The sequence below is a fragment of the Glycine soja genome, chromosome 17, assembly GCF_004193775.1.
Source record: "Glycine soja cultivar W05 chromosome 17, ASM419377v2, whole genome shotgun sequence".
NCBI lineage: Eukaryota > Viridiplantae > Streptophyta > Magnoliopsida > Fabales > Fabaceae > Glycine > Glycine soja.
In genome coordinates this window covers 3,876,367-4,006,661 of record NC_041018.1, presented here as the reverse complement: position 1 = coordinate 4,006,661, position 130,295 = coordinate 3,876,367, and the positions used below count along the sequence as shown (strand labels likewise).

General features: G+C 34.0%; 16 protein-coding genes and 1 pseudogene across 26 annotated transcripts; 9 read left to right on the top strand and 8 right to left on the bottom strand.

Annotated features, from left to right (window-relative positions):
• Positions 1-1,459: 1,459 nt before the first annotated feature.
• On the top strand, positions 1,460-3,022 carry LOC114394098 (protein ALP1-like). Its single transcript, XM_028355670.1, has one exon. It carries the CDS (start codon positions 1,502-1,504, stop codon positions 2,855-2,857), a length of 1,356 nt encoding a protein of 451 aa, XP_028211471.1. The 5' UTR covers positions 1,460-1,501; the 3' UTR covers positions 2,858-3,022.
• Positions 3,023-9,718: 6,696 nt separating this feature from the next.
• On the top strand, positions 9,719-22,247 carry LOC114392848. 3 transcript variants are annotated; one of them, XR_003662399.1, is made up of 17 exons: positions 9,719-9,874; positions 12,116-12,653; positions 12,733-13,009; positions 13,562-13,860; positions 14,561-14,743; positions 15,008-15,757; positions 15,848-15,939; positions 16,034-16,093; positions 16,182-16,270; positions 17,790-18,377; positions 18,529-18,603; positions 18,847-18,917; positions 19,012-19,069; positions 20,038-20,251; positions 20,473-21,695; positions 21,785-21,848; positions 21,963-22,247. XR_003662399.1 is itself a non-coding variant. In XM_028354084.1 (15 exons), exons 2-15 carry the CDS (start codon positions 12,241-12,243, stop codon positions 21,183-21,185), a joined length of 3,882 nt encoding a protein of 1,293 aa, XP_028209885.1. In that variant the 5' UTR covers positions 9,719-9,874; positions 12,116-12,240; the 3' UTR covers positions 21,186-22,247. The 3 variants fall into 3 exon arrangements, 1 of the variants encoding a protein (XP_028209885.1); XR_003662398.1 differs by having other exon boundaries at positions 21,785-22,247; XM_028354084.1 differs by having other exon boundaries at positions 20,473-22,247.
• A 3,259-nt stretch (positions 22,248-25,506) lies between these two features.
• On the top strand, positions 25,507-28,981 carry LOC114393790 (protein phosphatase 2C 56-like). 2 transcript variants are annotated; one of them, XM_028355240.1, is made up of 6 exons: positions 25,507-25,644; positions 26,103-26,175; positions 26,332-27,279; positions 27,366-27,722; positions 27,819-27,924; positions 28,383-28,981. In XM_028355240.1, the coding sequence occupies exons 3-6, from the start codon at positions 26,461-26,463 to the stop codon at positions 28,715-28,717; spliced, it is 1,617 nt and encodes a 538-aa protein (XP_028211041.1). In that variant the 5' UTR covers positions 25,507-25,644; positions 26,103-26,175; positions 26,332-26,460; the 3' UTR covers positions 28,718-28,981. The 2 variants fall into 2 exon arrangements, with proteins under 2 accessions (XP_028211041.1, XP_028211042.1); XM_028355241.1 differs by lacking the exon at positions 25,507-25,644 and adding an exon at positions 25,733-25,929 and having other exon boundaries at positions 28,383-28,971.
• Positions 28,982-29,126: 145 nt separating this feature from the next.
• Positions 29,127-34,219, bottom strand: LOC114393791 (mitogen-activated protein kinase kinase 2-like). The gene is made up of 9 exons (XM_028355243.1): positions 33,891-34,219; positions 33,718-33,802; positions 32,529-32,663; positions 31,281-31,505; positions 30,996-31,178; positions 30,670-30,899; positions 30,206-30,251; positions 30,015-30,110; positions 29,127-29,590 (listed from the first exon to the last, which is right to left on the bottom strand). Exons 1-8 carry the CDS (start codon positions 33,965-33,967, stop codon positions 30,021-30,023), a joined length of 1,071 nt encoding a protein of 356 aa, XP_028211044.1. The 5' UTR covers positions 33,968-34,219; the 3' UTR covers positions 29,127-29,590; positions 30,015-30,020.
• Positions 34,220-36,827: 2,608 nt separating this feature from the next.
• Positions 36,828-40,873, top strand: LOC114393410. The gene is made up of 6 exons (XM_028354752.1): positions 36,828-37,203; positions 37,754-37,823; positions 38,899-39,009; positions 39,725-39,851; positions 39,920-40,037; positions 40,507-40,873. Exons 2-6 carry the CDS (start codon positions 37,814-37,816, stop codon positions 40,573-40,575), a joined length of 435 nt encoding a protein of 144 aa, XP_028210553.1. The 5' UTR covers positions 36,828-37,203; positions 37,754-37,813; the 3' UTR covers positions 40,576-40,873.
• A 335-nt stretch (positions 40,874-41,208) lies between these two features.
• Positions 41,209-48,084, bottom strand: LOC114393409 (UBP1-associated proteins 1C-like). Its single transcript, XM_028354751.1, has 6 exons — positions 47,867-48,084; positions 47,691-47,765; positions 47,257-47,387; positions 42,046-42,487; positions 41,693-41,809; positions 41,209-41,602 (listed from the first exon to the last, which is right to left on the bottom strand). The coding sequence occupies exons 1-6, from the start codon at positions 47,951-47,953 to the stop codon at positions 41,540-41,542; spliced, it is 915 nt and encodes a 304-aa protein (XP_028210552.1). The 5' UTR covers positions 47,954-48,084; the 3' UTR covers positions 41,209-41,539.
• A 1,005-nt stretch (positions 48,085-49,089) lies between these two features.
• On the top strand, positions 49,090-51,877 carry LOC114393959 (WD repeat-containing protein VIP3-like). The gene is made up of 2 exons (XM_028355478.1): positions 49,090-49,483; positions 51,099-51,877. Exons 1-2 carry the CDS (start codon positions 49,145-49,147, stop codon positions 51,723-51,725), a joined length of 966 nt encoding a protein of 321 aa, XP_028211279.1. The 5' UTR covers positions 49,090-49,144; the 3' UTR covers positions 51,726-51,877.
• Positions 51,878-53,048: 1,171 nt separating this feature from the next.
• LOC114393075 (threonine synthase 1, chloroplastic-like) lies at positions 53,049-55,187 on the bottom strand. The gene is made up of 2 exons (XM_028354336.1): positions 53,538-55,187; positions 53,049-53,451 (listed from the first exon to the last, which is right to left on the bottom strand). The coding sequence occupies exon 1, from the start codon at positions 55,093-55,095 to the stop codon at positions 53,548-53,550; it is 1,548 nt and encodes a 515-aa protein (XP_028210137.1). The 5' UTR covers positions 55,096-55,187; the 3' UTR covers positions 53,049-53,451; positions 53,538-53,547.
• A 7,019-nt stretch (positions 55,188-62,206) lies between these two features.
• LOC114391829 (myosin-17-like) lies at positions 62,207-76,893 on the top strand. Its single transcript, XM_028352812.1, has 39 exons — positions 62,207-62,457; positions 64,720-64,848; positions 65,145-65,288; positions 65,399-65,544; positions 65,624-65,780; positions 65,959-66,017; positions 66,308-66,467; positions 66,583-66,732; positions 66,811-66,947; positions 67,043-67,189; positions 67,601-67,702; positions 67,776-67,833; positions 67,931-68,032; positions 68,127-68,164; positions 68,405-68,531; positions 68,644-68,814; positions 68,950-69,081; positions 69,203-69,312; positions 69,487-69,547; positions 70,110-70,287; positions 71,100-71,305; positions 71,410-71,529; positions 71,637-71,735; positions 71,845-72,066; positions 72,406-72,545; positions 73,122-73,239; positions 73,329-73,379; positions 73,480-73,560; positions 73,695-73,865; positions 73,993-74,148; positions 74,244-74,450; positions 74,967-75,104; positions 75,186-75,256; positions 75,339-75,438; positions 75,513-75,569; positions 75,645-75,701; positions 75,790-75,870; positions 76,007-76,089; positions 76,206-76,893. The coding sequence occupies exons 1-39, from the start codon at positions 62,455-62,457 to the stop codon at positions 76,327-76,329; spliced, it is 4,593 nt and encodes a 1,530-aa protein (XP_028208613.1). The 5' UTR covers positions 62,207-62,454; the 3' UTR covers positions 76,330-76,893.
• Positions 76,894-78,719: 1,826 nt separating this feature from the next.
• Positions 78,720-82,350, bottom strand: LOC114391405 (uncharacterized membrane protein C776.05-like). 2 transcript variants are annotated; one of them, XM_028352408.1, is made up of 8 exons: positions 81,998-82,350; positions 81,779-81,880; positions 81,576-81,633; positions 81,364-81,464; positions 80,880-80,975; positions 80,701-80,794; positions 79,411-79,648; positions 78,720-79,223 (listed from the first exon to the last, which is right to left on the bottom strand). In XM_028352408.1, the coding sequence occupies exons 1-8, from the start codon at positions 82,085-82,087 to the stop codon at positions 78,911-78,913; spliced, it is 1,092 nt and encodes a 363-aa protein (XP_028208209.1). In that variant the 5' UTR covers positions 82,088-82,350; the 3' UTR covers positions 78,720-78,910. The 2 variants fall into 2 exon arrangements, with proteins under 2 accessions (XP_028208209.1, XP_028208210.1); XM_028352409.1 differs by lacking the exon at positions 80,880-80,975 and having other exon boundaries at positions 81,998-82,349.
• A 152-nt stretch (positions 82,351-82,502) lies between these two features.
• On the top strand, positions 82,503-84,968 carry LOC114391407 (annotated as a pseudogene).
• A 937-nt stretch (positions 84,969-85,905) lies between these two features.
• Positions 85,906-89,853, bottom strand: LOC114391406 (PHD finger protein ALFIN-LIKE 4-like). 3 transcript variants are annotated; one of them, XM_028352410.1, is made up of 6 exons: positions 89,723-89,853; positions 89,151-89,282; positions 88,976-89,008; positions 88,393-88,621; positions 86,608-86,743; positions 85,906-86,351 (listed from the first exon to the last, which is right to left on the bottom strand). In XM_028352410.1, exons 2-6 carry the CDS (start codon positions 89,248-89,250, stop codon positions 86,091-86,093), a joined length of 759 nt encoding a protein of 252 aa, XP_028208211.1. In that variant the 5' UTR covers positions 89,251-89,282; positions 89,723-89,853; the 3' UTR covers positions 85,906-86,090. The 3 variants fall into 3 exon arrangements, with proteins under 3 accessions (XP_028208211.1, XP_028208212.1, XP_028208213.1); XM_028352411.1 differs by lacking the exon at positions 89,723-89,853 and adding an exon at positions 89,571-89,701; XM_028352412.1 differs by lacking the exon at positions 89,723-89,853 and adding an exon at positions 89,575-89,690.
• Positions 89,854-91,756: 1,903 nt separating this feature from the next.
• Positions 91,757-96,837, bottom strand: LOC114393257 (alpha/beta hydrolase domain-containing protein WAV2-like). Its single transcript, XM_028354531.1, has 8 exons — positions 96,339-96,837; positions 95,470-95,505; positions 95,283-95,361; positions 95,105-95,159; positions 94,899-95,015; positions 93,070-93,234; positions 92,578-92,821; positions 91,757-92,266 (listed from the first exon to the last, which is right to left on the bottom strand). The coding sequence occupies exons 1-8, from the start codon at positions 96,574-96,576 to the stop codon at positions 92,250-92,252; spliced, it is 951 nt and encodes a 316-aa protein (XP_028210332.1). The 5' UTR covers positions 96,577-96,837; the 3' UTR covers positions 91,757-92,249.
• Positions 96,838-97,918: 1,081 nt separating this feature from the next.
• LOC114393258 (nuclear transcription factor Y subunit A-7-like) lies at positions 97,919-102,802 on the bottom strand. 2 transcript variants are annotated; one of them, XM_028354533.1, is made up of 6 exons: positions 102,348-102,802; positions 100,862-100,923; positions 100,065-100,172; positions 99,918-99,989; positions 99,622-99,798; positions 97,919-98,438 (listed from the first exon to the last, which is right to left on the bottom strand). In XM_028354533.1, exons 3-6 carry the CDS (start codon positions 100,134-100,136, stop codon positions 98,118-98,120), a joined length of 642 nt encoding a protein of 213 aa, XP_028210334.1. In that variant the 5' UTR covers positions 100,137-100,172; positions 100,862-100,923; positions 102,348-102,802; the 3' UTR covers positions 97,919-98,117. The 2 variants fall into 2 exon arrangements, with proteins under 2 accessions (XP_028210334.1, XP_028210333.1); XM_028354532.1 differs by having other exon boundaries at positions 102,445-102,802.
• Positions 102,803-107,383: 4,581 nt separating this feature from the next.
• LOC114392747 (phospholipid:diacylglycerol acyltransferase 1-like) lies at positions 107,384-113,483 on the bottom strand. 2 transcript variants are annotated; one of them, XM_028353975.1, is made up of 7 exons: positions 112,677-113,483; positions 111,552-111,774; positions 111,177-111,460; positions 110,341-110,665; positions 109,642-109,901; positions 108,790-109,289; positions 107,384-107,951 (listed from the first exon to the last, which is right to left on the bottom strand). In XM_028353975.1, exons 1-6 carry the CDS (start codon positions 113,105-113,107, stop codon positions 108,806-108,808), a joined length of 2,007 nt encoding a protein of 668 aa, XP_028209776.1. In that variant the 5' UTR covers positions 113,108-113,483; the 3' UTR covers positions 107,384-107,951; positions 108,790-108,805. The 2 variants fall into 2 exon arrangements, with proteins under 2 accessions (XP_028209776.1, XP_028209777.1); XM_028353976.1 differs by having other exon boundaries at positions 107,384-107,924.
• Positions 113,484-117,115: 3,632 nt separating this feature from the next.
• LOC114392331 (protein Brevis radix-like 4) lies at positions 117,116-122,992 on the top strand. 3 transcript variants are annotated; one of them, XM_028353418.1, is made up of 6 exons: positions 117,122-117,594; positions 117,680-117,814; positions 117,892-118,274; positions 121,020-121,155; positions 121,712-122,112; positions 122,450-122,992. In XM_028353418.1, exons 2-6 carry the CDS (start codon positions 117,713-117,715, stop codon positions 122,526-122,528), a joined length of 1,101 nt encoding a protein of 366 aa, XP_028209219.1. In that variant the 5' UTR covers positions 117,122-117,594; positions 117,680-117,712; the 3' UTR covers positions 122,529-122,992. The 3 variants fall into 3 exon arrangements, with proteins under 3 accessions (XP_028209218.1, XP_028209220.1, XP_028209219.1); XM_028353417.1 differs by having other exon boundaries at positions 117,116-117,594; positions 121,712-122,962; XM_028353419.1 differs by having other exon boundaries at positions 117,117-117,594; positions 117,729-117,814; positions 121,712-122,962.
• Positions 122,993-126,675: 3,683 nt separating this feature from the next.
• On the top strand, positions 126,676-128,242 carry LOC114392936 (protein BIG GRAIN 1-like B). Its single transcript, XM_028354201.1, has one exon. The coding sequence runs from the start codon at positions 127,006-127,008 to the stop codon at positions 128,230-128,232; it is 1,227 nt and encodes a 408-aa protein (XP_028210002.1). The 5' UTR covers positions 126,676-127,005; the 3' UTR covers positions 128,233-128,242.
• The last annotated feature ends 2,053 nt before the right edge of the window (positions 128,243-130,295 follow it).

Genomic DNA, 130,295 nt, shown 5'->3' with positions numbered 1-130,295 from the left:
GATATTGGGTGAATAAAATGCTAGGGGCTAAGGAGTCAGGACAGTACACGCAAAATAAAAATTGAGTTCACGAATTATACGGATTACAAATTACTTGTAGCAATGCGTTCAATTTTATATATTTTTAATGACTTTTATGTCTCTTATATGATAAATATCTTGATTAAACACAGCAAAATAAAGTTTTCTTGATTATTTAATTTCCTTAATACTAAGCTGTTAAAAAAAATCCTTAATACTAATATCATCAGACCATTAATTACGACTTTTAATTAATCTAAGCTAATAATGGTATTCTAACACTTTAATTGAGACCCAAAAATCAAATATGGTAAAGTTAATAAGTAACACCACGTTTTTAATGAATTTTTACCGTATGTTTTATTGCAAAATTTATTACTCACTTTCCTTTATCATTTTTATAACAGTATTTGTTTATTTTTATATGTAAGAATCAGGATATTTTTAGAAAATTTTATTATAATTCATGCATTTTATTTAATCAATTAAGTTAAGTTGCTTAAAAGACTATTATTTTTTTATAAGACATTTATTAGTGTAAAATATTACTTATTTTTTCTTATAAAAAGGATAAGAGATAGTATTTTTCTTCTTAAAGTATCTTTAATTAATTAATAAATATTTTAGACTAAAAATAATAAATGTTGGAGTAAATTTTGTATCTCTTTTAAGAAGATTAGAGAAGTTGAGTAACGGCTAAATGAAAAGCAATAAAGGAAAAATAGAAAGATAATTAATTTTGAAAAATTAGAATAATTTTGATAAATTAACATAAATTATTAACAAATTTATTTTCTTTAACTAAATTAATCATTTTTTAAGAAATAAGAATTAATTGGAAGGCTTTATAAAAAGGACAGAGCGTGTACTTTTATTGAGATAGACAGAGGGTGTACTTTTCATTTCTTTATTACTCATTTTATTTTATAGTTTTTTCTTAATTGGTAAGATTCATAGGAAAAAAATAAAATAGTATTGTGAGGCCGAGTATAAAATGATTGAAGGTAATACTTATTCCGCTTTAATTTATTTTGATCGTTGTTTTATACAGATTAAAAAAAAAAAAAAAGTAATATCCCATCGTGATTATCCGAGTACACTCATGTTCCTTGGCCCCTAAGTAAGATGCAATCCCCCCCATTGAGCAGTTACAGCCCTATATATACTACTATTTATCATTAATATATAAATAAAAATAATTAATGGTATATTTAAAAATTAAAATAATGATAATTATAATAAAATCGAAAGAGCATAGACTGTGGTCCTGTTGGCATAGGAAACTTCTGGCAACATTCCTAAAAATTTGCAACGGGGAACGCGTTGAAGAAAAACCCCACGTTGACAAAAAAAGCATAGTCAGGGGTCAAAGGTACCGCGTTCCCATTTGTGCACACGCCTACGCTTCTTTTCCATATAAAATCCCCATAGCCCTTCCTTCTCTTTCCCAAATTCTTAAGCGTTCACACAAGCTTTTCACATGGAAATCGGCTCCCCCGCATTCCTTACCCTCGAAGACTATTCTTCCTTCTTCTTCCCTGACATGGATCCCATTCCCAATTCCAATGTCAACAAGCGTCGTGCAAACAACGACCAGTTCGACTTAAATGACTCCGCATTCAGCCACCTCCTCAATTCCATCATGGATCCTAACCATTTCCAACACCAATCCAAACCAATCCAATTCGACTCCTCCCCGACCAAGAGAGCTCGCCGTGACCTCCTCGTTCTCGAAGACAGCCACCTCAACCCCGCCTCGGCCCCGCAACAGCAGCGCCGTCTCTGGGTCAAGGACCGCTCCAAGGACTGGTGGCAGCGGTGCAACAGCCCGGACTTCCCCGAAGAGGAATTCCGGCGCCACTTCCGCATGAGCAAGGCCACCTTCGACATGATCTGCCAGCACCTGGACTCCGCCGTCACCAAGAAGAACACCATGCTCCGAGAAGCCATCCCGGTCCGGCAGCGCGTGGCGGTGTGCATTTGGCGCCTCGCCACCGGCGACCCCCTCCGCGAAGTTTCGAAGCGCTTCGGCTTGGGAATCTCCACGTGTCACAAGCTGGTTCTGGAGGTCTGCTCCGCCATCAAAAGCGTTCTGATGCCCAAGTTCCTCCACTGGCCAAACGAAGCCGAAATGAAACCCATCACCGAAAAATTCGAGTCTCTCTCCGGAATCCCCAACGTGGGAGGCTCAATGTACACCACTCACATTCCCATCATTGCACCAAAATCCAACGTCAACGCTTACTTCAACAAGCGCCACACAGAAAGAAACCAGAAGACATGTTACTCTATAACCGTCCAGGGCGTGGTTGATCCCAAAGGTATTTTTAGCGATGTTTGTATAGGTTGGCCTGGGTCTCTCTCAGATGATCAAGTGTTGGAGAAAAGCGCGTTGTATCAGAGAGCCACTATGGGAAATTTGAAGGACGTGTGGGTGGTGGGAAACTCGGGACACCCTCTGATGGAGGGTGTTTTGGTTCCTTACACTCATCAGAATCTTACTTGGACGCAGCACGCGTTTAATCAGAAGGTTGGGGAGATTCAGAGCATTGCTAAGGACGCTTTCGCCAGGCTCAAAGGGAGGTGGTCTTGCTTGCAGAAGAGGACTGAAGTCAAGCTTGAGGACTTGCCCGTGCTTCTTGGGGCCTGCTGTGTTTTGCATAATATTTGTGAGATGAGGGATGAGGAAATGAAGCCTCAGTGGAACTTTGACATCTTTGATGATCAGATGCTGCCCCAGAATAATAACCTTCGCTCTAATGCTGCCGAGCAAGCCAGAGATCAGATAGCGCACTACTTGTTGCACCATGGCCGTGCAGGGACTAATTTTTTCTAGACTTCTTGGGATATCACACTTTCTCATTAATTCTTTTGGCTATGCCCTTATTATTATAGTCACTTGCATTATAATAACATTCTCATCATCTACTTCTTATATGTATCAATTTGTATCGATATCTTTTGCCCCACCAAAAAAAATTTTGAATATTTCATTTTGAAAGCTTTTGGCATGTCCTTTAGAGTGCGTTTGGATAGAGAATTTTAACTGAGGAAAGTAATTTATCAGATAATTTGAATTTTTGTAATCTAGAATTAATTGTTTAGATGTTTTTTTTGTGAAAAATTTAAAATTTTAGAATTTTAAAACAGAATTTTGAACAATTATAAATTTGGAATTTCAATTTCCTTCTAAAAAGTGAGAAATTGAAATTCTCTTCTTACCGTCTTCTTCAAGAAACAAAACAGTGTATGAGCTCGTGCAACATCAATCGGACGTGAACATAGAAAAACACTAATAACTAGCACACCAATCCTATCTTCTCTTTTTTTTCATTCATTTTTTTTCACCCGCAACTTTAATTTTTTTTATCCAAACACAAAATTTTGAAAATAAAAGAATTTCAATTTAAATATTTAAAATTCTTAAAATTTAAAATTTATAAAAATTTTAAATTCCCCATCCAAACACACTCTTAAGGTTTTAGAGATTTTCGATTTACCTCCCGTTTTTCGTTGAAAATTAAAACAGCGGGCTGGGATCACAGTTGTGATGGTTGTTAAAAACTCGTCAATTAACGTAAGCTTGATACCGCGGCGTCTTTATTTTATTTTATTTTTGGTACTATAGTTAACGTGTTTTTTTGTTTATTTGATTCTAGTATTTTATTTTTCTCCGTGTGTAATGACGTACTAATGTACATTTTGTTCTGCTGTGCCCACAATTTAGACTTTGACCCTTAAAATTATAGCTCTCCACCCTAGAAACATATCATCGATGTGCTTTTGTGTGTTTCGTCAGTTTTGACTTCCATCTACGCAATCTTACTCGGAGAAGGAGCATTACTGTGACGTCACATTCTTTTTTTCCTCTTATAGGACAAAGGTCTACGTGTCTAGCTCCCAAGATTAATTATCATTTTTTGGTTGCGTTTTTTTTATTTGGAATGTTTCTACTTATCACATAATGAAAAAGTTTAACATCTAGAGAGAAGATAAGTCTTAATTTTTAGATTAAAATATGATATTAAATTTCTTTATGATTTTGGTGTAAATCTTTCACTCCCCTCAATTCCCCAACACCACTCTCAACTACCTTTCACCTTGCAACCCACCCTCCAACAAACTAATTTTCCCCTGCAACCCCACCCCAACTACCTTTCACCCTTTTCACAATGGAGAGTTAAGACTATTTTGATTTTTGAAGACACACAGGTCACGGTTTCTTATGTAAATATATGTTTCCTTCTTCTACCTCGACATGTCCCAGGACCCAGGTCCAAACTACACGCACTTTCATAAATGTTAACAACCACTGAGCACCTATGGGACGAAAAATGATGTTTGACAACAATATGATATAAATAATTATTTTCCTCATCATGTACCTTTCTACCTTCTCTTTTGTTTTTTTCGGGAGAAAAAGGGCTTTTGACATGGAGAATCACAGGGTGATTAAGGAGAAGGGAGTTGCAGGTTCTTTTCTTTCTATCCCGGGCAAGACATTGTAAATTTTCACTGAAATTTTGTTGGTCGCTTATTTTATGGCGTGAATGTTTCCAAAGTTCCTTTCTTTTTCTTTCAAATGTACTTATTCCGTATCCTATGGGAACATGGTTGTTGACTTGTTGCAAGATTTTAATACTATTCACACATTGTATGTTGATTTTAATTTTTTTTATTCTATTTGTCACATTATTATTGCTTTTTATTTCTCTCGTATTCTCTCTCTTTTATAACTCTTACTTTCCTGAATGTACCAAAAAAAAAAACTCTCACTTTCCTATATTTCTTATACCTATATATAAAAAGTAAAAAGTATCAAGTTGAGTCCTTTGTAGTCTGTACTCTGTAGCAGTCTTTCAATTTGTAATAGGATCTCAGCCGTTGGATTAATCTAACAATTATCCGAGTTATCCTCTCAGAACCATTAAAAATCAGATTTATAACAATGATTTTTCATCCTAAGATGCTACTATAGCACTATTCATGAAATCTTTCCTTTTAAAAATAAATAAATAAATTGTTTTCCTCTTTACCCGCAGCCCTGGTAACTGGTGAGTATCATATCCAAGATTTATGTCACGCAGGTTGTTCTTAACGCCAGAAGTAAGTTTATTATATTAAAGGCAATAACAGTTGTCATCACATGCATAATATTTAACCTATCATTCATATTGTTGCTATTTCTTCCCTTGATGATTCCTGAATAACTGTTTATTTTGGTCCAGACAAATCCAAACTCGTCTTAAGCTTCTGTCACTTGAAATGGAGAAAATAAAGACTAAAGTCAATTTTCTTTATGAGGGTTATAATATTTGTTTTTTTTATAACAATATTTATGTTTCTTAATTATTGCAGGGCAAGAAATACTAGGCATATCCTACCTTCAAGTTGCATTTTGAATGTACTAATCATATATATAATCCAATCACAAGATGGGTTACATCTTACATGAAGCTTTTGAATTAAAAGTCAAATTGCGCTTCCTAATTTATAAGCTTGGCATAATCTATTTGTTCGTTTTACAATATGTCTCTCTGCATTTTGTCTCCCCGAATAATCCAAGACTAGGCATAATTCGACCATTTATGTTAACAAAACTTAGTCAAGCGCCTAATGTCTCTATCTGTATTCCTAATATACTGCACTAATTACTAAATCTTCACATGCAGTCAATCGGTAAAACTCACACTTTGCAAGTGTTAAACTTAAAATCATTCATTAGCCTTTTCCTAATTATTAATTTAAGCGGCTTTTGGAAAGAGTTAGTTCTTGATATGGTGGCCGGTATCCATAGATTCAATTTATGATCAAGCAGTATAAAATTGAATCTTTGACAACTTTTTTTTAATAAAATTTAAATTTATGTATAATTTAAGGTGGGCCTGTACACTAAAACTGCTTTTGTGTGGTGTGTGCTAGACATAAAACTAGCCATGAACTTTCACTCAATAATAATTTAAGCTTTTGGGAAATTGGTTCTTGATGATAATAATTATATTGTACTACAATTGTTTGTGTTTATTTAATTAAGTTCAGTGTCTCCTTCAGTATTATCATTTTCCAATCAGGGATGACTCCCATGCCTGGGGCCCCATGCTGATTAACTGATAATGACAACCTCAACTGTCATTTAAGGTAATAATTAAAGATGCATAATAGTAATTTCACCATCATCAAATCAGATAGATCTTTAACTGGAAACTGGTTATTTAAGGAAATAAAGATCCATTCGCTTCTAAGGAAACAACAAATTAATAATACAAAGCAGGGTTTGCCCTTCTTTTGAGTTGACACCCACAAGTGTACAGAGATATCGTCATAGCTAAAGCACTGGGTTCAGTAGAGCTCAGCTAAAGCAGGAGTATATATTAATTTGGAAGTTTTGAAGATAACTAGATAAAGTGCAAGTCTGTATCACAGGGTCATGACTAAAGTCCAAAGATACATGCCATCACTCGTGGCAGATTTTGATTCATCTTTCTTCGATCATTTCGCCTTTTTGTAGTGTGGCAAGCTATTAATTTCCAAATTAAATTATTTATACAATATATTTTAGGATGCTTTTAAATATTTTTTAATTTCATTTTACTACATATTTTTTTATTTCTTTTCTCTTTTGTACAAAATGTTGTATAAAGATGACATAAAAAGAGCAAAATGTTGTATAAAAATGAAATACAGTCAACATTTATCTTCATTTCCTTTACAGTAGTTTGTCAACAATATAGAATGTTAATCAATACTATTTTAGTATTTTATAATTATTTGTTAACGAATAAAAGTGAAAATATATATATATATATATATAAGTTTAATACTATTCAATATATATTATCAGTGTATTTTTATTAAAATTAATTAATTAGTAATTCTTTAATTACATAATGTTTTTAGAACATTCATTGATAATACTGTTATAAGAAAAAGTCCATTGAATTTGAGGGCCCTTTGGTCAGTTTGGTGTACAGAATTGCAAGGAACCTTGGGCTTCCGAAGAATATCTATGATGTTACCATAGTTGTTGACTATTGGAATGCTAAGGAAATAAATTTTTTCAGTGATAACCGTTGAGTGATAAAATGTCAATTGCAACCTTGGAATTGTACGGATTGTGATTTGTTGTCGTCGAGTCCAGTTTATACACACGTGCTTCGGTTTGACTTGCTCGTAACTCATGGTGCTTTGGCTGCACTTTCCTAAATTCTAGGATTATGCCGTACATGAAATCTTTGCCTAAAATGCCAGTTCGCCGTTAGAATACCAAACAAAAAAGAGGCACCAAATGACACAATGAATCAGAATCAGAGAATGAGTGTCAATGCCTGCCATGAAAACGATTCCAGCGTGTATGCAAACTGCAGAGAACCTATATGGAATTGGAATCTTTAGATGAGAAGAAATTAAAGAAGACTTATTTCCAACATTAACTTTAAATGATGTATTTCTTTTCATTATTAACTAGTTTAAACTTTTTAATTTGGTGAATGCATAGAGGAGATTTTCTTATTTGACAATGCATACAGGAGATTCTTAGTTTGTAAAGAATAAAACATACTAATAAAAATATACTGCAAAAATAAAATTATATCTACCCTTGTACTACTAATAGTTATTATTTTATGATTTTAAAACGTTAAATAATAAATTAATAATTTACTAATATTTCGGACCGTAGTATATTTTGAAAATTTGAATACTTTAATCTTATTTAGATCAGACTACTGATTTAGTTTTTCAAAATTTACTTATCATTATTTTAGTCCTTTAAACGTTTGGGATGTTCGTTTTTTAAACATTAAAATACATATAAAAAATTAGTCTTGTGTTATTTATAATTACTTGAAAAAAGACTGATTATTTTTATGTCATTTGAGTGTCTTATTTGGTATCATTGAATTTTCAATAAGTTATATGATGTGAAATTCCAAATTATTAAATAAATAACTTAATATTAATTTTCTATGTAAGTTTTGATAGTAGTGTATTTAATAAATATTTTAAAAACCAGATCGGTCATAAAAGTTTTTTTTTATATATATATATATATAAAACAATGCAGTATTATTCAGAATCGAAATGGGAGCTAAGCAATAAGCATGAATTCAGAGGCCCAAGATGAAAAAAATGCAACGAGGAACTTCTTCTATCCAAATGAAGTCACCATTAACTTAAGGCAAATCTAACTAACAACTGGGCTAACTGGTTAGCTTTCCTTTTAATATGGGATCAGACAAAAATAACGAAGAGAAGAGATAATATTTCTACAGTCCAAAACCACCATTCCAAAATATATGGGTGTGAGCTGTAAGAGAATTCACCATTTTAATTTTTTACATGATAAAAATATATTCAAATTTCCCATCCACTTCTTCCATAAATCATAAACGTCTTTTATATTTTCACCAAATTCCACCAAATATGTTTTCACACACATATAAAGTAAAATGTAACCTGAATTTTTTTAATAATCATATGATGTTTATTTTATACTTTTTTAACATCGAAATAGTTTTTAGGATCTCTTCCCATTATGTTATAATAAGTTACTACTATTTGATGAGTTACTTTTTTACGGAGGGAGGGTAAGAATCACAAATTATTATCAACAATAAAAGTGTAAATTTTTTAATTTAAGTATTTAATACAACTACCTGTTAAAGATTTTAAAAAATAATTATTAAGTTTGAACAATTTTGAGTAAGTTGACTCATACACATAGTAAAAGATATTACGATGTTACTTTACTTTATAATTTATCCTATTCTAGTTGTTTAGTATAATTTTTATCCTGATCGAGGGGGACTAGATTAAAAAAATATCAGGATATAATAGTGTACGTATATATATAATTTATAATATATGAATATTTATTTATTTTCATCAATATATATAAATTTATTTTCTTATATCTATAACCGTTAATATATATAATTATCTTTTTTATGTATTCATTTTTTAAAATTATTCTTTAGTATATTCAAGTGTAATTGCCATCACATCTTCTAAAAAAATTGTGCCACTGTTTTATTCAATTATTTTTTCTTCCTTTTGAAAATAAAGTTAGTAATATATTTATAAATACTTTGAAATATAAATTTAAATATATTATTAATTATGTTTTTAAAAAATTAGAGTTTGTGAGACTAATATTAAAGAAAATGAAATTCATAAATATTATATTGTTATAGAAAATTATATTAATTATTTAAGAAATATTATAACATTTGTGTGTATATATATATATATATATATATTTAATCTTGTATTTTTATATTTTATTTTAAAATATTAAATGTGAATTGTAACTTTGATCTTTTACTTAATTTTTATAATTTAGAAAATAATATAATATACAAAATAAAAATAAAAGATTATTTAATACGCATGAAATAATATAAGAATTTATCGTACATTTATTTTTATCTTACTCTTATAGTATTTTATCTGGTCACGAAACAATACCTGAATTTGTTTTTGGCAATTAACAATACCTGAATCTTAACTAATTTTAATTTAGTTGATTACAATAATTTACATGATGCGATAATAATCATAGCACATGTATGTAACACATTGCCAGTTATACGGTGTTGGAACAGCGGTATTCCGAAAAAGCCCCTGATTGAATGGGGATCCTAAATTTGGAAAAAGGGAAAACATGGGCAAAAGGGTAATTTGAAGTCGGTCCAATTGTTGGCGATCATGATCAAAACACCGGACTCCATGGCTTCGCCTTGTACGAATTTGGAGCTCCAACTCAGCGTCGGGCAACTCAACTCCTCCCAATTCCAACCTGCCCTTCGATTCTCTCAATCTCCAATTGCACTCTCTCATCGTTGTGACATTCAAGGTCTTCAAATTTGAATTTCGCTCTATTTTTTCATTTTTTTTCTATTTCTCCTGATTCAGCTTCTAGGGTTTTGTTTTTCTGCAATTCGTAATGCTCTTGCTGCTTCGCGAAGGACGTTCGTTATTTTTCTTTTACCGTTTTTCGTTGATTTGACCCCTAGGGTTTCGTCTTCTTGCTTATCTGTGTTCCTGAAAAAAAAAAATCAAATTAAAATTGTGCTTTCGAGATGGAGGCAATTGGGGAGAACTGGAGAAGGGGTATCTGCTTGAATGGACTTGCTTCAACATAGGCAGCACGAGTTATCTTGTTCATTGATGCATATTTATTTTCTGGTTTTTTGTATTAGAAATAGTTTACCACTTTGGATATTAATTGACCAAAATTGCATTAATATTGCATTATGTTTTTATCTTATGTTTAAAAGTAAAGATTGCAAGGTAAATTTTAATGTGCCGTCACTGCTTAATATATTGGTAGATAGATAGTGCATTGAACTGGCGAAGTAAACTTTAGAAACAGAGAAGATGGGTGTGAGTATAGGAAGGACAAATTGTAAACAGGAGTGTGTGTCTGATGTTGCTGTTTGGCACATTCGGAGGGTGGGACTTAATCTGTTTTTCTGCATCACAAAAAATTGTGTTTGATTATTTATAAAGATTGACATTCTGTTTGTTTCTTATGAATAGGATAAATGGAGTCTAATTAATTAATGGCTTTGATTGGTGTTTGAAGTCTGGTCAGCATAAATAGTTATAGTAATTGGTTTGTGTGTACTGTGTAGCATATTGTTGACAAATCTTCATAGCATTTATTGTAACAATATAGATTTTACCATCATGCCAATCAAACATTTATTTACATAAAATTATATTTCTTTATATGATCTTAATGTTTGGTAAAGTATGAGCTGTCTGACTTGCATATGATGAGCTTGCTCGTCTGTTCTATGGTCAGAATCAATGTTGACTGTTGCGGAGTTGGAAAAATTCTTACACATGGTTATATGAATCATTTTTTTCCCTAATATTGTTTGGGAGTGTCTGTTAATAATTTAACTTTAAGATTTCTTTGTTCAATAATTTGCAACTTCAAAAGATACCTACCTTTATAACAAAAGCATGCCTAGTGGCAGATATAAGATTAGGGTCTTGTTAACCAGTGCCCTAAGGGCATTGGTTAAGGAATTTAAAGGGGAAGATTTTATTGGAAAATCATATGGGAGCGCATTTAAAAATCATACGGGAGCACATTTTAGGCATCCCGATAAAAAACTTTCCTCGTTTACTTCTTTAACCAGTGCCCTTAGGGCACTAGTTAGCATTTGCTTTAAGATTAAGATTAAAGGTGTGCATATTACATCATACAAACATTTTACATGATTTTTTAACCTTTAGTCTCACTTCAACTGTAACTTTGGTAGTTAAAGTTATTAAAATGAGGTTTTACACTGGAGATTTATGACATGTTTGTTTATGCTTAAAGTGAAGTGATTCTACACTATAGTTTTTTAGTGTTTTTTCCAGGAGTTATAATTTTCATAGCCTAAATAAAGCACTAGAATGGTTTTTTTAAAGTTTCTTTTAACAAAACATATAATTATATTTTTTAAACATTTTTATTTTATTTTTTTCTTTAAAAAATTCACCAACAAACAGGCCTTGTAATTTGATTTTCTTTTTGTTGAAATGGTATACTTTATGGAGAAATGGTAAATTAGTTATATACAAATGAGGATCTAACCCTACACAGAGCAGAATCTGTGAAATTTATGATGCAATTTAATCTAATTTTTATGAGATTTGTCTAGTAGATTGGAGTTAAGGATGTAATATTTTTTTTCGGAGTATCCATTTTGAGTATCTTTTTATTAGAATGCTGTCACTGCTAGTTTTATTTACATTTATAATTTTTGACATTTAGGTAGATTTGTTTCATCATATGTGGAAATTATTAGAATATATGTCATATGTTTTACTTTTTTTACTATAGAGTACTGAGATTTGGAATAACAAAATAATACAACTTTAACCAATCAGATAAGCTTTTTATGATGTGTTACAAGTTTTTTACCTTTTAATAAATTTAAAAGTTTTTTTTTTTGTTCATACGAGTTTGTGATAGCCTTTGAGTATGAGTCCTTATTTGCATTCCCAAGTCATACCTCTGATGAATTGTTGGGGTGCACATAACATCTCTTGGCCAAAATAATTTGATTTTTCTGTGATTATTTTGACCTTTCAGGTGCTTTGTCCAATTGTTCTCTTGTAATTTAGATTTGCCCTTTATGTGCCATAGTGGTGCATCCTTGTCATGCACCGGTCTCTGCTCTGTATTTTTGACTCAAAGGATGTGTGGGAACTAGGGCAATGGCAACATCTAGCAAGTTTGATCCATCTTCCAGTAGCCCAGATAGACCATTGTACCCTGGGCAACGTGGATCCCACATAGCTGCTTCATTAGATAGATCAGGTAGCTTTCAGGAAAGCATGGAAAATCCAATTCTGTCTTCTCTTCCTAACATGTTAAGAAGCAGTTCTCCAGCAACACATGGAGATGTGGAGAGCTTCTTCAATTATGTACGCTTTGATCCAAAGTTGTTAACGCTAGAGCATAAGTCTAATCGTCAAATGGATTTTAAGCGACATGTTAATGCTGCTCTTGGAATTTCACCTGATGAATCTCCATCTAGTTCTTCAAAAGGCAAGCTACTGCCATCACCTGTACCAGAAGACATGAAACGGGTGAAGGATGCTTTGGGTGCAAACATTGTGAAGGCAAGGTAGTTCTTTGTAGGTTTTGTTACTTGCATTGAAGTTAGATGTGTGTAATTAAGTTTATAACATTGCATTATTCAACAGGGAACGTGTGAAAATGTTTAGTGAGGCTTTATCTGTATTCCATGAAGTTTTCCCAGCTATAACTTCAAAGAAAAGATCTCGAGCTGAAGGTTTTTCTAATGATCGTTCTAATGCCATGTTAAGTGATCGACCAGTCTTGGGGCCAAGCATAGGTAAGGTTGGAGTTCAAGGTCATCCTGTCACAGGTGGTTTTGAACTTGAGCACCAAAAGTCTGAAGAACGTACCAAAAATGTTGTTCCAAACAAGCGCACTCGAACTTCTATGGTTGATGTAAGGGTATGTGTCTTTGATTTCCCCCCATGCTTGTTTGCAAGTGTTAACATGCTCAATTTCACTCTTTTTAATTCTTCCTGCAATTGCTTATTCATTTTCTTACTGTTTCAAAATTTAAAATAAATACTGTACCGTCATAAATAATAGTATATATGTCCTAGTAGTATATTTTGATTTTGTAATATCTCTGATTTACATGGAAACCGCCTTTGTTAAAAATTGCCTTTGCAAAAACTGCCCGCTGGCTGCTAGAACATTTCTCCAGTGGTATTCTTGAAAAAAATTATATGTAGATTTATTGTTTACATTATGTGTTCTGCGTGAAGCTTGTAAAGAGCTTTATGTTGGTTTATGCCTTTCTCATTTTTTCTCTGGAAGGGGTGGAATATAGGATATTCTACCTTTTCAGTTTTTAGGTTCTAATAAGGCATAATTGTGTTGTAGACTCAGCTTTAAAATTTTGTTCTTTCCTTTATATGGAGAGTTATCTTTCAGATTAATAAGGCTTGCAATAAAACCTTTTGAGAAAAACTGCTTTGTTTTTATAAATTTCAGATGGATGTGCGGACTAATTCTCTCGTCAGGCCATCAGGGACAGTTGACAGAGATAAGGAAAAGCTACGGATTGCCAACAATGGTGTGGTTCAGAGTGAAGAACGAACTTTACCTATTGGAGGCGATGGTTGGGAAAAGTCAAAAATGAAGAAGAAGCGTTCCTGTATCAAACTAGATGGTTCTCCAAGTACAACATTGACTAAACCTGTTAACACCTTCCAAGAAACTAAACAGGGAATGCAACAAAGACTTGCTACTGATTCGCGATCAAAATTGAGTAATGATTCTCATTCTTTCAGGTACGAACGTGTTATGTAATTAATATATATATATTTTTTTATCATATTCAATTGTCAATATAATATTTCTTATTTTAGGCTAAAACAACATTTTAATGGGAAGATTGGAGAGTAGGCACATTTTTTATGGGAGGATTGAGGATAAGAAAATCCTCCCTTAAAATGAGGAAAAAAGTGTCAAAATGTCCAAAAAAATTGTTAGGCTTTTCAATCTTTATGCACATCAACAAAAGAAATTCCTTTGAAATAACCATGAGCATATCCCTGGAGAGAATCCATACAAACAATCCTGTTGAATGTTGGGGCAAAGAGACATTCTTGAAAATGCAATCATTCCATTTCCTCTCCAATCAACTGCCTGATAACTGTATTAATTGCTTAGTTCCATAGAATTGTAGCCTCCTGTTTGCTGCCAAATGTTTTAATTGGAGAATGAAAATAAATTATAAGCTGTAACTGTTTTGGAGTTCTCTTCAGAGTCTTAATGGTGAAAGGATTTTCTTCAAAGAAAGAGAATACAGTTGTGAGGGATTTTGCTGATATTAAGGGTCATGAATTTAAAATCGTTGATGGATGATATCATGTAACTAAATATATATATATATATATATATATATATATATTTGCTCTATCCAATTCTTATTGATTTTCTTGCTTAAACCTAGCCGATAAATATAATCATTTCATGTATTTTTTTTAGGTTAGGAGTTTCTAATGGAACTGTTGGAGCTGGAAAATCAGATGGTATCTCTCAACAAACTGGGTTGGGCATACGAGCCTCTACCCCTAGAAACAACCAAGATAATAATTCCCTTGTCAATGATAGGAGGGGTCGTCCTGTTAGTTCAGACAAGGAAAGGGTGAACTTCAGAGCTGTAAACAAGTAAACACAAGCTGTGGAACCCCTTTTCTTTATATGATTTTGTGCTTTTAGGAAAAAGAATTGTCCTTCACTAAAACATTTTTGCATGTTGCTTTCTCATTTTATCCTTATTTTCATCTTGTTTTGGTAGAATTGTTCAATTGTTTGCTTTCTGTATGCTATGGAGCCTTGTGATTATAGTTCAGATGTCTCTTCATCTGTGTGATATTTTTTCTGCAAATGATGATTGATTCAGTCAGTATCTGTCTTATGTTCTATGGCCAGGGCAACTGCACGTGATGAATTTAATTCAGCTAGCCCAACCTCAGGTGCAAAAATGAACACTGCTATTCGGGCTCCTCGGTCAGGTTCTGGAGTTGCCCCCAAGTTGTCACCAGTTGTCCATAGAGCAGGTGTTTCTAATGATTGGGAACTGTCTCACTCTTCCCCAAAGCCCCCTGCTGCTGGTGGTACTAGCAATCGTAAACGTGTAGCATCAGCACGGTCATCTTCCCCACCTGTTGTCCCCTGGCAGAGGCCACAAAAGAGCTCTCGCACTGCTAGAAGAACAAATTTCATGCCTATTGTTTCAAATAGTGATGAAGCTCCAGCTTTGGATACTGCATCTGATGTGGCTGGTAATGATCTTGGGTTAGGATTTGCCAGACGCTTGGCTGGCAGTTCTCCTCAGCAAATTAAACTAAAAGGTGATCCTTCATCTTCAGCTGCCTTATCTGAAAGTGAAGAGTCAGGGGTGGCTGATGTTAAACCAAAAGAAAAGGGTAGGAAAGCAGAAGAGATAGACCAGAAATCTGGACAAAATGTTCAAAAGGTGTCTAATATGGTATTGCCAACAAGAAAGAATAAGCTTGTTTCTGGGGAAGAACATGGAGATGGTGTTCGGAGGCAAGGGAGGACAGGACGCAATCTTGCTGCCACAAGGTCAATGATTCCAATGACATCTGAGAAGCTTGGGAATATAGGAACTGCAAAACAACTTAGAAGTGCAAGACTAGGATCTGATAAGAATGAAAGGTTCACATCCTTCTATCTAAGCACTTTGTTTAAGTTGCAATTTTTTTGGACAGATGGACTAAAGTCTATGATTTGATGAAACCCTTGCAGCAAGGCAGGTCGTCCACCATCCAGGAAACTTTCTGATCGCAAGGCCTATGCACGTCAAAAGCCTGCTATTAATGCAGCGGCAGATTTTTTTGGTACTAGTTCATGCTTCTAGAAAATATTTAATGAACGCAACTCTTAACCACAGTACAAGTATATTGTTATTCACTTTTGGTTTATTTGGTTTAGTTGAGTCAGAAGATGGACATGAAGAGCTGCTGGCTGCTGTAAAGGGTGTTATCAACTCTGGTATGAATCTTACTGAATACTATCTATATTTGCAGCCTAAAATATTTCCCCCTGATGGAGTTGTTTTGTATTTTTCTTATTACTGCAGCTCATGCATTCTCCAGCCCCTTCTGGAGGCAGATGGAGCCTTTCTTCAGTTTGATAACTGAGGAGGATATTGCTTATTGGAAACAAAAGGTAATCTTTTCCTTTTCAAGGATTACAAAGGACATTATTTTTTTTTGGTTAAATTAACAATTTTGTTTTAACTCCGACATGAAAAACTCTACGCTTTGGTTCTTACATGAAAATAAATTTATGTGAATCAATCCTTATTGTTTGTTGATGTTACACCAGTGTTAGATTTGGTTTTCCATTGTAGTTCTTACACGAAAAAAATTTAAACTTGATTTTGGTCTTTACATGGAAAAAAAATATTTTTTGTCCTTACACTAGACACATTTAGTGAGATTTTTCAATATAGTGACCAGAATGTGAAGTTTATTCGTGTAGGGATGCAAACAAGAAATGATGCAAAGTGTGGGGACCCAATTTTTTTAATTTAACCGTTTTTCTTTTGCATTGGATTTGTAGTAATGCTCTTTTAGCTCAAAATTTCAGAAAAAAAAAGAGTACATTCCGGCAATATTACTTTCACTTTTTTTTATGGTGTCCATATTCCATAATATCTTAATTTCATGGGTAGTACCAGGTTAACTCAATCATGCATTAGTAATTATTAATGAGGATACCATACCTGGGTGCTATTGTTGACTACTGGCAGGTTTATTTTGTTTACTTAGATATTTTTTATGGTGTCCATATTCCATAATGATGTTTATGGTATACATCACTATTATTACTGAGAAATGGTTAAATGTCGACTAGATCAAGAATGCAATATTGCCTTTTGGTTTAGATATTTATTTGGTGTTATAGATATGATCTAGAAGATGAAATACATCACAGCCATTGACTGTTGTAGCTTAATATGACATTGACACAGATCAATTCTGTATGTATCCAATGTCATTTGAAAACTGTATTAGCTAGCTTCCATTACCTCTTGTTTAGGTTAAACTAAACCCAGAATCTAAATAAAAATGCTCACTGTAATTGGCTTGTATCTGGGAATATGGGTGGGGTGGGGAATAAACTTCTAGGGAAAAAATGAGAAGGTAAAATGCATTGAGATTCTCCATAAGCTAAAAAATTAGCTTATACACCTTAGCTTTTGGAGAAGATAAATGAAAAGAGCTTTTATAAAAATTAAATGCATAAGTTGATTTTAGCTTATGTGTGAAATTCAATTCATTATATCTTCTTATTTTCGTAGAGAAGTTTATCCAAACGAGGTCAATGGATACAACTTTTTTGGCTTTAGTAATTTCAAGAAACAGATAGCATTGATATGACCTTTGGTTGATTATTTCAGGGTTAGAACTTTTTTGAAAACTACAAATGTTTATTATGTTCTGATGCAGCATGGAACTATGGCTGTCAACTTTTTTTGGTTTTGTTATGCCTGTTTCATACATCTGTTCAGTTTTATTTTGATATATTTTTAAAAAAATTTCTTTATTGTTTTGTAAATTGTATTTATGTTTATTGATGATTAAAGCAAAATTAAATTCATTTGAAAATTTGGAATTTCTGAGACAAACCTAGAATAGGAATAGATTATTAAATTTTTTTTAATACTTCACTTGCCCTTCAGGTAAATCTTGAATCAAGCACTCTGACACCAACTCCCATTCCTTCAAATATTGATGGCGTTGAAACCATTGTTAATGGATATGGGTTAATGGGATGTGAAAGAGATGCTGGATTTGATGCTCAATGGAATGCTGGAATTGTTGCAGAACAGTTGCAACTATCTAAGGGAGATCATAATGTGATTCCTCTCTGTCAAAGGCTTATAGCTGCTTTAATCTCAGAGGAGGAGTGTGGTGGTGGAAGTGAACACTTCAAGTTTGATGCATATGATACTGAGTTTGAGCCTGATGGGGAACCAGAATTGAATGGTTTGGATCACCACTCAGGAACAAATTTTCAGTTTCCTTGTCATTCTGCCTATAATGGTTTTAGGATTATGGACAAACCAGAACATGATGAAACTGAAAGGGATATATTTGGTATTCCTCCAACTGGGTTGAATTCTAGCTTTGGTAAATCCATAAATGGTTTTCTTCGTGATAAAGCAATGTCTAGCTTCACCTGTTCAGAGTTGCAATATGATAGCTTGGATATAAATGATAAGCTTCTCTTGGAGCTTAAAAGTATTGGAATTTCCCCAGCACCAGTAGTAAGTGTAGTTCCCTAATTCAAAGGATTTAAACTATATTGTTCATTTTTGTGTTGATGCTACTAATAGATATACTTCAAGATGTTTTGACCTTTGCTGTTGAATCTTTAATATGTTACTCTGATACTGATTTTAATTTTATTTTTTCAAGCCTGATATGTTGCAAACAGATGATGAAGGAATATCAGAGGATATTACTAGGTTGGAGGAGCTTTACCTGGGACAGGTACTGATTGATGCTGTAGCTAGTTATACTTTATTAGTTGTCAAAATCTTTTTTCCCATAACTATTATTTGTCATGTGATATTTCACATATTAGATTTTATATAAGTTCTCCAATATATAAATATATAGACCAGTCATAGAGATGGAAACCTTCAATTTGTAGATTTCATTAAACATTTAATGCTTTTCATTCTTTATCTTATGTAATTCACTTTGATTTTTGTATTTTCTTGTATTTCACAGATTTCCAAGAAGAAAAGCTTACTAGATGGATTGTTCAAATCTGCCTCAGTGGATAAAGAACTTCAAGAAAAGTAATTGCACTGCCATTTATAGCTTAATTATTTGCTTATTTTAACCTTTTTGCTTTCATTCTTCTGAATGGAAATATAAACTTCCGTTTAACAGGGATTTTGAGCAACGTGCTCTAGATAAACTTGTTGTGATGGCTTATGAGAAATACATGGTAATTTTCTTAACATTCAATACTATTTGTGTATATAATAATATGCTTTCAGTTTTAGAATTTAATTTTTGCATGGTATTTTACTTTTGCACTTGTTGAAAAGGCTGGAGATCTTTATATTACAATAATGTGTGAGGGATTGTGAGAGCCTTGTCTAGACACTATGACTGTCTAGGGATGAGTAGTGTTTTCTCTCCTAGTTTTGTCATCATCAGCCCTTGGGGCTGATTTTAAGCAACTAAATGTGGAAGGTTTTTATTTGGAAGCGAAACATTTGTTATTTTTTGTATTTCTGATGTAATAAATCCTTTATCAGTTTGTTTATATTTTCCAATTTTAATTGTGTAACATTCAGCTCTTAGGGCCTATGTTAATAAAACCTTTTTTTTTTGTCTGTCTGTTTGTGTGTGATATATTGACCTATTGGTTTTTACAGAGTAAAACCAAAATTCATGCTTTGCATTATTGTCTTTGTTGAGAATCAGGAATTTAATGTATAATGATGTGATAGGATACGATATCTGATTTAGAGAAAACCAAATATCCTCTAATTATGTGTAACCAATACTACTTGTCTATATAAACAAGCATCTGCCATGTACTCTGATACACGGTTTCAGTCTATTACCCCTCTATATTTTCTCTCATTTTACAGTCTTGGTTAAAATAATCAAAATTGTGGTAGAAAAAAAAAACAAGCCTTCCATTTACTAGTATAGTCAAATGTCAATAAAAGGGTGGTCCATGCACTAGGCTCCCAAGTCAGTTGTGGGGTTTAAGGAGGATAAGATGTATGTGTTTTTACTTGTGAGAAAAGAGGCTCTGCAACTAAAATCCATAACTACCATGTCACTAGGTTGTTACCCTTACTGTTATGCAAGTTTCAATCTCAAAATGCCCTGTCTTTTTACTGTTGTATAATTAGGTCACATGGCTGAGTAATTGAAAAATGAATGATTGATTGACAGGCTTGTTGGGGTCCTAGTCCTTCTGGTGGGAAAAATACAAGCAACAAAATGGCCAAGCAAGCTGCACTGGGATTTGTCAAACGGACATTGGAGCGATGCCATCAATTTAAAGATACTGGCAAGAGCTGCTTCAGTGATCCCTTATTCAAGGATATGTTCCTTGCTGAATCCTCCAAACCTTATGCCTCTTCCCTTTCTGTGGAAGCAAGAACAGGTGCCTTCTTCATTACTTTCTTGGAATAAGTGCTTTGATCTACTCTGTTTCTTCTACCTCAATTGTGTTCAGCATCACCACTTTAGCTTGCATTCTAATAACTTTGATTGTGTATACCATGTTTGTCTAATATGCTATGTCAAGTCATCTTTTTTATCTTTTTGCTTATCTCAACAGATGCTGGATTTTGATATTTTAATTTATTTGTTTACTTGCTGCAGCTTCCATGGGTTCACTGCAGAGCCCATCACAGTTTAGTCAGAATATGGATAATCATGATCTCAATTCATCAGATGTGCTTCCTGCTTTAAATAACTCATCTGAGCAAACTAGTGGGAAGGAAGATCTCTGGTCAAACAGAGTGAAGAAGAGGGAATTGTCCCTTGATGATGTTGGTGGTACTCCAGGTATTTCTAGTGCTCCAGGCATCGAAAGTTCTGCAACAAGCAGTGCAAAAGGAAAGAGAAGTGAGAGAGACGGAAAGGGGCACAGCAGGGAGGTACAATCCCGAAATGGAACTACTAAAGTTGGTAGGCCAGCATCATCCAGTGCTAAGGGAGATAGAAAATCTAAAACAAAGCCTAAGCAGAAAGCAACTCAGAATTCTGTTTCTGTGAATGGCCTCCTCGGGAAGCTATCAGAGCAACCAAAACCAGCATTGCCTTCTGTTCCAAAGTCTAATGAAATGCCTACAAATAGCAATGCAAAGGAAAAGGATGAGTTTGGCTTGGGTGGATTGGATGACCACGAGCCTATTGACTTGTCCAACCTGCAGTTACCTGGAATGGATGTACTTGGTGTTGGTGATGACCAAGGTCAGGATCTTGGTTCGTGGTTAAATATTGATGACGATGGATTACAGGATCATGATGACTTTATGGGCGGCCTTGAAATCCCAATGGATGATCTATCAGACTTGAATATGATGGTTTGAAGCTGCTTTTTTTTGTATAGTCCTGTTCAGTATACCAATAACAAAGCAAACAAAGTACGTTGAAGAAATGACTAGTTACATAGGATGGTCTTATGGCTAATCCCGTCCACAATTAGGTTATATAGATTCTTTGGTAGACTATTCCCTCCAAGTTGTTTTTGAGTGACCTTTCCAGCTGTTTCGGATTTTGCTCGTGTTAAAGTTCATGACTTCCACTGTAAAGATCTTTTTGTTCAAGGTACAAGTTAGCATTCCTGGTAATTATATCTTAGCAAACACTTCCTGTTTGTTTCTCTTACAAATCAGAGAACAAGACCTCTTGTACATACATTTAATATTTCTAATAAAATCAGCTTTTCATTTGTCGAAATTACACCTAGCTGGCCACTCTGTTGGTCTCCCTTCTCTCCCCCTCCTGCTTGGGTTTTCTTTTCCTGGCATTTTGTGTTTTGCAGATATGTAACTCAATGGGATTTAGTGCAAGTGGTTTGCTGCAGTGGCTTCATCCAGGTATTATCCACATTATTGTATGAGGTTTCCAAGGAAAAACTGATACTGATGTGAATGTGGTCAACTGATTGTTGTCTGCCTTGCTCCAGATATAATCCAGCTGCTGTGCTACTTTGGGTATATCATCGCTCAGTCTCTCTCTCTCCAATTAAGGTTGGAAGTGAATCTGGATTACACATTTTGCCTGATATTGTAATAACCCATAAAAGGTCTTGCAAAGGAGCTGAGAGTTGTTAATATTCATTCTAGTTGATTTTGACTTCTCAGATGCCGTAGTTGGATGAATTACAACTTTTGATGATTGAAGGGAGATCTTGTTGCGTAATTTCAAATATTCTTGGCATGATTCACCTTTGTAAGATATGTGTCAGGGAATTTTCTTCCCTGACGAAATTGAGCTGCAGTTCCTTTTATGCAGGGAGGTAAGCTTTGAATCCTTGCTGGCCTTCCTAACTTCAAACTTTCTATTTAAATTTTCATGTGTATATTGTGGAAGATACTATTCGATGATATTGTAGTAAAATTACATTGGGACATCAAACGCGCATAAAATTTGGTTCTATTCATAGATTAGTAGCATGTAGCTCACATGGATTATCTTCCTCCTTAAGCAAGATTTTCCTCTATGTAATTACATATTATATGTTGCTGGGGCCAGGGTTTTCCTTTATATTGGGACTTGATGTGAACAAGTCAACAATTTAGTTTAGTTTTTAATTTTTACATGGCTGTCTGCTTCAAAATTAAGAATAATGCAACAAAAAATAATTGATAGATAATGGGATTCATTCAATATAGTAGTTGTGTGAGTTGAAGTTCGTTTCTCTCAGAAACCTTTGAAAAAACCTTTTGGTCAATCCTCTACGGATACCTGCTGAGTATAGGTTATGTTCTGTCTATTTATGTTGATATCTGTTTATTATTTTTTAAACCGATATGTTGAACGGTGCATTCTTATGAAATCGCATTGGTCTTTATGTATTTACTAAAGTGCCTTGTAATTATATTAACAACTTGACATATATTAAATCCTCGTGTAATTTATGACTATTAGAATAAAAGATTGATTATGGATTAGATAATTAAAAAATAACATTTTATTTAATATATATAGTAAAATATTTATATTTAGTTATGCTTTATAGTAATATAGTAATATTTTCTGTTATTGTACCATAAAACGATTATAATTATTTAACATTATTTTACATGAGAAGGAACATTTGATTTAAAAATTAAAATGAATAACGGTAGAAAAGTAATTTACATAAAAAAGTAGATATGGTTGAAGAAAGCAAATAATTCAGACATATTTTTTTACAAAATTATAGAAAATTGACACTGTATATTTATGTATCTATTTATCCATATCAATATGATAATAATATTAACACTATAATAATACTATAGTAAAAGAAATATGTTTAACGGACTTGAGAAAGTACAACAAAAAATAGTTTTCAAGATAAAAAATTTGAATGAGTTTTATGGTAAAAAAAATAACGTGTATGAAAATTGTTTGTTTTCTTATGATAAAATATTAATGAATAAAAGTAAAATATTTATTTTAACTACCAGTTTATTAAAACATTATGTTGTTCATTGAAAAAATAATAATGTTTTATTTTTTATATTTTTTCTATTATAATACAATATAAGAATAATAAATAATATAATTTATAAATTGTGATATGAAAACATGTAATATGGAAAAAATAAATTTGATAATATTTACAATATGTAAATATTGGAAAGAATTTAAATAATATGGACAGTCAGTATATATATTTTTTATTTGAAGTCACAAATTCGAAGTACAATTAAAAGACAATTCTAGGGAATTTTAAAAAATATACGGGTTTAGAGAGAGAGAGAGAGAGACGGAAATGATCAACTCTATTTAAATAAAAATGATTTGTATTTATTTAGATATGAACGCAACGGTGAAATGATAAAATGTTTAGTTATTTTGGTAATGGAAAGAGACATAGGCATACGGGTAGAGAGGGAAAGGAATATAATATGGTCGGTTGGTCAAGCAGCCAAGATGGAGAACACGTGGAGACAAAGGAAAGGGGTTGAGGTTGAAGGTGTTGTCTTTCGGCACAAAACTATATGCATTGCAAAAGAATCGCTTTTTTGGAGCCCTTTACTATTTCTTTCTTGTCTCTGTCTCTGTCACTTCAGTTCATGCATCTCCCTATCCCCCATTTCTAAATCTTTCTCTTCCATCCCCCCATTTGCATTCTTAATAAAATACTACTACTATCAAATTATTATTCTTTTTTTTTAATGTCATGATATATAATACTTTTATCTCTTATTCATTTTGAATCTTTTTAGATGCATACATATTAAATACCCTTGAATTAGTTAACATAATTTTTTTATTATCAAAATATCCTTTAATTAATAATGAAAGATTAATTTCTTTTGAAGCATAAAAATTATAAAAATAGATTGTCTTTGTAGACAAAGTATTTTTCATTTGTATGATAAAAAATATGTTTAAAGCTTAAGGAATCCTGACACAAAATTGTTTTATTTTTATTAAATGAGTCAAATTTAAATCTTGACTTTAAATTAAAGTAAAAAGGAGTTTTATGATCCTATAATAATTTTAATTAACTTAAAAATGATTTCTTTTTGTGGAGAAAATATGCGATCTCTAAACAAATAGTACAAACATCTAAAAAACATTTAATAAAATTAAGATGAATAACAAAAATTGTTCTACTTTTATTTATAAAAGAGACAATTTAGTATTATTATGTTGGCAGTAGTAGTTGTTTGGTACATCTCCATTCGAACTTGGGTGATTGGACCCCTCCTTTATCGATTCTCACGCCCACGTGGCTTCCTCGTACTGGCTCTCTGTATTTCTGTGCGTGGTTTTTCTGATTAAAAAACAAAACACAACATAGTATATATATATATATATATATAAAGAGCACATTTGGAAAAGATGCTAAAGTCTATAATGGATGAGAGAGACTGAGATTAGAATGACTTCCACGTCTTAATCTTGTATTGGTAGATTAAAGAAAGAGTTACTCTCCTTGGGAAGCGATGTAACAAAACTCCATCCAACGATTAAACAAGGCTAAAAGGCATTTTCTTTATCTATTTTTAAAATTTTATGATTTTAATTCTTTAATTTTTTAATTGACATATTTTATTTCTTATTTTTAAAAGTTTTCAATGTTAGTCTCATTGAGATATTTTGATTTTGATTTTTAAAAAATTTATAATTTTAATCTTCGTAGTTAATTTTAAATATTAATCTATATATTTTGTAAACATTGATTAACATTCTCTATTTATTATTTATATAACAAATGTTTTTTAATTATTTAATTGCTAACAAGCTTAGTTTATAAAAAAATTTAAAAAATATATTTTCAAGTCTCAAATTAAAAAAAAATTAAAATCACAAATTTTTTAAAAAGTGAGAAACAAAATATCTCATTTAAAAAATAGAAGAATTTAAATTATAAATTTTTAAAAAGTGAAGGATAAAATGTTTCAATTAAAAAATAAGGAAATTAAAATTGTGAGTTTGAAAAATAGGAAATAAAAAGTATATTTTAGCCAATATTTAATTATTACTATTATTATAATTTTTTTTTTAAAAAGGCTATGTGTCGATCATGCAGGGGAAGAAATGGAAAGCCTGCTAATAATACATTTACTTTTTGTTCTTTATGTTTGTAAAGAAAATGGAAATTAAATAAAGAGAAAGAAAACATAGTCATCTGTTGCGTAATAATTTACTATTTTCAAAAAAGCTGAAACTCCTCTCTTTATTCTTTTTTAATTGTCAAAACTCAAAAATAACAAATTCATGAACGAGAAGTACTGTGTTCGTACTGCATATAGTTTGTTGAGGTTTCTGTTCCTCCTTCATTCCCTTCCTTCACTCTTCATGCACTATTTTCATTTTGCTAAGGTAAATATAACTCATAACTCAGATTACTGAATTAAAGTTTTTTTTTTTTTCATTATTTGTAGAAATTATTAATTAAACTGAGTGCACTTTAGAGAAGGAATCTAGGCATAGTTTTCAGCATAGATGGTGAAGGCACGGAGTGGGTATGAGTTGACATGACCAAAATTATTTGCCTTTGGTTTGCTATGATGATGATTATTCATTTTGAGGGGTGGGTGGTGAAGGCTTCTTGTAGTTGACACATGAAAGGAAACACAAACCAGGGAAAGGAAATTTCAGTGGCCGGTGTGACTTGCCTCAGATCTAGGAAACCTCTTTTATTTTCTTTGCTATTTTTTTCATTTTCAATGACCCCATTTTTTCCTTATCTCCGTTTTCTAGAGAGAGACAAGGCATTTACCTTGTCAATTATTTGGTGCTGGTTAGTTTCTTGAATAATCTTTTGTCTGTTTTTCCAGGGATCGATCATAAGGAGGAAGAAATACAAGGTTTTGGGACCTCTTCTCTTGGCTTATAAAAAGTCCAAAACAGGTGAATTCAGAAAGGATCTTGTGGGTTGTTTTGTTTGTTTGTTTGTTCTAATCTTTGAGGATAATAAATAACCTCAGAATTGAACTTTGTTATTACACTGTATTTGACTGTTTCCTTTGGAGGTTGGTTCTAAACTCCTTAATTTTCTTGCCGTAGGAGCCTTCTTGGTGTTTTAGAAAGGAGGAGGCTTGGGGGAAAAGGGTGGAGAAAAAAGTGGTTAAAGGGACAGCAACTTATTGGATACTGGAGGATAAGAAGACTATTGCTACAAGGCAAAGTAAACCAATGGAGGAAATATCTTCTAGTGTTGCAGTACCTTTTACACTTGGTGTTGGAAATTTGATTCAAAAGGAGTCCGCGGTGACGACTCACATGGAGATAACTGGGCTGAAGCTCATGGCAAATACAGCAGCGGCTGCTTTAATGTTAAATCCTGCAGTGGAGTGTTTAAAGGAGAATCAAGTTGGAGCTGCTGCTCTTGTCTCAGAAATGGTTATTGAATGTGAGAGTAATTGGGTCTTGAATGAAAGCCATAACCAGGCAATAAAGGAAGATGAATTGATGTTAGCAGTGGATTTTCAGTCTCTGCATAGTTCAAGCTCTCAATCTGTGGCTAATGGCAAAAGTGATCCTTGTAGGGAGGAAGCTGCAGCATTGAAGAGTAGTTTTTCTGAAATAGATTCACCAATCATGATCAAGGTTGATGATGATGTTGATGGTAAGTCCGGAATAAGCGAGCTGTGTCCATCAATGAAGCCGCCAGTGGAGGAAACAGTTTCTGTTGCTATGGATATTACTAGTGAGGATCAAAGTGGATCAGATGAGTCTGATCCTAAACCATCTGCTGTGCTTCTTGATCAGTTGCCAGGGGAGAGTAAAACATGGAGAACAGGCAACCCAAATGCTTTGGAATTGAATAGTGGACCTCTCTGGGGTTGTTCATCAATTTGTGGAATGAGGCAGGAGATGGAAGATGCTATTTCTGTTAAGCCTCGACTTTTTCAAGTTTCTTCACAGATGCTAGTGAATGACCATGTGAATGAGAACGAAAAACAGTCACTAGCCCACTTTTTTGCTGTCTATGATGGACATGGGGGCCTTCAGGTATGGCTTAAAATTACTCTTACCAAATTATACAAATTGTATTGTTGAAATTAGTGTTTCACTGATGAGGTGTTTTGTTTTCACAGGTTGCCAATTACTGCCAGGAACGTCTTCATTCAAAATTGATTGAGGAGATAGAGACTGCACAATCAACTTCGGCTGAAACAAATGGGAGAGGTGATTGGCAGGACCAATGGAAGAAAGCATTTATCAATTGTTTTCAGAAAATGGATGATGATGTGGGAGGAATTGGTGCAAGTAACAGGGGAAACAACAGTGGTGGGTCTGAGTCTAATATTAAAACTGTTGCTCCTGAGACTGCTGGCTCCACTGCAGTGGTTGCCATTTTAAGCCAAACCCACATCATAGTCGCAAACTGTGGAGATTCAAGAACTGTCTTATACCGTGGAAAAGAAGCCATGCCATTGTCTTCTGACCACAAAGTAAGGCATTTCATTCCAATTTTTTAGTACTTTTGGTGAATTTATATTAGAAGCCAAAGATGTCTGATAGAGGAAACTTGACTTCCTGTTTTGCAGCCAAATAGAGAGGACGAGTGGGCTAGGATAGAAGCTGCGGGAGGAAGAGTCATACATTGGAAAGGATATCGAGTTCTTGGTGTCTTGGCAATGTCAAGGTCCATAGGTATGTGTGCTTGTTGCTTGATCTCTAGAATATGATTGGTTTTCTTGCAATATTATGCTGTTATATGAAACTGTTTCAAATGGTTTAGCCGTTATTTGTTCAGTCCTGAAGTTGAATGTGAGGACAAACATTGTTCTATGCAAGTGTTCTTTTACAAGTAAAACATTATGCACTGATAGTGTAAAGAACTTTTACATTGTCATCCAATCACAAAATGACATGTATGATAAGTTTATTAACCTTAACAATAACCATCTTAGTAAAATATTTTACACTGTTAGTGCATAGAGCATAAATTCTTCTTTTATTGGTACATTGTAGTAAGTGACTTTAGTATGCTTCCTTCAATGTGACTTTAGTACACTTCCTTCAATGTGATTTCAGTCTACAACTTTTTTCCTACATAAATTTCTTATTCAAATAATCTTTGTTGTCTAATTTTTCTTCTTGCCCAACAGGTGATAGATACCTGAAACCATGGGTAATTCCAGAACCCGAAGTCAATATTGTGCGTCGAGAGAAAAACGATGAGTGTCTCATTCTAGCAAGTGATGGTTTATGGGATGTAATGACAAATGAAGAAGCATGTGAGGTTGCAAATAAGCGAATCCTTCTTTGGCACAAGAAGTTTGGTGACAATGGCCCAACAGGACGCAGTGAAGGAGCTGATCCTGCAGCTCAGTCCGCCGCAGAGTATCTAACTAAGCTTGCCATCCACAGGGGAAGCCAAGATAACATCTCTGTAATTGTGATAGACTTAAAGGCTCAAAGAAAAATTAAGAGAAAGCCATAAAGTGAAGTGATTTACATCTGCCATATTTTCATTTTAAGCTATTGATTTTATTGTATTTTAGAGTCATTGGTACTTTTTAGCCCGTCAGTTTTTCACCAGGGCTAAGCTATAAGTTATATATGCTAATATGCTAATATTCGTACTGTACAAGGATACCTTCAGCTTGGATGTGTTATCACTCTGTCTCTGAGAGCTTTCCAAGCATAACAAACTTTTTTTTTTTTAATTAAGAGCCAATATTTTGTGTTAGCTAATCAATTGATCTGCACATTGTCTCTTTACATACGCACCTTGGAGCCACTCTTAAATTTCATTTTATTTTGGATACATAAAGAGAAAAAACAGAAAACAAAACAAAAGCAGCAACTGAAGACTACAAACGTGGATATGACATCCCTAGGGCATCACGTAACAAAATGGTTCCAACTCCAAGTCTTAAATTTGCAAGCAATGAAAACCCCATCATCAATCAGGAAATTTGACAAGTTTTAACCAAATAAGAAGTCTCAAATATAACTTGAGGAACTGTTCAGCTAGCGTGACTCATAAAACGTTCATTCGGGACAGCCTGACAAAACTTTTATCCCATGAAAATTTGTACATCAGATCATATTATCAGCGACTCAAGCAAATCCTAGTGATACATTTTGTTGCAATCATAAATTTTAAACATTTTGTTGCAAGTAGCCCCTGATACTCAACCTCAGCATTAAAATTCTTCAAATGTCAACTATTGCAATTTCTTGACCCTTGCATCTGAGTTTCTCAACAAATTGAACTCAATCACTCAACAACTAAATACAGAATCTTTGACGTGACCCTAGGAGCTGGTTCTTCAACACATCTGCAAACGCTCCTCATTTGCAAGCAGGACTGTACAACAGAAAAGGAAAACTACAGTTACAAATAACTCCAACTGTTTAGAAAATAGGTACTCAGATTATCCAGAAATATTAATATATGAAACTGGATGGTTGCATGAGAGCACATCCTATCATCATAATTTAGGAAACAATATCTGAACTTAAAGTGTCATAAGCAACCTAGGACAAGCTTTCATCACAAAGGATAAAGTCAATTTTTTTTAAAAAAAAATGAGCTTCAAAACATCATCATTAGTATTGTCTACAGAACAAAAAACAAATTCTCAATATAGAACAAAAAATACTTCTACTTATGATAAATCAATACATTATATATGGATCTACATTCAAGGACACTTGATAGATTCGTAAATAAAGAACAAAAGAATAACCTTTTACTTAAATTAATATTAGAGTCCAAGATTGAAACGTACAAATTTTTATAAGGTTGCAAGAGGAGATCCTGCATTCGAGAAGTAAGCTGAAAGATCCACTTCCAAGTCATCATACATGTTGACAAAAGGATGTGCCTGGAGTTTCAATCAAATATAATTCCTGAGCTGACAAGTCATCAGAAGGACAATATTCTACATTGTATGTGTACATAAGCAAGATTTACACATACCATTAATTCCTGAGCTGACAGCCGATCCTTTGGGTCTTTCTGAAGACTAAACAACAAGAAGATTGAAAAAGGAAGATCAGTAGACACATAAAAAGCATACAGTAAAATAGAATTTTTTGGTAAAACAGCCAGCAGAATAGTGATGGAAGGTGCTAATTTTTATTTATGTTCAAATGGTTTGTTCAATGAAATCCTTAAAAATAAGAATAAAAATGAAAAAAAAAATGGTTTGTGCATGTAGGAAGGACAAGTGCATTACATTTCTATTATTGTTTTGTCAACATAAACACTCAGCAAAATCAAAGCTCCTCAAGCATCCATGCACTAATTTCAGGATGGCCTTTAAGAAACTGCTATCATTACGTTAGTGTTCTCCGTGCGTGTGTGTGTGGTTGTGTTTTCATTTTCTTATGGTGGATTAAGACTCTTCACTGAACACAACTAGTATCACATATAACAATTACCATGCAGAGATAAATGAGCAAAATTCTGTAGAAAATTGTTCAGATGGAGGACTAGGAGGAGGTTTCTCAACAATGGCTTCAATAAGCTCATAAATGCTTTCCCATGTTTCGCTTTGATCAGGCGGTGCATATGGAAACCGACCCAAAGCACACTCAAGTAATATTAGTCCCAAACTCCATATATCACTTTTGAAGTTGTAGCCTTCCTGGCTTCCATTGATTCTCTCTGGCTGTAAAATTGGCAGAGTGAATGTTACTGTATATTCTAGGCAACACTGGTAAATTTTGGTGGTAAAATGATAAATATACTTGCAGATATTACTCACAGACATATAGTTGCAGGTTCCAATGAAAGTATTTGCTTGACCAGATGTACTTTCCATAATTGCACTCACACCAAAGTCAGTGATCTTTACTTCACCAATATGATTTATTAACAAATTAGAAGGTTTTAAGTCTCTGTGGATAATATGCCTTTCGTGGTGGAGATAAACTAGACCCTTCAGCACCTATATCGTTAAAAAAGAAAAAAGAAAGAGATCAGATCTTGTTAGCGATTCAGTGAAAATAATTATGGGTACTAGACTGAAGGGAAATTGCTTACTCCATACCTGCTTACAGATGGCAGCAAGATAAGACTCTGGAATTGTTTTAACTTTCTTCAGCAGATCAGCTAAGGAACCTCCATCCATGTACTCTAAGATGATTGATATGACACCGTTTTCATAGAATGATTGATAACAGACAACAACATAAGGGCATTGTGCTTGTTGATTAATTTTCAGCTCTTGTGTAATCTGCTTGCGCATAGACTCCTCAATATTCATCTGAATTACCTGAATTGTGAAGAATGCATACATAGTGACAAATGAAAAAAGAGAAATAGATTTAAATGATAACAATAAGGTTGTGAATATATCAGAACAAAAGGAAAGTAATTAGTTTATTAGTTCAACTACAAAGACTAGATTGTTAACCAAGCAGGAGGGAAACCAATATGGGACATGTTACCCAATCATTGCTGCTCTATTTTCAAAAACTAGTAGGAAAATTAATAAAAAAGGAATGACACTGAACATTTCAATAATGAAGGGGAGGGGGGATTGAAGACCTTAGATGTCAAACACAATGTCTTATTCAATGATTGATTAATATATACAAGTTCCTAGGGAAGAGTACCACTTTCAATCAGTATGTTAAACACAATTCAAATGTCCGAAGTTGGGTGAACAAAATGATGTTCTGTTAGGGTATAAGGAGATGGGGAGTTTAGAATATTAATTAGTTAGTTAGTTAGAGGGGGTAATTAGATATAAATAGGGGAGGTAGGATAGCAGGGTTCAGGGAATAAGTAGTCATTTGTAAATAGAGCATTAGCTCTTTTTGAAGGGAAAATCCTTGGAGGGGAGACCCTTGGAGGAGAGATTTCTTTCCTATTCCTGGTTCTTTTCATCCTATTCAATAGAATCTGTCTTTTCTTTCCCATTCCTAATTCTTGGTTCATATCATGTTCTGACATAACAAAGTAAGAAAGCACCAGCAGCAAAATAACAATGAACTAAATTACTATTTGAGTGAAAATGAACCACTCCTAATGAAATTCAATCATTAAATATTAATTCAAAGAAATAACATTTTTTGAGGCTTACTGATAATGTGACTTTGAGTGACACTGAAAGAGAAAACAAGTTTTCAATCATCCTTGCTCAATGAAATGGATGTAATGGAGAGGGGAGTGACATTATCGAAAGGTATGTAATATGGGTAGACAATGCCAATACAAAAGGATAAATTAACTAAAAATGAGAGAACAGACTATACAAATTCAAAGCATGGTATGAAACATGCAGCAAGTGTACCTTCAACGCAAAAAACTGACTAGTCCATTTGTGTTGTACCAATTGGACTACCCCTCCATTTCCCTTTCCAACAACTTTGATTACATCTATGTCTGCTAAAGCTAACTGGTTGTCTGTAGGCTTGATTGGAGGTGGCTGAAAACATAACATGAATGTTAGAACCATATACAGCATATTGTCAGAATTCAAACAGCATGTGTATTGTGTATTATGACAAGATAAAAAAAATGTGGGAATTCTAACGTTCAATCCTCCCTTGTCCTGCTCTTTTTATACCATGAACCACTGGTTGGAATGCACAACTATAGATGTGTGGAGTTTAACAGGAATAAATTTAAACTTAGTCACTTATAAATCTGGATCCTCATTTAACATGGCTATGTATCTACTATCAACTCATTTTGTCTTCTAAAATGTATTGACCGTGTAAGAGTATGCATAGGAAGTTTTCCAATATAATTAGTCAGATTGTTTTTTATTTCTTCATGATTGACAGTGTAATGCATCAGATATTTATGAAAGTGTTGAAAGCCACCCCGAGTTCCACCAAAAAATAAAAAATAAGATGTAGGGAGGAAAAAGAGAATCCAACATTAACCCAGAATGCAAACAATTTTATGCAACAAACTTTGTTTAAGAGTAGAAATGAAAGACTCGATTTGTTTAGTGGCTCATGAAGTGAATGACATATACTGAGCACAATTTCACTTCATAAACTTGCAACTTGTTCTCCATTGATTAAAGACAATGCAAATAAGATGAGAAATGTATAACCTCATTATCAATATCTGGTTCAATTAAAAAACCAGAGCAAATTACACTCATCTCCCCTGTGTTTATCACTTATTACACTTGGCAACCCTACTCTTTTTTGTGAGTGTAATAAGCAAAGGTTAGGAAAAGTGAAAAAAGTAGGCTCAACCCCCACCCCCAAAATTACACACACAAGAAAATAAGGGCCAAGGGGAAACGGCAAATAATCCATCTCATAATGTTTTTATTCAATTTAAAACATACTACATAAAAATCAGGAATCCCTTATTATCCATCTATCAGGCATTTCATCAGATCCAAAAGATCAAATGCAACAAAACAAACAATTGAGCAATCGGAGTGGATATATATTGAAATAAACACACAAACAATTAGAAAGGCAAGAAGGCATAGAAAAGTGAGAGAAATATGTTACAGCTTCGACATCATTCTGAGAGACAATTCGAACTCCATCCCTGTTGACAAGCAGATCCCCATCCTTAAAAGTCCCACTTTCAGTCCTAAATACCAACAATTCAATTTGGTCAAAAGCCAAACATAATTAATCAATCACATTCACACACATCACAAAGAAAGAGAGAGACTCACAGGAACTTGGCAAAATTAGATTGATCAGAGACAGGAACTGAGAGTTTGAGACCAAGACCCAAGTTTCCTTTCTTCATGATTATTATGGGACTCTGTTGATGGGGTTCACTTCACAAACTCTGACACAGAAGAAGTGTCACTAGGTTTTGAAAGAGAAAAACTTTCAAGTTAGACTCTTTGTCTCTCTCTATATATCACTATAAGAACCAGTATTTAAGTTAAAAATGATAGACTGAAAATTCTAAATTGTGATTGGTTGACAAAGAGAGCAGTCACTATTGACGAACTGAAGATTGAAGAAAGAAGCAGCTTTGAAGATGGAACTGTTGTTGACTTTTCAGACTTTGTGGCCAATTTATCCCGGCTCCACATTCTTCTTTTCTAAAACAAAAAAAATCCTTCTAAATCTGGATTATTTTATTGTCAAGAGTAAAATACTAATTTCTTTGTGTATAAAAATTTATTTAAGGAGATGATTTTTTCGATACTTACTCTTATATATACCTAAAAATTGAATCTTCAACCACGTATCAATAAAACATTTGGATTATCTTTTAGTCCTGAGTCAAATTCTAATTTCTCCACATATCAAAGTTATTCAAGGAGACGACTTTTCTCAACCGTTACTCTTTTGTTATTATTTTTATATACATATATAAAAAATTGAATGCTTAATCATATACTTAAAATAAAAAAATTATCAACGCACACTATTTTAATAAAAGCATTTCAATATTCTTTCTCACATATACCAACATTAATATATGACAAAATGCCAAATGATACATTGCATAAAAAACACAAACTCATTATTTATATAATGGCTAAATTAATTGATATTCGTGAAATTGTATGTGAGTGTGCAACTGTATGATGGTGTCTATAAAATTGTGGAGGATTGGACGGTTCATAAGATGATGGAGATTATGTGTTTTGCTGCCATTTTTTTTTTTAAGCAGAGACTAGCTCCTCAATCCCTTATCTAATGTGCACTGTCATTCTCTTCCTTTTTAAATTTTGCAAAAGTTTATTTGCCGTCTCTTAAGATTCTTTCAGCTAGTTTTTCTATTAACAAAGAAAAGGAAGCCTATTGACATTAACAAGAAGAGTAAGTTGGCAATATTGATTTTTCTCATTTCTCCATCGTTTTTTTGCGACTCTGCTAATACCCAGATATCATGTTTAACAGTGATTAATGTTGCGTTTGTTAAATTGTTTCAGGTAACATATGATTCAGCAATATACTCGATCTTATGAAAATTAAACTAATATGATATCAAAATTGAAAAAGAGAATAATTGCTATTGCTAAGCCCAAATACAATAATCAAAATCATTAGCCATATATTATTGTACCATAGATTTATAATTTTGATTATTGGTGTCATGCATAAAAACCATTTCTAATGTTGTGAAAATTAGAAACGGTTTTTAAAATGTTAGAGTAAAAATTTACAAAATTGTCGTATATAACAATTATGAAACTTTTAATTGGTTGATAATGAAAACATCTTTTACATTTGTTAGTGTAAAAGTCAACTCTTTACTCATATTTCAATATAAATATGTTTTATTTATTATTTTAATTACTTAAAACAAATGTTAATAATTATTTTTTATTTTTATATGATTATTTTTAATAAATACTTTTAACAACTGTTCTCCGATATTTTATAATTCATTTGGAATAGCAACAGTTTCTCACATGATTTTCTATCAGACTTATTGATTTTCTATAACCTCTAATAAGCATCGATCTGCATTACCTCTAACATGATTAATTGGTACATGTGTCTGAAAAATTAATGCAAGAGTAACTAGTAACCACCACCACTGGAATGTGTAAGCCATTAGTAACCAGTAACCACCACCACTGATAGATGATGAGCTTGTAATAGCTAGCCCTAGCCCAGGTCTCATTTCTGAAGTATTTTAACCGCAGGGGGAGGAAAAACTGAGAGATTTCCAAAGTAATACGTAATTGATATGGAATAGCCAAACCCTCCGTCATTGCATTTGTTTGTTTGTTAATTGTATGATATATCCATCATTAGTTCTACTTGCATATCATAGTGTCTAATTAAAATAGTTGTAAAAAAACAACTTATATACAGTTAATTACAATTTTTTTTTTTCAAAAGAAAACATACAGAATGACTATTGTTTTTGTCATACGAATCTTGTTTGGTAGCCCATTGATGTGGTGACTTTTACACAATTTATTATTTCAATAAATGAATGATACACTTGTGTAATAAGTAAAGCTGAGTGTAATATATTTTGTTTAAAGTTCATAACTGTTAGGTGACATATTCGCAGTTTACTTTAGGAAGAAACATTTCAGGCCATTCAATTTTGTTTTCCTCGAAAGAATATTTAATATCATTTTTTTATATATTTAGATTTGTAATACATGATGCGAGAGCAAACAAATATAATTTCATAAGTCATAACCACTAAGCCAGCCCCAGACACAGACCAACCAAAAGACACTATTTTTATGCAGAAAAACGAGTGAACGCAGGGCTTAATGGTCAACACTAATTTTGTTCAATAATTTGTCTTCTTTGCATGCGATTTTAAAAAAATTATGTAAATAATAATAATAATAATAATAATAATAATAATAAACCTCTTATTTTAAAAAGTATTTTTGAGACATATATAAAATATAAAGAAGGTAAAATGAAAAATAAAAATAATTATATATATTATTATTGATAGTAGTAATATTTAAATTTTTAAATAATAAAACCATACAAAATTAAAGAATGCGTACACAAGACAAAGGCCAGAGGAAAACACGCGAAAGCAGCCAAAGAATCTGCATAAATAACCGAAACCTCATCATCATCATTTTGTAGAAATTTAGGTACATAATAAGAGTAACTATTAATTAAAAAGATGTCTAAAATATTTTCCAATAATTGATATGTTTTTTTAAAGTTGCCTTAACCCGCAACTACAATTCCAATTATTACAATTTACAAAGCATCATTTATTTATTTATTTATTTATTTCTCTAATTTGTTATTATCCTGTTCATATTAAGTTATTAACTTAAGACCCATAGAGGAAAAGACACACAAGTACACAGCATAGTCAAGCTTCGAATTGTTGAATGTGGAAGGAGGAGAAGGAGAAGGAGGGTGTTGCGCCACGAACACATGAATTAGAAAAGAAGCAGCTGCAGCAACTTTTCTTGTTCAATACCCATCAAATGCAAATACAAAGACACTCTCTTTTTTAATTACTACTGTTTTATGTTCCTTTCTTCCTTCTGAATCTGACCAACCAGTAGGACTCCTTCAAAGGCCAGTTTCTCTTTAATTTTCTCAATTTCTCTGTCGATTCTTTAATTCTCCGTTTCTTTTTTCTAAATGGGTATTCCAGTTTTCCTTCGGATGCAGATAAAGTTTCTCTATTTTTTGGTTTTCATTTCCTTGATCCAAGTTTTTCTTTTTCTTGATGATGATTTGGGTAGATTCAGATATTTCCCTTTCTTTGATTGTTGCCCATCACCCTTTTTGGCATGTTCTATACATGAATTGTCTGCATGAATTAAAATTCCAATGTGTTGATTCGAATGCTTAGGTCTCATACATGCTTCTACTGGGAACCAAGAACAAAGTAGAATTTCCCAATTTCGCAGAATTACTGAAAACTGAAGAGATTATGTATCTTTTTTTTTTTGTGTGGAAAACATCAAATATTTCTCAGAATATGGGAGGCCTTGTTTCCCTGTTCTGATTTGTGAGTGGCAAGTTTGTTGAAATATTCTTTTGATTTATCTGTTTGTAAGTGGAAAGAGGCTAGTCTCACAAGTCATTTTTTTTATCTAACATGATGGATTTCTCCAAACAGGGATTTTGAGTATTGTTTGAATTGCTGGAGACCTGAGAGTGAAAACTAACTCCACAATCCATGGATAAAGGTACTATAACATTTTTCTTATTATTAACCAACAAAATCCCTTGGACATAAGTACAATTGCATATGCTTACTTGATTGTAAGTGTTACTTCATTATCTATCTCTTTTTTCCTATATGCACAACATCCTTCATGACTTGTCTATTACACAGATACTTATCCTTCTAAGTTATCACATAAGTCGGTACAAGAATTTATCCAAAGTCCAAACAGTTTTATTGAATAATATGTTAGTTGGCTCCAGTCTACTTGATTCCCAGCCTTATCACATAGTTTATAATTGTTTGGATAATTGAGCTATTATGTTTTTTGGTTCTAAATGTCACAGTTAGAATTACAATATCATTACGATTGACATTTAACAAGCTATGAATAAACTACCAAAAGAATGGAAGAGTTTCATAATATATTTTGTTTCTTATGACCAAATTGTGAGAATTAACCTCCATCTAATAATTTTTCATGGAGAGAGGACATGCATTCTGTCATCAGATTATAATATGCATGCACCAACATAAATTAGAGGTTTAAGGTTGATTGTAGTCCCCGAGCTTTCACCAATTTGAGTATCTCTTTTAGGTTTTAGTTCCTATGTGTTCACTCATGTGGGATTTTAGTCCATGTCGTTAACATATTGTTCCCTATATTTTCCACTCATTTGGATTTTAGACCTTGTAATTTTCTACTCATTAAGGTCCCGATCCCTATTTTCAGTGATAGATTGATCCTTTTCAGTTTTAACTTATTAACATACCAGCCCCTAAGGGACCAAAACGTTCACGGTTGGAAATAGGAACTATATCCCAATAAAGAATATATAGATGTATATATACAAGGACTAAGACCTAAATGAATGAAAACTGTGGGGATCAAAATCTTGTTTAAACCTAAATAAAATTATCAAGGAAAACATGGTTTTTCATAGGAACAAGCTTTGCCACCTCTGTTTAGCATGTTAATATGCTTGTAGAATATAACTGCATTCATGATATAAGTAGGTGAATTTGAAACTCAACAAGGAACAATGCAATTGAATGCACTTGCTTGCCATGAAATGAGATTTCCTCTGTTGTTGCAGATGCTAGGGTGGAAGAGACTGTTGATTTGCGAACCAATGTGGAGTTGGTGAGATCAGTCTCTGATAAGCATCATGATCTTTTAAGGCCATCTGCTCGGAACTATTCAAGAGGTAACAAATTTAATGATATGTCCATATACTGGAATTCAAAATATATAATTTGACTATTTGTTTCCAAGTATTATATTATAATTTAATTTTTCATGATTTTACTATTGTCAAAACTTATTGCCAAATTGGATCTGTTGGTACACAAGGATTAGTATGATGATGGCACCAATGGACTTGTATCACCCTCCATTTGTTTTTTATATAGGGAGGGAGGGGATGCTGCCAGGGATATATGTTGCTGAATAGTATATCTTACTTTAGTACATCTATTGTTCAAAATTTAACAAATTTGGAGGCTATTTTTTTGTTTGTGTTGCTTTCTCCCTTTCCCTTCACAACTGTTACATCATAAAGAACGAGCTCCTCTTTGCATAATTGATGGATGCAACTGTTTTTTTCTGCATCACGTTTTCAATGACACTTGATTTCTATTTCCATTATATTTATATAGAATCATAGATGATTTCTTTCAGAACCTTACCCTTTGTCCTTGAGTTTGATCTCAAGGTCTAGTTGTCCCTTTACAAGAGTTTAAAGAATGTACTATTCTATGTACCATGACAAATATGCATAAATTTTGTCCAAGCAGCTCCTCCTTGAAAAACAAGGTCAAGAACAGGGTTGGGGATAACAGGCACAAATCAAAGTTTCTTTTTTTCACAGTTGTCTCTTGATCTCAACGTCAAAATGTTAACAAATTGTATGGCTGTGGCAGGACAATCAACAGATACAACTGGCCGTGGAAAGGGAAAGTATGCCTTAATTAGAGACCCAGAGGACTTCCAAATGGGAGTTTATGATAAGCCCCTTCCATGTTTTGGATGTGGAATCGGATGGTTCTCGTAAGTAATTTTAATCAACTATCTTCCCCAATTTTTTCATCTTGTCTCAGCTGTTCATTAAATTGCAGATTTCTTTTTGGATTTCTATGCCCTCCTATGTGGTTCTATGCTACAATTCTCTATTTTGGAAATCACTATCGGAAGGATCCTAGGGAGCGAGCAGGGCTGGGAGCCTCTGCAATTGCTGTAATCTCCCTCCTCTTTCTCTTTGCTCGTTTGGTCTATCTGTGTGTGTCTGTTTGCTCATGCATACACTTTCATATGTAAACAAGGTTGTGCATGAAATAAAATCTGCTGTCAAATAGGATTCGTTTGAGCAGAGGCCAGTACTTAATACCTAGCTCAGCTTGGATCAAGTTAAAATGTATTGAGTTTCTTTTGTAAGTTAAAATCAATTTATCACCTCAACTTTTGAAAAAGTTAGATGGAATAGAACTTTTATAAAAATTCAAGTGCACAAGTTGGGATTCATGCCACAACATATCATTTCAACTTCTGACATAGGCCGTGCTAAGAAAAATGTAAACCAAACAACCTATAACTTGATCGAGCATGATGCTGTGCAAGTTCGTTTTCTGCATTGCAGACATTATGAATAATTGTATATCACTTAGCTTGAGTGATGTTTAAATTGGATATGGTGATCAACTTGCAGGCATTAGTGTGTTCTGTAACGTCGCTGATAATTGGAGTAATTCTTGTGTTGCGGTACCTCTATTTCTAATTCACGTGCAAAGGTGAAAATTGAGAAGCAAAAGCATTTGGAATCAATTCTGGCGGGATATTAGAAACAATTGGACATATGTATATAAGAACTTCAAATAGATGGGAAAAGGCTTGCATATATTGCTGGTGAAGTAATTCACAGCATGAAATCTGTCGTCTATACCATAAGTTGAGAGAAGATAATGCGTCATATCCCTTATTTGTTTATTTTCTGAACTGATGTATACTCAAAAAGAAACCTTTTGATGAGTGTTTATGAATTTCCCAAAATCACTATTAATTTTATTTTATTTTTACCCTTGGTATGCTGAAGTGCGATTATTTCTCCTAGATATGAAAGGTGCGAGGCTCAAATGTAGAAAACTAGCCTCAGGTAAATAATACACTGCTAATAATTTCATACTGTACATATAAGGACCGGTCATGTGAAGCCGCAAAACATGAAACTTTTTGGTCTATAACTTATTTTAACGAAATAAATATGTTAAAACGTAAGAATAATAGGTAAAATGTGTAAACATAATTCTCAAATCAAGCAGGATCTAGGTGTAAAATACTACTAACCTCCAGGGAAGTTAGTATAAACATCCTTGATTTAAATGAAACTTACTTCCCTCGGTTAAAAAGTACATATTGAAAAGTAAAACTTGATTATTAAACTCGTCTAAAAGAGGTCACATAGGAGAATAAGGTCACATAAGATTTCAGAACCACGTACTGCAGATTCTACAACTCATTGCTTGTAATTCAACATAATAACCAAACGGATCTCCCTGATGATATTTTCTTTGGTTTTTCTACAAGATAATAATTGAATGTTTTTGCGCAAAGCAACAATGAAGTATTCGTTCACAAACTTTCTATATGGGGAATTTTTTGTATGAATGAATTGTCTACCAAGCAACAAGAGAATTATGAAAAATTGCATGGATTTCAAGTCAAAAGAACTCTAACTAGAGTGTTCAATCTTTGGCCAGCAGTCGCACATACTTGTTCTCAACTGCAAATCTGGAGCTGGAATTGATCTGTCCACACAATTTTTTCATAAGGAAACCAATATTTATTTATTTTTAAAGGACAAATTAACAAAAACATAATCCATTAGATTGGTTTACCTTCTGCTCAAGCGCCTCACTCAATTCAGCTTCATCATCCACTGCAATGCCAGATTCCTGCAGTGCTTTGAGGACAACTTTTCTCAGTTTCTTCATCTTCAAAATTCCATCAGGATGCTGCCACAAACATAAAAATAAGCACATAAGGAAATTAGATGTACAGACCAACATTCAAAAATACAAATTTTGACCAAGCTCATCATAGATGCTATTGTAGCTCTAGTTAAGTCCACCTTAAAATCCATTGATTCTATCCATCCTATGCTCATAGTATACAGATAAGATCAATATAACATCACATAAATCAAGCACAAAACAAGAAAGGATGTCATTCTGAAATTCAAAACACATACAGATTTCAAGGCTGATTTAATGAACTTCTTCCATTTAATTTTATTTTTGACAGCACTCCCTTCTTTCTTGAAATTGCTCTCTTCACCCTGAATTACTTCTCCATTTCCCATGTCAACTGAAGTGTCATTCTTGGTTTTCTTAATAAGGTCATCCTCCAATGCTTCAAGTTTCCTCTTTTTCTTTGCTGATGAAATTTCATTCCCTGGTTTTGAGTTATTTTGTTTAGAAGATTCTTGCAGTTTTGGCAGCTCTCCAATTTTGTCATCTCTCACCTCATCATTAGGAGCAATCTCCACAGCAACCTTTGCATCAGTGGCAGATTTGTCTGCCTCGACTGGTGGTTGCTTTGAAGCATGGAATGCTCTAGCCTTTGCCCTGTGTTTCTTTCCATCCGCATGGAGAAGAAGTGTTTGCTTACTTGTAGCTTTCGTATTGCAGAGACTGCAAAGCCACAAATAAATAGAGCATAATAAATCAGAAAAAACCATAAGGGTGACACAAAATATAAGAAAATATCTTTCTTGGTGAAGATTCCAGGCACAATCGCCAAGCACAATTGGTCCCCACCTTTTACAATTGTTAAATGTGTGTGTAGTTTTGTGTGTGGTTGCTATTGTAATTCAGCTTTATTCAGAGGACAGCAGTATTGTGTCATTGTGAACAGCTGTCCCTCTCCTAATCTTTTGTACTCTATATATATATGTTTTTTGAAAGCAATAAAGCAAGTTGTCAGTGAGTGACATTTTCCTCACAAATTCAAACTTCAACTTGGTATCAGAGCGGGTTCTCTGGAAGTCGCGTGGCCAAACTCCCTTCCACGTGCCGTCACGTGCAGCACACAGTCTCACGCCAGATTTGGCGCGTGAAGGCCACGCGTCGCCCTCATGTCACCGGAAGTTCACCGGACCTATTCCAACAGCTTTGTCGTCTTCTCCTGAACACGTTTCACGCCTTGTCTTTTGGTTTTGGCAAGTTGTTTGTTCCAGCCCTTGCGTTTCCCTTTTCTTCTTCGTTAGGGTTTCCTTTTTTTTTTATCAAAAATGGCTTCTGCTAGTCCTGTATTTTCTTTCTCTAGAACTCTAACCATCACAACTGCAAAACTCAACTGGAAGAATTATTTGTCTTGGTTTGCTTCAGTGGAGTTGTGGTTTCTCGGTCAAGGATATCATGACCACTTGGAGAAAGGTGCTAATGCTGTTCCAAACGACAAGAGACTTGAGTGGGAAAAGCTTGATTTTCAACTCTGTGTTGTGTTATGGCAATCGGTTGAGCCAGATGTTTTGGAAATCCTTAGATCATTCAAAACATGTTGCTCTTTATGGAAGAAGGACCAAGAGATTTTTGCCAATGATATTCAAAGCCTGTTTGATGCAACCATGAAAGTTACGACTCTCAAGCAAACCAGCCATGACATGATTGCACATATAGGTAAAGCTTGAGCAGCAGTGGAAAAGCTGAAGAGGTTTCTTGTGGCTGATTCGTTGGAGGAAGTGAATAAGAAGCTGGACAAGTTTTACATGGTTCTTATCTTGAGGAGCCTACACTCAGATTTTGATCATGTGCATGATCAAGTTCTTGCTGGAGACCAAGTTCCGTCAATGGACTCTCTCATCACTAGACTTCTTCGTGTGCCTCATGTGTTGAAAGATGAAAATCTAGCTGATGTTGTGGAGACATCAGCCATGGTTGCACCTCGTGGAAGAGGAAGAGGTCGTAACAATAGAGGAGGCCGCAGTGGAAGGGGTGAAACGATTATTTAATGAAAGACAAATCTGAACTTTTGCCTATATTCATGTCTTTCTTTAATGAGATTGAGAACCAATTTGAAAAAACTATTAAGATTTTCAAAAGTGATAATGCTAACGAGTATTTCTCTCATGATCTATCCTCTTTCTTATCTTCAAAAGGTATTCTACATCAGTCCACATGTCCTCATACATCACAACAAAATGGCATAGCAGAAAGAAAGAATCGTCATCTTCTTGAAACTGCACGTTCCCTAATGTTAAACTCCAATGTTCCTACACACCATTGGGGAGATGCAATGCTTACTGCTTGTTTCTTAATAAACAGGATGTCTTCTTCTTCTCTTGAAAACCAAATTCCTCACTCCATTATTTCATGTTTCTCCTAGAGTGTTTGGTTGTACTTGTTTTGTCCATGATCTCTTTCCTGGTTTGGACAAACTTTTTGCTAAGGCCATCAAATGTGTCTTTTTGGGTTATTCTCGTCTTCAAAAGGGTTACAAATGCTACTCTCCAACCATAAGACGATATTATATGTCTGCAGATGTAACCTTTTTTGAAGATACACCCTTCTTCTCACCCTCCATGGACTACTCTCCTTCTCTCCAGCAAGTCCTTCCAGTTCCTTCTCCTTGTCCACTAGGTAACTCCGACCAAAATGTTAGTGGAGTCTCATCTTCTCCACCAAATTCAACTGAAGTTGCTCCTCCACCTCTTATTACATATCAACACAAGATACAGCAAGTTGGTTCTACAGTGCTTGAATCTTCTCCTCGTGATTCTCATCTTCCTCCAACCGATCCTCAAACCATGGATCCTTCTTCTTCAACTTCTTCTCATCACTCTGATTCAAATTGGCCCATTCCCATCAAGAAAGATACTCGATCTACTCATAATCCTCATCCTATTTATAACTTCTTGAGTTATCACCATTTGTCTCTGTCATATTTTTCCTTTGTTTCCTCATTGTCTTCGCTTACTGTTCCTTCTAATATTCATGAGGCACTTGATCATCCTGGCCGGCGATAAGCTATGATTGATGAGATGCAGGCTCTTGAAAATAATGGTACTTGGGAACTTGTTCCTCTTCCTCCTGGCAAGAAAATTGTGGGTTGTAGATGGGTCTATACTGTTAAGGTCGGGCCCAATGGTGAGGTTGATCGGCTTAAGGCTCGGTTAGTAGCTAAAGGCTACACTCAGGTATATAGCCTTGATTATTGTGATACTTTTTCTCTTGTAGCTAAAATCACCTCAGTTCGTTTGTTTCTTGTTATGCCTGCCATGCGTCATTGGCCCCTCCATCAACTTGACATTAAAAATGTCTTCCTTCATGGTGATCTTAAGGAGGAAATTTATATGGAGCAATCTCCTGGGTTTGTTGCTCAGGGGAAGTATGATCTTGGTCTTGTGTGTAAGCTACACCGATCTCTCTATGGGTTGAAGCAATCTCCTCGAGCTTGGTTTGGTAAATTTAGTCATATTGTACAACTTTTTGGGCTGAAACGAAGTGAAGCTGATCACTCTGTTTTTTACTGTCATACATCCCCTGGAAAGTGTGTTTATCTAATGGTCTATGTTGATGATATAGTGATTACAGAAAATGATGCTACTAAGATTGTCCAGCTAAAAGAGCACTTATTCAATCATTCCCAAACCAAAGACCTGGGATATCTGAAGTATTTCCTTGGTGTTGAGGTGGCTCAATCAGGAGATGGTGTTGTGATCTCTCAGAGGAAGTATGCTCTTGATATTCTGGAGGAAACAGGCATGCAAAATTGTAGACCTATTGATAGCCCTATGGATCCAAATCTGAAGCTCATGGCAGATCAAAGTGAAGTTTATCCTGACCCCGAGAGATATAGGAGACTTGTGTGAAAACTCATTTATTTCACCATTACAAGACCTGATATTTCCTTTGTTGTTGGAATGGTTAGCCAATTTATGCAAAATCCTCATGTTGATCATTGGAATGTCGTTATGCGTATTCTTAGATACGTAAAGAGAGCTCCTGGACAAGGATTGTTGTATGAAGACAAGGGTAACACACAAGTATCTGGATATTGTGATGCAGATTGGGTTGGTTGTCCCATGGATAGGAGATCTACATCAAGATATTGTGTCTTCATTGGAGGGAATATTATTTCTTGGAAAAGCAAGAAACAAACTGTTGTTACTCGATCCAATGTAGAGGCTGAATATCGATCTATGACTATGGTTACATGTGAACTTATGTGGATTAAACAATTTCTCCAAGAGTTGAGATTTTGTGAAGTGGTGCAAATGAAGTTATACTGTGATAATCAAGCTGCTCTTCACATTGCCTCAAATCCGGTCTTCCATGAGAGGACTAAGCACATAGAGATTGATTGTCATTTCATTCGGGAGAAACTATTGTCCAAGGAGATTATCACTGAGTTCATTGAGTTCATTAATTCTAATGATCAGCCAGCAGATATTTTAACTAAGTCCTTAAGAGGAACTAGGATTCAGTCTATATGTTCCAAGCTTGGTGCATATGATTTGTATGCTCCAGCTTGAGGGGGAGTGTTAAATGTGTGTGTAGTTTTGTGTGTGGTTGCTATTGTAATTCAGCTTTATTCAAAGGACAACAGTATTGTGTCATTGTGAATAGCTGTCCCTCTCCTACTCTTTTGTACTCTATATATATGTTATTTGAAAGCAATAAAGCAAGTTGTCAGTGAGTGACATTTTCCTCACAAATTCAAACTTCAACTACAATATAACATACTTTCTAAAGTGTGTCTCAGACTCTTGGATAGTCATTTTTGTCTGTTGAGACTACTTCTATTAATCACAATCTAACGTATATCAGTACCCAACAAATAGGGGTACAGGTATTGAAATTGCTGCATCTACACGGGTATAAGGCCAGGTTTGTAGTATTTTACCCATTGTCATCCTTACCTTTGCATACTTCAGTAACAAAAGGCACATTAAAATTTAGTGCCCTTACATCCGTTATTTACATTACATAAAGATAAAATAATAATAAGAAAAACGGTTTAAACTTATGGCCTCGATGATACAACGAACCCATAAGACATAATAAGGCAATTCAAATGCAAGGAGTAAGAACTTAGAAGTCTAAATCCCATCCAAACAGTATATGTAAGCCATGTGATAAGAACAAGAACCTTGGAAAAACCACACTACAAAAGCTAGGCAGCTAGCTATTGTAGTTGGAGAGCCCAAGACCTTATAAACCACAGACTAGAATCCCATACTTTTACAATGTGGGACTCAAGTCCCATACCCTGCAATTGGATTCTAACACCATAATAAATTGATAATTATCTTTCTCTCTTGTGGCCTTTTATTTAAAACATATAATGCAGGATCTTGATCAACATTTACTCTGTACTATAAATACACTGACTAACAACTAGTGACTACCATGGTAATAGAAAATAGAAATTGTATCCAATATAGATATAGGTTATATACCTACAGAACCAAGGAGGCCGATCAGATAACCCCACATTAATATCAACTTCAGGCCTTTGCTTGCTATCCTTATTAGGCTTGGCAGTTGCAACGTTAAAAGTTTTTCCTTGGCCTTTTGGTCCATATTTCTCCTGGAAATCAAAGAAAAAGTAGGAGGTGGAGCAAATGAGATATATATATTTTTAAGACATGTATGCAAATCCAACATGCTGCCAAAAAATGTAAACAATAGGAATACAAATTTGGCTCCTCTAAAGTAATAAGCCAATAAGGAGAGTGCATAAGTGCACATTGTCCTCACTTTAGATAAATTTGATTAATAAAACTGAGGTATCAGAAAAACATTTCTGGCCATTAGTAGAAATGGATAGATTAAAAGTCTCAACTGCGTGACAACAACAATAAGAAGAAGAAAGTGAGAATGAAAGACCCACCGCTTCTGTGATACACTGCGTGTGATCCTGAACGGTATCACGCCCAAATATTTCCCCACAGTCAATGCACGACAACTGCATAACATAAATAAATCGACAGAAAAAAATGAGCATCGCAAGCAATTCGCAACATGTTGTGAAGGAAAATTAATGAAAAAGTGGGATTGAATGAGAACTTTGTAGGCAGAGCAAGTTCGGAAGTGACTAGACAACTTGGGCTTTTTGAGGTTGTCTCCGCAATCTTCGCATTGAAACCAAACCATATCTGAGTTTGCGTTGCTACTTGCTACCCAGAAAGAGTGAGGACTCTGCAACTTTTGGGTTTAAGCCAGAGCAGGCTAGGGTTTTTTGTTTCGCTCCAATTATAAACGTACCCTTCCTCTGTGCCCTACCTCCAATCAATTTGCGTTTATTATTTTAACATCTTGAGGACCAGAAATTATAAAAAAAAAAAAAAAAAAAAGTTTACCATACTCTGTAAATTCCTAATTTTTTACCTATACAGAGTGACTTTTAATTGATTGAAAGTGTAAATTTTTTTTCTACAAATAATATATAAAAATTAAATTCTATCAATATTTTGAGTTTATTTTTTATGCACGATAAAATGTAAAAGTTTTTGTATTAACAACCAATTAGAAATCAATATAATTATATTTTGTTCATCTAATCTGGCCTTTGATATTTAGTCTTTCTTGTGTTTATTTTCGTCATTGTACGAAAAATATTAGAAATCAGTTTAGGATAAATTTTAAAATAATTATTATAAAAATCAATAAATTTACTAAATAAGATAATTTGTGATTAAATAACTTAGTACTAGAAAAATATGTGTACTATAAACTAATTAAAAATCAATTTAAATATGAATATTAAAATTGTTGTTATAAAAATTAATAATTAAAAATATAATTTTTTTTACAATGTCCATATATTCTATTTAATTATTAATATTTTATATTCGATAATTCAAGTGTTCAAATAATTTTTAGGTGGACTTGTCGGATTTGTTTAGTTCCATGGGAGTTGGGACCATTGTATCAGATCAGCTAGAATGGACCAAGAAGAACCTTTGTATTCTCTTAGTCGGGTAAATTGTGAATATGAACTGTCAATATCCAAATATACATGCAAACAAAACCCAATTAAGGCATAATATTTTACTCAAAACAGAGTATGTTATTTAGAAATTTAGGTTGTAGTCTTAATTCCTATTTCCTATTTCCTAATATCGAAACAAAGAACCCAAAGAATTGGGCCAACATCGTTTAATCTATAACAAACTTACTGGATTGGGAGACATCTTTTAATCTCCGACACAGACAGAAAAAGGAAATATTCAATTTATAAAAGGTAATGTGAATGGGCCTGGCAGCTACAAGAGTAAGGCCCATCAGAGTCAAGCAAAGTTGAAGTAAAAGGAAAGAGCAGAGTTGAGTACAAGACCATTAAGAATGAAGCTGGGTGGACTGAAATCGGTGGAGAACGCGCACGATGATTCCGTGTGGGCGGTCACCTGGGTACCCGCAACCGCCAACCGACCACCGCTCCTCCTAACCGGTTCCCTCGACGAGACCGTCAGGCTCTGGCGCTCCGACGACCTCGTTTTGGACCGCACCAACACCGGCCACTGCCTCGGCGTCGCCTCCGTCGCCGCCCACCCCCTCGGCTCTGTCGCCGCCTCCTCCTCCCTCGACAGCTTCGTCCGCGTCTTCGATGTCGATTCCAACGCCACCATCGCCACCCTCGAGGCTCCTCCCTCTGAAGTTTGGCAAATGCGCTTCGATCCCAAGGTATAATTAGGATTGGGGTTTTTCCTCTCTTTACCTCATGCAATTGTTTCAAACAACCACGTGCCTTATTCGTAACACTTAACGATTGTGCTAATGCGAAAACCTAAAACAGTGAAAAACTGAAAATTCATCAACCATTCTTAGGAAACCTGTTGTGTATGTAAATGCTGTGCTACATGTGGTGATAATTCTGATGTTAAAGATGGTGGACAAGTGCAAAATTTTGTGTTTTTTTAAGATTGAAGAAACATGGTTCTTGAAAATACATGTTTCGTGAACCCTAGGTCAGGCTAGGTAAAAAACCTGTGTGCTAGATCAGGGCTCAAATTTTATTATTTACATTCTAAATGCTTGTTGCAATTTGTAACATGTTTGTTACCAATGATTGTTGAAAGCTGAAACTTATGATCAATAATATTTCATTCTTCTGCAAATGCATCCAGTTTTCTCAAGAGGTTTTGCTTCCTACACTGCCACTTTTTAAGATATTTTGTGGGAATGGGCTTATTAAAGTTCAAAACAAGTAGAATTTGCCCTTGTGTGAAAGCCTGTTTTATTAATTTTTCTTGCATAAGAGCTATTTAGTACAAAGAAATTTATATGAAAAACGACAAAACGGTTTTTTGACTTACCAAGCACAACCATACATGCTGGCTGAAGTTTTATTAATTTTTCTTGCATAATGATAAGAGCTATTTAGTACAAAGAAATTTATATGAAAAACGACAACAAAACGGTTTTTTGTCCAACCAAGCACATCGGTACATGCCGGCTGAAGTAGGAAAAATTCACTTACAATGAAATCTCTGTAGGTTTTTATATTCGTTTTATTTCGTAACTGATGTTTTGTGCTAATTATCTTTTCTCTTTTTCTTGAGATAGCAACAAGTGTTGAAATTGACTCTTTCATTGTTTTTGTCGGTACTCGTGCATTGGCAATTTTGTGTGCTTAAGTTCAACATCTCATGAATTTGATTGGTTAACTTATAATTGTACTAACTAAAGGTTTGTTCTGTGTTTCTCTTCTGTGGTTATATAATTATATCTTCAGTTCTCTTGCCCTTTTTTCTGTTGACTACTATCATATTCTATGGTGCAAAGTTTGTGTAATATGGATGATCGCAATTGCTTTGATGCTTGCAAATGTTTGAGTCTATGGTCATGTAAAATATTCTTCGATGTTTACCAAGGGTCTGTTTTTACAAGCATTAAAAGTGGGGTGAAAAATTCAGGGATGAGTTTTATGTGAAAAAATTATTAGAAAACTCATCCACATATTTTTCATCAACATTCTTAAAGGATGTATGAAATTAAACTATAAGCATGAAATCTCAATCCCCATATAACTCATTATTGTATAAAGGGACTTACTAAACTCGTACTCATCAAACTACTAAAACTATTTATTTGCTTGTTCTGTTGACTCACTGTTAGTATGTGCCCTTCTATGGAAACTGTACTTGTTCCACTATGATTTTGCAGTGCGGTAGAAATCACCCATTGCCTTGATGCCTTGTGATTCTGGGGCAAATGAGCATTTCATCCTTAGTCTTTAATTTTATCCTTTTTTTATCATACTTAAAGTATTTAATCAACCAAAGTTCGCTCCCTTCAGGGTGCCATTCTAGCAGTTGCTGGCGGAGGTAGTGCATCTGTCAAGCTTTGGGACACTTCCTCATGGGAACTTGTTGCCACTCTGTCAATTCCTCGTCCAGAAGGACAGAAGCCCACAGACAAAAGTGGCAGCAAGAAATTTGTGCTATCAGTTGCGTGGAGTCCTGATGGGAAACGACTTGCTTGTGGTTCAATGGATGGCACCATTTCAGTTTTTGATGTGCCCCGCGCCAAATTTCTGCATCACCTTGAAGGTCACTTCATGCCTGTGCGATCTCTTGTTTATTCTCCTTATGATCCAAGGCTGCTGTTTACAGCTTCGGATGATGGAAACGTCCACATGTATGATGCTGAGGGAAAAGCTTTAATTGGGACCATGTCAGGTCATGCTAGTTGGGTACTGTGTGTGGACGTGAGCCCAGATGGGGCAGCCATTGCTACAGGTTCAAGTGATAGATCTGTAAGGCTATGGGATCTTAACATGAGGGCATCTGTGCAGACAATGAGCAATCATTCAGACCAGGTATGGGGAGTCGCATTTAGACCACCTGGAGGGAGTGATGTGCGAGGTGGTCGACTTGCTAGTGTATCAGATGACAAGAGCATATCACTGTATGATTATTCCTGATTTAGATATTGTGTGCTGTATTTGTACTCTTTGTGGAATGTTATTTACTCTTTTGTCTACAAATTGATTTTGAATTGAAGAAAATGCATGGTTGTACATGCTGTATCCGTGTTTTGATTCTGTATCATTTATGCATGATTTGTTCCCCGTCATAATTTATAGCCAATTACCATGTTAGATAACGAGCAAAAATAGATGTGATCCTGGATGCATGGCCCAACCAAGTTTATCTTGACACAAAAACAGCCGGCAAAATCCGCAAGGTAGTATCATATATTAGGCAATTTTTTTTTTTTTTTTTTGTGGGGGGTTGATATTTTAAGCTGAAAAACAGATTAATTCCTTGGTTTTAAGTTCCTTCAAAAATTAGAGATTAATTTCTCGAGATAAAAGATACTATCTTCTAACAAAAACAAAAACTTGCATTTTTAGGCTATGTTTGGTTTTTAGTTTGGGAGCGTCCAAACTCAGTTTGAAAAAGTAAACTTATTTTCGTTACATGTTTACTTATTTTCAAAAATATGTTTGCGCATGAAAATTGCCTTGAAACTTGGTTCTTTCTTTGGGTATTATCCGGGAGTAAAATGTCCAAAACTAAATCTTGGGATGATAATTCCCATTACATCAAAATTTAGCAAATGGTTTACAAACGCAAGTGGATGCTCAAAATTTATAAACTTCAATTCCATATCCCAAGTAAAATTGGCTAAGGCATCAGCACATCTATTGTCTTCTCTATAAGCATGAACAATCATAACATTACCTCCTTGAAACTTAGTTTCCATAGAAGCAAGGTTGGTTTTGCAAAAAATATACAGTTAATCGTTGACATGGAAGACGATGCTTTCGGGCTACCGTGCACAGCAAAATTGGCATCCGACAGCGTATTACTTAACTATATTGTATTTGGTTTGCTAGTGGTTGTAAAGCCGTATGGAAAAAGCATCAAATCTCCTGCTAATTGTCACAATGAGAACGTTGTATGTTTGTGTGATCATTACAAAAATGGTTACGAATAATTTTTGTTTTTTAAACTTAGTTTAAATTGAAGCAAATCAAACAGTATACGATGGAAAATTTTATATTCAAAAGTTCGTAGCAAAAAGAAAAACAAAACTATGAAATCTTCCACCTCATTGTATTGTTAAAGAAATAATTATGTTTGACTTCAACATAATCAAGATTTTTTGCAAATTAAAAATTGTCAATAATAGCATTGCTGCGTGATGGTGTATGAGCTGTATAAGAAACTAAAAAGGAAAAAGATAGATAGACACCTTGGATATGATATGACAAGAAGAGAAAAAGTAGATATTTCTAATATGGAGATGATCACATATCAATGTCCCCGGTTTTTCAGCAGAAGATCGTTTCTGGTAAAACACAAAAAGAAAGAACTAGCCAGAGCATGAGATGGGATAGTGAGAAACATGAACAAAAAATCCGTTGCATAAAATCTTAAACTTCAATCTCAATTGTTCATTTCATGCAACGCTAAGCTACATTAATAGCTCCAATTCAAGATTTATTCGATGTGATTACACTTGAAAATAAAACATTTAAAAATCTCTTGTACAAGTAGCACTATTTTTCTTCTCATTTACTTGCCACACAAGTATTCATCGATCGAGATCCATCTTCGACAATGATGTTATGCACGAAAATATGCATTGCGTCACCAGAAGCATGTTGTTGAAATCAAAACCCTCGAATACTTGGACCAAATCTTACAAATCCAATAATAACGACCGAAAGTGAACACAAACATGTTAAAAACATCTTAATCAGAAAAAACCCCGAACTAAAACTTACTTGGCAACCGTCAAGACTTGTTAAAGTCGGGGGACTTGTTGTGCAAGAAATCCTTGAGAACATCCATGACCGATCCAAAATCCGCCTTAACCGAAACCAGCGGGTTAGCATAGCGGCCCATTCCAGGAATGAGCCCAGAATGATAATCAATCTTGCTCTGTGCAAACTTCAATCCATGTGCAGTGCTCACCACCACAACCCTCTCACCGGCACCGATAACCCCACGATTCCTCAGCTTAATAAGCGCCGCCAGAGCCACCCCAGTGTGTGGACATATGAACATTCCAGTGGAATCAGCCTGCACCATTGCATCCATCAGCTCCTCCTCTGTTGCCTCCTCCACGATCCCCTCCGTGTTCCTCAGAGCATGCACTGCCCTGTCAATTGAAACAGGATCCCCTATCTGAATAGCAGAAGCAAAAGTAGTCTCAGCCTTCACAGCGTTAAAATCCTTAAACCCATTCTTGTAGTGCAAATACAAAGGGTTTGCATTCGCAGCCTGAGCACACACTAGCCTTGGAATCCTCTCCACAAGCCCTAATTCCTTGCACATCTTAAAACCCTTGTAAAAAGCATAAATATTTCCCAGATTGCCCCCGGGTACAATAACCCAATCCGGCACCTCCCAGTTGAACTGCTGCAGAATCTCAATTGCAGCGGTTTTTTGACCCTCCAGACGCAAACTGTTCAACGAATTCGCCAAATAGATGGGTAATTCGGCGGTGATTTCACGAATCAGCTTCATGCAGCCGTCAAAATCGGTGTTGATGCTTAAGACTAAAGAGCCGTTTGAAACCGGTTGGATTAGTTGCGCGGTGGAGATCTTGTTGGCGGGGAGGAAGACGATGGAGGGGATTCCGGCGGAAGCGCAGTAGGCGGAGAGCGCGGCGGAAGTATCGCCGGTGGAGGCGCAGCCGACGCCGACGACGGGGCGGTTCATTTTGCGGAGGCGGTTGACCTGGCTGACGAGAACGGTCATGCCGAGATCCTTGAAGCTTCCGGTGTGGCTGATTCCGCAGTGCTTCACCCACAAATCGTTCATTCCCACGAACTGTTTCCCGAAGCGTTCCGCCCAGAAGAGATTCGAGTTGCCTTCGAAGGCGGAAACGATGTCGTCAGGGTCTATTTCTGGTAGGACCCACTCCTTCTTGCTCCACACGCCGGACCCGTACGGCCACGTCGTCTTCCCCACGCGCGAGTCGAACAGCGCGCGCCAGTACGCGCCGTCGAAGCGCCCTAAAGCCTCCATGTCATGCTGCACGTCGAGGAGTCCGCCGGAACGGCTGCGGTACACGATTTCGTCGAGCGAGTAGGTTTCCGGCGAGTCGAAGCCGGCGTTGAAGGGGACGTACTTCGCCGTGAAGTCGTTCTCCGCCGCGGGGCGGCGGCGGGCCTCGTCCTTGATGTTCGGCGGCGAAGAAACATGGGAGTGGTTGTTGGTGGTGAGGTGTGAGGAGGTGCATGATACTACGGTGGAGGCGCGGCGGTTATTAGGGATTAAAATTGAATGGATTGGAAGGGTGGTGGTGAAGGAAGGGTTCAGCAGAGAAGACAACATTTTTACTAAATTATTGAATTGAAGGATTGGAATTTGGAGAAGAGAAAAACACTGATGAAATATGAATGGTTCTGATGTTATTTATCGAAGGAGGGACAAGGGAATCTCAGGTTGATGCGCACGTGTAGTTTAACTCTCAAAACGTTGCAAAAAAAATAAATAAAGAAACTGTGTGTAATCAACTAATCATGTCATATCAATTTGGTTGTTTCAATTTTCTTAAATTGAAAGATAATAAAATATTGGTTTCCCGAGAAATTAGTGATAATTACTGTTGTTTTAAGTAACGTTTGCTCTTGATAAATTGATGTGCTCGAGATAAATGTAAATGGATAATTAATCGTTCAGGGAGGGTATATATGCATGAGCCTGAGGTGGAAATGACAATATTGTCGTGTCTCACCATCAATAATAAAATAAAATCTGGATTCCTTTACAGTTTAATTTATCCTGCAGGAGTCAGGTTCCGCTGGATTGTGGCAAGAAGGTGCATGAAGCTTAAGCAACAGTCACAGGATATATATAGCTAAAGCCCAACAAAAACTTCATGAAGCTTACGGTGTTTTGGCATGGCTTTGTAAGGAAATTTTCTCAGTGCTTTCATATTACACATTTCTTCAATCACATTTATACTAATATTTTAAACTGTGAGATAAATATTTTTTTATATAGCTAAAATGTATAACAAATATTTTAAGTATTTAAATTTTATTTTAAATTTATGATAGGTAATTCATATTGTGATAAAGGTCTATATTTATTTATTGATAATTTTTAAAAAATATTAAAATTCAATCTATAAATAAATATGGGAAAGCATGATTATTTGAAAGAGATAAGTTTCTTAAAAAAAAAAGAGAGGGAGAAAGAGATAAGTGATTAATAAAAAAGCAACTACACAGATATAGATAAAGATAAAAAGCAAAGTGATTTGAGATGATAGAGAAAAAAAATGCTGGTCATTATTAAATCAAATCAAAATTCAAATTCAAATTATGAAGAAGTATATTTAAAAGGAATAAAACATAAAACTAAATGTTCAACGTATAAAATTAGGATAAGACATGTAGTACAATTTGGAATGATAGGCAGATAGCAACTCCTAAAACATTATCTTTAAAAAAAAAAAACTCATAAAAAATATTTTAATTCTTATAAATATTTTATCATAATTTTGTGTAGTCGTTTGCTGTGGGAAGTTGATAATAATTTTATCAAGCCCACGAGACCGTGGGATTGGGGCATCACTGGCCGTTGATATTTTCGTTAAATCTCTACATCACATTTACATGTTTTAAAAATGAATAAATATTTAACTATGTGTCATGTAAGCATTAATAGAGATTATGACAATACTATCTAATAACTTTTTCACTAAAAAAGGAAGGTTGTTCAAGAAATTCGTGGACTCATTTCTATGTATTGACAAGTTCGGGTGTATCATGATTACAGAGAACAAAAGTGAACTAGAGTGCTGACTCTTGTTCATGACCACCCATTCAGCCCGCTGACCCTTCTCTTATAATCCATAAGCATTCAACTCATGATAATAGTAATGCTATTGTATTTTTTTTTTCTTCTCATGTTATGAGTTGTGGATTAATATTCCATTCAGCCTAATTACTGCCTTATAACCCACGACCAAATGTACCACCCCCTGCCACCAAAATTCACAAATATTTTCAAACACCAATTTTTTTTTTAAAAAAATACCAGTCATCCGCATAAGATTGTATTAAATTTTTAAATTTATAAAAAATATATATATATATACCATCAACTAACTAAAAATCATCGCCTCGGAAAAAAAAAACTAAAAACCATCTTACATATACCTTTAAAAACGATTAATTCAAAATTGACAAGTTTTGGTTAAATTACAAGTCAATGTTTTGATGATGATATAGAATTTTTGTACATTATTTATGCATTTAATATAAAAATCCTTACATAGTATATGAAAATTAAATTCACAATGTAAAGAAAATAGAAAAGTGTATTTGATAACATATTTTAAAGGTAAAAGACCATAGAGCTTGAATCTATCGACCGGCTGGAGGATTATTTTTTTATGCAAGGGAAAGAAGACCAGCTGGAGGATGATTGATCACATAAGTGTTGGGTTCGTCCGATAACTACCCGAAAGGATTAGATTTTTTTTAAGGAAATGATTATTAAAGTTTTTTTTTTTTGTTTGGATGGGAAATTAGTTAATTAAAGATGATAAATGGAACTTAAGAAAGCTTAAGGTGGAGTTGAAAAGTTCAGAGCAATTAATCAAACTCAACAAACTAATTTGTCCTCGACACTTTATTCATGGGCATACATGGAAAAGGAAAAAGAAAGATGTTACCACGAGGGAGACCCAACCATGTGATTTAATTGGGAGATTTACGAATTTGCACTTTTGTCAAGTGCCAACGGTTTCTTTCGTTGCTGTGAAGGGTTTGAAAAATGTAATAATAACCCTAAATCATAGTTGTAAAATCCGACTATTAACAAAAAAAAATACTATTAATAATAATAATAATAATATTATCATGGACTTTTTAACAATCTACGCGGTAAAATATTTTGCACCTGCGATAAATTTTTTTTAAAACGGTGCTTGAGAAAACCTTAACCTAAGACCTTGGGGTGTTTTAAGAGTTTGGTAACTATTGTGCCAGCACACAATATTATAATATATATGTCAGCAAAAATTATACTATATCTTAGTTTAAAAATTAATAATTTAATAATATATTAATTTAATCGAAACATGTGAAGACCTAAGCAAACACTCTCAAAAGTGCATGATATCATTTTTTAAGATAAAATTGGTACGATATGTGTTATAATGTTTGTTTTTATTTCAATCATGCATATTAATTTCAATTATACTTTTTCACCCTTGCAACTTTTAATAACTTTGTTTTTGCATACACAAAAGCCATTATAGCGCCAAGAGGAAAACAAATATGCCACTTGAAGATCACCAAAATCACAGTTACCAACCTCATCACTGTTTTATATTCTTCATGCTAAAGTTTATTATATCAAGAAAACCCTTTATAATTATTCCAACACCTTCTCACTTTCACAACCTTCTCCATCTCCATTATTAACCTATAATAATCATCATTTTTTACCTATAAAAATAAAAAATAATATAAAAAAATTATAATAATTCACACATTCTAGTTAACCAACTGAATTAATCTCTATCTGACTAATAATCATATCTAAATCTTTAATATTATTATCAACCTCAAAATCTTATTTTTTATTAGTATCATTATATGATATCTCATTTGATATTTTGACTCATCCATTACCTATAAACATTGTTTTTCACCCTGCATCCCATTATATGATATCTCATTTGATATTTTGAGTCATCCAATACCTATAAACATTGTTTTTCACCCTGGATCCCTGCTATCTTCATTGCCCCTTCTACAAACAGCCCCATGTAATTTGCTCACTTGGAAAAGAAAAATTGTATATGATAATAAATACATTCTTGGTGTTTAAAAAATTGTAGTATTTTACAATATTTAAACTAATTTTTAAAATTGGGTTAGATCTAAATACATATCGCATAAACATGAATGTTTAATTTTATGGTCTCATGTATGGTTCAATTGAAAGTTTGTTTATTTTTTTATGCATTTTTCTTATAAATCATCACCAATCATTTTATCATGAGAAAATATCTTTTATATTTCGTCTATCATTATATTTTTGGAGAAATACATTATATTTTTCCTAATTTTCAAAGTATCCATTTATTCCCTACATTTGTTAAAATATTCGATTTTCGATATCTATATGTATAGAAGGAAAAAGACGTCTAGGGGCTTCGTCCCTTCTTTTCCAAAAAAAGAAAAAAGAAAAAATAGTTAACATTGAATACTAAAATTTGAGTATCTTTAACAATACAAAGATAAAAACTATATATTGATGTTGAAAAATAAAAAATAAAAACAAAAATTAAATTTTTTTCCAAAGACTAAAAGACAACATAGCCCTTAAACTTTTTAACATGAAGTGTAATGCTAAAAGTGGTGAAGGGAGTAGGAATTTGGAGTTATGGTGGCAGACACTGTTACGATTTTTATGGACTCGTTGAGTTTGAACGGAACGTGATTGTCATGTCATACGTACTTACTGGTATATCAATACCGATCATAATGCATGTAACTCGGTATTAAAAACTTCTCTTCTCATTCCAATTATTTTGCTAATAAAATATTTAGGTGCCAGCGAATTATGGGCGGACACATATCATTGGGTTGTCCCAAAAAATAAAATAAAAAATGGCTGTAATTGTAAATGCCTCACTTCTTGTTAGAAAATTAATAATTTGGCCATTTCGAACACAAATTATAAGGAATACACAATTACAGTGTAATTAGATAACATTTCATCATGGCAAATAAACCCGTAGTAGCAGGTTTCGTCCCATTTTATCCGTTTTGTCCATATATATAAACATGAGCATAGTATTATCTGAACTATTTAATTATGGATAAAAATAAAAAATAGTGTCAAATTATACTTATTATATCCATACTGTATCTATCATATTACATTTTTATAATTTTGATCATAACATATATATATATATATATATATATATATATATAATATAAAGATCTTATTGTTATAATTTTTTAAAATATAAATCAATTAGCTCAATAATTAAATAAAAAACTTAAGAATATATATTTAACTAAAAGTATAATTAAATTATTAATTTTTAATTATAATTTATTTGTTATTTATTATATTTATATATTATTTGAATTAAAATATAATTAAAAACTAAATAAATAATTTATTTAAAATATATAAATAAATTAAAATTATTAAAAAAATGTAGTGGGATTACCCTGGATATATCCAAATTGGATAAAATTCAACAAATACTGCATGTTAAAATTTTAAATACATATTTTTTTAATATTCATATTCACTCCGCCTTTTATGAGAATGAAACAAGAAGAATCAAATTGATCCCAACCAACCCGCTGATTCCTAAATTTTTCCTCAAAAGGAAAATATATTTATGTGATGGAAGTTACAATTTCCACACATAGGTTAAAATTTGGATGATTATGTATAAAAGGGAGTTATATGTCTCTTAGAATTAGGGTGATGCGTCTTTTATTTACTTTTTTATTATTATTAAAATCAATAACGGTAAGAATTTTCTTGTTTCGCTCACAACATACAGAAATAAGTGTTTTTATTTTTATTGAGGAAATATAAGTGTTGAAGTAAGTTGTAATCCTTTAAAAAAGTAAGTGGTAATTATCCATGGCACGAGTTAATATTTTTGCAGATTATAATTGTATACACGAAAAAAGGAAAGATAAAAGTTCAGCTATTTTTAACTTTGAGTTTTTTTTTTCAAAAAATACCTTAAATTTTTATTTTCATTCAATAATAAGTTTCTAAATTATTAAAATTATTATAAGAGATTTTTTTTATCAGCTAAGGATTTGCTAAATAAAATTGGACCTCTTGTTTACCTTATAAACTTTGTGTCTATAGTAAGAACATATCTTGAATTATCATACTCTATCTCAATGTATCTTTAATCTAAATGGTGTGGACATAATGGTTTAATGCAACAATAATAGAAATTTAAGAATTAATTAAAGTGAAATGAAAGTTTAAGGAACTTATTTGTTAGAAACACAATTTAAAGTTGCATGTTTTTTCACCTTAAAAAAAAACCCATTCCATAATTCAAAGGTCAATAGATATGTCTATGTGCAAAACACACAAATATACAAATTTGAAAAAAATACTGAAAATTATAAAATGAATAGATTTTGTTAACTACTGAATAAATTTAATTTGATCATGTGATAAGGTGTATAATTTCATAAACTGTGATGCTGATAAAAAAAAAAACACATGTGCATGTACTATTTGATTAAGAATCTTCCCAGGTAATACTTTACGTTTCAAATTCCTGAGAAACAAACCACTATTATGAATTGAATTGAGTAACATATACGACGAACAATTATCGTCAACTATTTTGTGCAAATATCATAAAAATATAGTACATGTTAACATAGATATTCCCATTCATTGATTGTTAAAGAAAAACGGAAAAAAAGGAAGCGGTCCCCATGAAAAAGAAATATGAAGATTAACCGAGCCTATATTGCCATTAAACTCAAACTAAGCAACTGCTAAAAGATTTTATTTTTTTGACAGAAGCAACTGCTAAAACTTAAAAGAAAAAAATAATCGATGGTAGTTTCGTAAAAAATGATCAAATGTATGCTTTAAGGGATGAGGCAAAATTTAAACCATAATATTGACGTCCATTATTAAATATTATTTTCATAATTTCATTATTGTGTTTCATATTAGTTTTTAACAAAATATTCAAAAAATATATAATATATTAGTTTATTTTAACAATAATATTCATATATTTTCACAATAGTTTCTCTTTCATTTTGTTTTTTCTTCTCATTTTTTATGATATCCTATTATTTATTATTACTTTATAAATATTTTATTAATTCAAGTGCAAAACTGGAGTTAATAAAAATGTTAGATTGAATTTTATAGATGAAAAATGTAATTAAAAAAGAATCTTATAAAAATACCAAACTAGTAAAATTTTTTATAAAAATAATTATCAGCTAAATCAATAAATTTTCTATAAAAAAAAGCAAAATCAATAAATATTTCTCGCTTAAAGACAAAAAAAAATGTTACTTACTATTACATTTTATATATATTTTTTATTTCCAATTTCTCATTAATAACCTAGAGAAACTGCGAAAGACATTTTTCATTGATCGTAGAGCTAAAATCGGCAACGTAGTGCAGACCACGAAAATGTCCAGCCTCAGCCTATACCCTCTCCTTCTCACTGGCGGGCCCCACCTGACCATTCAGCCAACAAGAAACCTCAACATTTTAATTTCATTTGATACTTAAAAGAAGACAATGAGAGAGAGAGAGAGAGAGACGCAGCAACTCTCTCACTGTACAGAGAGAAAAAAGGACAGAGAAGCTAAAACTTGTTTTCCGTATATTTATATTAAATTATAATATAATAATCGTGTACAGTAGCTGTCCTCTTATTACCTCATTTCTTCAAAAAGGCTTTGAGAAGAGAGAGAGAAACCAGACTCAAGTCGCTTGCTCGCTCGATACCTTTGGTTTTGTTTTCTTCTTCTTTATCGTTTTCTCCAGCTTCTATTTTTAGCCTCTTCTCTCTCAGAATTGTCGTTCAAACTTCAAAGCTACCGTTCTCTACTGTCCGATCTGGCTCACTGAGTTGCTTTCTCTGCTCGACTCGGATGAGTTAGACCGGAAGATCGCGCCGCATTAATCGCCATGGTAATTTCTCCCTATTCTCTCTCCATCGCCTCCTTTGACTCCTCCTGATGCTCCGTTGAATCTGTTCGACTTCGATTTTTTTTTCTTTTAGAAATTCTTCCGTGTGACTATGATTTGTTTGGGGGATATTGTTTCGTTTCTAGACTAATTTCTTTTTCACGGCTTTTGGATGCTTCTGATTAAATTTTTATTTCTCGAGGTGAAAGTTATGTCAGACGATCCACGCATTACTACTAAAAAGATATTGTGAAATGGAGTTTGGGAATATGAATGGTTGATGAATAAGATTGGGATGATTTTAGTTAGGAAGTGTACACATTTGATAGCTTTTTTGCCTCAAAATACTAAGAAAAATGTAAGTAAGTATTATTATTCAGGAATTGCCATTGAATATATATAGATAGCTAGCTAGCTTAGTTAGGATGATTTGGTATCAAGTGGACGACAACAGTAATAAACCCGTCCTTGCGAGAAATTGTTCATCCGTTATGGTATTTCAAACTATAGAAATTGAAAATATATTGGCGAAACTTTGAGTTAGGTCAGATGGCATCTGTTTTGGCACTTGACTATTGCTCGACTATCAATGATTGTGCTAGTTCAAAGCTGCATGGTGGTCCAGTTATATGCACAACAACTTTGGTGAATGCCAACATTGTTGCTTGTCTTTGCACATACTACTTGTTGACAAAAAACAAATACAAAATTACATTAACTGATAAGCATCCAAGCACTTGGGGAACCCTCCCTTAAAAGCTAGCTATAAAGGGGGAAAACCCTAGCGACTTAAGTATTTCACTGAGCATCCCATGATGTGGGACTCAGGCACCCCATAATACCCAAGTCCCTATCATAGCACTGCCCTTGAGAATTGACGTCTTGGTGGCTGCACTCTACTATGCTTTACTCCATCTTTCTGGTCAGCCCCTTCATAGGTAGTCCTTTTCAAGACACTAGCAACCAGCTTCAATACCATTATTAGCACCCAAACACTTTTGCTAATTTTCAAACCCACACTATACTTCTGGCTTTTGAAGCACACTCATGTTTAGGTGTTGGGAATGTTGGATGCATTTCCCACACTGAAACCTGTATCATTAGTGTGGAACACTCTTTATTTGTCATTTACTTGAAAAAATGTGGATGGACACTAAAAGGACATTAGTATTATAAAAAAATATTGTATATATGTTTTTTTTTTAAATTCAGAAAATGTCAGTGTAAAATGTGATATAAAATATTATAAAATACTGTTTCTTAGTATGTTTTTGTGAGGCTAATTATCATAGATGGTTACAAGAATATGCAAATCTCGATTTTATTTTAGATCTTGTTATGCTGCTATATATATATATATATATGTATATATTTGTGTGTGTGTACTGAGAAAGCCATTGTATATGAGACTGAGGAATAAATATTGAATATTAGATCTTATCATGAATAATTAAGACTTTAAGATTAGTACATGCAAGTCTTGTGGGCTTTTTAACAAGTCACATGACTTTTTTAAGTGACCATTTGTCTTTAAAGAACTTTTAATTTTGGTCATCTAGATTTGCTTTTCTCACTCATAAAAATCTCTCTCACTAAACACACAAGTTTAATTGTCATGCATTGTTAGTGTAAAAAGTTTTACATAGTCAACCAATCAAAAATCACCGCTAGTAACAAACTTACCTTATATGGATGTTTGTGATTGGATGACAATGTAAAAACTGTTTTACACCGTCAGTGCATATGCTAATTTTTTATATATATATTTTAGCTATGTCGGAATGTTTGTGTCAATGTTGTGAGCAGTTTACATGTCGAAGTCCATGCTTTATAGCTTACAATAGTATCTATGATGATTAGCATTTTGATAAGCAAGATATAATGACAAAGCCAGACTACAAATGTGATAATAATTTGCTGTTTATCTTCTTGAAATTATGTAATTGCTTGCAATGATCATTTGCCACTATTTATTTATGGATCTAACATTTGTTACTTTATCCTTTTGTTTTTATTTATTTAAATATTTGTTTTTTAATCGATAATTTTATTATTCTTGCTGTTAAATTATGAACTAATGACATTAAAATGGTGGTATACATTGGTACACTAAATCCTTATGGTTGGCAATGCCATTTATGGCCAGGAGCACATTTGCTTGCATTCATTTCCTCTCATTTGTCTTCAACAACTTGGTTAAATACAAATATTGTTTCCCTGATTTAACATTTTTGCTGTGAATGTTCACTATGTTTGTCTTTGCAGTCTGCACCAGTGAATATTATTGTAGGTTCTCATGTCTGGATTGAAGATCCAGCACAAGCATGGATTGATGGAGAAGTTTCTAAAATCAATGGTGAAGAAGTCCATGCTCGCACCACAGATGGGAAAGCAGTGAGTCAAACTGTCTGTACTGCGTGTTTGTGAGATTGTTTGCATAGATTCTTTGTTCTGTATATTATTTTTTGCTATTGCAAATGCTTTTGAAGTACTCCTCTGTGATTCTAACCGTGTTATATCACTTTCCAAAATGTATAAATTTTTTCATATGCTATATATATATCTTAACTTACAGAAATTCCAACTTCATTCCTACTTTATTATCTAGATCCTTTTGTATAACCAGTAGTAAAACGAGTTATACTAGGGCTTACTATCATGATTGGTTAAGTCTGGAAATCTGGTTGCAGGTTGTCAAAAATATTTCAAAGGTTTTTCCCAAGGATAATGAAGCCCCTCCTGGAGGTGTAGATGATATGACAAAATTGTCTTACTTGCATGAACCAGGAGTTCTGCACAATTTGGCAACTAGATATGAACTCAATGAAATCTATGTAAGATTCTAAATATATATTATTTCATTTTGCACCGAGATTGTTTATATTAAGTAAAAATTGAAACTTATGAATGATACAATCATGCTACTCCTCCATCATCATTGCAGACATATACCGGAAATATCCTGATTGCAATAAATCCTTTTCAAAGATTACCGCATCTATATGATACTCACATGATGGAACAATACAAAGGAGCTGCATTTGGAGAATTGAGTCCCCATGTTTTTGCAGTTGCAGATGTTGCATACAGGTGACTGATAGATGTCAATATCATTTTCTGTTTTATTCTTTTTGTATGGTTTATTAATGTCCGTGTTTATATTCATCAGGGCGATGATTAATGAGGGAAAAAGCAACTCAATCCTGGTTAGCGGTGAGAGTGGGGCTGGAAAGACAGAGACAACAAAAATGCTTATGCGGTATCTTGCATATCTTGGGGGCCGATCTGGAGTAGAAGGGAGGACAGTTGAACAACAAGTTCTCGAAGTATGATATAGTTGCATTTTCTTGTTTTGGATACCCCTTTTTATAGGGCCTTACTCCATAACTTTTAGTTCATTTATATTTTTTTTATTTTATTCTACATTTTGTTAGATATATAGGGTGTTAAAAAAAGTGTGCGAACTGTTTCCTCATACTTGTTTCTGTATTAATTACTTTGCAGTCTAATCCAGTTCTTGAAGCATTTGGCAATGCCAAAACAGTTAGAAACAACAACTCAAGGTGAGTGTTGACAGCTGCATGGCATATCAAGTAAAAGGAAAATTGTCATAAATTGGTTTAGGCAAAGTGATTGTGACTAAGTTACTTCATAGAGAGAAGGGAAGAAGAAACTGTGACAGACCAGTTTGGTTTGTCATCAGTTAAATTCTATTAACTCTTAGAATTGTGGGTTCTGTTTGTCAGCTATATGTTTAACTAAGCAGTAAAAAAAGACATAATACATATTGTTTTTTTGTTCAAACATGATATAACACGGTGCCTGTCATATTCCTCCCAATTTTGAGATGCAGTCGTTTTGGTAAATTTGTTGAGATACAATTTGACAACAAAGGAAGAATCTCTGGGGCAGCTATACGGACATATTTGCTTGAAAGATCCCGTGTCTGTCAACTTTCAGATCCTGAAAGAAATTACCATTGCTTTTACCTTCTCTGTGCAGCACCAGCTGAGGTAAAGTATTCTTTCTTGATATTGAAATGCTTCCTTATCTCTATCACAAAGATTGGCTCCTATATTAAATTATTAATATATTCATATTTAATCATCGCGACTCTCTATTTTATAGGAAAAAGAGAAGTATAAGCTGGGAAGTCCTAGCTCCTTTCATTACTTAAATCAATCCAAAAGCTATGCGCTGGATGGAGTGGATGATGCTGAAGAATATCTTGCTACTCGAAGGGCAATGGATGTTGTTGGAATCAGTGAGGAGGAGCAGGTTAGTCTTTCTGAATCCTATTTGTTAATAAAATGGGACTTTTTAAAGTTGCTTTAATGATATAGCCCTGTATTTCAGGAGGCTATTTTTAGGGTTATTGCAGCAATTTTGCACCTTGGAAATGTTGAATTTGCCAAAGGAGAGGAGATTGACTCTTCTGTCATCAAGGATGAGAAGTCTAGGTTCCATCTTAATGTAACTGCTGAACTTCTAAAGTATGCCCAACATAACCCTTTTATACATTTCTTATGCATTACTGCACTATCATTTCACCAATGTTAAATACATTTTAACATAAAAATTATTGTAGGTGTGATTGTAAGAGCTTGGAAGATGCACTGATCAAGCGTGTGATGGTAACACCAGAGGAGGTTATTACAAGAACCCTTGATCCTGTTGCAGCGCTTGGTAGCAGGGATGCATTAGCTAAAACTATTTATTCCCGTTTGTTTGATTGGTAATGAACCTTTAGCACTACTTTAATGTATAATATTGCAAGTTCTATATAGATCCTCTCTTGCATTAATGTGTTGCAGGAAAGAAAGGACTATCAAAAAGGTCTATAACTTAAAAATTTATTATGTAGAAGAACCTAAACAATTTTATTCTAACCAAAGGAAATTTTATTCACATTCTAATCTGACACATTTAATTTGACTATCAATTGTGAATTTTATTTGCCTGTTATAAATTACTTTAGAATTATGGTAATCACATTTATAGTTGAAATAACCACATGCTAACATTCTGGAATTATTTGTTGTTATCAGTGGTCTCCAGGAATGACATGTGTGATTGGACCAAAATTGTTCTTGATTTCCTTTCTTCAAGGTGTCATATTCTGACAAATTCTCATTATTGCTTCCAGGCTAGTGGAGAAGATTAACAATTCGATTGGGCAAGATCCTAATTCAAAATCTATTATTGGAGTTCTTGATATCTATGGGTTTGAAAGTTTTAAGTTCAATAGGTAAGCTAATGATTTCATCTAGCACCTATTTTTTAGTATTTAGCCTTGAATCTCATAAATTTCTTTTTCTTAGTTTTGAGCAGTTCTGTATTAATTTTACAAATGAGAAGCTGCAACAACATTTTAATCAGGTTTGGTAATTTCTGGTTCAAATTTTTGGTCTATATTCTATAAAAAAAATTCCTGGATAACTGAGTTTTTTTGTTTTTCCCCCCTGAATGACTGCAGCATGTTTTTAAAATGGAACAAGAAGAATACACCAAAGAAGAGATCAATTGGAGTTACATAGAGTTTGTTGATAACCAAGATGTTTTGGATCTAATTGAGAAGGTACTGTTGCTGCTGTATGACCAATTATACTTTTGTTGTTTTCCAACTCAACAAATTCAGGTAATGATGATTTTCACATTCAATCTTTTTGCAGAAGCCTGGAGGAATAATTGCACTTCTTGATGAAGCCTGGTATGCAGATGGGAGTGACTTCATTGCTAATCTAACATTGCTTTTAAGTTTTACGCTAAATAGAAGCTAGACGCATTACCTATTCTGAAGCTACTTTCTCCAACTATCTTATTTTCATACTTGCATGCTATTTCTAATTTGTTTAAAGTAGGATATATATAATAATGTAAGACTTAATATCAGGCATTGCTTAAAATTTGTAATTTGGTTGGACTCATATTAGCCTCCTTTGTGACACAGTATGTTTCCAAAGTCTACACATGAAACTTTTGCTCAGAAATTGTACCAGACATTCAAAAACAACAAGCGCTTCATCAAACCTAAACTTTCTCGGACTAGTTTTACAATATCCCATTATGCAGGGGAGGTAAATACATTTGGTCTTTTTCATTACATCCCTTTTATGATTTTCTACATATTTTTTAATTGTTACTTGAATGTTTTTCTTTCTTCTTTTTGACTATTTTTTCTTTGTCCAGGTGACATATCTAGCTGATATGTTTCTTGACAAAAACAAGGATTATGTGGTGGCTGAACATCAGGATCTGCTCATAGCCTCAAAATGCTCATTTGTGGCTGGTCTATTCCCCCCTTCTCCAGAGGAGTCTTCAAAATCATCGAAGTTCTCTTCAATAGGATCTCGCTTCAAGGTATTATTAATTCTTACCACTCATTCTTAACTCTATTATAATTTGTTATCAGTCTTTGACATTCCTGTCTCAGATATCTGGGTTTTTTTTTTTATGTTAAGCACATAATAAATGACACATTTCTGAAACATGTAGCTACAACTTCAATCTTTGATGGAGACCCTGAATTCAACAGAACCTCACTATATCAGATGTGTGAAGCCAAATAATGTTCTCAAGCCTGCTATCTTTGAAAATCTCAATATTATCCAACAATTGCGCTGTGGTGTGAGTATATCATGGTCTTTCTTTGTCTTCATTGCCTTTATATAATTGAGCAAAGAAGGAATAATATGTTTGGCACATGTTTACACTTGATGATTGTTTGTCTAATTGTTATTTGCTTTAGGGTGTTCTTGAGGCAATTAGAATCAGCTGTGCTGGATATCCTACCAGACGGACCTTTTATGAATTTCTTAACCGATTTGGTGTTCTTGCCCCTGAAGTTCTGGATGGAAAGTAAAGCTCATCTCCCTTTTGGGCTGTTTTTATCTTTAAAAAATTGGAAAAGTGCTTTTGGTTTGTATTTCTGTGATTTCTGGGGAAGTTACTTATTATCTATTGCTTAACTCTTAGCTCGCTTGCTTTTTGTCTCCATTTATGTGTTATTTGTTTTTACCTGTTCCTTTTCAGCTATGATGACAAGGTTGCATGCCAAATGATCCTGGATAAAATGGGTATGAAAGGCTATCAGGTGATACTCCTTGGTCCTTACAACTTGATATGTTGACAATGGTGTGTGGGAGGGTCAGTTTTAGGAAAGCGGATCAGTGAGCCATGCCCTACTATTTTCCCAAATAATTGTCACCCTGCATTTGAAAACCGATATCTGATTTGGTTTTTTAACATGGTGGTCAATCCATTGCCAAACATTTGCAGCTAAAATACTTTATCAAACTAACAAAGAACATGGTTATGATGGTGATGCATTAAAATACCCAACTATCTTAAGAGGCTTATGGAGCTTCTGAAACAACTTTATGCTAATTCTTGTAGACTATCCCGGGGAAAAAGTTTCTTTGAATTTGAAGACCAAATAGAAGTATAAGCTTATTGGCATATCCGCTTGTTTGATCCACTCTTTAACTTCTCCATCAGTATAACCTGTAGTGATTCCTGAACTTCTTAATTAGAAAATTGCTTTATTTTTTATTTCATTATTATTACCTTTTCAACATTATACTATATGGAAGTCTATCTGTATGAATTGATTTTCTAAGCCATGTAATCTTACGAGATCTATGATGGTTTACCAGATAGGCAAGACAAAGGTTTTCCTAAGAGCTGGCCAGATGGCTGAATTGGATGCAAGAAGAGCAGAGGTTCTTGGAAATGCTGCTAGAATCATCCAGAGGCAAATACGTACCCATATTGCACGCAAGGAATTCATTGAATTGCGCCGAGCTGCAATTTGCTTGCAATCTACTTTGCGAGGTATCCTTATTCCTTATTTCTATCAAATATGTTTGCTTTGTTTTTTATTGCTTATTTGTTTGGTAGTTCATTACCATAACTGCATGTTTGGACTAACTAAATTTCTAGAACAAAAATGTTTTTTCTTTCCATCCTTCAAAATTTCTCTAGGTAAGATTTTAATAGTAATCTGTCTTGAATGCAAAATGAAACCAATCCAAACATACACATAGACAATCTCTTGTATGAACAAGCTGTTGATATTGATATGTATTATTTAGGAGTGTTTGCTGGCCAGATTCCATTATCTTTTAGTACTAATAGTAGATTGTAGATGGCAATCTACTATTGGTACTGAAAGGTACACATAGCTTTAGCTGGTGATGTCTGATGATATTACCTGAAATTCTTCCTTCATGGATATAGGACTTAAATTATCAACTCATAAACTACTAAAACTGAAGTGAGGCTGAACGGTAGTAAAAAGACCCTTAGATCTGTCTACAAATCCCCAATCCACCAAATATGAAAGTTACCCATCTTTTCCCTTAAATGCAGTTAGGAACTAAAGGGAAATATGGATATTTTGAGTTGTGACAAATTGGTCTTGCTATCAACATATAAGTCTTGTTTCTTTACTCATTAAACCTTTGTTCTATAAATCCCCCTGTTGGTATACTTGTGTTAGTGTTCATGGCATTATAAAATTCATGCTGCCTTAAATCAGTTGGGATTTTCTCGTAATGTAGGTTTCTTTCTCATGGTTTGGTCTTATATAAACTACTTATCTTAATCTGATGCTGTTTCTTATGGTGCTTTTCAATAACAAATAGGAATATTGTCCCGGAAGCTTTATGAGCAGTTGCGACGTGAAGCAGGAGCTGTAAAAATACAAAAGAAATTCAAAGGATACATTGCCAGAAAATCATACGTAACGGCACGATCATCTGCAATTATACTGCAAACAGGTTTAAGGGCTATGAAAGCTCGTGATGAATTTAGATTTAGAAAGCAAACAAAGGCTGCAACTTACATCCAGGTGCTGTTGTTGATCTTCTTCGTAGTTAGACTGTTAATTAAGAAAATGAAATCATGTAACCGTTTTACTTGCCTTACTATAATTATCTGTGTTTACCTCTTCAGGCTTATTTGCGTCGGCTAATTGCATATTCATATTATAAAAGATTGCAAAAGGCTGCAGTTGTTACTCAATGTGGTTGGAGGAGAAGGGTTGCTAGAAGGGAACTTAGAATGCTTAAAATGGTTTGAATAATACTTTCTCTGTTATGGTGTTTCTTGTGTAATATGGTGTACTTAGTCTTGTTTTATAAAAAGTTGCTTTGGGAGTAATATTTTGTAACTGCATTCAGGCTGCAAGAGAAACAGGGGCCCTCAAAGAAGCTAAGGACAAACTAGAAAAGCGTGTTGAAGAACTTACTTGGCGTTTGCAAATTGAGAAGCGTTTGAGGGTAACATCATTATCATATATTTACATGAATTTTAATTTCCATGTTAATAGCTGATATTAATGATGCAATTTTTAATGCCATAAACTTGCCTTATTTTAACTTGTTACAGACTGATTTGGAAGAGGAAAAGGCACAAGAAACTGCTAAGTTACAGGAAGCTTTACATGCAATGCAAATACAAGTAGAAGAAGCAAATGCCAGGGTCATCAAAGAGCGTGAGGCAGCACGAAAGGCCATTGAAGAAGCACCTCCAGTTGTTAAGGAGACACCTGTTATAATTGAAGATACTGAAAAGATTAATTCATTATTGGCTGAAGTCAATAGTTTGAAGGTAGGGAATTGATCATATTGACAATACATCAGTAATTTCTAAATTCATAACATTTTCTGATACAAATTATTTTTATGTTTCTTATAAAAAATATTTAAATAGGCAAATGGATTTTTTTTTATACTTTTTTTATTTTTAACCTTTAATTTCAAAAGATATCAAAGAAATATGAAAGTAATTACAAGTACATATTATATGCTGAATTGCTCGCAGATCATCCTGCAATCTGAATTCAATTAAAATTGGAGTTATCTTGTGTAGTAGTTGTGGGGATACTATACGTATTTACGATGAACAATTGTAAATTTATTGAGAACCCTTATTTAATCTCTCATACAGGAATCACTGCTATTGGAAAAAGAGGCTAAAGAAGAGGCCAGAAAAGCTCAGGCTGAGGCTGAAGCTAGAAATAAAGAGATGGTTAAAAAGGTTGAAGATTCTGACCGCAAAGTGGATCAACTTCAAGAATTGGTTCAGAGGTCAGTAAAGTTTGAGCAGAAAAAAAGATCTATTTAGTTTTCAGCACTTGTTCCATAGTTTTAAATTATTTCATAAGAATGAATGAATCATTTTCAGTTTCTGATGACATCCCTAATGTATCACATTTTAAAAATAACAACTAGAGTGTTAGATATAAAACCATTCATGTGCTTGCTGCCCCCATTCTTATATATATATATATTTTGAAATAAAGCACACTATAGGTGAGTCTGTGCATTATCTACACTTTAAGTCTAAAGAGCTCGTGTGAGGACTGAGGAGGCATGTTAAGTTGGTTTATGATACCTAGCCTAAATATATTGAATTTCATATTTAACTCAAATTGACTTTTCTATCCCCCAACCCTGCAATGCATCTAGGAATTAATTATTCCTATCGTAGTTCGTCTTCAACTGTTATCAACCATTCTCTTACATCTGTTCTTCATGTGTGTAACTGTTTTTTATGCCTTTGGATGCATTATACAGTTATATGTTTCTCCCTTGCCCTTTAATAAGCATCTATACCTGCCTTAATATGAAATCTAATCAAAATTTTCAAATTCTATTATGCAGATTGGAGGAAAAGATTTCCAATGCAGAGTCAGAAAATCAAGTTCTTCGTCAGCAAGCACTGGCTGTATCACCAACTGGAAAAGCTCTATCTGCGAGACCAAGGACAGTGATTATTCAGGTAAGATAATAAAATACAAGGTCATTACTTGACATTATAATGTATGGAGAGAGATTCCCAATGAGATTTATTTCATACACAATATGCAGAGGACACCTGAAAATGGGAATGCTCTAAATGGTGAAGCAAAAATTGGATCGGTAAGAACATTGTTGTTTTGTACAAGTATGTTTTAGCAATTAACTTCGCTGTAATGGATGGTTTTGTTTAATTTGTTTAATTCTCGTCTATATGTTTCAGGATATGACTCTTGCTGTATCCAATGTGCGTGAACCTGAATCTGAGGGAAAACCACAAAAATCTCTCAATGAGAAGCAGCAAGTGAGTGGCTACATAGATTGATTGAGTAATCTAAATCTGTTACAAATAGTTAAAACCAAATTTTCAATTTAAATCCCCCCCCCCCCCCCAATTTTCTGGTTGATTCCTCTTAAAAATTTCATTTTCTTGTTCAGGAAAACCAGGACTTGTTGATCAAGTGCATAACACAAGATTTGGGATTTTCTGGGGGCAAACCTGTTGCTGCATGTGTCATATATAAATGTCTTCTCCACTGGAGGTCATTTGAAGTTGAAAGGACAAGTGTATTTGACCGTATAATTCAAACAATAGCTTCAGCTGTTGAGGTAAGTTGACTCTTTTGGATTACTTGTATATTGGTCATGACGTGGTGCTTTTGCATTTAAAAGTTCTTGTGCCAATTTCTGAAATACCAAAAAAATGTTACTAACAGTGAATTCTGCACCATTGAAGGCCCAGGATAATACTGATGTATTAGCCTATTGGTTGTCTAATACATCTACTTTGTTGTTGCTACTCCAACGCACTCTTAAAGCTAGTGGAGCTGCTAGCTTAACACCACAGCGGCGGAGAACAGCGTCATCTTCTCTGTTTGGAAGAATGTCTCAAGTATGAAGCAACTTCATATCCTTTCTGAAAAATACTTTATCCGTTTATGTGGATTTTATTCATCTTACAATTTTGGTTGCTTTCTGTGATTCCAGGGGCTAAGGGCGTCTCCCCAAAGTGCTGGATTGTCATTTCTAAATGGTCGAGGTCTTAATAGACTGGATGATTTACGACAAGTAGAAGCAAAATATCCAGCACTGCTGTTTAAGCAGCAGCTTACTGCCTTCCTTGAAAAAATATATGGAATGATAAGAGACAACCTAAAAAAGGAGATATCTCCATTACTTGGACTGTGTATACAGGTAAATAGATGTTACATTTTTGGAGGAGTGGGGGTGGGTGGAAATTAAAATTTTGTGAAATTATCGTTGCTTAAGGAGCTTGAGCAATTACCAAATCATGTGGGTTATAATTTAATTTTTAAGTGAATGTCATCTGATATTTATACTAGTTGTACAAGTCACAAGAGTCACAACTAATGTTTATTTTAATTCAACAAAAAATGTTTTTTTTTTTATTGAATATCAGACATGCAGGACACATTTGAAGGCGGCAGTGTGACCTGTAGTAACTGCTGAAGATTGATAACTAGTAAAGAAAACATTTTCTCCTTTACGCGATTGATTAGAAATAAATCCATAGAAAAGAACAGTTTTCATCTGCTAATTGCAACTAAAATAAATTGTTTACAAGCAATCCCTAAATCACTAGTTGATTTTGTGCACGTCCTTCGGTCAAGCTACCTAGTAATTAACAAGGTTAACTCTTGTGTTTTTATTTGTTTATTTATCTTGTTTTTGTGATAAAAACAATTGCAGGCTCCAAGAAACTCGCGTCAAAGTCTAGTAAAAGGACGTGCACAGGCAAATGCAGTTGCTCAGCAAGCTTTAATTGCTCACTGGCAAAGTATTGTGAAAAGCTTAAACAATTATCTAAAGATAATGAAAGCCAACTATGTGAGTTTCACTTTCAATGTCTGTATTTCCATAGTCTGAATATGGATATATGATCTTAACCAATCATGTCTGGTTTAACAGGCACCCCCTTTCTTGGTCCGAAAAGTGTTCACTCAAATATTCTCATTCATCAATGTTCAATTATTCAATAGGTAATCTCTCTCCCTCCTTGCATTGCATGCCATATTGCAGAATTCAGACTCTTTCATGGGCTTAATCTGATAATTACTGCAGTCTTCTGTTGCGTCGGGAGTGTTGTTCGTTTAGCAATGGAGAGTATGTAAAAACAGGTCTGGCTGAATTAGAGCAGTGGTGCATCGAGGCAACGGAGGAGGTGAGCAACAAGCAACCATTTCAGATCTTACTTTTTCCATTTTTAAAATCTAAACCCCCGATCTTTCTGTACAGTATACTGGCTCTGCTTGGGAGGAACTGAAACATATCAGGCAGGCTGTTGGATTCTTGGTAAGAGTTACTTCTATACAAATTCATTTTGTTGTTGATTATCTCTGAAACTTCTGACTCATTCTTCAATCTCAGGTGATACATCAAAAACCCAAAAAGTCCCTGAATGAAATTACAAAGGAGCTTTGCCCAGTGGGTTCCTTCTTCCTTTCTGCCTACTATTTATGACCTCACACTTCACACTGATTCTCTTACTAAGTATAGTATTCTTCTGCTATAGGTTCTCAGTATACAACAGTTATACAGGATAAGTACAATGTACTGGGATGACAAATACGGCACTCACAGTGTGTCTACGGACGTAAGTTATCCTTGCTAATTTGTGTTACTAATCTGTTAGCAATATTTGTATTGGTTGGGTATGTATATCTTGTGAACATTTCCCAAGATGGACCACCTGCAATGTGATAAATCTCGACATCTCTGATTATATGCAGGTTATAACAAACATGAGAGCTATGATGTCTGAGGACTCTAATAATGCTGTCAGCACTTCTTTCCTGTTAGATGATGACTCGAGGTATGCTATCAACTTCAGCAAACAATTTAATGTTTCATTACATGTCTTGGTCTTTGCTGTAGCATTTCTTCTTAAACCTTGAAATGTTTCATTACATGTCTTGGTCTTTGCTGCAGCATTCCGTTTTCGGTGGATGACATTTCCAAATCAATGCAACAAGTAGAAGTAGCAGACGTGGATCCTCCTCCGTTGATACGTGAGAACTCAGGATTTGGGTTCTTACTAGCACGGTTGGAGTGATACGAGTACCCGGTGATTATTGTATCTGATGCTCCATCTCGTGGCTATCCTCAGGGTATTGCACCAAGGTGCAGGTGCCAAGCTGTGCATATAATTTCGTTGTATTCACGTGTATAGTGTATTTTAGCCAACTCAGGCTTCTAACATTGGTTTGTTGCCTGGGTTAATTCATTTTTACCCCTCAAGTTTCATCAACGCTAGGGGTTTTGTTCCGAAGCCATGTCACTATTGATGCATGTCATGTGACAAATGGCGGTCATAGGTAAGAGCTGGTGTCCAGGCATTCTGTCACACCTGCCAGGGTTCTTTTTCCATATGGGTTGGTTTTCAAGTGTTAAATGTGGATGCAATTAGTGACTCCATGTATTTTATAGGTGAGCATATTTGTTTCATGCGATTACTTTTTTGTATTTACTTGTGCAATATTCTTTCTTTCTTTTTTCAAAGTTAAACTTAAGATAGTTTTTTTTTTTTGAACGACTGAGTTATAATGGAAGATGACTCAGTGCACCTGTACAGACATGAGATCATTTATTTGAGTTTCATTTCTTTTTAAGAGTTAAACTGTATCTTGAAATATCATGTTGAAAACTACTTGGAGGACTAGCGTTATGTGAATCAGAAGTTGAAATTTCAACTTGAAATTTACATCTAGAAGTTGCCAGTTTCTTAATCTCAGAACGCAATCACTTTCTGCATCTTCTCCTTGGAAATATGCATATACTTCAATTACCCATGTTTCTTCTCCTTGGAAATATATACTTCATAAAGCAAGTTGATTAAAAGACGGAAAAAGATGCAGAAATTTGTCAAGCTTACATTCATGTCAATTTATTTTAAAGTATATATTCATGTCAATTACTACGTACCAATTTCTTATGCTAGTTTAGCCGATAAAAAAACTTGTGTTAGTTGATCTCTGCATTAGGTTGTCCTGGAACTATCTTTTAATATACATAAGAGTGTAAAACTATGTAAAATAAGAGAAATACATCACCACTTTCAATGTATTGTTAATTTTCTTCTATATTCTTATTTTAAAAATTATTAATTAGATAAATCATACTCATTGATGGAAATACTTGTCCATTAAAAAGTGAGTAATATCATTAAATATAACCACTCAAACCATTTAATTCAACGGATATTCTTGGAATAAAAATTAAGTTTATGATATTATTATTTCAATTTAAATTCTTTTAAGTTATTAAAGATAATGAATTAATAATGAGATAAGAAATTGTTTACCACTACTTGCATAAGATGATTATCAAAGAAAAAAATTGTAACAAAAAATTAGCATAAAGCTCCTCAAAATTAACAAATAGATTTATTTTTAGAGTTGGAAAATGAAGATATTTTTAATGTTATTTGGACGGTGAATAATATAAAATCATGTTTATAAAATAAATAAAAAAGAAATTTTTTAAAAGTAGATTATCATAGTATATTTAGGTGAAAAAGGGTAGAGTAAAAATTTAAGAAAATAAAATATATAGTACGAAATAATACACGGATGTCCTTATTTTCTTTTTTTTGGACGAAAGATGTCCTTATCATTATATGATGAAATATAAATATTATATCTCTAAATTAAGCATATTATTTTATAAATGGTATAAAATTTATAATAACTATTAATATAAAAAATAAATAATTAATATTTAAATTATTTGAAAATATAAATATTCATCAACAAATAATTTATAAAGTTATAACATTTATGATTTTATAATGCAAGTCAGTAATAGAAATTATATATATATTGACACCGCTATCTTTCTATCTCTCTATGATCGATAGGCCTTCCTACTAACCTTATCTCCAAAGCCCACCAATATTCCCCAATCACAACTCCAACTCCAACCCCACCAACAACCAACACCCACCACCATGCAAGGTGTTTGGAACAGGCAAACATATCTATCACCTAATTTAGAAAAACAGGCAAGCTACAAAATTGAAATTGTTTGAATACAACTATAAATAAGAAATTTCACAACGAATAAAAACCAACATGTTGAATAATATATAGCAAGTGGCCAGACCCATATATTTACTGCTTAAGGTTTTAGGTTATAAATAAAGGTGTGATGGATTAAAATTTTTGTGTAGAAGAGTTTTGTAATATTTAATCAAGACTATTATATTTTTTTAAAAGATTATCAAAATGTGCTATATTTTTAATTGATAATTTTTACAATTTATAAAGTCTTATATTCTTTTGACATAAAATTATTATATTCTTACGAAATTTTTTAAAATAAAAATAATTTTTATGTCAAAATAATCTTTTAAAATATTCACCCCTATAATGTCAAGTTTATCCTTATGGTTAATTGACTTAATGAAGAGATAGTAGTGATGGAATTTTCAATCCAAATAAAAAGTAAAGTAAAAAAAGACAATTTTGATTTAAGACAACCAAAGCCACAGCCCACCCACCCATAACCGTATTTTTCAGTAAAAAGAAATCAACAAATACAATTACAACTTCAAAATACGCGGATATTAGTTGAGCAAGGAGTGAGATGTCACAACAACATTGTTTTAACTTCCTAGTTCCTGTCATTTTCCATCTCTATTGATGATCATGATTGGGTTGAGCTTCAACAGGTTGCATCTCTGATTTCTTTTTCTCCTTAAGAATTGCCTGTCTAGGCATTACCTCTAACAGAAAACTTCCTCCGTTCCATATTGAGGCAGAAACCTTTAGTATTTGAAAAACTACATGCAATTCATATGACAAGAATATGGGGACAGTAAGTGCCATGGTTGCCACCGTAAATATGCCTTGAAGAAAAATGTACATCAGCATGCGATTTTGATCCCCAAGCAACCCACTTAAGCGCCACCATATATTGTTTGCTTTCTGAGCCTTTTTTGAGAGTTCCCTATGAAACAATGAAAGTCAATATAATGAGAGAAGTGAAGGGAGGATCTATTCAACCAATCCAAAACACATAAAAGCATCTTAAACTTTGAAGTTTTAACCCATACCAGAACTTCTATTTGAACAGTAGAAGGTTGTTTCTTATGAACATAGAAGGGTAGGGAAGTATATGCATATTCATTGGGTACCTGTAGGAAGTCATGACTTCGGGATCTCTTAAAAGCCTTTGTCTGCGTAATACATTGACAATGAGGAAGTATAGAACCTGCCACAAAGTGTAAGCAACCAAGGGTACCAGAAACAGCCATGTCCAGAGATAGGATTTATCTTCGATGTATGGCCACGTAGGTCTTCTAGCAGTTCCCTCTGGATGCATGGCTTCAAAGGTTGCAGGATTCCACCATCGAATAGTAAAGAAAACCAATCCTGGAAAGAACTACTGAGTTAAAGGCATAGTAAAAACAAAATGGATACAATAAGAAACATAAAGTTGGGCATATCTATCAAAAGTCTGTTCTGCTAGTTTCATATTTTAAACAACGTGAGATGTCTATGATGTTCAACAAAACTACTTTGTAGAAAGCGTGACTATACTAAATACTAAAAATGATACAATAGAAAACATAGTTTTAGCAAATCTATCACAAGTTCAACCCACTGCTTGCTTATATTTAACAATATGATATCTAGCAAGAAAATGGGATAAGTGTCTAAATGCCTCAATGAGGACAGTTGGACAAAAATAGCAAATTATGTCTGACAGGAAGAAGAGAGGATAGAATCTAAACAATCTGAAATGGATATTGCTTTGATGTGAAGGATGAGATATTATGAGATATCATATTTTTCATATATTGTCTCTTCCTCAAGCTAAAGCTTAATTGGTTTTAAGCTTGTTACAAATGAATCCTTGGGGCTAGAAAGGCAACTCAAGGATGCTGCAGAAATCAGATAGATAAGCACTGTTAGAAATATAACTCAGCAGTAATAAAAAAAGAAATATATATATATATATATATATATATATATATAACTCAGCAAGACAGCTGGAATAATCATCAGCCCAAAGAGTAGGTTGGACTGTTGCATGACCAAGGAAAAATAGGCTTCATTGGAAGGGTCATTAACAGAAATTTCTTAGCTAACAGTTATAAACATCAAGAACTAAAACTTCCCCAAATTCGTCAAAAACAGCATTTGGATTTTGGAAGCTTCATAGCAGTAAAAAGTTGGATATAAAATTTGGTGTGAATGATGTTATGTGATATGATGTCATATTTTTCATATATTCTCACAATATTCTTAATAGCACATACACTGAACATTGTTGTCTAGATAAAAAGCAGAACCTTACACCCAATATTTGACTATTGAAGGTAGAAGTCAGTAATTATTGTAGCAGAAGCCTACAATTTCCCAGAATTTCTTTTTCTTGCTGAAAAAAATAAGAGAAACTATAAGATGAAATTATAATTTACCAGGTAATAGATGGATAAGAACACTGACAATTTTGTCAAGAGAACTGAAAACCAAGCTGCAGCGCCAAACAATCAAAGCCCATGCTAATGGCCCCTGCAAAAGCTCTTGAATAAGACACAATTGACTGATGAATCATTCTTTGGCCAAGGAGTCAAATTACCATGGATAATGCTCTTACCTCCGCAAAAGAAAAGCAAACCATGAAAAGCTTCTCATTTGATGAGTAAAAAAGAAGATCAATCAAAAATATTGTATTGGCATAATAGCAAAAATCCTGAAACATGGGCAATCGTGTAACTAAACTTTCATTGCAGGAAACTCATAAAACAATAATATCAGTACTGTATCTGCGTGATAATGAATTAGTGATTAATGGGAAAATAGACACTATTCTAACTATTTTAATTATTAACACATGGAAACACAGTTTAATATGACAATGCCCTTGTCATTACTATTAGAGCTTCCAGGTCTAAAAGATCTAACCAATCAGATTAATGTCTTAAAAATTAATCCAATCAAATTAATCACACATCATAACTATGTTGGTAGTTGGTAATTCACTTAACCATTCTTTTTGCTAACTTTTCTATTGTTAAACCACAATACACCATACAAGTACAGTGCACTTCAGGAACAGAATTTGTGATATGTCAGCTTACCAGTAGATAGTAATGCCATTTCTTGGACCTATAGTATATCCAACGAAGAGGAACAAAGATGACGTAAAACAAACAATATACATAGGGAATATCTTGGGGTCCTGCCAAGAAAAACAAAATGGCAAAAAAGAAAAGAACGAAACTAAGAATCCACATTTATTGAAAAACATTCCACAACACTGCAAATGCATCAGCGAGACTTGTCAACTTACGTGCCCCTAAAAGGAAGCAAAATCCACCAAAACCGAGGACTCCCGCGAGATGGGTCACCTGAACATTTATGAAAGAGTGATTAACAATTAAAGCATGCTCAATATTTTGACTATCCATGATAAACTCATTGAATTGTTCAACACCCAGATAATAATTTTTAAAAAAAGCAAACATTTTGAAATAGAAAAACGAAAAAAGTGACCTTGTTGATGAACCTTTCGTGTTCCTCAGCTTGTTTGGCAATCTTAACGGCCTGTTTGGAAAGCATTTGCTTGGTCTGCACAGCTTGTTTGGACAGCATCTCCTGCGTTGAGCCAAAAGTAAAACCAAACAAGACCCACATCGTAAAAATCAAGAAAGAATCATGTGTGGCGTCGAAAATCAAATGAAAAACATAACATGGTTTGGGTTTTAGTTTGACCTTAGATCTGTCCCTGAACCTCTGTCTGGGCTTTGGAGGGGATTCGTCACCATTGGAATACTCTGCTGCATGGTCTTCGGTGTCAGACATATTTACTGCACAGTGGTGAACGCGAAGACAGAGGTGGCGGTGTTTTGATTGGAGTTATCCAATTCACGACAAGCAAATCAAGCCTTGCAATGAAATGGAAGCTTTAACTCTCAAATGGAACTATCTGGTTAATCATTTACATGCACACGCCTTTTTTTTTTTAAGCCTCAACTTGAATACCTGATAGTGCTTCTCCCTTGGTTTCGAGATCAAGGGTAATCTCCAGCAACAAGAAGGAAAAGGAAAGGTTGAAGATAACTTTTCTGCTTTATTCATTGCTTTAAGTGATATTTATAACAACCAAAAGCTGTTCTAGACTGTTCTACTGCAGCTCGTGCTTATCCGAAATCACTAACCTTTCCAACCGTGCACTAGTGCTAACTTTCTAATCAACACGCACTAACTTTCTTACTGCACACGCACTACTAACGGCTTTCGGCCTATCCTTGCGCGTATTCCTGCAGGAATACAGGTTTGTGAGTTGCTCTCTTGGGCCGGGTTTGTCGTGCTCTATCAACACCCGCTGCCGGCAAAACCACCTTGTCTCAAGGTGGAATGTCTCGCGTAAATCCTCCCACTTTTCCCACGAAGTTTCTTCAGGAGCGAGGCCATTCCATTGCACCAAAACTAACAGTGATGGAGGCGAAACATCAGAGTCCCATTTGCGATTCAGAATTTGTAATGGTTCTATGAGTGGGTGATTGTCGGTAGCTTGAGATGGGAGAGGATTTGTAAGATGGGGTCACGGCCCATGATGTGGTTTAAGTAGAGAACAATGAAACACATTGTGAATTCTGGAGTCAGCGGGAAGGGCGAGACAATAAGCTACGGCACCTATTCGTTCAGAGGTTTGAAAAGGCCCATAATATCGTTTTGATAACTTGTTGAAGCTGGTGCGAGAAATTGAAGTCTGACGGTAGGGTCTCAGCTTCACGTACCCAGTCACCCACAAGATAAGAAACATCCCTGCATTTGATGTCGGCTTGGTTCTTCATGGCATGTTGTGTCTTTAAAAGACGAGCTTTTAGAGAGGTCCAAAGGTCTTGTCTAGTGGATAGAAGCCCAATACATAATGAGGAATGGAAGGAGGTACCTTGCCGTAAGTGGCTTCAAATGGTGTGATTCCGGTCGCCGAATGAATGGAAGTATTATGACACCATTTCGCGAGGGAAAGATATGCAAACCATCTTGTTGGAGTATCATGAACAAAGCATTGAAGATACTGCTCCAAGGTTCGATTCAGAACCTCAGTTTGGCCATCTGTTTTTGGATGATATGCAGTGCTCATACGGAGCCTACTGCCGCAAATGGTGAACAGTGCACGCCAGAATTGCCAACAAAAATAGGGTCGCGATAGAAAACTAAACTTGGCAGAAAACCGTGAAGTTTGCAGACCATGTCGAGGAATAGGGAAGCTACTTTATGAGCCATATACAGGGAAGGCAAAGCACCAAAGTGTGCTCCCTTTGTGAAGCGGTCAACCACAACAAGGATAGTGGTGTAGCCATGAGATGGAGGGAGACTCATGATGAAGTCCAAAGATATATCTTCCCACGGTGAAGATGTCACGGGAAGAGGTTGGAGAAGACCTGCCGGTTTTCGTGTCTCATATTTGATCTGCTGCCAGTGTATCGTCAGCAGCTCCATTAGCTATGGATAAAATTGAAGCACTTTCACTGGAGGGTTTGAGAATACAATCCGGGATGTCGAATGAGGGCGAACCATCAAACATCATTGTGCAATCCTTTGGGGACGTTTGTGCTCTCCAACGAAAGGGGGTTAGTATTAGTGCTGGATTCCTTGGCCTGGATGGAGCTGCTGCCTTGCAATTGTTGGATACAAAAGACAGCAGCAATGAGGGTGTTGATGGGATAATAGGCTTATCAATAACTCTTGATGAATGGATGAGACTAGATTCTGGTGAGATTGATGATGATGATATAGATAATATCAGTGAGCATACTTCAAAACTTCTTGCTGCACATCATGCTAACTCTATGGACATGATTCGCAGGAGTTCAAAGGGAGAGAGGAAACAAGGCAAAAGCTAAGGTAGGAAACGTGGTTTGTTGGGAAACAATTTCAGAGTAGCTCTGATGGTACAACTTCGCGATCCTCTAAGAAACTATGAGCCAGTTGGAACACCAATGCTTTCTCTTACAAGTTGAGAGAGTGTTTGTCCCACCAAAGCAAAAGATTTACAGGCATGTCTCTGAAGCGGGAAAAAATAATCATGAGTGTGAAATAGTAGCCAAGGTGGAGATGAAGGCCAACAAAGAAGAGAAAAATTCTGAAGAGGAAGCCATTCATCAGTTCAGAATTAGAGAAGTACATGTTGCAGGTCTGAAGACTGAGCCTCTCAAAAAGAAGTTTTGGGGCACTTCAAGACGACAACAACAGCAACAGTCTGGTTCTCGCTGGTTGATTGCTAATGGAATGGGGAAGAACAATAAGAATTCATTGGTGAAGTCAAAGGTTGTATCTAAATCAAGTGCTCCAATCACCACCGCAAACGTGCAACCCGGTGACACATTGTGGAGCATATCACCTCGTATTTATGGTACTGGAACAAGATGGAAGGAATTGAAAGAGCTAAATCCACATATAAGAAATCCCAATATCAAAATACCAAATAAAACTAGTACGTGGAGTGCACGATTCAATTTTTTGCTATAAGGGGGCTTATCCTTATTAGAGGCAATGTTTGAAGTTGTTACTTGATTTGGCCACCCGATTCTTATATCGCATTGACTCTACCTGGGAGAGGAGATACTTTTGCTTTCTTTGAGCATCGATCAAACAAGACCTGTTGAATAATGTTGTATGAGATGTGGAGAAAACTTCATGGATTTTTCTAATAAATGCCATTGCTTTTACTGTATTTTTTATACCATTTATAATATACTTCTCCATGCTTCATCTATTGTATATAACATCGTGTAAATTATATTACAGTCATTTGCATGAACAAGTGTATATTTCAAATATAATCATTGGCAATAGTTTGACAATAGTTTGCCTGAACCGAAAAATAAGTTAGGGGACAAAACATATTTAGTCTAGCAAAGAATATAAATATATATAATCCTTGCGATGTCACTAAATGAAAAATATTTGTGTTGGAAAAATCATCTTAATTGTGATCATCCCTAAATAGAGGATGTGTGTTTAAAGTCTCATATGACAGGTAACTGAAACAAAAAGGGACATGTTAAAAGTCTCACATTGACTAAAGATATTACTGTCGAGATAAATTATATAAATAGGAAACAATCTTCATCTTATAAACCGATTTTGTAAGTCTGAGTTAGATTCACAATCCACTTTGTGACAATTTGGCTTTGGTTCCTTCCAAAAGAACACCGACACACGACCATATTCACACACTGATGAATTAGCAACTCGGATGAGTTTCTTTGCCCATGATCCGTAATGGTAAATACTACCGAGTTTCAGAAGCCAGATCAATAAAGCACATTCCAGCAGGCCACGGTATGAAGCATCAGACAATGTATCGTCAATATTTCCAACAGATCTGTTCAGCCCAACCTATAATATTTCCAATGGCCCGGCGGAGCTTTAAGGGAAGAACCCAGAACTATTTTAGTTACATAAAATGCTGAACAAAACTTTTGACTGTAATTTGCACCTAAAGCCAACTCTGTCATTCTTCCAAAGCTTGCGCAGATGCCACACTGCTATCATTGGGTAAACCATAGATCTGATCCATCTAATGTGTCATGCTAGCAAATATGACATGTGCGCTAACATATACTGTACTAAAAATATAAGTACAGTAAAGGATGTAGTTGGAGACATGTTCAGAACCTGCAAACTATCAATATTAATAAATATATCCACTGAAAGGTTCACAAGACCCAAAGTACTGAATACATATTCCACACCATCATGGCATGACAAAGGAAGCCTAAGCCACTAACAAGTTAGACGTCCAACATGATTTAGTTACAAGGGGTGAGGACTGACCCACTTCTCAACTATATCAAGGCCGTGCTCTCTTATTGCTGCATGAGGGGCACTTATACTGCTTGATGTGTTCGGCCCTGGCTGGAGTGATCTTCACACACTTGCCATGGAACCACTTCTCACATATGTCGCAACAAATCCAGAACTCATCGGATGCATAGTGCTCCCCACATGCCCCACACAAGGTCTCCTCATGCTCCTCGTCATCTTCTTCATCCAGTACCTCTTCCTCCTCGTCCTTTGTTTCCTTTGAATACTTCCCTGATTCAGATCCTCGCTGTTTTGTTCCAATAAGGAAACAATAATGCAGAAATGACATGTCAAAGAAGAAATACAATTATAAGTATGTGGCACCACAACTCTTCGTAAGAAGCAAGAAAATATTTATAAATTCAAAAAAGTGGAAAAGCTAGAGTATATGATGCACTACTAGAGTCCAAATATTTTCTAATAAAGCAATTATGACGGTAAAAAATATATATAAAGAGAAAAATATCATACAGGGAAGAGTGAAGGTACTAAGATATTTTTACCCCTTTTGAACCAGATTTTGATTTGTTACTGCTGTGGTTTGAAATGGATGATTTTTCCTTCGTCTGTTTTTTTGCGCTTCCAGTCACAATCTCAAATATTGTTGGTAAATCATTAATCATAGAGAACAGGCGTTTCCTGCAAAGACAATTGCACATTATCATAGGCTATGATAAAACTGAGGCCACAGTGAACCTTTTATTCTCTGAATGAATCAATTTGGTTTACATTTATTATATCACAAATTTTGTATTCTGCTAACTTGTTCACCAACACCATCTGGAAACCAAAAAACCCATACCAAACAAAGACAAAAAACATTTATACAGTTATACTTGTTAGCCAAATCCAAAAAAATATTGGGGGTTGGTATAAATAGAAATTTTATGCCTAATAGCTCATCGTATACACTGTAAAGGCTTTAACTCCCTTATTAACCCATAAATAGAAATTTTATGCCTAATAGCTCATCGTATACACTGTAAAGGCTTTAACTCCCTTATTAACCCATAAAGAGAAAAACTTAGAATCCAAAATGCAAATTCTGTATAAGACGATGTTGTTCCTTTTTTAAAATTACTAGAGCTGTAATCAGGTTGGGTTGGGACGTTGGGTCGGTTTTAGGGTATTTAGAAGTCCAAACCAATTAAATAGTATCAGGTTGGGCTGGTTCGGGTTATGCATTTTTTGGGCAGACAACCTAAACCAAACCAAGTGGGTCTCTGGGTTGGCTCAAGCTGGGTACTTGGGTCTTATACTAGAATAATGAAAATCTGAAGAAAAAAAAATAAAAATCAGAAAACTGAGAAGGCACTATGGAATGATTCACAGATTTTATTCTTTTCGGGTATCCATCAGTCCAAACTCTTATGAAATCACAAAACTCTTGTTCTTCTTCCTCCAAAGGAAACATAGAGCCCCACATTGTACACAGGAGTTGCTGAAACCATCACTTGGCTTCCCAGGTGGTTGAGGGATTCTGATCTCATTTGCTGAAACCGCCGCTTGGCTCCTGATCCATCAAACAATAGAGACAGGTGAAGCCTCCACCCACCCAAACCAAAAATCCAACACACAATGCTCATGACACCAATGTGGTGCAGTGATGTGGATGCGGATGCAGATCTGGAGAAGCCATGGGAATAAGAATCGGATAAATCGTCAACCTCTTCTGAAGATTGGTTTGGCTCAGGTTCATTGGACTGAAAATTTCAGAACACAATACCCGAACCAAACAAGATTGGGATGACTAACTTGAAACCAAACCGGACCGTCAGTTCAAACCAATGAGCACAGACAACTTCAGGAGTTCCTGGACCCACTTACACCCTTAATAACTACATGACCAAGTATGGTCATCATGAACTATTTATTAAACTGACCGTTAGTGGAATACAAGTTGATCCAGCATAAAAAAAGGAAGAATAAGAAATACTTTGGCATAAGAATATTGCCTTTATGTTTTTCTTGTGCGATTTACCTTTTTGCATAACAAACAATCTAGATATTCTAGCCTACCACCACCAAGAAATGAAATACTGCAGAGAAATCTAAATAGCTGTTAAAACAAAACAATTGCTTAATCTTCCCTCAAAACAAAATTGTCCGTGTACCAAGATAAAATAATGTTTTTCCATTAACTAAATCAAAACAGCATAGCCACAAATTAAGACCAAAAATTCATTAGTAAATGAAAAATGATAGGCATCCAAAAAATTTCCTTGTCCAACCTAGAGATCAATTGCGTGAAAAAACACACAATAAAGGGTTAGAAAACATAATTATACCTGTCAGCATTATCAAAACCAAATCGTGCCCCAAAGTAGAAAGCCACTGCAAGTAACCATGCATCGCTGTGAACGGCAACCAAAGACAGCCAGTCCTTGTCTTGCATCCCATCCCTAGCAAAGTTTATGCCCAATGCAGGCTCAGGAAGCTCCGGAGGAACTTCTTCCGCAGGTAAATTAACTTCCCATTGCTCATTAGGGAATCCGTACAGACAAAGATTATCCTTTTCTGGTGCAAAATAAACACAACAGTTAAACAAATGAAGCATCAGTATATTATCAGTGTACCTCACTTGCATTGTTAACGTGCTCTACTCTCATCAATTAACGACATAGCACAAGAATTTGAGCATAGCAAGCATGGAAAAGAAATAAACAAAAAATCAAATTAAGTTTCAACTCGCATGCACAAAATAATTGTTAATTACCCTATTACACAATGCAAGGAAAATAAACCAAAAATTTTCAGGAGTAGAATATCCTAGACATAGAAGGCGATAAATATTAGTTACAGACTACAACACATGGAAACACAGAGAACAAGGTAAAGGAGATGGCAAAGGCAAACAAAATAAACCCTAACCAGGATCGCACTGCTGGAAAAATTCTTCAACATCTGAGAAGAAAGGAAAAGGAAAGTTGAGTATTAGAATGTATTAAAAACAGGAACAGATAATTTTGCAGAGGAAACACTGAAATTAATTGGTAAGAACAAAAGCGAGTGAGAGAGAGAGAGAGAGAGAGAGAGAGAGAGAGACCAGTGGTGAGAGCCTTGATCATGCCAGCTCTACGGCCCTTGAAGTCCCGGAAAACCTGTTCCACGGTGCGAGGGTTGTAGTTCACTCCACCACCGTCCATCACCGACCCCACACCTCAAAACCTCTCTCCTTCTTCAACAATGGAAATTGCAGAGAGAGAAGTAGTCAGTGAAGATGAGCGCGAGAAGAAGAAAGCAGCATTTCCAGTAATAAGGAGCGGAAAAAGAGAGGGAAAGAAGGAAAAAAGGAAGACCGAGAAAAGCTAATAGCCTAATAGTGTGTGGACATGATAATCAATTGACCCCTTCATTATTAAATTCAAATACACACTAATACAAGATAAGATTAACATCCCTTGTTTGTTTGTGTTTTCTCCTTTATTTAATTAATATAAAAAAAAAAGAAACATGGTTAAAATACCAACAAGTATGGTACTCTGAGAAATCATAGAAAATAAAAGAACAATAGCAGGTTTTTGCACTTTGGTGCTGCTGTGGCGTAAGGAGAACTAAATTAACTGATGTGTGATGCAATGGAAGAGAAAGAGAAAGGGAAAGGGTGACAGAGTATACCCATAGGTCAATTAATTATATGGTTCTCGCTTTCAAATCCGGAATTTAGAGGCCGTGTATGGTGTGTCTTGACGTGTTGTTACCTTGAATTCACCAGTACGTACAGTACTAATATAAGTACTATCTGCTGTGCTTCCTTCCTTTTATTTATGATTCAACATGGGTGAGCAGCACCATAACAGATATAGGATCTTTCTATTAAAAACATATATACATATATAGGATCTGTTTGATAATTTTTTTTAAATCACTTCTAACAAAAAAAATAAGTTGAATTTTTCTATAAGTTAAAATAAACTCTCAATTATTTAATCATTAATTAATTTATAAAAATACTCTCATAAACTCTCAATTATTTAATCATTAATTAATTTATAAAAATACTCTCGATAGTTTCTCTACAAAATAAAATGATATTTTAAAAATCAATTAATAATCGGCTAATGAAAAAAATTATTTTATTATTTTATTTTTCTAAAAGAGTTTTTAAAAAAACTTATCCAACTACACCCATAATACTATTATATATACAGCATGAAAAGTAAAGCAGGACAATTTTATTTTTTTAAAAAAAAAGTATTAGCAATATTTCTTCACCAGTAGTAGTTTGTCACAATTTTAACAACATTTTTTTAACACTCTTTATTGAAAATATAAGTTTTGATATCATACTTCTCATTTAATCAATCCTTTTTCTTAATCATGAAATTTTTAATAATAAATAGAAAGAATATGACAGAGATTGTACTGTTAACACTTCTCAACACGATAATCTATCAATGTCATTCTTTACAATCAACGTCCAGATCCTAGGGTATGGCACTTGAACAACCCGAACTTTTTTATCCTCTGCCATTTTTGAACAATTCTTTCTTCCAGAAAAAAAGAGTTTAAAACTAGCATAAGTGAGGATTAGAGAAAGAGATGTCAAAGAAAATTAAAGCAAGAGATATCAAAGAAAATTGATGCTGAACAGGAAATAGTTATAACAGACTTTTGTTGTGCCATATATGCCAAGTTGGCTGGCTGATATCTGAGTGAAGCGTTGAAACATGGGTTTTAATTTTTAAGCGGGACTCATATATTTTAACAATTTTTTTAGAATAATGATACCTGTACTCTTGATTGCTATAAAAAAATTATCATTTTTAAATAACATCATCCTTCTTCTTTTTTACAGAATAACATCATCCTTCTTAATTCTTATTTCATTTGTTTCTCTTTTTTTTCTGTCACTCTTGTTTTGAAAAATTATTAAAATAATATTTGTTTTGAATTAAAAATAAAATAAAGAGGAAAAATAGAATAGAAAAGTATATTATAAGGATAAATAAATGAAGTTTTTAACTTAATTGGATAGTGAGAAAAATGATATTAAAAAAATATTTCTACATTTATTAGTTCAAAACAATAAATTTTTGCTTCATTATATTATTATTTTTTTCATTATAAAATCTTACTCATTTTTTTATAAGCTAAGAAATATTGAAAACTCTTCATTTCCCTATCATTCCGCACGAATTTTATTTTTTTTTGGGGGGGGGGGGGGGGGGAGGGGGATCTCTTACAAGTCTCAAAAGAAAAACCTTCCTTCTTTCTAATTTCTTTTCTCAAACAAATAATAAAAATTTAGTATTTCTATTTTATTTTTCCTTTCTATTTCTTTCCACTGATTTCCCCTGAAATAAACAATGGGTATATGTCGAATGGCTTCTTAGAATCACTTACCCGTGTATAGGAAACGTAACTCAAGCGTGTAACACTTGTTTCTCTTCCCATTTCCTAGACTCATGCATCAAAAGCACGGTGCATATCTCTAAATATCGAGTAATCATCAATCTATGGTTCTAACTAAAACTCGTCTCTTCAGTGCAACCCTTAGTTATCCGCGGGAGAAAAAAATGGCGAAAAATTATAAGCAAATTTTAAACTTGCATGGAAACTATTACACGAGTATTCAACTAATCATGATCCTAACTCAAATATGTCAAACACCATTACACCAGGTAGCTCCTCGTGCAAAAAGATCACGCATTAAATTAGACATTCAAGCTTTCTATATAAAGAATCAATAAAAGATAACATTAAAGAAAATAGGAATCAACTGAGATTCCGATATCACACACTGTCTCAGCGTGCATTAGTATGAAAACATGAACCCAACCCACTCACTAAGAACATACGTAAAGTATAGCGCGCACACTACATGTACATATATATAAATATAGCTTATGTAAATAATAATTATTCTACATATCATTTTGTCAAATTCGATCAGGCCCCCAAAATGTAGGTGCCCTACAGTATAGGAAAAGGGTAAGCACAAATTGTCTGCGCATCTTCCAAGTTCTGGAAACCACAACCCAACCAAAATTGTTCAATGATATACCTTGATGTGGTGCAGCATGTTTCAGTAGGAAGCATCTTCTCACAGTGCGCTTTTGCGGACTGCTACTTCAAAGGGCAGAAACTGTTTGAATCCTTAGTTAGCCAATTAGTAACATCGAAATAATTTAATGCCAGCCAATCACCTCGCCCCAATATCTGGCAGCAGTATTAAAACAACAAGTAAGCAAAGAGCAACAGAGGACATCGCTAGCAGTAGTGCTAAAGGGGATGACAATAATCAATCGCAACAATAGATGGATGACGTTTGAGAATAACATAAGAAAGACATCGTAAATGCAGAGCACAGTGAAAAAGAAAAAGACAAAAAACTAATATTAAAGAAAGAACAAGAAGAAAACTTTCACGTCTGAAAATCCTTAACTTAATATTATTCATACAATTGAGTAAGCAAAATCTTAAACCATCCATCCTAGTTTTAAAACACAGCATGAAGAGAAAAAAATTACCATTTGCATTTTGGGATGATCTGTCTTCCTTTTGCTCTGGGGCATGCTGTTCAAGAAACTGCTGAATTGTTCTCCAGTACTGATCACCACCAGCCAGCCAAGTATCCATATGCATGCCAGTAGGAAAATCCACAAAGAGACACTGATTATTACGAGCAGCTGCCTTAGCATATAGCATTTGCATATGTGATGGGGGGACCATCTCATCTTGCAATCCAGATAGAAAAAGGATAGGTTGTTTGATCTGCAATTAAATGTTCATAGAAGGTGATGCACAACCACATGGATCCCGCCAGACATACACAAGCAATACCCAGAGACAGAGAGATCTTAAAACTTTAAAATTAACACCCTTCTTAAAGACAAATGATTAAGCCCCATCGTCAACTATCCAAGTATAAACTGTGAAAAAACAAATCATTATGCCCAAGTGACATAATTGTAATAGGTGGAAAAATAGAAGGCAAAACTTAAATTTCCAGCATCCCTCACCTGGCCAACAACATCAATAGTACTCCATGGAGAACGTACAAGAAAATTGAGTACTTTAGGACCATTTGTAGAGCTTCCTCCAATAAACCACTTCAAAAAAGGTAACAAAACTCCAGCCATATCCAATATAGACGTGAATGTATTTTCAAGTATCAGTGCAGCAACCTAAAACAGAAAGCAAGCCAATGAGGAATGTAGATTAAAGGTGCACAAACAAAATTTGCTGAGAATAACAAGATGGAGATGCCTGGCTAAATTTCTAAATAGAAGATTGCAACAGTCTTTCTTTAGGCCAGTAACTTAAAATTAGTTGCAAAATTATTTTTTCATAAAAAAATGTCTGAAGAAGAAAGCTATTAACATGTTGCAGGGCAAAGCCTCTGCCTGAAATCTCACTTAAATTAATTATTAAATACACACCAAAGCAATAAAAGTGAAAATCTTCATACATAAACTAGCGTACCCCATTGCCCAGAGGCTCTTCGCTATACGAAGGTATGAGGGAGGGATATTGTACGCAGCCTTACCCTTGCATATGCAAAGAGGCTGTTTCCGGATTCGAACCCATGACCAACAAGTCACCAAGGCACAACTTTACCGCTGCACCAGGGCTCGCCCTTGCATACATGAACATAAAAAATCTTAAGTTATTTTGAAAGGAAAAAAAAAGGTTTAGTGACCATTTTCACAGCTCTTCAATTTCATTCAACAACTTTTTGAGTGCATAACAAAAACAACTGAAGCTAAATGTTTATTGAAAAAACAAAATTGAAAAAGATATTTCTCCAAACACTGTCAAAAACTGGCTACAAAGACAGTTTTAAGGAATCTTATTCATGCTTAAAGGAAGTAAAATGTGTCTTGATAAATATTCCATAACAACTAAAGGATGGGGTTCCTAAATTATTTCACAACAAATAGCAATAAACATTACCTTACTATATATGTAAACTAAAATATTCCTGCTCCTATAAACCTATTCAAGGAAATTACTTATAGGACCACTTGAAAAGCAATACTATAACATGAATTAGCCATCCTATTTGTAACATGCATTTTTTTTTCTTGGTGTGTGTGTACCAGGGGAAGAGCAATGAAATTGACTCAATCATCTAAAACAAGATTGAGTCAACAAATTCAATATTCTTTTCTCACATAATGTTTGATAAATGATAATCATTAAATGAGCAATGAATCTATCTACTTTGACTACATAGTTATGGAGCTAGTGATGGCTATCCTTTTCAAGTGGTCCTATAAGTAATTTCCTTGAATAGGTTTCAAGTGGTCCTATATAGTAAGCAAATCTAAGTAATTTCCTTGAATAAGTAACTTAGTGTGTATTTTACCTTGTGAATCTAGCGAGCTACTCACTCTGGACTCATATATAAGCAAAAAAATTGTTTTGTCTTGGACTCAAATATAAGCAAATCTAACTAATTTCACCCCTATTTAATGACATCATTCCTAAAACTCCCTTCACTTAATTGTAACTCTATTTTCAAGGATTCTATTTTATTTATGATATCAAGTTGCAATGAAGGTCATTTTAGGAATAATCTTACTTTTTACTTGAAATTAGTAAAATTAAATGATTTTAACTAACTTTCTGAAACAATGTGAAAATAGTTATTTTTGCTTATATATGACTCCAAAGGGAGTATAATACATAGTAATACATATAGTATTAGCATTCTAAAGAAACATTTATCGGCAAAAACTGAAATCTAGCAAGCTATAATCCACAGCAACAACTGAATCAAAAACTCATTAAATGTTTGCCAAGAAAAAACATGAACATTAAAATATATAGTTTCCAAGGGGGATACCTTGTCGGGGTTATTTTTTGTTAGTACAGCTCCAACTGCACCCCCAAGTGATCGTCCAAACACAACTATTCTAGATGTGTCAATATCAGACCTTTGGGAAAGATGATCCAATGCAGCCTGGGCACAAGGAGGTAATAAAATTGCAATTTTTTAGCAAAAAGTTTGACGACCAAAATAAGGGAATTACTATTAATCAAAAAGCATACCTGAGCATCCTTAGTTATTCCATGTTGAGAAGGATAGCCGTCACTTGCTCCATAACTATGTAGTTGAATTATACATTAGTACTAACTCAGTCAGGTGACATGTGCATTTTAAAGGCGTGAATCTGCAGACAGAGCTACAAGGAAAAATCATGATTAAGGAGGCATGGCTGATACATACCCTCGGTAAGAAAGCATGAAAACATTGCAATGTAACTGCTGCAACATTATTCGAACCATTTCAAGACGATGAGCAATATCTAAAAGTCAGCAGTCAAGGCCTTAAAAAGCAGATTGAACCTACTCAAGCAAAAATATGTGAACTAATAATGATCACAACTTATGCGTAATATCTACAATCAGGATACTTCCAGCATTTTCTTGAAAAAACAAAATGGTTGGACCTGGAAATGGAACATGAGAAAGAAGAACTGCATTAGTACGACATCAGAGCACAGAAAAACACTGAATACAAAGAGCATATGTCAAAGTGCAGGTTCATCCATAGCAACATTGGCTATTCTAAAATGAGGGTTGCATTAAAAAAAAAAAGTGCACTTACACTTACACACAGAGTAGAAAATCAGCAGTAGAGATTGTAAATTTGTAACAACTTTACTTCAGAATTGCTATGCATGTACTTGATTAATATTTGGGACATAACTTAAATGTAGTTCTTTAGGTGCTTTTGGTATAGTCCTCTAATCAGAATTGGAGTTTAACCCACACAATAAAGGTTCACATTAAAGGTCAACATATACAAGAACACCAAAAGTATCTATAGAACAGTATCTAAGTTTGGTCCTTTTTATTAAAATCTCATCTGTTGTGTTTTTAAATCAATAGTTGTATCCATACTTATTCCTCTAAAGTGCACTAATTCACTTGAGAGGAGCCAAATCCTAGCGTTTAAAGTTTAAACCACTGTGTTCCGCTTATCATCCTCATAATCTGTCCTCTCTTTCACTAAAACAATGCTGGTAGGTATCAAGACATCAATTGGATCAGCATCGAACTAAAAACGATTTAATTCAATTCACAAGCAGCATAAAGCATCGTGTCTCACTCAAATCATAGGAAATAATACCCTAATTTTCTTGACGATCTATATTTCTCCCCTGCCATGCCAGCTACTTTTTAATCAGTTCAAATTCACCTCAAGTAACAGTAACAGAAAAGTTCATGGTACAAGATGAAAGGAATAAAAGGAAATCTAGGAGAAGAGAAGGAAGAGGACCTCGGCAATTAGGGAAGAGCTTGATGAACCAAGCGTGAAGGCGAACACCATCGTCGGATTGGAGCCAGACGTCCTCGTAGGTGAGTCTGAGGCGGGAGGGGTTGATGGCGTAGGACTTGGTGAGACCAGGCAAGACAGGAACGTAGACCAGCTTCTCCTGAAACGCCACCAGCAATGCCATCCCCGCCACCACCAACCCTCCCACGCCGTACAGCAAGATGTTCACATACGAAACCATTCTCTCTCTTTGATCTTTCTTCTCTTGGCCTTCCCGATTTTAATAAGTCACTGACACTGCCCTGCCCGGATTGATTGGGATTTGCTTTCAAAATATTGGGGCCGCTTTCTCGGGAAACACAGACCCAATCGCATGCCCATGGATTTTGTATTTATATCATACCATCACCATACATGCATACAATGCCATTACTTTTACTTTTACCCCAGACCATGTCAATATGTCATCATCATGTGGCTGTGTATTTTATGGGATGGTTCCTCTCTCTCTCTCTTTGACCTTTTCCTTCTAGCATAATATAATGTCTCGTTTTTTCTTCTTTTTTTTTTAACACTTAAAAGTTAAAATCAGCGTTAGTTTTTTTTTTCACGTTGAATTTTTTGTTAAGTATAAATTAAATTAATATTAAATTATACGGGTACATTTTATGACGCTAAACTACACTGTACTTGGTATGGTAAATTAAACAATTATTTATTATATATACTAACATTTAATTAATTGAACTTGCATTTAATGGATCCAACTAATACTTTCAAAAAACGTTACTACAACTATAAAATCATTTATTTTATCAAGGAATTTAACTCAAACAATTTAATTTAGTTGGCTAAATAAGATCCATAAATTATTGTAAATTTTTTAATATTATTTTCGATTTTCACTATAAAAAAAAAGTGTGTTTGCTTTATGTTAATATCTCTTTTTAAGACATGTTGAAAATCAATCTCAATTTCATGATGATGGCGGGCAGACGGACATGAAAAATTCTAAAATATCTTTCACCGTGAGAGATGAATCGTGTAATGGTGACCAATTTTCGTTTCCAACCCACTTAGAATATTATTTTATTGATGTACTTAGAATACTAATTTAAATAAGTGTCAATACAATTTTCTCGTCTGGTATCCTATACACATCTAAGTCGTCCAATATGATATCAATATGTTTTATAAACCACAAACATCTCCCATAACGGAGACAAATTAGTCTTTCCCATGCTAATCGTCACCCACTTTCATAGGTTATCCCCATGAAATTAAAGAAACATGAGAGCAAACGATAAGACACATCAAATGTGTGTCAAATCGAAGAATTACTCCATTTTTCTCTGTTTCATTTCTCTTTCGTCTATTTTCATTTCTTATACTTTCTTTCTTTTTTATTCATCTATACCAAACACTAGCACAGTGTTTTTGTACGGTAATACCAAATTAAACGTTGTGTTTACTTCATCCAGATACCTGTTGATGTCAGTGATGTGCAAACTTTCATTTTCTTCACTCCATTTTTGTTCTATAGGCGTTGGAGATGGGGTTGGGCAAAGCAAGGACCATGCACGGACAGATAAAAAAAGTTAAATTTTCAAGCACAAACTTTCTGGTCCAGTTCAACAATAGAAACTAGAGCAACTTCAAAAACCATGGGAAAGCAGTTCCAAAAGACAACATTTCTGTAGCACATGAAAGACAGAAATTAAAGTGACTAAGCCAAGGATGATTTGCCAGAGCAGTGAAGTTGATTTTGATTGGTTCCACCTCTCATCGGCCAACTGAAGTACATTGGAGAGCTCCAGCACCAAAGGTGAGTCCCCCACTGCATTGCGATGATCCAGCCATGTTGGGGAAATTGACACTGTTACTGGACATACTAGTTAAGGCAGAGATGGCTGTGAATGTGATAGATGCATTTTCACCGGTGCTTGAGGGGTGATTTTCTGCCTCTGATGCATCTTTCTTTTGATAGGCATCAGTGACTAGTTCTGCATTAGACTGTGGCAGCTGTTTGGCGCTAAGAAAGCGTCCCCCAGATCCCCTAACCCTGTTCAATGCGTGGCGGTGCCGAGACTCGTGAAGATATGGCTGCAATCAATTACAAAAGGAGGCAAATCAGATTCAAGAAAGCAGGTTCTACAGCTTTGCCATATGACTAAATGTAATAATAACATTTCACAGAATAATGCAACATGTAGTTGTAATTCTACTGTATCACGGTTCATTTCCAACTTCAATATTCAGAGTGATTCCTCCAATACTCCCTTGCAATTATAAGTAATGCTTCTAGACTGTACATATAATTTAGCTGTATAGGCTATATTCTAAATTTAATTATCTATCCAAACGAGGAAGAAAAAGAAATACTCTATAATGCCTCCATATCTATTGGGTGCATTTTTTTCTCCCATACCATAGCTCAAATAACTTAAAATTATATAGTTTATAAAATAAAAACAAAAAATTATATAGAAAAGGAAACTATATTTTATATTTATGCACCATAGCAGGTAAGCAGGTGAAACATACATTTACAACCAAGCCCGTCTCTTCCTCCTCACCAATATTCTTTCCAAAGACAACCCCCACCTCCCCACAGGACCATTGAGACCATAAGGACAATAAGGCCTTTGCCTTAAGTCCCCAAGGGTTTCATTTTTAATATTTTTTTTGTCAATTTAAATTATTAACGGGTAAATTTTGTTAAGATATGATTTATTATTTGTAATTACTTTTTAATTAATAAGACTACATAATCTTAAGTTATAATGTAATGGTTATCACAAATCATTTAAGAAAAATTTTAATTTTATTTCAAAAAGAGAAAGAAAATTATTTTATATCTATTTCCTTTACCTAAAAAAAATCTATTGAAATTAGTACAAAATTTAATGAGTGAGTCTATGGTTGATATATATATATATATATATATAAAAGATATTTTGACGAAAAATGTTGATTATAAGATCACATATTTAGTTAAAATTTCATTTCATGTTGATATTTTGTATGCATAGATTAATTTAAATCTTTAATTGAGAATCAATTTGAAATTTGAATAATATTTAAAATATGAAATCACAATTTATTTTTAAAAAAAGTGTATTAAATTAAAATTTGACCTTAGGTCTTATAATCTCTAAACACAGCCCTGCCTCCCCATCCCCAAAAAACCTCAAAAAATAACGCATGACCATACATGAATAAGGTAATCCAGTGGGATAAACAGGGTGAATCAAAATAATGTATAACTATACTTTGGGAAGCATACCTTACGACTTTTGATGAGTTTGTTTTGAGCTTCAAGCTTTGCTCGTGACTGTCGCCTTCTCAGTATACCATGGTATTGTTTGGCATTGACATAAATGGGCCCATCTTCTGCAAGATCAACTGGTAATGCAATTCTGGTGGATGCTAATCCCAGCATCTGGGGCACCATTTGTTGATTCTAATAAATTTAAAAAGACAGTGACATATTAAATTATTATTCTATTAAATGAAAGAGTACTAAAATCTCATTCAAATACGAAGACCATGCACTACAAAAATGTACTTGACAAAACTTACAATAGCCTGTGGTCCATAAGCAACTATTGAACTACCAAAATAAGGATCACCACAGGGATAAGAAGTATGAGCCTGAAATGGGATGACGATATCTAGTAAATAACTAAAACTGCAAGCAACAAATCCATAAATAGAAGCTTTACGTACCATTGGATGACTACAACCAACTTGGGAACAATTGTACATAGAATCAGTATGATTCGACAAGAATGGCTTCATTTAACCTTTCCACATAGCAAATTTCCAGATATTGACCTGACAAAGGAATAGTTTCAAGTTTGACTGGTTTCAAGGTGATGTAAGGCAAAGAACATCAAATTCCTATAAAAGAATGTGCAAATGTAATGCATGATATACAAAAGAGGAACAACAGCACGGGAAAGAACATATTTACAATCCTAAGGATAGCAACACGACATTTATTTCCAAAGGTTGGGAGAGAGGGATGAAATGTTCCTGAAATAAGATATCTATAGGATGGATCAAAGATAGCCGCCAAAAAAAGAAAAGAACATAATGTCAAATCAGCTAGTTACCTGGAATGAGAACAGAAGAATAGAGTAACCAGTTTACCACATATTTATGTTTAATAAATTCCAGTTACCAAAGAGTACTTCCACTCATTTGAATGGAAAACTCACAACTTCAAGACATGTGGGAGTAGGGATTACCAGCCCATTCTACGTATCTTTAACAATACATTAATAATCCCCTCATTTTTATCATCACGGCCACTACAAACACCTAAAATCCACAGTGGCCGTCTCCCTAATAAATTATTACACTATATACCATTGCCATAACTACATTGTTCCTAAATCTACTTAAATCACAGTTATCAATAATACTATTACAGATATGGTAGGTAATTTAGAATGTATAACAAACTATCAAAAATGGATAATTCTAAACAAAAAAGTATTTTAGGATGAAATATAGCATACCATTCCTTGAGTAGAATGTATACAGTATTGCAGCCTTAGTTATCAAAACCTTCAATTATATCCTACAAAATGAGCATCTTATTAAGCAAACAATTAAGAAGTGCTCAAAGGACATTCTTCTTTAGTGAATCATATATAAGGAGCTACACAATGACTCTCGGATATATAAAGCATAGACAATTTTCCACACTTTCAATCTCCACCTCTTAAATCGAATTTAATATATTCTGTCTGGATCTCGGAAAAAAACGGTAGGAAAAAAAATAAGTCTTCAAGAAAATATAGAAGTTTGTTATGACAACAAGTTTGTGATCTCCCTTTCACATGTCTTTAATTTATTTTTTTTGGTGAATTTTCACATGTCTTAAATATTTTAGAATGCAATGAGGAATACAATACGACAAAAAGAAGTCAACTCGCAGACAATGTACAATTTACAAAATATAGTTATTGAAACTTAAAAGAGTAGGGGTGTTATCGGTTCAGGACTCAGGTAACATGTGAACCTGAACCAACTAAATCCAAACAAATTGGTTTGGATTCAAGAGTTGTTTAGGGTCGAACCCAACCTGAACTGTTCAAATCCGATGACTTTTTGATCAGGTAATGGGTTTTTTATTTTTTAAACCCATGAACCAGATCATATTATTAGTATCTACAGTTTTTTAGAAAATCCAAAAACATTTAAGTTTTAAATATTAAATTTCTTTGAGTAAGCGAAATTAAAAGATGTTGTCACATTATTCCTTAAATCGAAAGATTTCTTTTAAAATAATTCTCAAAAAGTGAAAATTGACAATTATATCAGTTCAAAATTCAAAAAATCGAATGACTTCAGTGATAATATTAACATATGTTTAGGGACTAAGACTAAATTAAGTTTAAGAACTTATTTCAAGGAATTATTTGACATTTTCTTAGTTTCAGTGAATGATGTCACAGCACCCACCACTTTCAGAGACTAAAATGATTGTATACCCGCCCAATCCAATCCAACCCAACTTGTCATTGATCGAGAATTTAACAGAAAAAAAAAAATACAAACCCGACTCACCCCAAACCAAAACGAAGTAATGTATTTTGATCAGTTTGGATAAAGGGTCTAATAAAACATGACCCAACCTCAGTGTACACTCTAACAGAGAAGAGAGAAGCAAACGACATACATTGGGCAAGGGGCCTTTTGTTATAGAATACCATATCAGAACCAAAATCACGCAAATGCCATTCACAAGAAAATAGAATATTTTGCTATCATGGTAGGTAGCACCTCAAAACTCAAACAATCTGAGAGAGACAAACAAACCCGAAGTGGTTGCATGTTTATGAAGAAAGTCCAAAATAGTTGGATCACATTATAATCCAGAGAATACCAATGATAAAAAAACAGAACTAGTTTCCAAATATAGTGAATTAGTAACCTTAACAACATAGGGTGGGCTCAAAGTCCACATGCAAAAGGTAAAACAGCAATCTTAAAACTCACCAATAGAATCCGACAGTAAGGTTAGGAGGATGCAAGGGAAAAGGTGGCTACTGGCTACTGGAGAGTGGAGAAAAAATAAGAGAAAGAGAATGAATACCTTTGAAGCAAACAGTAATAGAATTGTGGGTTCAGTTGTGTAATGTTTCTCCCTCTAGAATGTTCTTCTTCCTCTTCTCACTCTCTAATTTTTCATTTCTATGGCTTTGTTGAAGAAGCACACAGAAAGTCCATTAAATAGTCTCTCACAACACAACACCCGCTCCCACCTTTGCTTATGTTTTCTGAGGGCCCCACTTACACCCTTCCTCAACCCTTGGGCCTTCTTCTTCAGCACTCACCTCCCCGCCGCCCTTCACTGTTCATACTTTCCTCACGCGCCCCATATTCCACGTGCTATTTCCAACTCCCTCCACGCGCTAGTAACACCCTAATATCAAACCCACTCATACCAACAACAATTCAATACACGCCACCTTCCACATAAATATAACCATATACTAGCAAATTAATATTACTGATTTTAATTCCGAAAATGTCCCACCACCTTCTTATTGTTCTCAGACCCCGTTTGTTTGAAAACAAAAATGCTGAAAAATAAACAATAAAATAACGTGTAATTCATATTTTAATTCAAAACTTTTATTTAATATTTTCTTTTCATTTATTTCACTTTACCGAGAATCATTAGTTTACCGAGAATTTTTCCCCCAGCATGCATAAAAAATTAATTAAATATCAAAACATATATATTTTTTCATTATTTACCAAAATATAAATGTTTATCGTAAATTTGAGTTCGAGTTGAGGGAATTCAAATTTACACTTTTTTTTTTCAAAAATTTTGTGAAAACCCAATTGAGAATTCAAGTCCCCTCGAATTTTCAACTTTAAATTTTTTAATTTTTATTTTTAAGAAAATTAAATTTTTAATAGATTTTAAAGTAATATAAAGACTGCTACACTACATCTTTTAAATTATAATTAGTTTTGTTATTTTCGTGTTTTAATTGTATTTGTTAGTACGTTCTTACATTCTTGTTTTATTATGTATGTTTTTCATTTTAATTGTTAAAGTGTTTTAATTCTCCAGTATTATATAATTGAGATATAATAATTATTTATTTACTCTGTTTTTTTATCAATTTAATTTTTTAAAATTATTTCCCCTTTTCTAATTTATTTTTAAGATTATTAATTAATTTTCTCATTTTTTAATTAATGTACATAAGAAGAAAAAAAAATTCAACGAAACAAAAATTAAACTTCAGATAAATTTCAAATGTCTTAAGTTTATAATTTATTTAAATACTTACATGGTAACTAAAAAATTGTATCATAATATTCTCTAATTTTATTAATTTTCTTTATTTATATTATTTTTAAATCTATTAAAAAATTAATTTTTCTTTAAAAAAAATCAGGTTGAGCATCCGAATTCTCAATGGGTTTTCTTAAACAGGTAAAAATATCCTTTTAACCTGAATTTATTTTATGAACAGTAAATATGTATATTTTGATAAATAATAGACAGATATGTATGTTTTGATATTTAATTAATTTTTTATATATATTTCTTGTTGAAACTTGAAAGGCATGGTAATTTATTAATATATGGTGGATCAAGCTTATCTTAAAAAGGACAAAGAAATGTTATATTAGTCCGATCAAGTCTATCCTCATACGATTCTAATGATATTTATTATTTTATTAAGTTAACATTAACGTTTGTTAACGTCGCCTATTCCACGCTTTCACTTCTCGTTGATTTTTTTTTAAAAAAATAAATCAATTTGAATTGGTTGTGGATAAGGTTTCACTGTGTAAAAGAGAATCTATACTAAAGTTTCTATTTTTTCTTTAATAAAATGGGAAAGAAAGATTAAGTGCAGAAATGTCGGTAGAATGGAATTAAATAATTTAGACCAACAACGTACGAGCAAAATACCATGCAAGGTTGCCAATCATTTTCATTTTCCTTTTTAAATGAGCAAAAAAAATGTTATTGCAAAAGTAAAGTTAACGTTCTTTTTTTTATAATCCAAGGATAAATACAAGAGAATCCAAAGATATAAACCACACGTATAAAGAAAAAATGAGGTAATAAAAAGGTAAAAGAGGGTGGGGATAAGTGATGTGATCCTTTTCCTTACTTGATCCGGCAGGGGAAGTTGATTCTTGGTTAGCCATAGCTGGACAGAGAGTGATATCGTTGTGATGGGATGGCCAGCTAACAGAAAAGGAGAAAGAGATTTTAGATGAATTGTGATTCTTTTTGGGGAATATGATATCTTTTCTTAATTTATTACTTATGAGTTGTAAAGTTCTATCTTTTAATTTTTATCACATTATCTACTAAATTAATTTGCGTGCTTTTTATCAAAAAATAAATTAATTGCGTTGCTAGACTAATCTATTTTGAAGAAAGATAAAAGGCATATTTCTTTATCATTTTTATGAAAAGTTTTTAATAGCTAAATAAATTATTTGTCTTAAATTAAGCTAAAATAAAATGCATTAAGCATAGCAATATTTTTCTGCAACAATAAATCAATATAAAAATTACCAATATCTGTATTAATGACGACCAAATTGATGAGTCTTTGCTAAAAAAAAATCATTTGATAAAGAAGAATATCCAAATTATGGAAGAAGGCTAGACACACGAATAATGACAACAAGAAAAATGAATCGAGTTGAATAATAGTTTTATCAATCCTTGCAATTCAAAGTTGAGGATAAAATATCAAACTTATATCAATATAGAGTTTTGTAATAAATTAAATTTTATGAAGTACTTGTTTAAATATGTTGATAAGAAACATATTCAATAACGGTTAAAATGACTTTACAATTAGAAATTAGTAAAAAGATGTCTGTGTTGTAGATGAGGTCGAATAGTATTGTGATTCCAAGTATTTATTATTATGTAATTTGACGTGGAGGAAAATCATTTTTTATTTACATCACAAATAGTCTCTAGTTCAAAGATTGATGTTTCAAGTTCTTAATCAGTAATCAAATATGTTAAAAAAAGGATGAAGGGATTATTCATGTCGTGCACATGAATGGATAAGTAAAATCCAATGTTTCTAGCTAGAATGAAGGCGAACAAGATGTATTTGGAAGGTATAAATTATTAAATTAGACTTGAGACCAAATTCTTACACATTTTGTTTATCACAGTACCAATGGTTTCCAACAACAAAGATAATTTATTTTGTTCCTACGAGAACCAATAAATAGTTGCAGTACATGGTGTCAAACAAGTCATACCGGTTATAAGAATATAAGAATAATCAGTAAACAACTAAACATATTTATAAGAATAATTGTCATACAATAATGAATATGTCGATGATATTAAGGAAGATGAAAAATTAGTTTCGGGTCCTTAAAAAAATATTTTTTATATTATTGGCATCAAACACAATAAGTTGTAGTATGTGGGTGAACAAACTATAGAGTTTCTGACTTGTGGAATTATATATATGACCAAAGGAAGTCATTAAAAAAAATTACATGAGATATAAGATCATAATTTATTTTTTTGACTGTAAGGGATCCAATAATCAACAATCATGAGACTAATTTCTTGAAATAGAACATTAGTTTGGGGAAAATTCTTCTTTCTCCACATATATTACTCTATTCATATAGTTAGAAATCAAAATCGAATACTGACATATATTTAAAGGACTCAAGTTAGTTGTCACGTGCGTCTTATTGTGGATGATCATAAATGCTCTGGTTATCCTTCTATTGTTTATATTTAATTTCAATTTTTTTTATATCTATTTATCGATAGATGGCAATAAATTAATTGCTAGCTATTAGTTTTAGTTAGTTTCTTTATATTATAATATTTTGTTAGTTTTTTCACTGGAAACATTTTGTTAGTTGGTTATGAACTTATGAAGCTTTTTGCCTTATGCTAGCCCATATATGGCAGTATATATTTTGTATTCTACGGATCATTACAGAAGATTGATTGTGATGAAAAAATATCTCAAACACAATAACAAATTTAATAATAGAGTAATAGGTAGTAGAAATAAAATTTCCCAAAATTTGCAAGAATCTAGCACCAATAAATATTTTAACACAATTTGTTTAACTTGAAAAATCTGTCAATGCAAGGTTAAAAATCAAAACAGACCTCCATTTGATACAATAGAGACAAGAAAATGAAATCTTAAAATATAGATAATAGAATGTAAAATATTTATCTTTCTCTGAATATCTTTTTGACGATCAAACCGAACAATTTAAAGTATCACGTGTGTAGAACCTGTTGCTTAAAAATCAGCCCGATTCAACGGTAAACAAATCCGTAATTGCAATCTGAAAAACACTCTATGGTTCTTCTTTCTTTCTCAATGTTTTGTAAGTGTTTTCCCCTTTTAAATGATTCTCTCTCTAATCTCACCCTTCTCTACTTAAATAAGTGAGACAAAATAGACTGGTGTTTATTCCAAAAGATTGCTACCTCTTTTGCATTCTTCTATGTTTTCATATCCTACATGGTATCAGTATACCATTTTGTTTCCTGAGGTTCTACACATCAGCTATGACAAAACAGACATTGAGACTTAGGCTGACTTTGCCACAAATCTTCTAAATTCTCTTTTACCTTTACCTAAATGAAACCCCTTCTTTGATTCTTGCATCTCCTCTATTAAATGGCAAGAACTATTACACGAGATCGTAAAGTGCTTATACCCTTGATCTCAAAATTTAAAGTGGGTTTTTTTTTATATGGAAGCATCACCCACCGGGCAAACTCAAATCCACTGTTTGCACAATTGGCAAAATGCAACTCAACTGTTCTTTCTTGGCTTTAGCATTCAACATTCAATTTTTCTTTACACCATATTTTTGTTTTCACTTCCTGGTGTGCTGTGTCGAACAGCTACATCACACTAGCATATATTATCAACAAAGAAAAAGTTTACGATGAAGAAACTACATCTGAAATTCTTGCCACCAACTTTATCAATAATAATCTATTGTTTACACCAATTTACAGTAAATCTTGGTTTCAAATTAAAACCATGCATTTATAAACCCATCATAATGGAAATTGGAAGGTACAACGTGATATAACAAACAATATTCCTAACTAACTCCAGTGTTAGGATATAATAATAATAATAATAACAACTACTACACTACGACACTGTTATTCCTATACTTGAGGCTTGGGCTCAATCTTTTCAAAACTTCTGACTGACAAGAGAATGTAGTCCGTGCAGCGCATAAAAAATTAGTAGAGTGAAAACAGGAGCAGACTAACACCAATACACTTGACAATAATCAAATCAATGAATGCAATCAACAAAATTCTCGTCAAGCATGAATCATGCACCTAAACTAAGAGCTTGGTATAATTTTTTTTCTTGGGGATGGGGGTTGTAAACAGATTCAACACTTTTTCGAAACAATGAAATTCTATAGATAAAATCCGAGTAAGAAGCAAGCTGTCACTGCGACTGGTCTATCAGCTCCAGATCTCATACCTTCAGCTCTATCGTAAAGCACAACAGTCAGCAGTTGAAGCAGATAGGATTCTATCAAGTACTGAAGTAATGATGTGAAGATAGTAATCTGGTCAGAAAAATAGCAACGGTAAGTTTCTTAGAGAAATGTTAACAGTGAAAACGAGTCAATAAGCCAACTGGTCAACACCATAAATTAAAGCTAAAATATATTTTTTATCTTAGACCCTTGTTATCTGAAAGTCACATTGGACTTGCAACTAATTCAAATCAAGCCAAGTGAACCTGTTTCAGAGGAAAAAGCTCTCCGAGTAGTTAGTGTTTTTATTTAGATAAACTTCTAGACGAAAATAAAAAGGTAAAAACTTATCTCATAAACTAAAATCAACTTTCTTATTTCTCCCATACACCTCAATTTTTGGAAAAGTAAGATAAGAAGTAAATAAGTTGATTTTAACTCATGAGAGAAGCTCAATTCATTTTACCTTTTTTTTTTCCTACAAGAGTTTATGGAGAAGTTTATTCAAACAGCACTTTAGACCAACAGACATTGATAGTTAAAGCTAATACATTGACTCCGTTTCTATGTGATTCCAAAGCCAAAGATTTTATGATATCTATAAACTGGTATCCATCAGTGTATAAAAACTTAAAATGCTGAGAGCATGAAAAAAAAACTGAAAAAAAAACAACAGTTGAACTGCCAGATCATGAACAGACTATATCTCCAGTTCAATCATGGTTCAACTACAAATTGAACCACAACCAATTCAATCTCCGGTATACAAACATCCTGTGTGAATATCAGAAGCATCAAAATATTTACCCTGATTCAAACATTTATAATCTAATTTTTCACTTAAGATAGGACAAGGAAGTTGGCCGCGTTAGACTATACTTGGGCCAAGGCTCACAATTAATGCCAAAAGGCCAAGGAATAAACTTACCGGTTACCATGTGAATCTAGAGCTTCAAATTGATCTTTTCAGACCATTTGAAAATATCGGAGTGCACTCTATCTCCACCCAAGTCCTTGCCAGAGGCTCCAGCTGCTACTCGTATAATATCTTCAAGTAAGGCAAAGTTACCCAATATATCAACATGAGCGCCACTCTGAGTTCCCCTACCTTCTAGAAGATTAGCTGGAGGGGCATGATCATACTCCCTTATGAATGTCTGGATTCCTGAAGGATTAAAGCGGGTTCTTCCCCGCCAACCTTTTGCGCACATGAAACCAGCACTTAAAACAGGAACAGTTTCATCACCATCAGAACTGTAAACTCCATCCCTTAGACATGTGTACTCATTTCCACCATCTGCTGAGGTGTCAATCTGAAATGGAATGTGGCATTCAGATTGAGGATTTAACTTGTAGACATAGGCTCTTTCTGTAGGGATCCCAACCCCATACATAGAGTAAATCTCCATATCTGGAGCATTTGGTAATCTGTAGCAGCAGGACAGAATATTAAAAATAACACAAACCACAGGCAGGTAGAAACAACATATTTTCAAACAGCATGATATGAAATTGTTGCCAATAGTTAAATCAACAATCCATTAGTTCCACCAATCCAGGTAACAAAATAATTACACAGTAGCAAAGTGCTATGCAATAGTAGAATTCGTTACCCCCCGCCCCAGTGACCCAATTGAACTAGATTGATGTGCTTTGCTTTGTATAACATTAAAAATGGTCAGAAAGGCTTTTGATGAAGGAAAAATAAATAGCACCCAGTTCAACTTCATCTTTTATAAGGAGTGAACTACAAGAACAAAATCAAAGTAAAGAACCTCACCTTGTTTCCAAGGGGTTAGACCAATATTTGTAATGTTTGTATTTCTGATCATCCAAATTATCAGCAATCCCATAAGAAAAATGAGCATCCCCACGCTTCATCATCTTGGGGGCAACAAAATGAAGTAGATCCAAAATTGAATCAGCTGTGTAAGCTTTGTAATCTGTAACAGCTTTGATTCCATCAACACCCATGTCATGGTACTCTGTCCACACATCACAGTTAGATGTGTTTGCAAGGTTCCTACCCTTAAGAGCACCCTGTCAATTTTAACAAAAAACAATACATGAAATATTAACAACGCCATCCAGAAAAACACTTGATGCTAACTGCACATGGTTAACAGGTATCCACAGTTTGAGAATATTGGGAGACAGATACAGAGGAACTTCCATCAGTAAGTGCAATTGACTGATAAAGGAGAAAATTTCACTTCAATGTGAGGGCATGAAAGGCCTGATAGAGAGCAATTTTTAAATTAGAATTTGATAATCGATAGAAAGTTATGTAACCATGAATATTCATATACAAACTGAAAGCTCAGCTATTCAACTAAATATAAATACTCAAGTTAAATATCTGAATTCTTGATATTCAAAAGGACAAATCAGGTATGTCTACAAATGCTATTGTTCCAACATTAAAAAGAAGGATGGAGATTATAAACAAAATGCTCAATGTATATATTAGGAACATTACCCTAAAATCCAACCTCTCAAGCTTGGAGGAGTGCAAATCAGCTATATCTTTCCCAAACGATATGAGTCTCCCATAATTTATATTTTTCATAAACCCAAGATTCTCTTTGCCATTTTGAAATGCACCGTAAGTATCATTGTTCTTGTTCTTCTTTACACTGCAGTTATAGGATACATCAGCTGACCAATCAAGGCCACCCCATATAGTATCCCCACCTTTGGGTATCATTGACATGGTTGAATCCCACGTTCGGGTCATCCGCATTAGATGCTGTAAAGTTTTCAGACCAAAAACATCCTTATCCCAAAAACCTGGTGCAAAAGTCCTGTATGAGGTTTAGAGATTCATTAGATTATATATGCATTCGCAGCTAACATGATTCATTTTATAATAATATCATCAATGGAAATTACAGAAAAATTCACCCTAACAAAACTTGAGAAAATCCTTATATATGTCAAGGAAACACAATTTTGAAGATCTTATAAACAGATCAACAGCATTATAAAATAGTTTTTGGAGGAATGAAAGAAGTTTGTACAAAATTAACCGATGATTGACTTATTAAGAATATTGATCAAAACTTGAGCTTTCGAAGGGTAACAGAATACAGACACTAGAATAGAAACTTATTGTCCAATCAAAAGGGATAAAAATTACACAACCACTTCCTACAGATATATAGTCTGTAAAACACATTCAAAAACCTACTTGTCAAGAGACATAGAAGAAACTTTTCAAAAACCTACTTGTCAAGAGACATAGAAGAAACTTTGGGTTTAAAAAAAAACCATACACAGAACCAAGCATTTAAATTATAGTGGTGAAAAAAGAACCTGGCAACAGCAATATCCCTGGCTTCTATAGAGAAAAGTCCTGCGACAGATTTTGGAACACCAAGAAAAGGTCCCCCAATGTTCATCACTGCTTTAATATGTTTGGCACACCAATCTGACCCACCCCCTCCACCCATTGGTGCTGGTGCCTCAACCCATTTCATAAAATGCAAAAAGTACAAAACACCCATTGAATGTGGAATAACAACCACCTTATTACCACCATTAGTAGCCACCATGAGCTCTATATTACTTTTCATCCTGCTCAAAGTTTGATCCCTGACCTGGTCAAATGAAGAAGGTAGAGAAAAGCCCATCTGAGGGTTTACCAAAAATGAATACAAAAATAAAATACAGGATAGGACAGAGAACTACCTCTGTATTCTGAAATGAAATTCTCCAATCATAAGCAGCCATATACATGTTTTTCTCCTCATACCCAATGCGAGCTAAATTAGCAATTAGAACTGCCCAGACAAAATAACCAGGTGCAAAATAATCAGCTGCTACAAGTCCAGACACAGGCCTAACTCTAATGCCTGGATGGTCTAGTCCTGTTTCATTATCTAGTGACATGTGCTCAACCCAGCATAATGGTCTGCAGAAGGTAAAATAAAAATCATATACCGTTATAGCTAAATTCAATAGGAGTTATTAAACATCCACAAAACAAGAACTTGATGCAAATATATTTGCCAATAAAAAAAGACAGATAAATGTGCTGCAAGACAAATGTTGGAATGGCTACAATCATTGAACATTTGAATCAAACTCCCCAAACTCTGTCAGACTGATGGACTTCAATAAGTGCCAGTGAAAAAGGTTCAGCCCAAAATCAACTTGTGTGTGTGTAAAAATTCTGCCTTACAATTAATGATACTAAGGACACTAGATTCATTCCCTCTACCAAATGATGATCGTATTATTACACACACAAATATATATATATATATATATATATATATATATATATATATATATATATATATATATATAAAGGAAAAGTACAGATTACAAACCTAGAGGAAATGCCTAAAAATGTCATCCTAACACGACAAATAGATAATGGTAGATTGTAATGTTGTTATTTACACCATCATGCTTCCTAACAAAAATCAGTACACTATGGCAGAAGAATACAAGAAAGGTACTTCGGAGAGAATATTGCCTAAATACTTTCCGCTATATCTTTCTGAATTACAACAAAAGCATTGGCAGTTTTCAGGATCCAGCAAAGAAAAAAATAGTACTTTTTCATTTTTCAACATAAGAAAACATGGCAGTTGATAAATAGTAGCATGTCAGTTTCATTCCAACTCACTAGAAGTTACTCCCAATCATTTCCCAAACACAAACTTAGCCATTGTTGTAAAACGCCACTTGCTTACTTCCCAATCAAGTAATACAACATGCAAGCACTTTTTCTCATATAACTAATTCAAACAAATACGCCACTGAAACACATTCAAATCCCTATATAACAGAAAAAGAAAAAGGTACCTTTTGTACAATTCCCCAAAGGTGCCACCCCACAACCTCTTCCTGAACAACCCATCCGCACACTGGCGACCCTCCCAGAGTTCCAACCCGCCGGTAACAATTCCGGGAACGAAAACCACCGGGTGCTTCACCGTCAAGCCCTCCTTCCTGAGCTTCACGCCGGGAGGATCCGGCAACGGCCCGGTTATCGCCTCCGTCACGTACTGAGGAAACGACGCCGGCATTGCATTGTATAGAAAGAGCAAAAACCACCAAATTGAACAAATGAGTCCAACGAACCAACAACAGCTATCCACGCACGACCATCTCTTTATTATTATATTTTCGCCTTTGATAATCTTCTTCTCCTTAATAACCTTTTTCTTATCCTTCTCTTTCTCCTCGTTTGGCGAGGGATTCGCAGGGGCCTTTCTCCGTCGTAAAAACGACATCGTATAAAGGTGTCAAAAGAAGCTTTAAAGTTTAAATGCTTTGAAAAGACCGAAAGTGCATTAATGGAGGAGACGAGGCTCTGAGCTGGCGGATTCTGTGACAGTGACGTTTGAGCTTAGAGGCTAGGACGGAACCCTAGCGGCCGATGAACGGAGAGTGAGATTCGCCGTGGAAGGATTTGATTGGCTGTCGTCCTGCTGGGGGCGTGTAATTTTGTTTAAGTGTGCGTGGGTCTGGGTCTCAGAGTGAGGAGAAAGGGTATTCAGATTGGGACACGTGGCGGGATCGTAAGGTTTCTGGATGCGGTGCGAATTGTTGTTGTTGACAGAACAATGAGCGGCATAGGCAATTAAGCGGGAATGAACATGAACATGAATAAGTACGGTACTCAACCATTGTATTCAAAAGATTGAACGGTACCTTGGTTTTTGTGGGGAAGGTTTTCTTGCTTTCCTCTACTTGCTTACCAACCCGCAAGGCTCAGTATTTCGACTTTTCCAGTCTTATTACAGAAACTGTTTGGTTTGATACTAGTCTTAAATGATCTATCTGATGATTTTTCTCCCGTGAGAAGTGAGAACCCTTGCTACAGCACTGAGCCCCGATTCCAGATAGTATCTTAATTTGAGGTGGAAATTCCCGAGGAACATACTGAAACATCTGAAATTGATCTCTCACTATGCTTTGTTGGACGTTTCATGTCTGACAAGCCTACTCGATTTCAACTCATGCAGGAACGTATGTCGCTAGTATGGCGACCACTGAATGGCATTTCGATTTCACAGATCAATGATAATTTGTTCTTGTTTCAATTCTTTCATGTTGTTGACTTCCAGAGAGTATTGTAAAGAGGCCCATGGCAGTTTGACGACCCTCTCTTCTTTGTTCCTTTTTGGATTTAGATTCATAATGTCCCCATTGGATTCATGTCGCAAAACGCAGGAGCAAATACCGGAAAATCATTAGGAGAATACTTGGAGTATGACGACAAGAACAGTAACAACCCTTGGAGATCATTCATGAGAATTCTGGTAAGGCTTGGAACAGGTCAGGTACCAAATTTTCAATGAACATGACATTCTTGCTATCCAATCCACTCTTTTATTAAATGTTGTTTCTAATGATGAATTATGTTGGCAATTTAGCAGGAATGGCCACTACTCTGTCCGCACGACATACCACCACCACCTCATGAATAACATGGTGCAAAATGACTACACATTCCACCCAAGGTCAAACATTTTATGTGGCGCCTTCTAAGAGATTGCCTTCAATCAAAGGGAGTCCCTTGCACTAATCTTTGTACATACTACCAAACAAATTTTGAGAACTCATGGCATGTTATGTTTGGTTGTAATCATGTGGTGAGAGTGTGGGAATCTGTAGGTTTATGGGACATCATTTCAGATCATATTCTTCAAGTTGAGAACGTTAACCAACTAGTTTTCAGCTTGCTGGAATCCTTTGCCCCCAACAAACAACACTAATTTTTGCATGACACTCTGATGCATTTGGCTTCGAAGAAATCAGGGGTTGTGGAACCAGACCGATGTCCAACCAGAAACATCCGTTCACTTAGCACTCCAGCTGCACAACGAGTGGACCAATGAACACGTACGCTGCAATTAATAATACACAATTGCAACGTCAACATCTTCAGGTTCCTCACATGTGGACGAAACCAACGCATGCCTTCTACAAAATCAATACAGACGCAACCCTCTTTAATGAGTCAAGTAAATATGGTGTGGCCATATGTATTAGAGGGGAGAACGAAAGCTTCGTTGCAGCAAAATCTATGACTTTTGATAGTTCTCCTGAACTTGGCATAAGCACTTGGCCTTTTGCATGGTATCCAATGTGGCCAACAACTTGGTCTTGCAAATATTCATTTTGAACTAGATAGCAAGAATATCTAGATGTTGAACTTAACTTCTGAATTCTCAAAAACTCCATGGTAAGTTTCATTAGGAGATCAACCAATATTATTGCTCACACCTTAGCTAGGGCATCAATATCTTATGTTTGTGTCTAAATCTTTGATCAAATTCCTACTTGTATTTATCAACAAATTATTAATGAAATGAGTTAACATCCTTCCTATAAAAAAAAAATTAACTGGTTGTCACCATAGCTCTTCAATTTAACAACGAAAAAAACAATTAATATATATTCTATTCACTATATTAGTCAAGCTGCAGCTAACTCATTTTTTTATTATTAATTTTCACATAACGAGATATGTTAAGCTAGATACATGGCATACATAGAGGTAGAGTCTACATTACATGTTCATATAATTTACATGTGCAAAATCATTTTTAAGTACCCATTTTTAAATTGTAAGTATGTAAATTTGTTCATTAACTAAATTCTATCTTCTTTTTTTATAGAATGATTGTCCCATGTTTTTTATTACATCACAATGAAAAAAATATTACATTCTTGAAACTCATTCATGATAAAGACCATACCTATAATGTATACAAGAATTTAACTTATTATTTTTTATTCTAACAAAAGGATCTCAATATATAATAGACGATACTAGGATATCATTTCAATTGATTACTCTCATATTAGTTACTTTATTACTATCATCTCTTCATGTTATGTGTATTGATTTTAGTGATATCAATTACTATTGACTTTAGTCCTCTAATGTTGATTTCAAAGCTTGTTAATTGTTGCACATTTTGACCATGGTTGTTGTACTATGATTGAGGTGTTGGTTTTGACCAAAATTATAGGTTGTCTATCAACATAAATCAACAAAAACTTAATTATGTTACAAAGTGTACAATGAAATTATGTTCTCATTGTGATTTAGAGGGCAAGGCACAAATATATGCTATGAAAATATGTTTTTGTTGCACAATATACAACAAAATTATATTTTTGTTGCATATATTTGTTTCTCTCTCCATACATTGCAACAAGAGTGTAATTTCATTGTAGGTTTGTACAATAGAAACATACTTTCATGAAAAAAATATTTTAAAAAATTAGTAAAAAAACACATGTAGGCAGTGAGAATAACAATTCCTTAAATGTTTTTTATCAGTACAAAAAAATATTTTATTTTTTATTTATCTAGTAGTTGTCATTTTCATAACCCTCTTTAATGTTTGGACCTAAATAAATCATTATTTAGGTTTTTTTAACTTTGTTTCTTTTTTTTTTAGAATTTTAAAATAAATCAAGATAAAATACGATGTTCATGTATAGTTTACATTTTTTTCACCACAGTGAAAACTTCTTGCAAAATTTGAATCTGATGCATTTATTTACTATTTTTTAATAAATAAATTAGTGGTGATGAAATATTTATAGTAATTTTTTAATTAATTGACAATGTCTTGTTGGATCAAGTATTTTACCATTAGAAAAAAAGTTATAGCAAGATTCTCAGAGTCATATTTAGCTTAAAAGATTGCACCTATTTAATTAAAAGCCATTTAAAAGAAAGAGATATAAGAGTTGAAGAGGTGCTCATGCAAGGAAAGTTTCAAATCCATCCATCTTATATGCATTTAAACTAATTTTGGTGTAACCCAATAATGTTAAGATATACCACTGTCTCAAGTATAAATCTACTCTTTTATAGTTTTACTGTATTTGTTATTAAAAGTGTCTTAATAGTAATGTAGTTTGTGGAAACGTCTTAATTGTAATATTTTCATCAAAAGTGGCATCTTAATTAAGATATACTACTATACTTCATGAAAATCCATTCCATACCATAAAACCTTCTGAAACGTGCCATTGATTACATATGCTGACTATGGTCCACTTAATTAAATTTTTTATGATTATCACTATTTACGACAAGCATAGGCACACAATTTCGAACCATTGCCCTTCCCAAAACAGCATTGTGAATCTATTTTGCTTTAATACGGTGAGGACTCCTCGTCTGTAAAAAACTTATATACGACTTTGGCATAAAGAACTAGTAGTAATATTCATGTAGTAACATCAAGAACGTGGCCTTCTACAGTTTTACTTGTTGGGTTGTAATTGAGCCTTCAGTACATAGACGCGTATGGGCCAAGCACAAACCCAAGAAAGTGAGCACTAAGTTCCTTGAACACTGAGCAAACAAGTATAAAAAACTAGAAAACACAGTAAGCGCGAGAGGCGCCACATGCAGTTAACATCCGGTAACCGGTAAGCCCGGAAGACAAAAAAAAGTGAAATCCACAGTAGCAGACAGCAGCACTCTTACACCATTATAGCTTCTACCGAACCAAGCAAAGCAAACCAAATAAAAAAAAACCAATAGAATCACACCCCTACCCTGCCGCCACCGGAGAACCCACCATTGACTCCGACACCGTGCCCCCTCTTCCCACTTTCTGAATTTCATTTTCCGCAATCCATTATTATTATTATAATAACATTCCATTCCTGTCTCCACCAGAGATTCTCTGATCTCGTGATTGAACTCGCACATTTTTTTCGTCACTCGCGGCTTCACGCTCAGGTGCACTGTAATTCTCATCTTTCTCTTTCAGATTCTGTAATGCGAGTGAAGTGTAGTGGAATCCGTGTTTTTTTTTTTTTTGCAGAGATTTAATTTGATTAATTATTAAGAAGCGAAAATGCTTACGTGCATAGCTCGTCCAAAGAAACCTGATGAATCGGATCCGGACAACGCGACAAGCGCCGCTAAATCGCAAGCCATCAAATCCCTTACTTCTCAGGTAGTGTACAAGTAGCAGCCACGAAATTGAATATTGAAAAGTGAAAACGATTGTTAATAGTTAATTTCGGTGTTTAGATAAGGGATATGGCGTTGAAGGCCTCGGGAGCGTACAAGCATTGCGCACCGTGCACGGGGCCAGCGACGCAGGGGCGAGTTCGGAGCAACGCCACCGAGTTGGACGCGGATTCGGACCGGTTCCGGTGGTCGTACCGGAGAACGGGGAGCTCGAGCTCGACGACGACAAGGACGTGGGGGAAGGAGATGGAGGCGCGGCTGAAGGGGATTTCGAGCGGGGAGGGAACGCCGAACTCCGCCAGCGGACGGAGGGCGGAGCCGGTGGTGCTGTTCGTTGAAGAGAACGAGCCGAAGGAGTGGGTTGCGCAGGTGGAGCCTGGCGTTTTGATTACGTTCGTGTCGTTGCCACGTGGCGGGAACGATCTCAAGCGTATACGGTTCAGGTACGTACTATACTATTACTGCGTTATGATATGTTATTGTTATGTTTGGTTACGTTACGGGTCTGGTCTCGTGCTGTGTTTGTAATGGGGGCGACAGTAGCAGTGGTGTGGTTGTTTTCGTTGGCGTTGGGGGTTTGGATCGGACGGTGAGTGTGAGTGTTGGGTGATGATTGGTCGCTGTTTGGATCGTCTAGACAGTGATGATGACAATGAGTGCCTTTTGCTACACCTCACTAGTAGGGTCGCTTTCGCCTCTGCATACGCTTCTTAGCTATGTCTGGAATGAAACGGCTTCTCACTTGGACTTGCGGCTTCTTAACTGATTTTTTCCAAGATATTCCCCACTTTTTAGTGAAAAATATAGAATGAATTGTTATATGCATTTTCTAAGAATCCCAAAGAATCAGTCATGTGGAACACTAACATTCTTGGTTCATATGCTAATTAACCTAAGACAATTCTCATGAGGACGACGGGATTCGAATTCGGCCAGTATAATGATAGGGTCTCTCATTTACACATTTTTTCTTAAGATGTGATAAATGTAAATATCTCAAGCTTTCTTTAATTATATACTATACAAATTTGAACAATCTTTTTATAATATTAATTCTCTTAAAATATAAAATGATTAACAATCGGATTTATTGTTATCTTAAACACTAATATAACAACGGTGTAATTAAAATAGTGTTAGACCCCTTTGGTTGTAATTAAAATAGTTTAAGTGTTTATTAAAAGTTCTTTTAAAAAAAAGTGTTTTTTAAAAGTTATGTGAGATACATTGTTAAAACTTCTTATCCACGTTTAATATACGATTCGGAGAGTATTATTGGAGATAATTTTTTAAAATAGAAATACAATTGAATATTTTTAATTGTCATAGTTTATATTATTAAATTGTCGGTGGATTTATTTATGCATTTTTTTGTGTAATGTTAAACTGTAGGAATAAATTCCTTCAATGATAAATGTCAGTATAAAGTTTTATTCCTCTGATTTTATGTGTCGCATCGCATTGCCTAAAATGTGATGTATTATAATAGTAAAATAATTATTATAATATGCATAGAGATATTAAAACTTTATTTCTTTCCATCTTGATCTTGACAATACAGTGAAATGCCATTAAGTCGTATTAGTGAAATTTTAATTTAATCCTATGGATGATTTTCATGAGTTTTGAGGAGAGCAGTGAGTAATGGTAATTGCCGTTTCCAGAAAATCATCCAATTTTTGGAACTTAATGCCATTGACACGTTATCGTCTTTCGTTATTAAGTGGGAACGGGGCTTGATCACAATTATGCATTTATGCTCACTTGTCGCTGCCAATCCAAGTATCCAAAGTCCAAATCCCCCAATGCTATAAATGAAAGCATGATTACTCCTCCTCCGTGAATACCATGTGAGAGTAGGTTTGGGCCCCACATTCCTCGGTAAAATTTCACGCTCTTGCCAAAAGCAATCAAAAAAGGTGTCCAAAAGAGAACTTATTGTGGCCTCTAAGTGGTGGTGGCCCTGGTGGGTCGTTGTTGATTGTGTTGGTACCTTTAAACCGAGTTTTGTCGAGTGGTCGGAGGAAACTCTTCTGCTTCCTTTTTTACTTTTCAAATTTTGTTGTGTCATGCCTGATTCAGCGATTCTTCGTCACTTTGTCTTCATCTAACACCAGTTTTTTGTCTTTTAATCTGCAATATGCTAGGGAAATGCTCCCATCATCATCCACTCCGGAAATATATACAAGACAAAAATATGAACCTCTACTCGTGGGCACGAAATAATGTTAAAGATAGACAGTATAGTTCTTATAGATATTCTTTTATCACATTTTTTTCTTAAATTGTTGTAGGATAGAAACATGAATGACACTTGGGTATGTTGGTCCTACTTGGTGACTTGTGATGCAGTCCCAACCAATGTGGAATTAGTGGGTGGGTCTATGTACGCATAATTTTCTGTCTCTTATTTTGTCTTTTCCACAACCTCAACGCAGAAATTTAAGACATTTATTTATCTCAAGCTAAATCAAATTTAAAACCTATTCAACCATCTAAATCAATTCATTTGACCCCAAAAAAAATCTAAGTCAATTCATGTTTTGGTGGATTTTAGTTATGCATTTGTCACTAATTACGTTTGGACCCACCTGCTTTTGATTGTCTAGACAAAACCCAAATGTAAGGTCAAATTTTGGCTGTAGAACAACTTATTCCACGCACCGAATGATCGGTTTTGCTTTTTATTATTTATATGAGAATTCTTTGTCAAAAATAATCAGTTGAGTAACTTAGCATGATGGATTACAGTGTCATAAACCACTAAAATAACTTGCAATTCATCTAAGAAAGCTATTTGGTCAACAAAATAACATCATAATAGCAGCAACAAACCGAAACTAGTTGATGTTTTAAGCTGTATAGTCACGCGGACACCACTCATACAGAATATGTTTAAAATAAAAAACTTGATTATCATTTCGTTTGAAAGAATCATTATTCCACCAATCTACCCAACATCACATATATGAAAAAAGAAAAATAAGTTAAAGGAAAACAGGGTGGGATGGGAAGGACAAAAGGGGCAATTTAGTTTTAACTGTTTTGTAATACTGTTGCATTGCTCTTTTCCAAAATTCAGATGCTAAATGCCAATGGTGCTTTGTTCTAATGCACATAGTTCATATGATGACATCAGGACTAGAGAGAAGTGAATTGAATTTTGGTTTATTTTCTATTATGTATAGTCGAGAGATGTTCAATAAATGGCAAGCTCAAAGGTGGTGGGCAGAGAACTACGACAAGGTTATGGAACTTTACAATGTTCAAAGGTTTAACCGCCAAGCATTTCCTCTTCCAACGCCTCTAAGATCTGAAGATGAGGTAATTTGGGTAGCTTATACACATGTAAAAACATATACAATTTACTAATTGGCTGCTGCATGTTACTTGGGGCAATGCATAGGCCGTTCAATTCCTATATGCAGGCATATAGAAGTATGGGTCAAATTACAGAATTCTAATTAATTGGGAGTTCATTGATTCAACCCTGTTTATTTAGGGCAGTGATTTTTAGTCCGATTACGCAAAATAAAATAAATCGTCTAAGGAGTGAAGCATAAAATAAATCAATTATCATTAATTATTTTTTCATAAATTTAAAAACTTATATCGGTGTCACATAAACCCTGTAATCCAAAATTACCTAATAATTTCTCCTTAAATACAGTGAATGTACTTTAAAAAGTTCAGGTGCTTCATTGTGACAAACTAATAACCCTCCCTTTTGTTCAATGCCTTCTTACTAGCTTTGCCTTTTCTTTAAAAACAAATAATCATTTCCAGCAATAATTCTTTTCTCACTTTTGTCTTAATTACTGAATTCAAAGTTATTGCTTTACTGCTTTTAATTTGTTAATTTTACCTGGATTCATAACAGAGCTCAAAGCTTGAATCAGTAGAAGAAAGCCCTGTAACACCTCCACTGAACAGTGAGCGGTTACCTCGTAATATGTACCGTCCAACAGGGATGGGAATGGGTTACTCATCCTCAGATTCCTTTGATCATCAGTCTATGCAATCTCGGCATTTCTATGACTCAAATGGTATGAACTCAACACCAAAAGTGTCCACCATTAGTGCGGCCAAGACAGAGATATCATCAATGGAGGCTTCTATCAGAAGTAGCTCATCCAGAGAGGCTGATCGCTCGGGTGATTTTTCAATCAGTAATGCTAGTGAATTGGAGACTGAATGGGTTGAACAGGATGAACCTGGGGTTTACATTACGATCAGAGCATTGCCAGGTGGTGCAAGAGAGCTCAAACGAGTCAGGTTCAGGTACACTTGCTGCCAATTTCATGACTGGAAAATGCCCTTTAGCAGTTCATTACTATGTCAAATATCTAACCATTTAATACAATACCACTTAATTGGCCTATAGTATAAGAATTAGGAAACAGGCAATGCTCAAATTTTCGTGCTGATTTGTCTATTACTGCCTCCCATTTTGTTCCCACAGACCATTGCCTCCATTGTGTATGGATGGTGTAAATCTAGGCAGCAGAAGATATATACATACATACATAAACGTATACATTGTGCTTGTTTTTCATGGTTGAATTTTGATGTAGAAGTCTATGGAATTTATTTCTTGGTGTTCTCATGTGTTACATAGCCGAGAAAAGTTTGGGGAGATGCATGCTAGATTATGGTGGGAAGAGAACCGTGCCAGAATACATGAACAATACTTGTGAGTTGTGAGATTTTACAAAGGAGGTGGCTGCTGATGCTTTACAAAGTGTGGAGCTGGTGTTGCTTATTAAATTGTTCCATACTTGTTTTGTTATACTACTATTAAATCTCTTTATAGGTGAAGATGTCAGATGAGGTGCTACTTGCATCTCTGCCTTTTTTTGGGCTATTTACATGTGATCGGTTCAGGTTATATTCTCTTGAATGTGGGTGGTAAATATAGTTTCTAGTAAAGATACTAGCGGATCAAGAGCAGCAATGATTTACTTAAAAAGTTTGAGAAGTCTGGTGGGTGTAAATTCTATTACTATTCAAATTGGATAAAGAAGATGAATCCACTTTCATCATTTTGTTCCTACACTTCTAGGTCCATCACGCATCAGTTATGATGCACAAACATATGAAAATGCATGTCACCAGGTTTATTTGTTCCTGAGTTACTCTTTATTTGTTTTTTTTTTCTTTATTCTTTTTGCATACGTGTCTTAATATCTCTGCTCTTTCCGTTCCTGATTCTTCTGTACTCAGAATAAATATCATTGTAGTATTGTTTTGCGTCTTGTAGAACGAAATATTTTTTAGGAAATATAAACATAAGCTCCACGTTTCCAGTGGTACTGATTTTTTATCTGGTAAAAGGCACGATAATGAGCTCGTTACTTGGTCTCTAATTTCCAAGCCAAGTCCTTGGCTATATGACTGTTTTTGTAAGTGTGTAACTGAGTTGGTGAAAAATGCGTTCAAAATTATAAATAAAAAAATGTTGATACAATTAAAAATTAAGATAGCTAAATGTCTAGCAAAAGCTTCACAGGAAAATGAAAAAAATAATTATTATCCTTTATTAAAATAACATAGAATATTTTCATTCTACCACGTTTCACGTACACATTCCCTTGGGGGACATCGGAGAAAGGGCTGGTTTGTTTAAATTTTTAAAATAAATATTTTTTAAAAAATATTTCTTTAATAAATAGATAAGATTTTTTTCTCAAAATAAACAATTTTTTTTAAGAAAAACACTTTACACAAACATACTAAGAAAATAAAAAATTGTTTATTTTATTAAAATAAATGTTTTTTTAATAAATAAATTTAAACAAACTACCCAAAATGATCTTGTGTATGTAACTTGCAAGCATTAATCAATAAAATTTTATTAATATTTAATGATTATAAACGCTCTAAAAAATAATATTATAGTTAACAAAATCGACAATAAAAAGCCGCAAGTGATATAATGAACTGCCAAAATTTTCCCTTTGGGGTCATAAATGGCCATATGCAATAAAACCTTTGACCCAAAACTTCCATGGGCTTCAATGCTTCATAGCCCTTCTACTTAGGGGGTGCACCCAGCATTTTCGCATTTTTTTCAATTTTGCCCTATCATCTTATGAGTCATACGGATCGTATGGATGTAGTATGACTCTTACAAATGAACTTCATTTGTAATTTTTTTTTTTTTTATTTTCTTACATAAAACTCCTATGACTTTCAAGTTATTAACACAACACTTTAACCAACTGAGTTAATGAGTCAATTATGTTATAAAATAAATAATGATGTTATACATAATACTAAAATTTTTAATGTATATTTAATGGGTATGTAATTTAAATAATAAATTTTGTGATAATTAATTTTGTTATAAATCATACGAATTATTTAATATGTATATTTTTTATAAATAAAAAATATTTACTATTACAAAATTTAATATATATTAAATTTTGTAATAGTAAATATTTTTTATTTATAAAAAATATACATATTAAATAATTCGTATGATTTATATCAAAATTAATTTTCACAAAATTTATTATTTAAATTTACATACGCATTAAATATATATTAAAAATTTTAATGTTATATATAATAATATTATTTATTTTATAATGTAATTAACTAATTAACTCAATTGATTGATTAAAATGTTATATTAATAACCTAAAATTACTTGAGATATTAATTTTAAATTAATTGGTCAAAATATACTTTGGGCCCGTGGAAGGCAAAACTTATTTCGTCTATTTGAAACTTTTCCCTCCACAGTCCCTGTTTTATAGTGAGACGTCCGATTTGATGGGGAAAAAAATTACCCAATTTAGAATTATTATTTTAATTAGATTTTCGCGCTGTTTTGGTTTCTGCTGGCATTCATAAATGCTGTATTAAATGTTGCTAAGAGATAATCAAACTATTATTTGAAAAATAATCATTTCGTACTTTAAAAGATATACGGAAAGAAGAGAGAAGCAAAAGAAGGGAAATTTGAAAAATAAAATCAATAATGGATATGATGTAGAAAATATAGATGTGAAAATAAATTAAAGTCATATTATTATCACAAAGAAATTCCTAACTTGATAATGTTCATATTTATTTATCTTACATAGATCAATTGATACGAGCGAAATATGTTTTCATATTAAAAAAAGATGAGTGGAATATATAATATAAATATTAAGTAGTAAACAAAAAATAAGGTGAAAATGATGAATAATTTAAAATAGTAAAATACTTGGAACTATGAAAACTTAAAAATAATGCTACACAAACTTATGTGAAGCATTTTATATTTGAATAATTTATATTATCTAATTATAATTAATTCATTTTGTACTCAGAAGCAAACAAAAATCATTTTGTACACATTCGCACTCCAATCATGTTAATTGATTCAATATAAATGAATATTAAACATTTTCGAGTATATAATTTCTTTGGTACATTAATTTTTGTACTTAGTTCACACTTTTTTGTTTATTTTTATTTTTATATTATATCACTTATTATATATATAAACTGAATTATTTGTATTTAGTATTACATTCAAATCAAATAAAAATAATAATATTATTTTTATGTTTGGTTCGAATGATTTTACGTGCTAAAATAAAATTACAAACACTCCTAGATTTAAATATAAAAAAAAATCTTGAATAATTACATGACTGACAAATTATGATATAATACACTTTATTATATTAAGTGAAATATATTGGAAAAAATCACATAATTTTGTATGATGCAATTCTGATTTAACAAGTTTCTTTTATAATTGTATAATTTTTCTTATAAATTTAAATCAATAATAAATAAATAATATGTTAAAAAAATGCATTATTAACATTTTTTATGGTGTAGATAGACAATTATAAATACAATTATTAAACACAAAAGGTTTTTAAAATACTAATTTGTGAATAATTGAGAATATATATATATATATATATATATATATATATATATATTTTGTCATTAGGTGAGAATATTTTTTTATAAAGATAATATGGGGTAAAATTACTAGATTTTTTAATAATAGTTACAAAAATGTTATTTTAAGAATAATTAAATAATTAATTAGTTCCTATAAGAAATTATTGTTAAGAATCTCGACTTTTTAGAAGTATAATTTAATTAAAAATAAAATTTCTATTTGAAATGTCACGTTGTAGAAATAAAATAAAAAATGCTAATCATATTTTTTAATTGCTATGCTAATAAGAAAAATTGAGAACATAAAAAAATGTGGTTAAGTAAATGAGAATTGTGTTTTGTTTTAAAATACTTAGAAAGCAAAAAGTCTGTTGGAGTGTGATCTGAAGTCTGAAATGATCACCCGCACGCGCGGGAGTCCCGTTCCAACTTTTTACACTATGCTCTGTTCCCTTCTGCTACGTCCTACACTACTCTACTGCCTCTCCAAATCCAACCTTCCTACTCATTCATTCCCATCAAAATCAAACCCCTTTTAACTCAAGGATAATTATCAATGTATACTCTACCTTTTATAGGTTATAAAAAAAAGAGATAAAAGAGAATATAATTATAACATTTAAAAGTTGATTATTCTAAATGCCAAAATTTCAATCAGTTAAACTAATTATAAACGCTCACGAGTTCAAGACTTGAAAGGCCATATATACAGAGAAGACAGAAGTTAGCTGATGCTCAATCCTTAACCACTTCACTTCAAAATGTAAATGTAACCTAATAATTACTCTCTCTGAGTTATTTTGAATAGCTCACCGCTGTCACCGTCTCGTATTTCCCACAACTCTTTCTTTCTCTGTTTTCTTTTATTATTTATATATATGTATGTTCACCGAAATCTGTACGTACACTTGTAGTGCCAACGCCTACACATGCTCTTGTACAAACACATACAAACACAATCCCAACCAACCCTGTCATTTGTCATTAAAATTCTCCCTTCTCTCTCCCCTCCTTCATTTCTCTGTTTCAACTTGCACTATTTTCTATTCCCCCTTCAACCCTTTTGACATTCTCTGCGCGGACATTGCCACAGCCTTTTTTCACTTTACCCTCTTAAACTAAACTCCATTGTCTTCCCTTCTCACCTCACACTCACACCACCACCATCATTCCCTCTCTTCTCATTTCACTATAATAATAACAACAACTTCCCATTCCTCTTCCCCTGTAGTAGCCAACAAATTAAACACACCAAAAATGCACGAGAGATCGATGAAAGAAGCTGCTGGCACGTGCCCACAAAGGAGAAGAACCCCTTCCTTCTCCTCTTCTCTTCTCGACGCCATTTACCGCTCCATTGACGAATCAAAATCCAACCTTCACGACGATCAACAACTGGGTCACCACCACCACCACGATCAAACCTTAGCCACACACAGTTTCACCTCTGAAGAAAAAGGTGGCAAAAAGGAGAGAATGAATCTTCGCCGAGCAGTGATGTTGGAAGATTGGATGGAGAAGTATGGTTCTTCCCGTTCCCTCAATGCTCAGTTGCTAAACTCGAGTTCAAGCTCCTCAGAATGCAGCTCTGCAGGGGGAATATTCTCCTCTTCAGAAACAGACACGACAACAACAACCTTGAAGAAACAAAGACCAGCAAGGCCCACATCGGAGAAGAAGAAGAAGAAGAAGAAGAAGCAGGACCATATAATGAGTTCAGAAAAAAAGAACAAAGAAGGTGGTTTTGCAAGGACCAAGTTGAGGGCGTTGAAAATTTACGGTGAATTGAACCAGAGAGTGAAGCAACCCATTTCACCAGGGAGTAGAATAGCTAGCTTCCTTAGCTCCATCTTCAACTCACAGAACGTGAAGAAAGCCAAAATGTGTTACGTTGGAGCCGTTGAAGATGTTAGCTTCGAGCACAAATCAAAGTCCCCTTGTTTCTCTTCCACGCCTTCTTCGTTTTCTAGAAGGTCTTGCATGAGCAAAACACCCTCTTCGGCTAAAAAACCCAACAACAATGGAGTCAAAAGATCCGTGAGGTTTTACCCCGTTAGCGTAATCCTAGGTGAGGATTCTGAACCGCAATCTAATAGTCATAGTCATAATAAGAAATGTAACAACATTTATGAGAGTGAATCTAATCTCACTGTGAGAAAGATTACTAGAAGTTCTTCCATAAAGGAGCTGAAGAAGAACACTGTTCGGGGAAAAGAAAATGCAACCGAAGAAGCAGCAGCTAGGGGTTTTGTAAAAGGTTACCGAAATTCTGGTAAGGGTGAATTTGATTTTATAGGTTTTTATGGTAATGGTGAGAATGAGAATGATGAAAATGATGATGATGATGATGTGAGTTGTTCAAGTTCAGATTTGTTTGAGCTGGATCATCTTATTGGAGCTGCAAGGTACCAAGAAGAGCTTCCTGTCTATGAAACTACCAATTTGGAAACAAATAAAGCCATTGCTAGTGGTCTATGTTTGTAGTTTAGTTCTTCAAAAAAAGCAACCATTAATTGTAATTATTTCCATAGTTTGTGGAACTCATGAATTTAAAAACAATTCATTGTAAGCTAGCTAGCATTAATTTCATCTTTGATTCCTAGTTGAGATTATGGTATATAGGCTTTATGCATGGTAGGAGTTAATGCTAACAGTTTTTGGATTGAGTTGGGTAATTGATAGCTATGTATATGATTTTGAGAGAAAGATAGGTAGCTGGAAGCAGAGTGCAGTAGTAACCTCATGTTCACTAGCACAACTTGTCAAAGCAAACTAAGACAAACTGAAAAGAGAAAAAGTAAAAGCAGATTCATTTTTTTTCCTCCTACCCGATGAGAAAAAGAAAAGTTAAAAAAGCTTAACCTTTTTCCACTGGCTTAGCACATGGCCTCAGTGAGACATGGTAAAAAATCCCCACCACTTTAACGTCATAGAAGATTTAAATAAATGATTACAACTCAACTTTTTGCGCGTTTGAAATTCGCGATTTACAGGGTGATTTTGAACTAATATTCTTGGTTGTAAAGCCAAAATTGAAGCTAATCTGATCAGAACAAACTTTCAAACATACATAGCAAGAAAGGAAACATTTGTATATATACATAGCAGACAAGGTAGGGCCTCTGATTAGAAACTGGGGAAGTCAACATATATGGTAGGAGGGATATATAATCAAGCATGATAGCATGAATCCAAACCTACTTTTCACACCGTAGGAGAAAAATTAATAAAAGGAAGTGATAAACCTAATCTCCACAGATGAATAACATGAGACACCATGGCCACCTTGGTTGGCCAAAACACCATCCTCCAATGACCCTTTTGATGTAAAAAGATTAAAAATGAAAAAGCAAACTAATTAAGAAAACTCATGATTTTATTTACTGCCAAGTGCCAAAACATGAGAGAAGTGATTAATATAATATATTGAAGGGGATCGATCGATCATAGGATGTCATTTGAGTCCTTGTACATGCCATCATTGCCAAGGTCCTTGTAAATCTTGCATTATGAAAGGTTCATTAAAGACATGAGCAATTGAGGGTGAGTAATCAGTTGTTCAAACGGTGCAACCAACCAATTACAGAACACGAAGTGCCAGTAAGCAGAATTGGGATGTTACTCACCTACCAAGCACAACCTATGCCACCTACTATATGAAGATTATAAAAGCATTGCAAGTGCATGTGAAAGCTCCATCGCATTATCGCTTAAGCCAAGAACCACGTATATATCAGCCATATATATCCCTGAGTACACATATATGATTCCTTTGGCATTTTGTTGCCAAAATCGGGTGCATACATGAGCAACTTATCTATGACTCCTTTTCTTGATCATTTTTTTATGTTATTATTACTATTAGTACTACAGTACTCCTCCTACAACAATTAAGCATTGTGAGTCTGTAATCTTTATTTCTTGTAATTATAGTATTTTATTTTTATTTTTTGAAATATGGGATAAAATAAAAGAGGAAGAGAGGAAGAAGCATTGTGTCTAGAAATTTTGAGATCTTAACCAAATTTTATATTTGAATCATATTCAAATATACAATATATCAGTTTTTTTTTTATTCTTCTATCTTATTAAATTATAAAATTATTAGTTAAAGTTCAACAATTAAGCAATTGTAGCATCTCACTCGATGTCGATGGTACGTAATCCATATCCATTCACTATTTTGTAAGATAGTTGATCTCAAATAGCTTGGGAAAAAAAAGTTAAATAGAAAATAAAAAATTAAAAAATATGCAATTATACAATAACAGTTAAAGAATTAATAAAATAAGTACAATAAATATGTACACCAAAATAAATATTCTCTTTATTATTGTTATTTTATATTATAATAATCACCAGTTCACCACAATATGATATGCTGGGACGTCAATGCATGCCACGAAGTAACTTATGTCATTTTTCGGGTCTAAAATGTAAGGTTAAATAACTATTTGTGTCACATAATTTTGATAAATTTTAAAAGAAAATAAAAAGGTTCATTTTTTTTTTTACAAAAAATGTTCTGTTTTTTTTCAATGGGTACG

What these genes read in the sequence shown, in the direction of transcription:
- LOC114394098 (XM_028355670.1), top strand. Translation starts at nt 1,502, where the DNA reads ATGGAAATCGGCTCCCCCGCATTCCTTACCCTCGAAGACTATTCTTCC.
- LOC114392848 (XM_028354084.1), top strand. Translation starts at nt 12,241, where the DNA reads ATGGCAACATCTAGCAAGTTTGATCCATCTTCCAGTAGCCCAGATAGA. An exon ending in GCAAACATTGTGAAGGCAAG is followed by an intron (nt 12,654 to 12,732) that starts GTAGTTCTTTGT and finishes ATTATTCAACAG; the next exon opens with GGAACGTGTGAAAATGTTTA. An exon ending in GAATTTCCCCAGCACCAGTA is followed by an intron (nt 18,378 to 18,528) that starts GTAAGTGTAGTT and finishes TATTTTTTCAAG; the next exon opens with CCTGATATGTTGCAAACAGA.
- LOC114393790 (XM_028355240.1), top strand. Translation starts at nt 26,461, where the DNA reads ATGGAGGAAATATCTTCTAGTGTTGCAGTACCTTTTACACTTGGTGTT. An exon ending in ATGGACATGGGGGCCTTCAG is followed by an intron (nt 27,280 to 27,365) that starts GTATGGCTTAAA and finishes TTGTTTTCACAG; the next exon opens with GTTGCCAATTACTGCCAGGA. An exon ending in CATTGTCTTCTGACCACAAA is followed by an intron (nt 27,723 to 27,818) that starts GTAAGGCATTTC and finishes CCTGTTTTGCAG; the next exon opens with CCAAATAGAGAGGACGAGTG.
- LOC114393791 (XM_028355243.1), bottom strand. Translation starts at nt 33,967, where the DNA reads ATGAAGAAAGGAAACTTGGGTCTTGGTCTCAAACTCTCAGTTCCTGTC. An exon ending in GAACCTGCAACTATATGTCT is followed by an intron (nt 30,900 to 30,995) that starts GTGAGTAATATC and finishes CCAATTTTACAG; the next exon opens with CCAGAGAGAATCAATGGAAG. An exon ending in TGCTCATTTATCTCTGCATG is followed by an intron (nt 30,252 to 30,669) that starts GTAATTGTTATA and finishes CTTGTTGTTTAG; the next exon opens with TCTTCAGAAAGACCCAAAGG.
- LOC114393410 (XM_028354752.1), top strand. An exon ending in TGTGGAATCGGATGGTTCTC is followed by an intron (nt 39,852 to 39,919) that starts GTAAGTAATTTT and finishes ATTAAATTGCAG; the next exon opens with ATTTCTTTTTGGATTTCTAT. An exon ending in TGGGAGCCTCTGCAATTGCT is followed by an intron (nt 40,038 to 40,506) that starts GTAATCTCCCTC and finishes ATCAACTTGCAG; the next exon opens with GCATTAGTGTGTTCTGTAAC.
- LOC114393409 (XM_028354751.1), bottom strand. Translation starts at nt 47,953, where the DNA reads ATGGTTTGGTTTCAATGCGAAGATTGCGGAGACAACCTCAAAAAGCCC. An exon ending in CGGCCTCCTTGGTTCTGTAG is followed by an intron (nt 42,488 to 47,256) that starts GTATATAACCTA and finishes GTGGCTTTGCAG; the next exon opens with TCTCTGCAATACGAAAGCTA. An exon ending in TTAAATCAGCCTTGAAATCT is followed by an intron (nt 41,810 to 42,045) that starts GTATGTGTTTTG and finishes TGTTTGTGGCAG; the next exon opens with CATCCTGATGGAATTTTGAA.
- LOC114393959 (XM_028355478.1), top strand. Translation starts at nt 49,145, where the DNA reads ATGAAGCTGGGTGGACTGAAATCGGTGGAGAACGCGCACGATGATTCC. An exon ending in AAATGCGCTTCGATCCCAAG is followed by an intron (nt 49,484 to 51,098) that starts GTATAATTAGGA and finishes CGCTCCCTTCAG; the next exon opens with GGTGCCATTCTAGCAGTTGC.
- LOC114393075 (XM_028354336.1), bottom strand. Translation starts at nt 55,095, where the DNA reads ATGTTGTCTTCTCTGCTGAACCCTTCCTTCACCACCACCCTTCCAATC.
- LOC114391829 (XM_028352812.1), top strand. An exon ending in AGATAATGAAAGCCAACTAT is followed by an intron (nt 75,105 to 75,185) that starts GTGAGTTTCACT and finishes CTGGTTTAACAG; the next exon opens with GCACCCCCTTTCTTGGTCCG. An exon ending in CTCACAGTGTGTCTACGGAC is followed by an intron (nt 75,871 to 76,006) that starts GTAAGTTATCCT and finishes GATTATATGCAG; the next exon opens with GTTATAACAAACATGAGAGC.
- LOC114391405 (XM_028352408.1), bottom strand. Translation starts at nt 82,087, where the DNA reads ATGTCTGACACCGAAGACCATGCAGCAGAGTATTCCAATGGTGACGAA. An exon ending in ACGAAAGGTTCATCAACAAG is followed by an intron (nt 81,634 to 81,778) that starts GTCACTTTTTTC and finishes ATAAATGTTCAG; the next exon opens with GTGACCCATCTCGCGGGAGT. An exon ending in GAAGTCATGACTTCCTACAG is followed by an intron (nt 79,224 to 79,410) that starts GTACCCAATGAA and finishes ATTGTTTCATAG; the next exon opens with GGAACTCTCAAAAAAGGCTC.
- LOC114391406 (XM_028352410.1), bottom strand. Translation starts at nt 89,250, where the DNA reads ATGGACGGTGGTGGAGTGAACTACAACCCTCGCACCGTGGAACAGGTT. An exon ending in TTTCCAGCAGTGCGATCCTG is followed by an intron (nt 88,622 to 88,975) that starts GTTAGGGTTTAT and finishes ATTTTGCACCAG; the next exon opens with AAAAGGATAATCTTTGTCTG. An exon ending in CAAAATCTGGTTCAAAAGGG is followed by an intron (nt 86,352 to 86,607) that starts GTAAAAATATCT and finishes GGAACAAAACAG; the next exon opens with CGAGGATCTGAATCAGGGAA.
- LOC114393257 (XM_028354531.1), bottom strand. Translation starts at nt 96,576, where the DNA reads ATGGTTTCGTATGTGAACATCTTGCTGTACGGCGTGGGAGGGTTGGTG. An exon ending in TTCATGCTTTCTTACCGAGG is followed by an intron (nt 95,160 to 95,282) that starts GTATGTATCAGC and finishes TCAACTACATAG; the next exon opens with TTATGGAGCAAGTGACGGCT. An exon ending in GAATAACTAAGGATGCTCAG is followed by an intron (nt 95,016 to 95,104) that starts GTATGCTTTTTG and finishes CCTTGTGCCCAG; the next exon opens with GCTGCATTGGATCATCTTTC.
- LOC114393258 (XM_028354533.1), bottom strand. Translation starts at nt 100,136, where the DNA reads ATGAAGCCATTCTTGTCGAATCATACTGATTCTATGTACAATTGTTCC. An exon ending in CTTATGGACCACAGGCTATT is followed by an intron (nt 99,799 to 99,917) that starts GTAAGTTTTGTC and finishes TAAATTTATTAG; the next exon opens with AATCAACAAATGGTGCCCCA. An exon ending in AACTCATCAAAAGTCGTAAG is followed by an intron (nt 98,439 to 99,621) that starts GTATGCTTCCCA and finishes AATTGATTGCAG; the next exon opens with CCATATCTTCACGAGTCTCG.
- LOC114392747 (XM_028353975.1), bottom strand. Translation starts at nt 113,107, where the DNA reads ATGTCGTTTTTACGACGGAGAAAGGCCCCTGCGAATCCCTCGCCAAAC. An exon ending in TTTGGGGAATTGTACAAAAG is followed by an intron (nt 111,775 to 112,676) that starts GTACCTTTTTCT and finishes TACCTTCTGCAG; the next exon opens with ACCATTATGCTGGGTTGAGC. An exon ending in TTTCATTTCAGAATACAGAG is followed by an intron (nt 111,461 to 111,551) that starts GTAGTTCTCTGT and finishes TCATTTGACCAG; the next exon opens with GTCAGGGATCAAACTTTGAG.
- LOC114392331 (XM_028353417.1), top strand. Translation starts at nt 117,713, where the DNA reads ATGCTTACGTGCATAGCTCGTCCAAAGAAACCTGATGAATCGGATCCG. An exon ending in TCAAATCCCTTACTTCTCAG is followed by an intron (nt 117,815 to 117,891) that starts GTAGTGTACAAG and finishes TTCGGTGTTTAG; the next exon opens with ATAAGGGATATGGCGTTGAA. An exon ending in CTCAAGCGTATACGGTTCAG is followed by an intron (nt 118,275 to 121,019) that starts GTACGTACTATA and finishes TATTATGTATAG; the next exon opens with TCGAGAGATGTTCAATAAAT.
- LOC114392936 (XM_028354201.1), top strand. Translation starts at nt 127,006, where the DNA reads ATGCACGAGAGATCGATGAAAGAAGCTGCTGGCACGTGCCCACAAAGG.